This window comes from Pieris rapae, chromosome Z (genome assembly GCF_905147795.1).
Source record: "Pieris rapae chromosome Z, ilPieRapa1.1, whole genome shotgun sequence".
Classification (NCBI taxonomy): domain Eukaryota; kingdom Metazoa; phylum Arthropoda; class Insecta; order Lepidoptera; family Pieridae; genus Pieris; species Pieris rapae.
In genome coordinates, this window is record NC_059534.1 from 1,669,352 (window position 1) to 1,805,952 (window position 136,601).

At 35.7% G+C, this 136,601-nt stretch overlaps 8 protein-coding genes and 1 long non-coding RNA gene across 15 annotated transcripts; 4 read left to right on the plus strand and 5 right to left on the minus strand.

Annotated features, from left to right (window-relative positions):
• Nucleotides 1–2,964: 2,964 nt before the first annotated feature.
• Nucleotides 2,965–35,038, minus strand: LOC110992654 (PTB domain-containing adapter protein ced-6). Of its 3 annotated transcripts, none has more exons than XM_022258559.2 (13): nt 34,886–35,038; nt 26,610–26,766; nt 13,996–14,113; nt 9,373–9,537; nt 7,845–7,947; nt 7,320–7,452; nt 6,287–6,389; nt 5,717–5,879; nt 4,989–5,088; nt 4,656–4,744; nt 4,307–4,381; nt 3,537–3,838; nt 2,965–3,305 (listed from the first exon to the last, which is right to left on the minus strand). In XM_022258559.2, exons 2-13 carry the CDS (start codon nt 26,669–26,671, stop codon nt 3,228–3,230), a joined length of 1,491 nt encoding a protein of 496 aa, XP_022114251.2. In that variant the 5' UTR covers nt 26,672–26,766; nt 34,886–35,038; the 3' UTR covers nt 2,965–3,227. The 3 variants fall into 3 exon arrangements, with proteins under 3 accessions (XP_022114251.2, XP_022114250.2, XP_022114252.2); XM_022258558.2 differs by having other exon boundaries at nt 26,610–26,860; XM_022258560.2 differs by lacking the exon at nt 26,610–26,766.
• A 1,626-nt stretch (nt 35,039–36,664) lies between these two features.
• On the plus strand, nt 36,665–46,527 carry LOC110992653. Its single transcript, XM_022258557.2, has 8 exons — nt 36,665–36,703; nt 43,243–43,324; nt 43,427–43,505; nt 43,810–43,919; nt 44,326–44,429; nt 45,025–45,444; nt 46,075–46,149; nt 46,458–46,527. The coding sequence occupies exons 1-8, from the start codon at nt 36,693–36,695 to the stop codon at nt 46,498–46,500; spliced, it is 924 nt and encodes a 307-aa protein (XP_022114249.2). The 5' UTR covers nt 36,665–36,692; the 3' UTR covers nt 46,501–46,527.
• Nucleotides 39,205–42,773, plus strand: LOC123690574 (uncharacterized protein K02A2.6-like). Its single transcript, XM_045634205.1, has 2 exons — nt 39,205–39,251; nt 39,632–42,773. The coding sequence occupies exon 2, from the start codon at nt 39,780–39,782 to the stop codon at nt 42,486–42,488; it is 2,709 nt and encodes a 902-aa protein (XP_045490161.1). The 5' UTR covers nt 39,205–39,251; nt 39,632–39,779; the 3' UTR covers nt 42,489–42,773.
• Nucleotides 46,528–47,325: 798 nt separating the features above from the next.
• LOC110992665 lies at nt 47,326–47,953 on the minus strand. Its single transcript, XM_022258580.2, has one exon. It carries the CDS (start codon nt 47,887–47,889, stop codon nt 47,326–47,328), a length of 564 nt encoding a protein of 187 aa, XP_022114272.2. The 5' UTR covers nt 47,890–47,953.
• Nucleotides 47,954–49,913: 1,960 nt separating this feature from the next.
• LOC110992670 lies at nt 49,914–58,018 on the plus strand. The gene is made up of 4 exons (XM_022258584.2): nt 49,914–50,020; nt 50,977–51,175; nt 51,706–53,638; nt 54,301–58,018. The coding sequence occupies exons 1-4, from the start codon at nt 49,955–49,957 to the stop codon at nt 57,971–57,973; spliced, it is 5,871 nt and encodes a 1,956-aa protein (XP_022114276.2). The 5' UTR covers nt 49,914–49,954; the 3' UTR covers nt 57,974–58,018.
• A 1,400-nt stretch (nt 58,019–59,418) lies between these two features.
• Nucleotides 59,419–63,215, minus strand: LOC123690595. Its single transcript, XR_006751199.1, has 2 exons — nt 62,688–63,215; nt 59,419–61,933 (listed from the first exon to the last, which is right to left on the minus strand). It is a non-coding gene; the product is annotated as an uncharacterized LOC123690595 (long non-coding RNA).
• A 2,735-nt stretch (nt 63,216–65,950) lies between these two features.
• LOC123690568 lies at nt 65,951–68,614 on the minus strand. The gene has a single exon (XM_045634172.1). The coding sequence runs from the start codon at nt 68,612–68,614 to the stop codon at nt 67,466–67,468; it is 1,149 nt and encodes a 382-aa protein (XP_045490128.1). The 3' UTR covers nt 65,951–67,465.
• Nucleotides 68,615–69,235: 621 nt separating this feature from the next.
• On the minus strand, nt 69,236–102,085 carry LOC110992642 (phosphatidylinositol 4-phosphate 5-kinase type-1 gamma). Of its 5 annotated transcripts, XM_022258531.2 has the most exons (16): nt 101,799–102,085; nt 101,633–101,676; nt 91,897–92,035; nt 90,243–90,454; nt 89,476–89,640; nt 89,122–89,274; nt 88,567–88,719; nt 87,773–87,906; nt 87,508–87,555; nt 85,293–85,385; nt 83,987–84,119; nt 83,529–83,616; nt 82,595–82,657; nt 76,139–76,144; nt 75,234–75,308; nt 69,237–73,360 (listed from the first exon to the last, which is right to left on the minus strand). In XM_022258531.2, the coding sequence occupies exons 1-16, from the start codon at nt 101,893–101,895 to the stop codon at nt 72,321–72,323; spliced, it is 2,643 nt and encodes an 880-aa protein (XP_022114223.1). In that variant the 5' UTR covers nt 101,896–102,085; the 3' UTR covers nt 69,237–72,320. The 5 variants fall into 5 exon arrangements, with proteins under 5 accessions (XP_022114225.1, XP_022114226.1, XP_022114223.1 ...); XM_022258533.2 differs by lacking the exon at nt 87,508–87,555 and having other exon boundaries at nt 69,236–73,360; XM_022258532.2 differs by lacking the exon at nt 76,139–76,144.
• A 1,203-nt stretch (nt 102,086–103,288) lies between these two features.
• LOC110992651 (PC4 and SFRS1-interacting protein) lies at nt 103,289–117,147 on the plus strand. The gene is made up of 15 exons (XM_022258556.2): nt 103,289–103,598; nt 106,557–106,612; nt 107,453–107,612; nt 107,778–107,855; nt 108,545–108,616; nt 108,928–109,070; nt 110,367–110,499; nt 111,460–111,496; nt 113,744–113,908; nt 114,768–114,869; nt 114,941–115,075; nt 115,599–115,907; nt 116,037–116,129; nt 116,213–116,622; nt 116,698–117,147. Exons 1-15 carry the CDS (start codon nt 103,512–103,514, stop codon nt 116,755–116,757), a joined length of 2,040 nt encoding a protein of 679 aa, XP_022114248.2. The 5' UTR covers nt 103,289–103,511; the 3' UTR covers nt 116,758–117,147.
• Nucleotides 117,148–136,601: the final 19,454 nt, after the last annotated feature.

Here is a 136,601-nt window from a genome sequence, read left to right on the forward strand (position 1 = left end):
AAGTTATTATTATTTTAAAGAAAAATTCAATCATAAATTACCTGATAACCCCACAACAACGATTCCAGGAATGATAAAAACTGTATTGGAAAATGCATGTTCCAAGGGGCCGTCCTGCCCACCACTAAGGTCCACCATATTCGAATAATACTGCACAATTACACTAAATACTGCTTTGGTATAATCAAAATCACTAATTCAGATCATAATATGGAATGTTCGTTTCAAATTAAGTGTTTTCCTGAGAGAAAGTCGCTGAAAATCTGTTGCATATTTCGGAACTATGACGTTTACAAAAACAAACCGATTGACGATAGAAATTTTAACGTCATTTTTGTCTTTAATTAGTCGACGACGTCAAATAAGACTCTATTATTAGACAGACTTGCAAAATTCACAACACCAATAGAACCATTTTAATATTATTATTTCATTTGAGGAAACAATTAGGATTTTATAAATTCTTGATTGCTTTATTATAGAGACATCTATTAAGTTAGAGCCGAATTATTTGTGTAAGTGACATCTTGCTTTACTTTTACCATAACAGAGCTTAAGCCTAGTGCCATCTAAAATGAATACTAATAACTAATTTTTTTAGATGCTAATAGTTTAATGACAACTTGGAGTTACTTCTAAATTTATTATGAAAAAATTTGTCATGGTTTTACGACTACTTTTATTTCTTTATACACCCAGGATTTTATGTTAAGCTTAGAATCCCACTAACAAACTAAACCAAATATAACCACCGAGGATGTCTACAACTGAAATATCAAAATATAATACTCCAAAATAGAAGTTTTACGCCATTAATAACTACTTGAATGTACTTTGATGCATATTTGAAATTAACTTAAAACCCTCGATCATCAAAAATTATAGGGATATTTGAAATAGGTGGTAGGGGAAAGATTCTGTAGGAGCATTGTAGTTGTCATTCTATTGGCACATATCAGTGGCATAACTATTCACAAAACTAAGATAGGTTGCTTATAATAAACGCCCTAGACTTCCGTAATGATATAAGTGGTAATTAGCTGGATCTATAGGGATTTTTTAAAAATAAAACACCAAATACAAACATATGTTATAATATACAATGTATATTTTGTCATTACAAAAGTAATATATTTCACTAAAGCGTACAACAGTAGAAACTAATATACAAATAAATTAACACCACAACTCTTTGAGCAAGATATGGTGAAATATTTTATATGCCAAAATACCTTTTTTGATACTAAAATAGGATCACTTAAAAAATTTATATGAATAATAATTATTTATAATTTTACCTTACATACTTTAGTTATTTTTTAAATTAGTCCGAAGACATCATATCATATATTTACTAATTACACTCTAATACGTATTCAAATGCCGTTTCATGAAGTGAGCCTAATTATTTTACATAATAACATAAACTTATTTTTATTAAAATCTTAAAAAAATCAAGTTTCACTGGAAACGTAATCTTGCTCTTAGTCATGGTGTCGGGAATGACATAAATGATTTTATTAACATTTTAATAATTTGTAAAATCTTAATTTTTTTATTTTATTGTATTTCCCAGAATGTTAGGCTCATAACCGTTCAAACTTAACGTTGTGACACTTACGCTTTAAAAGAATTTCCAGTTCATTATAAATAAAGACATTAACCATTTTATTCAACAGTCAAAGTGACAATTGACAGTGCTTCATACGCTGCTAGTCTGTGGAGAAAGAGAACCGCTGCGCTTTCTCAAATATACTTGGAATTTCTTTCAATATAGTGTTGTTAACAAAAAGCAACTTAAATCCCACGGCTGTTCTCTTTCCGCATGTTCTAAAAGCTTACTTGAAAAGGTGGAATCTTGCATAGGTATTGATTTTAGGTGTAGTTTGTTTTTATGAAAAATGTTAATTTTACTCTCAGAGCGAATATATAATTGAATGGATTGACACATTGACGTTGACAGTTTTTGAAGTTTGATGTTACTATAGACTATATCTGCAAATACATAATCTGTAGAAAAATGTATAATGTAAGGAAATGTCTCTTATATTTCTATTTTAATTATACATAATATTTAAAAAAACATAGTTCATATATTTTCGAAAAAAATATAAGTCATCGCTTATATAAAATACACTTTATCTATGCATTGATAGAGAAAAGTGAGTCATTAAACATTCTGGAAACAAACAAAAATATAAAAACAAATTTTGACTTTAATTTGCGAAAGAATTATCACAGAATACGACGAACGTGAATTTATCTTTTAGGGTTGAGTGGAGTTTTTAATACCAAAGTTACAACATTTGTATAATATATTATAGACAAAATTATAGAAAATTCCATTATTAGTTAATTATTATTAAAAAGTCCACTCTGTACACCAGCTAATTCTCATAATTATTGCTTAATTTAAATAACCAAATTGTACAAGATGAAATAGCTTTTTGGACTACAATAATTATAAATTTTTATTTGTTACAATTGTCAATGACAGAAAACCACAAATACAAACATTTTTTGATTTTACTACAATTGATACAAAATTTAACAAAATTTGTAATTAAGCAAAAATTATGATTATAAGTGTACCACCGACGTCATAAACTCTTTTTGGTCCCTAAACATAATTAACCTATGAAAATACATGCTTAAAACTACAAGACCACAGCTCTACAGATAATACTTCATAAAATCGGATACATAAACTGTGGTCTCAGGCACTGAATAGTGCATAAATAAAGATCAAAGACAATTTAATCTATTATCACGGAGAATTTGTAACCAAACATGGCAACATTGTATTTTAATATGTCACTCGTAATTGTGTTCAGTATGAACCAAGACAAGATGGCGATGTGCTACAATTTTTTGAAAATATTTGTTATATTAATAATCTCTCTTAAAATTTTATGAAAAAATCGTGTTTTTTTTTTAATAACACGATATGATTTTATACGTAAATACCTTTTATAATCAAAAGTTAGCCTTGGGGCTTGTACCTATCTAGCCAAACGATGAACCAATTTGTATGGAGATGACATACACGATAAGGGTGTATAAGACCGCCTTTAAAAAAATATAGAATATATTGCTTTCGCAACTATTTTTTTTAAATTATCTGTGGATTACTATAATAGTATTAACCCCCGAGTAACATCTTATAATACATAGGCTTAGAAATATTTTATATTGCCTTAAATGTAACTAATTTGTCTCATTCGTAGTTAATTTTTCTTCAGAGGATCGAGGTTGTCTATTGAAAAATCGTCGTTTCCAAAGCTGATCCCTCTGCTGAAGCCGTCCTGTAATTGACAATTGACTTTAGACAATTGTCAACATTGAGAATGACAATAGCCTATTAACCATTTCATAATATTTCTTAGTGTTGAATTTAAATATAATAATATTCAAATTCAAATAGAATAAAAAACAACTCTCGTCAAGAATAAAGAACAAGTCTGTTTTATAACCATGACAAAAAAGAAGCCAGAGTTGACCCAATTCTCTTTTTTAAATTATTCCTTTATACATACCTTCATTTCCGTAATGGTCTTATCCAGAAACCCGTCAAATCCTCTATCCAACTCCCGCTTCTCGCTCAAATTGGTGAATCCATTAAAGTTGTTGCCATAACCGAATATGCCAGCCTTCTGCGTGTCAAACGGGTCATAGCCTGTCAGATTGGGCGACGTGAACACTGACGTTTGAAGGTTCAAGTCAATGTCATAATTCGGCTTGGGAGCGAACGACTGAGCCGGGACTGTGAACGGCGTCGAGCCGAACGGGTCATTCCCGTTTTGGTTTTGACGTTTCGGCGTTTTTGGCGGTGGAGCGACTGGAAAATTAATTAAATTCGTTAATTCACTTCAATGTTAATACAATTACAGTTTAGTTTGACAGTTTGACTTAAACTTAGTATTTAAGATGTAAGTTTTATGGAGTTTTGGAGTAAAACTCGGAAATAATAATTAATATATGGATTTTTCTCTACGTCGCGACCCTTTAACGTGATAGGAATGTGTCGTACTTTAACCGTGTCATATCATGACAAATGTTTTTAAGTGTAATCTGTGCATGGATGGTACGTTACAGTGCGACGCCATCTTACCATCGGCTTCTTAATTATGAATATTCAATTAGAATTTTTTGAGGCAATACGATTGAGTAATAAATAATTTTGTGAGACAGAAAGAGACAAAATGCCTGTTTATACTTGCTCTTCTTTGGGTGATCTAAGAGCCGTTAGTTCACAAAAAATTATAACCATGGTAACGTATTCTTATAGCAACACAGAAATACTTACGAATTGGCGTTGGACTCTCTATGGTAGAGTTGAATCGCGACACAGGCTCGGATTCGTAGGCACGGGGATCGAATTCTGTTAAAAATAGTAAAATGAATAAAAATTACATACCACTGAAACAACAAAAAGGAATGGACCTACTCGAAAGAGTTATAAGACGAGGAAAGAAGAGATGGACACATCATTATATAGAAGGAGATATATGAAGAATGCTAAAATATGGAGGTGGCTTAGATCCTAAAACGGGCCATACAAATTGAACACTAATAAAAGTAATATATATATAGTAAAAAAAGAAAAAGAGAAGATACACAATTATTGTATGGATTAATTAATAATAATAATATACCACTATCAGAGTCCGAGTTCATGAGGAGACCCTCCAGTTTGGTTCCTACCGATGGAGTCTTGCTTGGAGACAAGTCACCCAGGAGCATACTATGAAAATAAATTAGAAAAAAACAAAAAATATAAAAAAAAAATTAGACAAAAACCGAACTAAGTATTTGAAATGTAGAATAACATCGAAGATTTAGAAAATAACAAAAATTATAGAAATTAATAAAATATATATAAAATAAAAAAAATATAGAAAATAAAAAAAAAACAAGAAAAAAATATGGTTACATAAAAAAATCGGTACTACCATTAAACCCCTTTAAAAAGTCCGTCAAAAACTCACCCAGTCTTATTGTTGTGAACTGGTGGCGGAGTTGACAACAACAAATTATTGTCATTCGAATTGTTGGTGTCCGTCGAGTTGTTTGACATCGCATCTGCGCCTGGAATTTACACACATAAACGTTCAAACTCATTTATTCATACATGATACAGTGTACACTTATGAACGTCAAAAAAGAAATATATATAAATGGCTTCTAATTTTACATATTCAGTTCTAAAATCAAGGGCGTAGAACGGAAGAGAAGAATTGGCAATAAACCCTCCACCACTCTTTTTAACCGCCAAGTTTTTCTTTTAAACAACGTTTGTAAGCAGCTGCAACCATTACACGATGTTCAACATGACTGCATGCAACCACCTGGAACCTCTGATCCTACCAGAGCTTCATCTGTTTCCTTAGGTCTTTTGGTGGTTGAGTTGCCAGGTTCTTCCTTAAGGAAGTTTTTCCTTTATCTTCTTCGTTCTCACCCTCTTATATATTTAGTTATCTACTGCATCATGCTAATACAAATACTATACAGTTATCCTAACATTTATAACATACCAACCACTAATCGCTACTTTAAAAAGCTCACAAAAAAATTAGGTCCGGGCCTCAGATTTCTGTTTTAAATGCGCAATTAGAAAGTTGTTGCGGGATTCTATCGTATGAGAATGGGATAGGAATGAGAGTCGCACACTGGAACCAGGCCAACACTAGCCTTTTGCAAACAAAAAGAAACTCACCAAACTCAGTCACCTTCCCATTACACCCAAAACCATTTGCAATACTCAGAGACGAGATCTGCTTCTCCAACTCCGGTGGCGTTTTGAACTCCACTATGTCCGATATTTTGTTGCGACTGAGGTACGCGGACAAGTCGTCCTTGTATGTTATCCTTGACAGCTCCTGCAATCAATCAACAGCCTGTTTAAAGGACAAACAAAAGAAGACCGATAGAGTAGTACAAATAATATCTCTTCCTGCAGAGGAGTTCTTTAGCCAAAACGGAGTGTTAATTATTCTTATGCGGCAATCGGGCATAAGGCTCATCTGATCTCTTTTAATGACTGGTACACTCGTTGAAGGATCCAATAATGCCAATGGATGCGAGTCCGTTGCCGGCCTTTTAATAAATGGTACACTTGTTAAAGGAGCTTAAGTTTCCTCCTCCTAAGCCTGGTGATGCAAAAAGTTCCTCATAAAACGCTTGGTGAAACTTGGACGTGCGATGATGAAACTCAGGTGCAGGTATGCGGTAGAAGCTGCAGAGAGACCCCACATCTTCATACCAAGGAATTAGTTCAATATATTACCTGTAATCGGTTCTTATATGCTGTAATCTGCAATTCCAGCTTTTTGTTTTGGAGCGTCAACTTCTGCAACTCTATATACTTCCCGTTGTCATTCAAAAAGCGCCTGAAAATTATAAAGATTACAGCATGTGGAGGAAGAACAGGTTCCCCCAACCTAAGTATCGAACAGTCTGACCCAATGCTGCTAACACTAACAGAATATTCCTCCTAGGATCTTGGACCTCTTTTAAAAACCTCGAAAATTTTTTGTTCTACAGTCAGGTTTGAGAGGTAATTTCAAAATAAAAACATGACATCTTGATTCCTCCTGAATCTGGGAGGAAATCTTCCAAGTTGGCGTCACCGGTCTGACCACTGACTGGCTCCGATAGATATATGCCTAACACTTCGATATTTAAGGTGTGACGTCATCGAAAAGATTGTAGCTACATTTGGAGAAAGGTTTTTTTTAAAACAGGGGGCAAACGGTCAGAAGGCTCACCTGATGTTAAGTGATACCGCCGCCCATGGACACTCAATGCCAGAGGACACACGAGTGCGTTGCCGATCTTTTAAGAATTGGAACGCTCTTTTCTTAAGTCCCTAAGTCGAATTGGAAATACTTCAGGTTCTTTTAAAAGCTAGTCAGATCTCTGACCGCCTGGACGCCCTTAATGGTTATTTTTGACATCGAATCTCTGCTGGCCTGAATGGCCTTAACAGCTCAGGCTGTTTTAGCGATCGTAGACCTGGACTTTTACAAGTGTCCTGTGAGATTTGGGCCGTCGCGGGTGGTCAATAGTCTTAAGGGCAGGACAGAAACTGATTGGAGTGAGCGAAGTCTTTGGGTAGAATGCCTAGCGAACCCCGAGGGCCCATCTTAAGGGCGTGTGATGAGCTGAGGTGTTTCAGTGGGTAGGGTCTCGCTATCCCTCTGAATAGCAGAGGGTTTTGAGTGTAGATCCAGCCCCACAGTCCCCGCGTCAAGTTCGGAGTGAGCGAAGTATGGGACATGTCGTATTGTCTCTGGCGATGGGAACCATAAATAACTTACCTATATGCCAGATCAAACGCCTGTCCAATAGTCAAGGTGATTTCCGAAGCCAATTTCGTCGAAATAAACACAAAACATTCGTGTTTCTCCATATTTGTATCGTGTCCATTTACACCGTTGACTGTACTACCACCTGAAAAAAATAATACAGCGTTGGTAATAATAGAAAATTGGTAATGATACAGAATTGATAATAATACAGCGTTGCTAGTCATGGAACATGGTTAATAATTCAGTGACGGTAACCAGCAATTTAAGAAGAAAATTGAATTATAATATTTTTTTATGTAATTTATGTATATTAATAATTAGAATGTAAAAAAGATTTAAGAGAGTAACCGTATTTTTATGTCATCTAATACACTGTTTGTAATAACACACACAGTCACAGTCATATCGACATTAAGCCTATGGATAGAAGATGAAATGAAGGTCTGAAGAAGAGCAGCACCTTCCAGCTTCCATACTTAAGTAGGAGATTCAACTTAAATGACTTAAATTTGTCTAACATGCAAAATACCTTACCTTTAGCAATAAAAGAGAAATACTTCTTCGCCCCTTTATCATCAGCGCAGTAAGAGATCCTATGAAGTGGAAATTGATACATCACGTTGTTCGATCGTGGCTCCTAAAATGCGAATTTAGAGATTAAAGTCATGTTAGAACCAATCAGTCAATCAATATATTTACAACTTCAAAAATACTGAACGAATTTTGACACAGTTCACCCAAATAGATCGGTAAATAATTGTTTGAAAAAAAAAAAATTCTGTAAATTTACTGACTGCTGTTGAGGTCACAAAATAGGCAAGGTTAGAATCCAGATAATAATAATACAGTGGCGCCAACACCTTTTAAGTAGGTGATCAGCCTTTGCCTGATTTGGTCTGGGTTACGATGTTTCCGCTGCAGTCTTTAGGGGTCTAATTCCTATGTATCTGTTTCATAAGGCAAATATCTGATCAGCTGTGTTTGACAATTATTGGGTCTAAGGCTTAGAGCACAGTACTCACAGTCTCGATATTCAAGCCTACGTGTCATTAGAAACTTTAGAAACGAAATCGTAGTTGACATTTCAGTCACGTACGAGCCCAAAATGGAGGGACAGTTTCACTTTTCACTTTACTATTGTGTTCATTGTAGGATGTTATTCTTTCACGTTCATAGTGTTGTAATCGTTACTAATGAGGTAAAATTTGTCAGTTTGTAATTTACCAGCCACGTATGTAAGTCATGGGCTATATTTACCCGACTAAAGACTTTTGTCCGACTCTTTGTTACGCTGCGAATAGATATACGAGTTTTTGAGAAATGTAAAGCTTGATAATGCTTACAAGTTGGTGACATATGTCTAACTTTAAAAAATAAATCGTTTATCATGTCATCATAAACACTTAACTTAAATAAGTCTCACAACTTTAGGTCTAAAGACTGCCCCAAAAGAGATACCTTGCCTTTAAAATATCTAATCACCATCCCCTTAGCAGGAATTTACTTCGGGGATGATTGAATAGTAGACTGAATAGATTTGTAATACTTCGTGGTGCAAAATGCACCCACAGCCGTGTTGGCTATAAAAAAACAAGTCAAACTAAAAACTTCTGCACGCTTTACACACATATTTCGAAGGATTCATGAGGAAAGTTGACACTTTCCCTAAGGCATGATCCCTTGGCGTTCCGTAGAAATGTAGGGCCTCTCTGCATCTTCTACCATGGAAAGAGTTCAGAGTTGGTGGGATTTATACCTGCAGCTCAGTTTCATCATCGAATTTCATTTTTTTTTTTACGCCGGCTTATTCTCTCGGCCAACAACCTCTGCCTTCTTTGCCGATGAGTAGGGATGCCAACAGGCTCGAATTCTATGACGTAGAATAAGCGATACCATGATCTTATGTTCCAAAATAAACCTTTTTTTTTCAATGCAGAATATGAAATATGTACCCTTTAAGGCAGTTTCACCAGCATGTGAAACCAGCTGCCCAATGAAGTATTTAGGAAACAATTAGCCTGTTACGTAAGAAAAATAATATATGTAAATATCTAAAATATACCTGTATAGCCACTCCATCTACAGACACGGTGATCTCCACCTTTTTGCATTTGGCAGCATCTTTTGTCTCCGACTTCTTCAGTTGCTGCGTGAATTGCAACTTCTTGATGGCGTCCTTGACCACTTCAATCCCTTTCGGCTGATCCACATGTGTGCAGCCGAGGAACTGAAAGTTTTTGGAAAATTTTAAATTTCTCATCAAAACTGTTAAAAGCTCCTACGAAGCTTAGCTAAGGTGTTCCGGTCCAAGAACCAGAAAGCTGAATGAAACAAGAATGCCGTCTGAAGCCGACACCGGTAATGAAGCAGGACCGTGACATGCTATGAACGTGACAGAACAGTGCCGAGCATGGCGAATTGGAGAATGGGCTATTTCAGAGTATTTTCTGACGGAGCGAATAAAAAATATGGTTTTAAAAAGCGTTTTGGAGTAGAATTACTTAGAGTTAAACAAAACATATATTTAATCATATGTAAAACACTGATTTTTATTCATATGACACAAATCTGTCGCTACTGTTCAAATGTATGTGATGTTGTACCTTAGAAATCACAACCCATTTTTATCTTTGTTAATTCGTTTATTCCTCACAAACAACAGTAATTATTTTATATTCTTATAGAAAATGCTCAAGGGTAAAATACATGTTCACTCTTAAAAGCCTATTTTCTTCTTTTAGTATCATGTATTTATGTTGCCACATACATCAAAATCTTATAGAAAATACTACACAATATAATATGAACATTTTTGTAGCATATCGTAGATAGAATAGAAATAGAAATGCTTCAAGCGTTGTCTACAAATGTCTTTAGCTGTCAAATCCTAATACTGTCATGTCGTCGAAGGCTTGAACGAGATATAATCTGTCTACGGTTCCTGGGTCATTGGGGTGCTTTGAATAATACATGATTTTAGTTTTACTGTATACAAACCACTCGCGTACAACAATAGAATATGAGCGAAATAATGAGATGTTAATTTCTATGCAAGGAATGAATACAATATAACTGTCGAAGAGAGTGCCTCCGTCTGGGTATACTCTCCGTCTGGCAATACTCTCGGGGCGTAATTCCGACGATTCAGGAACGATTTCCTAAATCGTCGGAATACTACCCCCTCCCCCCCCCACGCCTATGAAAGCCTGACTAAGCAAAATATACAGCCTTGACTCGTAAAATCTGTGTAATTTACAAATGACAATCAAGTAACCAACAACGTTTGCCTGCAAGCATGATACGCAAAACATCTAGGAAATGATGTTAAATTAAAACCCATTAATTTGCATGAATTCCAGTCACTAATCTAACATATAAATAAATCACGATGTTCGTGACCTCAGCGTGTGTGTGTGTTAAGGAAGATCGTTGCACAAGCCACACTAAACAAAGTACACATGTCGCAGTAAAATGCTAACGTGATTGAATATCGAACTTTGATTAACTGTCTAGACATTAAATTTACTCTCTGATTTAGTTAAATTTTTACTGCGACACATATAGTCAAAATCTGTTATAACTACATCGAAGGGACTACTCATATTTGGTCGTAAAAACCGATAGTCGTAACAGCCGATGAACTTATTAGTAAAAACTCAATACAATAGAATTCAGCCGGGACCTTGATTTTGGTCAATATAACCTGTATGTTCTAAACGATGTCTATATATTTTACATAAAGTACATAATAATTACATATGTCACGGTCAATGGCTTTAAGTATCATGTCGCATGCAATGTTCATAGTTTAATTAATATAATAATACGGATCTTAATATTATTAGTGGGTTCGTTGCCGATTTTTGAGGGAGAGTTTTGATGGTTTAGAGAGCTTGTGTGGACAACTTTAGGCTTGTTTTCAGTGGTAACGTTAATTACTGGGGGAAGTCCAGGGGAAGATGGAAGGCACTAGACCGCGCGGCAGGTCATCTACACGTTGGACTGATCAGATTAAGTCCGCTGTAGGAGAATCACTGAATCAGTGCAGCAGGATGACCTCCAATAGGCAGCGGTGGCAGGGCGCCGTGAAGCGCATCACATCTGCGCCTTCTACCACATAGTGATCACGACCGCTCTGGCAACAGCGTACCGAATGAGAAGAAGTTAATTACTGGGGGGATCTCTTAATCTCTTTCGGGATCCTAGGCTTCTGTGCCTAAATGAGTCTAATGCCAGACCAGCTGACAAAGCTGTTTTGTTTAAATCATACAGACAGGCCGACAGAATACCGACAATTCTTATCATACAGTACAACTGTAATGAGTTCATGTGACGTACGCCCCCACTGATAAGAGGCAACACCCACAAACACGTGCCGGCTCAAATATCCTTTGTAATGCGGAATATAAACAATTTATAAATAAACCATTCTAGCACTTCCATTATTGCAACATTTTCCTCAACATATTGAAAGTGTGTGTGTCAGCTGGATAGTTAAAGCTTCTTATTAAAATCTTCCTGATGCAGCAAAAAGCCAGCAATTGGTGGGAGGCAGTACAGGATTTTCGCTGGAGGACAAGACACTTTTTGGGTAGTAGAGCCAGCGGAGTGTGAGTAAGAGAAGCACCGACGGACACAGACGGCTGATCATCTACCTGTGTAAATAACTATTACTATTATTGTACCTTGGGCACCCGTTTCGTACTTTACTTGTACGTTTCGTTAATTATATAATTACTGTTAAACAATACCCAATAGAAAATTATTTCTCTAAATAATAAATTAATCCCCGCGATAACGCGGTTCATGCAGACCGCTTTATAAGAAATAGGAGGAGGAGAAGTATTCCAGTAAAACCCAGATATAATAAAAATTTCAAAGCTAAAAACACGAATTTTATAGTTATTTGCGTTTAAATGTACATAACAATATAATAGAAACAGCACACAAAACTAATTGTGGATACTATAAAATTCACATTACAGAAATGTATGTAATGTATGTATGTAATATATTTATTCATAAAAAGTTACACTTTCAATTCAACCATACCCTGCAAAACTGCATACGCAGTTTGACTGTAAACGGCAGAAATCAGAATATCGGGAAACCTCCGCGTTATAGAGGATTACTGTAAATACTTTTATCGCGTATTCGCTTGTTTTTTCAACGAAAAGACCGTGCCAATAAGGGTCATCGCCAGAATCACTCATGCGCCGCTCATCTCAAATACGGCCTCGGGTTGAAGGTGACGATTTCTTTGTCATACGACCTTCAATTATATTTGTTCCTTTCATATTGTTCTCTTATTTATTTAATTTACACTTCGTATACATAAACACGTCACATACGTTATTAGGCAAGAGCCCTATTGCTTTTAATATTATTTTTTTTATCCCCAGTTTACCGATACAGTAAAATTATTCTCGTAATGCGTAAATTCCTGATAATCGTGTTAATAATCTATCGTTTTTTTGAGTTTCTCTTCAGATCAACCATACTAAGAAAGGCAAAGGAGTGACACCTGAGATGTGGAGCTGGAGACGAATGCTGACAATACAGTGGATATCTATCATCAGCCCTTTCTTTGTCTTTTTGGGGCAGTCCATTGGTTAGTTATTGACCATCTTCCATCTGTACAGCGCGCTACGTGTTGCCCATCTCCATTTGCGTTGTAGAGCATGATGAGCATCTATTATTTTTGGAAGTTTAATTACAATAGCATATCCTTCGCATGCTGGCATGACGGAACCATACTTAGCTTATGTACAAAGTGATTTATTATACAATTACTAGAAACCCTATTGCTCCTTCTTGCTCTTTACGAGCCAAGTGTACATTTTGCTGACTCGTGCTTTCTTTATCACCGTGGGCATTGGAGTAACGGCCCGAAGGTACATCCAAACAGAAACACTCTCTTCAATCGTTATGTACAATACAATTAATAATAATAATAAAGCCACTTAAATCCATTCAATTACTTTTCTTCAAGAAAAGAACGCACCATTTCTTAAAAGGCCGACAACACGCTTGCTAGTCTTCTGGCAAAGTGGGTGTTCATGGGCGGCGGTATCGCTTATCATTGATGAGCCTCGTAAAAGTAACTGATCATCATTAACGTACGTAATTGTAATTTACATTTTTGTTTCTGCATAAACCCCTTTTGGGTAAAGATCTCTTGAACTTTCCATTTGGAACTGTTTTAGCTTCCTCCATGACTTAACTTTTAATTAGTAATAATTTTTCGTAAGTAGTTATCATCATATCTATTATTCAGCATCCAGTTGACCCAGGAACGCTTTTATATCTCCTAAACCCTTCACGAATAGGTCGCACTCTGCCGAAGACAAAATTAAGCTGCGAGAGTAAGCAGGCAACGGTCGCTTCTCCACGCTAGACTTTACGAGTTGATTACAGCAAAAAATTGTATGACCTGAACATCCTATAATTAATTTGTTTTTATTAGACACGTACATAATAATTTATACCTCTACAAAAATCTCTTTCCACTTTAAAATATTAAAACCAGTGGCTCTAGAACCATTTCAGGTCTGAAGCTCAGATTTCAGCATCCTTATAGGCAAGCAGGTAATCTTCGATTGGATCTGATAACGCCATCTACACATCCTCGACTTACCGGTTGCAACTGCACCCAGCACAAAACAGGCTTAAAATTCGTAATTACCTTAACCAAATACGCCACATGCCCCTTCACCAACGCGTCTGGTGCGTGTATCCAGTTCCTGCCATTTGGGGTACCGTTCGCCTTGCCTTTGCCCTGCCAGAAGAGCAGGGTAGACATTCTGAAACAAATACACAAAATTGCTTGAAATTTTATAAAACACAAGGCATGGACGGCACCGACTGTACCCTCCGGTTTTGGACCTCTTAAAGGATGAGCTCTGGAATGCCATCACCGTCCTTGGACAAACTCGAGAGCTGGCGGAACTCTATTTCAGTATATTATAAATGATTATAGTACCGAGAATATATATATAAATCAGTAGCGCTACAACCTTTTAGGGCTGGACCTCAGACTTTACTATATCTGTTTCATGATCATTTGTCAATCTAATAGGTAAGTAGGTGATCAGCTTGTTCAGCCTGATCAGCCATCAGGTAAGCCGGTTTCCTCACGATGTTTTCCTTCACCTTTCGAGCGAATGTTAAATGCACACATAGAAAGTCCATTGGTGCACATCCGAACATCGAACCTACGAACTCAGACATGAGTAACTAACAGGCTGAAGCCAAGTCTAAAAATATTTAAACCGTTGTACTTTACATTCGCTTAGATAAATAATTTTCCGTTTAAATTACGCAGATAACAATTATAGCTACACGCGTTGCATTCATGTGTTTCTGTTCGTGTTAATGAATAAATTAATAAATTAATAATGTAATATATATTTGTTTGTAGCTTATCTCTTGATCTATTGAAGCTATTTTAAATTTACAAATAGAAAGCTTTATACTCGCTAGGCAGAACTAAGCTCGCCAAAACAACTAGAGCTGTAAACGCTCTAAAAGTCACCAGCGGGATTCCATTTTCAAAAAAAATCCTTCGTCCGATTTTTCGTTACTTATGAATGCTGCCAATATATAATATGATTTATTGAATTAAATATTGTTTAATATTTAATTATTAAAAAATATTATTAATAGGAGTCCCTTTAGGCAAGGTTCCGAAGATACTGGCAGCGTTCCCCCTTTGAATAGCTAGACTAATTTTTTGTGCGAGGTAGCTGCCAGCTCTTCATTCTACTGTGATGTCGACTAACCTTTTTGATAATTCCCTAAAAAGCCTTAACGCGCTAGGACCCCACGGACCAAGGGTATCTACACCGAATGGGACAAAATCATATTCAGAGCCTAGACCCCTGTATTTTCAGCCGCACCACAATATTTTTTTTAATAATTAAATTTTAAGGTTAGTTATTAGGTATATTTTTATGTATTCTAATATCATAACATCGGATTGTACATGTGTTAGAATGTTCTTCAAATATTGTTAGGACTCTACAACACCATGGAGTTTGATAGTTCGCGCTTAGGCTGACAAAAAAGAGTCACACATTTAAATCTCATGAAACTAGTCTAAAACAACTGCGCAAGTGTACAACAAAAAACTCGGCTTTGTATCGCGCTGCCCGGACATACAACGACCACTACCTTGACTTGTAAACTATTGCGGATTATGTTTAAAAGCATAACGTGACCAGACGTCCCGTTTTGAACTGTCCCTTTTCGCTATTAGTCCCGGTATCCCCGAAATGAACTGCGGGACGCAAAATTGTCCTATTTGAGAAAACGCGCGACAATTTGAGCAGCTAAATACAAAAAAAATCGTGCTAAGAGTTCCATTCATATTTGAAATCGTCATTGATATTTTTCTGCAGCATGGAACCCTTTTGGGTAAATATAATTTATTTAATAATTTCTACGCTACAATATAATTATGGTGGGAAAGATCGGACGGGTATTGGGGACTACGGAAGAGTTGCTGTATCCGGTACAGGACAAGAAGAGCCTTAAGAGACTGACGAACCTACTTTTATATTATGTAATATATCTTTGACTTTGACATCTTATATGTTAAGTATGTGTTTTAATTCGTTGTTAGCTTACAATATAAGCTAAATAAATAATACGCATCACGTTTGACAAACACAGTATTTTTTTAAAAATCGAACATTTTCAAAACGCACCTGCATAGAGCTAACATTCAAACATCGAACAATTTATCTTAAACCTATATCACCTAACACGCAATACGCTGCTTAATATCAACAGCCACACGTGCCAAATTCCAATACAAACACTTAAAACTTCCGTCGTTACATAATTTATTAGTAAAACACCTTAACTCAAAGCTATAAGGTTCATATTACCGAGTTCTCTTTCTTAGCTAACAACGCTCGCACTAAACGCGACCTTATTGGTTTGGCATAGGTTATATAATACCTTGTGTCGGTTACGACGTTTATCAATTAGGTGACACACAATTCCGTACTAAGCACGGCCTGGCACGGTCTGATGCAAGCTAGTTCATTCAACCACTTGTAGTGTTGTTAATATTTCGATATCGAGTATAAAACTATTATTTTCAATTAATAACTGCGATTTTACACAATTACATATATTTTTTGTTACACATGTACAATTTAATGTCTTCTATAAAACTGTAGTACACTGCTCTGTTGTCAATACCTTCCGCAGCATATAGGAATTTTTATTGGTGTCAAAACCATAACTATTTAAAAGCCTATTAAATCAAAACATTGTTGGAGTCTATTTAAATCAAATATTTCCTCTTTGCAACATAATTAAGTGTAGATGATAATAAAACGGTGAGGGAAACATATCGGTAGGATCCAACGGCGTGTGTCAGTCACAAAAGGCTGATTCTTGTTCATTAGATTTTAAAATGATCATGAAACAGATTCAGAAATCTGAGGCCCAGACCTAAGAAGGTTCTAGCGCCACTGATTTATTTAATAAATAAAACGTTCACTGTACATCTGAATATTATTTCCAAACTGTAGTTTTAAATTAATGACGTCATAGTTATGTTTTGTACATACATATGTGTTGCAGTAAAAGGTTTCTGCTCACAAACAACACAAAAACTAATATAATATATATTAATTTTGACCCTGAAAAACTATCAATTCGTAATATATCATTAACAAGCATGACATGAGTGAAATAATTTGTGTCTTAAAATACATATTTCAGCAATACATTTGATTTTCATCATACATATACGTCATATGATGAAATAAACTCAAATGTTTAATAATAATATGACAAGATCGACATATCATTGGTTACCTATCAATTTATATTCCAATTGGCCGTGAACTTCCTTCGATCCTTCAAAGAGCGAACCAATTCTTAAAAACGTTGCAAGCCTCGCGGCAGCGTGAGTGTTAATTGACGGTGGTATTACTAAAAACCAGATTAACCTGCTCCATTGTCACCCATTCTTAGTAAGTCTTCTGTGTCTACACTGATTCCAGTACATGTTTGACTTAAATTGGGGCACAGCCATGTTTCGTACGAAGGAATAGTAGAGAGCTTAACCCATAGACACCTTTATATTTGTCATTCCACGTTAACCCATTGACACGTTTCGTATATAGAAACCACATAACATTTATCGATAATGTATAGTACAACACTATGCACTTATTTCGTCATAGATCCAGGAAAACTGGAGATAAGCAGTTTAAAAATATCTTTGATTTCCTTTAACATCTGAACAAGGTCTTAAATGAATTCAAACTGGTGACAAGAAAATAGGCGGTAGAACAGGGGCGCAATGGAGTTATTAATTTATTTTATACATAGCATATAGCATGTGGAGTGTTCAGAAGACTTGTTCTGACTTCTGACTAATACCGTTCGGCGCCAAGGCAATACAAAATACCATCATCAATAGTATCAACTCAATGTTTATTTTTCTACAATTAAGAGTTTCGTAAGGCAATTTTTGCCGTGCACCACCACTATGTGGTACCAGCTGCACACTGAAGTATTTTCGAAACAATTCAATTTTGGGTCCCTCAAAGAGCGTACCAATTCTTAAAAGACTGACAATGCACTTGCGAGCCTTGTGCAATGTGAGTGTTTGTGGGCGTTATTACTTAACATCAGGTGAGCCTCCTGCCCGTTTGCCCATTGTCCGTGAATTTCAAATAATTCAGAGTCAACTTCAACTTAAACTTTTATTTACCCCATTCTCACCTCAGTCTTTCCAGACCTGTCACAAATATATCCAGTTCTGGTGCAGAAGGAGACCGTCACCAATTCAGCTCATGATCTGGTGACAGATTTACCTTCCGTCGTGTACTAAACGTGAACACCCTCCATGGTAAATGCGGTAGAAGATAAAGAGAACCCACATCTCTACCCAAAAAGAACAAGCCGCACCGAAAGTGGATACGGGAAGAAACTGGTACTGGGGAGTTCCCGCCCAACAAGACACTGCTAGCAGAGAACAGTTCGTGAGCTGTTGTTAAAACCCTCGAATATGTATTCGAAGTAGGACTTAAGCACGAAGACGCGGCCCCATAAGGGTCTGGTGACGATCCTTTTAAGGGATTTTAGATGATTTTATATTTAGAACACTGTCCTAAATAGATAACGACGACTCTCATGTGCGCTTCAAATAAACAGGATGTTCCAAAAGATAATTATGGCGCACACGCAATTCGAAAATGTTTAAAAACATGTTTTTGTTCTAATCACAACTCACGACGTATCAAAATAGTTTTATTTTGATTTATTCAAGCATTTATTCAAGTCGTAACAGATTCCTATAAAATAACACTTTCTTTTTCTCATCTCATATATTTAATAAAATACAGATATGGAGCCCCCATGCCCCATATTTTAAAACCGGAAATCTATTAATCTAAGTGGATAATATCAGACGTGAACTTTAACCATCTATTGGCCCAAATTGGCTCGAATTTGTATGATTCAAGGGCCTATTACGATACATATCCTTGGGACATGGGACGAAAATTTATTTTTAATCGTGTATTTATTTACTTGAACATTCGGATTGGCAAAGACATTTTATTCGTTCAAAAATAAATCAGTGGCGCTACAAGCTCTTTGGGTCTTGGCCTCAGATTTCTGAGTCTGTTTCATGATCATTTTCAAATTTAATAGGCAAGTAGGTGATCAGCCTCCAGTGCCTGACACACACTTAAGGTGTGACTTTTTGGGTCTAAGACATGTCTGGGCCTCGGGTTCCTGTATCCGTTACATTATTGTCAATAGGCAAGTCATCAACCTGTGTCTGACACACTCCGATTTCACATGGATCGAACCTACGAACTCTACGTGAGTCACACGAAGCAACTAGGCCAACACTGTTCTTGAAGAATCAAACAAATCACAAATACAGTAGAACCTTTGTGAGTCAAACTTACAAAACAAAAAGTGTTTTTTTCCCTTCAAACCCCAAAACCGTTCGTTGAAACCCCGATGTCTGTCCTTCTCTTCTTTTGATGCCTTTCTAATTCATCTTCTCTTTCGGTTCCAATTTATTCCTCAATTTTATATTCTTTCCTACTCTTAATCCACCATTAGATATTATATCAAGTTATGTATAGAGGAATTGTTTTGTCGCCTTGAGTCAAACTCCCACATAAACAATAGAATTCACATGCGTTTTTAACTGTGCATTATGATATTAATCTCAATTGTTCATAATTATTTTTTAATTATACATTCAAGTACTATGTTCGTCAGTATTTAATTTTACTTCAATCCTTATATTACAGTAGGCCACATGAGAGTCAAAAATAAAGGATTTAGAAAAATGCCTGCTATTTTGCACCAATATTTAAAAATTGTTCCGACATATCAAGCTATACTTCCCAGACGGATCATTGCTATGTATTATATTAGCTTTCAATGGGTATGCGATTCGATTTCTAAAGGCGCGGTGTCTTTATAGAGTATTTAGACCCAAACTTTTGACATTTATAAATAACTTTACTGTTTTTATTATTGAGACACTTGCATGCCTTCTTTATAAAGCTGATTGTGAAATTAATCAATCTCAATATTCCACAATCTTTGGAAATAGGCAATTAATTTTCTTAACATTAATATTACAGTCACGTGACACTAACCGTTTAATTCTTCCTGTAAATATTTTCGCTGAATATATAATATTACTTGGAGTATATACTATCTTGGAGTTTAATTTTGGATAATGTTTATGAACAGAATATAGTTTATTGGTTTATTTTTTAAAGAATAGTAGAAAACAGAAAGCCCATAAAGGGCAGACATCGCAGCCCATGGGTACCCCCATTTTGGTAAGTGCGTTCGGTTTGCTTTAAAGCAATTGGAGGTCGTATCTCCTATATCAGACCTACAAGAGTCAATTCTACCGAGCAAAAGAAAAAGTCAGAGAGCGGGCCGTGGAAACTTCCAGCCAACAACGTGGTGAGGATGAAATCTGGAGTCAAGGCGGCTCGGTGTTGAAAGAAGGCATGAGGGTTCAACCCAATCAATTCTTCAGAACACTCACCATAGTACCTACTATTTGTAGAGACTCTTGGGCCGTGAGGTTCATGTACAGAGCTGATTAAAGATTTAGGTTGGAGTGGGCGCCTCGAAAGTGACCTCAGCTGGTACATTCGCAATACAGCGAGAAAATGCCAGCAGGTTAGGTTAGGTTAGGTTAGCCAGCTAGACCTGGGACGACACTTTTTAAAAATATTTTATTCATCCACTTTAAATTATTACTATTACATAAACATAATCTTTTCTTAAAGCCTTATACCAACTTTCTAGCACGGATCAACGATTCAAAGAAAGCGATATAATATTACAGTAATTTTACAATTAAAAAACTTTCTCGACGTTTCTATATCTGAACAGTGGTAATTTTTACAGGGCGTTAATATCAATCAATCAACAACGATCTTTGATTGATACCTTATCTGGGCCTGTTTCATGATGCAAGTAGGTGGTCTGCCTTTGCCTGATTGGTTCTAATGTATCACGATGTTTTTGCCACAACCTTTCAGGTCTGTGCCCAATGTATCTGTTTCATGGGAGAAGTGATCAGTCTTTGCCTGATTGTTGTATGTACGATGTTTTTTTTAAGACGAGAAAATGAAGTCGAATTGGTTTGGAAAAAATTCAGTGGGCAGTTTCCTCATAGTGGTGAAGCCTAAAAAGCCTCAAAGGCCTTTATGGAACTTGATGTGTTTATAAAGAAATACAAATGGATTTTAATTTTAATACTGATTATTTATTTAAATTTCAATTCACCCAAGATTTAATGAATTATGAAAATATAATACTCGCCCCATACGTTCTTCAATCTTCTTTTGGAGTAAAAGGCTTCCAGAATCTCACTCAAAGTTTCATTCATTTGATATATTATAGACCAAATAGAACAATAAACAAGAACATGTTTTCCTCAACGGAAAATTTCGAGTTGGAAAAATACAAAATAAATACGTGACTGATTACATTAACCTGAAAGACGTTTTTTACTCTGCAAATTTTCAAACAATTCCTCTCATTAATTACTTAATCATCTAATATTCTGACGAGGAAATATATGCATCGAATATACTCCAAAACTGAAAATTTTAAAAATTCATCAATAACTAGAATAATGGCGAGCAAATTTGTCTTAAAAGGAATTTTACATAGAAGTTACATATATATATAGTTATATATATATGTAAGTTACATATATATATAGTTATATATATATGTAACTATATATATAATAATTAGTCTAGCTATTCAAAGGGGGAACGCTGCCAGTATCTTCGGAACCTTGCCTAAAGGGCCTTTTAATAATATTTTTTAATAATTAAACTTTAAGGTTAGTTATTAGATATATTTTTATGTATTATTTATTCTGAAAAAGGAACATATCATCACATATCGTCTTGTGTTTGATCATAAATGAAATATGTTATATATATTATATCACGAGTATGTTTGGGCGTGCTCGTATTTTACCATGCTTCCTGCTGATAGAGGACAAATCTTTGTCTTTAATTTATTTTATTATTATTTATTACTCAAGATGTCATATGGAACATGGTTGCAGCTCCTTACAAACGTTGTGTAAAAGAAAAAACTTGGCGATTAAAAAGAGTTGCGGCGGTTATTGCCAGTTCTTCACTTCCGTTATACACCCTTATTTGAAAACTGGCAGTAAATGCAAAATTAGAAGCATTTAATGTATATTTCTTCTTTGACGTCCATAAGTGTACATTATGTAACCTATATGAATAAATTATTTTTGATGTAATTGATATGTACATTATGAGTAATATTATTATAGTCAATTCTTATATTAATTTATAATTACATTATCATAATACATATATTAAGTATTACGTTATCAATAAATATAAGAGTCATCCCTCCAACTTCGATTTTGTTCCTTTTGAAGTAGACTTTTGGGCCGAGGGGTTCAAATAGTACCGGTGACCCCAGATCTGACACTCTCCTGGCTCGACGAATAGCATCGCAATACAGCGAGGAAATGCTGCCAGAGTTAAAGGTAACAACAGCCATATGGACCAAACTATTTAATTTTGTTTTGATTTTCTGTTTAAATTTTTTATTATTATTACTTTGTAAGTTAAGAAAATTGTTAATACAGTAATCTTCATTGTATAAATAAATTATTCTCCAGTAATTAAATAATTTTTCACAAAGGTAGTTTACTTTTTAAAACTAAAAAGGAGTTTCTTCCTGACAATTTTCTATTTATACAACAGCACATAAACCGTTTTGGAGACGCAAATTTAAATTTTGTAACTATAGGCTAATAATAATAAATATAAAATATATAGTCGGAAAGGTTCAGACTAAAGCATTCGACAACGTGAATGACAGCAAAGCAGAAATTTAAAACTTTCGAACGAAGCGTGACCGTTATTGAGGAGCGTAGAGATTTTTTATTGTTTTTTTTTATAGAACAGGGGGCAAACGGGCTCACCTGATGTTAAGTGATACCGCCGCCCATGGACACTCTCGATGCTAGAGGGCTAGTTGTTATTAGAGCCAAGAATGTCCGATACTTTTGCGGGGGGTGAGCGATCCAAGTCACCAAGAACTCGGTTTCTGGTCACTTGGTAACCGTATATGTGTGACGGCCAAGGCCAAGGTTGCTTGTAATATCTAGGTCCAGAACCAGTCTGCTGGAAAGATTCCCGTTAACAACTTTGCGCTTACTGAATGCTGTCTCCAAGACATCTATGTATGTTCATTGTTCACAGTTCACAGTAGGTAGCGACAAAGTGTATGTTATGAATGTATTTAGTAGTTAGTAAGAATAATACAAAGGCAAGACGGGTTAGCTAGACTGGTTAATAAACTTGCTTCTATTTAAAGGCTCACTTCTATATGTTTAACGTGATGTTGAGGCAAGTTGGTAGGGGGCTTTTCTAATTATTAAATTTAAACAATTTGTGTAGATTCTATAGAGGCTAAAAACCTTGGCGTTGTGAGGTCTCTGCACGTTCTACCTCATTTCCCATGGAGATTATTCAGAGGAGTTCTTCAGACTAATACTGCAGCTGAATTTCTATAACGGACGTCAAGGCAGAATACTACTTCTACCATCACCATTATGTGCTACACGCTGTAATATTTCCAAACCAATTTGACTTAAGGGCCTTCCAACAGCGTACCAATTTTTAAAAGGCCGTTAACGCACTCGCGAGCCTTCTGATGTTTAGATTGTACATGTTTCTTCAAAGAGCTTACGAGCCTTCTGGCAATGTGAGATGGGTAGTATAAATTAACATGAGAGCCGTTTGCCTCCTAATACATTAAAAAATCTTGTAAATGGTAAAAATTGTAAAATTTTTTTTGGTCAAAGTATTTTCGGGACGCCCATAAGGGGCAGTGTTCGTAGCCCAAGGACACCTATTTTAGTGGGTGCGTTGTCGGCCTTTGAGGGAGTCGACTAAATAAAAGAGTAATTCAAATATAGAAAGTGTTCGCGTGTATTGCGTAAAAATAACATTTTATATAATAACGATGTATGTTAAGGCGGTTTGGATAACCGTCTGTAATTGAAACGAGTGTTAGCCAGCGGGGACTAACGAGTGGCCTGTTCCTATTTGATTTTAGGGCTGGATATGACACGACTTAAGACTTAAACATCTGTGCTCTCATCTCATTAAATTAAAATAACAGAAAAATGTCGATTAAAATTAGTTGGAATTTCATTTTTCAATTTTACTTTCTAGTGATTTCTTCCTAAAACCTATCATTTAATTATTTTAATAAATTATTTTTTTAATATTAACAATTATGTATGATACTATTTTAGAGCATGGTTGGGAAACACTTGGGACTTCAGTATGCCACTCAGAGATGAGCTCGTGGGTTCAAATTCTGGCTTTGCACCAAAATCTCTTGTAACATTCAATGCAGGTGGCATAAGACCCAAACAGGCGGAGGCTAATCAGGTACTTTCCTTATAAAACCAATAAAGAGACCCAGGACTAAAACTTTTAAAATTAATAGGCAAGTAGGTAATCAGCCGCCAGTGCCTGACACATGTCGTCGACTTTATGGGTCTAAGACATGTCGGTTTCCTCACGATGTTTTCCTTTTCGAGCAAATGTTAAATGCGCACATAGAAAGAAAATCCATTGGTGCACAGCCGGGGATCGAACCTACGACCTCAGGTATGAGAATCGGCCGCTGAAGCCACTAGGCCCACACTGCTCTCGTCACACAATACAAGGTGTAAAGAAATATCTTTCCTTGCATGCGCTTCGAAAACTATGAATAATAGAAAAAAAATGTTCCACAATATTAAAGAACATTTGGCATCTACAAAAAATGATTAAATAAATGTCCACCCTTGCGAAGCCGAGACGGCCCGCTAGTATATTATATATTTGTAATATAAATACAAGTTTTAAATTTTGCATACGAAATTATCGCATTAAAGCCTCTCTTTGTTTTATTATATTTGGAAACATGTAATCTGTGTCAAGGTTGGAATTTTAAACCGACTTCAATATTTATTTAATAATACCAAGAAAAGTAAAACGATATTTTATCTAGGTTTTGGAAGGCGTGTCATGTATTTTTTCACAGACTCCGCCCCGGGATTTTTTACTTGTCTTAAAGCCCTATAAGTCTAGATAGAGCAGAGGGCGTCTACACTGTACGATGCCAGGTTTGCCTGGGACTGTATGGCATACCCATTTCCATTTGCGTCGCCAGATCTGCTTACTGATCTGGGTGACTAGTTAAAGGGATCGGTTCGTGAAGTCCAAAGGCCCCCTCAACTAAAACCTGATGAACTACGGCATTCCTAAATTGACCTTCAAATCCCATAAATAAATAACAGTTTCATTAAATTTGGGGGCGGTTTTTGTATGGATATGTTCACATGAAACACTGAGCTGGCAGGTTTGGTTGACTTTAATGGTTTAAAGTGCGAGTTTCTAACAAAGTAATACGTGGGGCTTCGATGCTAACAAAAAATTAACTTGGCTCATCTAAGGGTTGACAAATCTAAATGACAATTAATGTACCCTTGGTCCGTGCGGCCCTAGCACTATAAGGCTTTATAGGGAAATATCAAAATTAACGACATCAGAGGAGACAAGAGCTGGCAACTACCTCGGACAAAGAATTAGTCTAGCTTTTCAAAGGGGGAACGCTGCCAGTATCTTCGGAACCTAAAGGGACCCAATAATATAATTTAGTTACAACATTTTAAGGTTAGTCATAATACTAGAGTTACCTACAATTAAATTTTCTTATTGTAAATGTATAAAAAATAAAATAAATTAGTGGCGCTACAACCTCTTCAGGTCTTGGCCTCAGATTTCTGAATCTGTTTCATGATCATTTTTAAATCTAATAGGTAAGCAGGTGATCAGCCTTCAGTGCCTGACACACGTCATCGACTTTTTGAGTCTAAGACTCCTGGTTTCCTCACGTTGTTTTTCGTTCACCGTTCGAGCAATGTATGCGCACATAGAAAGAAAATCCATTAGTGCACAGCCGGGAATCGAACCTACGACCTCAGGTAAGAGAGTCGCACGCTAAAGCCACTAAGCCAACACTGCTCTATCTATTTTAATGTATACATATTTAATATATTAAATTCAATGACAATTATATTATTGGACATTATCGGAAACATAAATGCTAAAATAAAATTTATGAGTGTATTAAAAACTTAAAAGGCTCAATATAGGTTTCAACTGTGCGATGATTTATTTTTATTTGCCTTCTTTTTGCGCTTCTAATAATTAAAAAATCTTGATATATAACTTAACTAAAGTTACATTATTCTTGACAATAATTTTGTTGTTACGTCTAAATAGCATTTCTGAGATTCACGCGATCTTTATCACATTATGTTTAATCATAAGTTAAACACACTGACCTCGTTTCTATATAACCTTTCAATTAATTAGCGATGTTTAAATATCGTAATTCGAGATTTAATTAACCTACTTAGGAATTGGAAGATTATTTAAAATAAAATTTTCAGGCCTAGGCGTCATTTTAGTATCTAAAATGCTAGTATTAAATTGATAGAGGCGAATGCATTACGGTGTTCTCGCTACAACCTTTCAGTTTTGGATCTCTTATTTATCTGTTCCAGGGGGCAAGTGGGTGATCATTGCCTGATTGGGTGTATAACGATATTATCCTTCACCTTACGAGAGTTACAGGGTTCGAACTTGCGACCTCAAAACGCTTGCTCGCTGTAAACACGCTTTAATTAAATTTATTTCTCAAAAGGATTACCTTGAATTCTTCCCTTTACCACTAAAATCCTCGCTATAACTCGTCACTAAGGGCCCGTCCATTTTACAGAGCACTTCACTTCACTTTAAAAATTCACAAGACGTCCGCACGCAACGAATGCGAGGTCTGACTGAGCGATGCTCTGATGCAAATGAATCTGACCACAGATAGCATATGTTATTGATATTTGGACCGCTGTATGCAACAAGTCTTATTCAGTTTCTCTCCAAGGACATGAGTTCTAGCTCCGACTGTGCAACAATAGAAATATATTATTTTCAAGTTTAACGTATCTACTTATAGAAGTAAAAATAAAATTATCTATATCCTATAAACCTGTCTTGATCATTCGCATTACTTTTAATTTTTGTGTATCCTTTCTTTTGTATTGCATCGCCATTCAGTATGTCTTATTATTATTTTTTGTATTAAGTACTTTAGATTAAGGTTCTACATCCAATATATATTTTTTGAATATAACATTTGGTTATGCACTTCTTGCACTATACGCATCATATTTTTATAAGGTTTTCCCTTACTAGGGTTGCATGGAAAAGATCGCTTGTTAGCGATAAGGCAGCCCGTGGCATCCCTTGTAATTTTTAATTATTGTGTAAATTTGTTTTCTTGAATGCAACCAAGTGTGAATAAATAAATGTATATAAAAATAATTAAACGTCGAATATATAAGTCCAACTTAATTTTGCCCAAGTGGGCGCTGAGCAAGTGCTTTCTACACTAAATAAGTATCGTACAAGGAAATCCCAGCGTTAAGGGGGTCACAGGGACGTAATTATTTAATTTTTATTTAATTTTTTTTTCATTTTCTATTAATTAATTAATTTATACTCAGCATGTTAGGAATATTGTAAAAATTGTGAAAAAATCCATATCATTTCCTGAAATAAATAGGGAAATGATATTGATATGAATATTGAAGATTGTAGAAAAATTGATTGGGACTTATGGCACTTATAAAAAGGAAATCTAGGACTTATTTTATTTATATTATCATCCAGCTAAGAACTCTGAGATTAGACAGCTCGCTAGTTCACAAAAGGAAATGCTTGTTACGGATCAATGCCAAGGGTGGCGTTGCGTAGAGATGTGGGTCCTATCTGCATCTTACACATTTTTGATAGTACTCAGAGTTGTTCTCAGATTAATACCTGAGTTTCATCTTAGTCATGGCAGAATATATTCCAACCGTATCACCTCGACATCCGTTCACAACTGAACGTTTCTTTAGACAGCTTTGCCGCGCACCACTATGTGGAACCAGCTGCCCTCTGACGTATTTCCTAACCAATTCGTTCTAGTCACCTTCACAGAGCCTACCAATTCTTAAAAGGCACTTGCCAGTCTTCTGGCATTGCCTTATCATCAGCTGAGCTGCTGCCAGTTAGCCCCCTCTTTTATATCAGACAGAGCTGTCTGTCAAATAAATTTTGACACGCAGCACGCGATTAATTTAAAATCATAACCAGTTTACTCGCAAACAAATTCGTTACTAACACAAAACTATTACATAATAATCGTACAGCATTACGTACAACGCTTTCCCGTATTCATTTACGTAATTCCACACGCAAATTATAACTAGATATCTTCTGTACGTGTAATCAAACTCTTAAACGGCTGGGCCGATTTTGATTATGTGCGTTCAAGTGTTTTACTAATATTGGTCTATAAAAAACGAGAGTGATTTTTTATAGAAAAAGCAGAGTAGGAGGCTCGTCTGATTAGGTGAAAACGCCCACGGACAATGCCAGAAGACTCGCAATACATTTTAAAAATTGGTACGCTCATTGAAGAACTCTAAGTCGAATTAGTTCGGAAAATCCAACCGCCCATGGAATACTAAATGCCAGAGAGCGTGCAAGTGCATTGCTAGCCTTTTAAGAAATCATACGCTCTGTGAAGGACCCAAAGTCAAAGTGGTTCGGAAGTACATACCTACTCTAAGTTCCAAAAGCCCCATTTATTTAAGCTCTCTGCATAACACCATCCATTTAAACCAGCTGGGTAATACCCAGTTAGATTTCTTGATAATGCACAATACATATAATAATTATACATATTTTACAAAAGTATATACTTAATATAGAAAATAGAGCAGTGGTGTCCTAGTAGCTTCTCGACACACACTTGACTTTCTATGTGCGTATGATATCTACCCATATAAAAAAAAGGTACCCATATAAACATTCGCATGTTTTTTATGGGTCAGGAGGCAGACCGGAAATCAGCTTTGATTACTACTGGCAGGTTCCACAAATTCATATCAAAGGGCAGGCAGTATGGACGATACATGGACACCCATTTTTAGTGGGCGTTGCCGGCTCACTTTGGGGGAGGAGTTCACTCTAATTATGATTAGCTGGAGGTCTTATCTCTCAGGGAAAACCCCAAGGAGTCAATCACACAGTTCGCTAGTTCGCAAAAGGAAATGCCTTGTCAAACCGACTGTGGAAGACTTCCAGTCACTGTCACCGCCTTGATGACAATTCGGGAAAGTGAGGGATTGTCTTTAAGAATTTGGCACCAACTTTGAAAACCATGCCAACCATGGACACTCAAGTTGCCAGAAGGCTTTTACGATGTCGGTTAAGATTTGGTACGATCTTTGAAGGGCCCAAAGTCAAATTGGTTCGGAAATACTTTAGTTGGCAGCTGATTCCACATATGCGGTGGTCAAACGTGGTGGTGAGAAAAACTGTCTTAAGAAAAGCCGAACTGGCAGGTTATACGGATGGTATTTTGTATTCTGCCTTGACGTCCGATAATGAAACTCAGCTGCAGGTATCAGACTGAACTCCACCGAACAATCTCTATGGTAAATGCGGTAGAAGATGCAGAGAGAGCCCACAGCTCAACGCAACGCCAAGAGATCAAGGAGCATGGGGAGTGACTGGTAAATTTAGTATAGAAGTAGTCTGAGTGAATATTGCACCTACTTGTTTCTTATTAGAGACAGTCTAAGAGTGTAAAATAAATTTTATTATTTATCATTACTTTATAAAGAAAATTCTCTTAATAATATAAAGGTAAAAAAAGTTTTTGTTATACAGGAATTTATATATAAGATATGCCATTTTATAAATAAACACAGTAACTTAACAAAAAATATAACTCAGTCGCAATCCGCACAGCCTTGATGTACAACAACCAATATTTAAAACTTGACTTGTTTCAGCTATTGACATGCTTAAAATGAGTATTAAGAATATCCATAGCACTAAACCTACATCATGAGTACACTCCATGATAACACCATCGCACAGCACAGCTAAATTACGTATCAATTAGTTAAATGTACTGAAACATTTTTATTGTTTTATTTTCCTTTTGTAAATGTTTGAAACTTTTTGTAAATATTATTGGCTTTATTTTAAGTGTTAATTATTACATAACAATTTTGTGAGCTTGGATTACAAAATTAATATATAACAAAGTTCAAAACATTACAAACGGTTTTGATAATTATGGCTAGCAAGTCATAAATACAATACTAGTAAATACCTTAAAATTTATTTTCATTAACTTAGTGTTCGAAACTATTTGGGACAGAGTTACTGCAATTGCAATTATATTTACTTAATTATGTTTAGTTAATAATTCCAAGCTGTCTGTAGATAATAAGCTATTCATCTGAAATGCTCTTGAATCCAATTTGGTAATACGCGATTCAACTAAGGGGTTCGGCGTGTGAGACATAAGGTTCACACAGAGGGTTCAAAATTACATCCAACTGTCCGTGATTTATAAAAACATCGGAGATTCATAAGCACCCACAAAATCAGGACTGTCAAAGAGGAGATCAAGACCTGGAGTATGACATACAAAAAAAGGCTAGAAATACATCCTAATAAGCTTGCCACGCAATTAACTATAAGCCTTGATAGACAGGGTTGACAGAGGGGAGCAGTCTCGATGGAGATTTAGCTCTGAACGCCTCAACACATATGCTCATATAGACTGATTGCAAGATAAAGATATAAAAAAAAATATGTTTAGTTTCTCAATAGGTTACTCTAGACATCGTTCCTGTTGAAGCTAGATTGCCTCAGTCAAAACATTCACATTCAATTGTCTAAGTAATACAAGGCTAAGCAATAACAAAAAAATTGTATTTAAAATTTTTCATTGCATTTTGACGGTCATAATTAAAAATAACCTTATTCACTGCTTTTTTGTGTTAAACCTGAAACAATACCTATATAGTCAGCTTAAATGAGCAGGCAACATACCATACAAGAAGGTAAATAAATATTATAATTAATTTGATAACGTAATAATATATTTTAATATAACAATATATGAATATATACCTAATAACAAACCTTAAAATAAATTGCTTATTGTCCCAAAACATATAAATACAATACATATAGAGTATACATATATATTATGTGATGTTTAATAAATAAATGCAACTTAATTCAACTAAGTGTGAGAACATCTGCCGTCTCCAACACATTACCCCTTATAATTATATGTAAAAGTTTTATTTTACAATATCAATCGCCTTGGTTGTGAATTTAGATGCATTATGTCATATTTTATGTTCTACGAGTATATTTGTCTGCCATCAGTATTAAATGTAACAAACAGAAAACTGAATGTATCGACAGATAAACAAAAAGTGGAAAGAGTTTGAGGAGGTCTTCTTACGGACAGTGATTCTTTTTAAAGGAGGCAAACGGGCAGGCTGTAAGTTTAACTGCTACCGCCGCCCAGGACACTCAATACCAGAGGCCGGCTTTTTAAGAATTGATACGCTTCATTATTATATTTTTTTAAATATAATAATTATTATTTATTTAATGTTTCAAATTTATTAATCTACTATGAGATTGAATTCGTACCACAGGCTCGTTAGTTAACTTTTGGTTTTACGACGCGAAAGTGAAAGTTCAACTTTCTTATTCCTATTTATGTATATCACGTTCTGTGTTAGGTTTGTGACCAATATACAACTGTAGATAAAATTATTCATGTCCTCTTTATGTGCTGTTATTATCCCACATGACTGTTTGTATCCGCGAAACTCAATAGTTAGATAGTATAGGTTAATATTTAAACATTGCTTAAAAAGTTGAGATTTTAAGTAATTCCACTTATAAAAAAATGTGTATTTATACATATTTTTTATTTCAAAAGCGCGATATATCAACCCCCAACTGCGAAAAACGCTCAAGGTACCAAAAAAGCGCTAAATACGACCAATTCCACAAATATACTTTCAACTTACAGTGCTTTAAAATTAATCCTATATTAATAGTATTTCAGCGCAAAGTTCAAGATCCCACTAGATCCAGCGACGAAACTGGTAAATAACTAGACTAACGGTTGTGTGAGGGAGACAGATCGATAGGTGAGAAAGGGACAGGTATACGATGCATATTTCGACCTCATTCGCACGATTCCGCATTTGCAAATTACGTCACCTAATCACGGAGAACAAAATAATAAAAACCTATACACAAACTTAAATCTTGTCTCAAGTGCTGTCAAACTATTTGTTTTACTATACTATACTATTGTAACTTTCACTAGTTCTTTGTGTGTTATGCATTCGCATTTTATAACTTTTTACGAATTTTACATGCGCAAATAATAGATATCTTCTTTTTTTTTAGACAAGAGGCTCATCTGATGTTAAGTCCGTACCGTATAGAAAGTTAAGAAAAAACATGTTTTACTTTTTTCCATATCAAGAGTTCCTTTAAATAATTTGCCTACTCAAAAATACAACAATTTCATTGATTAATTGTCCAGAGATTTATTCGTTTTTTTAATCACCGATACGCGGACGCTAGAATCGGCCTACAAGGCCTTTTGTTTATGCTTTAATAATTTTCTTTGTTCTATCTCATAACAAATGCACCTGGCTTCCTTTGTTTCTGAGATTGCATTCAATAATGCATACCTTCGTTTGCTATTAACATTTTATTTTATCCGACTTCACATATTTTGTAGAGTTATTTTAAATGCGATATTAGTACAGCCGGGAAGCTGTATGGAGTATGAAGATTCAGGGTTATCTCAAATAGAATGAAGGTTTTTTACATACATTCCAAACTACTCTTTTCTTTATTAGGGGGCAGTTATCGCAGCCATTTTAGTGGGTGCGTTGCCGGCCTTTAAGAGTAGTTGGAAGTCGTATGTGGTGACACCAAGAGTCAATTCCACATTTCGTTAGTTCGCAAACTGAAGTAAACACGAATTTATTACATAACAAATAATAATAATTATATATGTTAGGAGTTTATTAGGTATGTATACGATTTCTTCTTCCTCATTGCTATCAGAACAATACCGGAATGACGCAGATAGTTTGTAAATTATTTAATAAAATTAACCATGGTAGATTCCGTTGTAGGCTGATACATCTGTGAGGTTTGTGGTTAAAGAGGCGTTTCTTTGAGGTCGTACGTTCACTACTTCCCGAGTGTTGAAATTGTCTTTTTTTGTGAGAAAAACCAAGTTAGCACTAAGTATCACTCTATTATGTAAATTCCAAGATTTTGTCATAAAATCACGGAATCGAAGAAGATGAAGATAAGCAATAAACAGGCATAAGCCTTCATAAGGCATAAGACTTAAAAATGAGACTAGGTCATATTCTTTGACGTACTTAGCGTAAAAAGCGCACGCGAATTTATATCCTTAGATTGGTACACACATTTTGATGGTCGCATGTTTTAACCATTGGACTAACAGCATTTACTCTGCTTAGCACAACTGAACTTTTAAAAATATTGTCTACTCAGCAATCGTCAATAGTAATTGTGAAATTTATTTTTGAGTTTAATATTTACAATTTCTTTCTCTAGCAATATGGGTTGGATTTAAAAACATGTCGTAGATGTCTCGGGGACCTTGATGGGAACCCCTCCAAGTAATTTTGACTGCCGGAGTTGCGTCTAAATAAAAAAAAATAGATATAATTTTGATGTATTATATTGAAATTCGTTACACGAAACGTATATTGTATACGTTCGTTAATTACTACGTCGTTAATTTTTATATTTCAAGCAGCGTGTATTTCTGAATATGTGAAACGAAAAACAAACCGCCATTTTGAATGTAGATTTTGACAGAAATGACACTGACAGATTCATTCCGTTACTTTCAACTTTACGTGAATGCGCTTCTGCGTTTGTTTTATTTGGATTTTTGGAAACCTGGCTATTTTTTTTGAACTTTGACTAAATTGCTTTTCTGTATGACCTTGGCATATATACTGGAAATCTCGCGATCACAAGCTGTGATGGCGTCTGGAAATAATGGTTGTAGACATGATCCAGTTCAGAGTTTTATGCTTGGTAGACGACCGACTTTAGTTGATGACGGTGGGCCCGTTGCCGATCGTTACCTCAGTACTGAAGGTCATGATGTGGAGTTTAGCAAAAATTATGGCATTCGCTGAATAAAATGGATTAGTGCATTCGCAAAGCAATGTAGAACACATCGCGTTCCCATGACAATTGCTAAATCGGCGAATAAATCATTCGGTTCATGCTGTTGAACGACAGGAAATTGCAAAGCAAAATCGAAAGTTCCCACAAAAGGACCCTTTTCAAAAATACATATTAAAATATATTTAGTACATGTGTTCTAATTTATTATGTATATTCGCAAAATTGGAGCTACAACACAGCTATTAATAAAGACCTATATAAAGAAAATAAACAATAATTCGTAAGCCGAGCCACCATAAATGATTTGTATAATTATCGCAGGGAAACTATGGTTATTTATCAAATGGCTAAAAATCAAGTAGTAGGAAAGATTGGTAAAATTTGGGAAACCAAAATACAATCGAGGTAATCGTTGTGATAACCCTACCAGGAGGTCCCCCCTCCCTCCACTCACAACCCCCAATAATAGTGACGTACGACTATAAAACAGTTATGTGTTATTAGAATTTAAACTTATTCAAACAAAGTCACGCTATTCAGAATTTTTGTAGATTTCTGGTACTTCTTTGAAATTAGTCCTACCAATTGTTCAATTGTTTTTGGAAGTTAATAAACTCCGTTATAAATGAATTATTATTACATATAAAATTGTTGGAAAGTTCTCACAAAGCGCCCTGACAGTTTTCAAGTAAGTTTAAAACAAGGGATGCATACCAAAACCGACGTATATAGATTCTATCACGTAAAACCTGCAGTTATTATACAGGTGTCCATCTTGTATTATTTGTTTAAACAATGTTTTTCATTGCTGCAACTGAGCGCAATAAAAACAAGAGAAAGTGAACGTACCTGATTAGGTCTTGTTTTTTCACTAAGTAACACAAAATAACGAAACACTTAACAAGAACGATTGCACAAAGACACTTTTTGCCTTTGTTTTTAATGGTTTAAAAATGAAAACGTATAAATGTTGCGTGCGTTCTAACCGGGCCCCCGCGCGGAACTGAATGCCACAGACTAGAATGAGTCAGTACAGATAAAAACAGGTTTCGACTTGCGAACGTGAAAGGTTATCATGTCTCTATTGTCTTTATTCTTAAAGGCAGTGCATAAAGTGCTTTAAGAAAAATATAAATATGTACTTATAAGTTTTATTGAGATATTATTAATAATAAATACATGATATATATTGCTCGAAAAAAACATCAATTAAGATACATTGTACTTCTCATTTAGTTCAGAAACAAAACGATTTTACGAATGTTTGAAAAGATTTATTAGATTATTATCTTTCCTTTTTCGTTGATTCGCAATTACATAAATAGTATATGAACGGATCCGTCATAATTTTCATTCGCATTTAGATAGAAAAAGTAAGAGCGAGGTGTTTAAAAACAATTTCACTCATTGTTTAATCTAACACTGCTAGTAAAGGAATTGTTCGGAATAAATTCCACTTCCTCCATTATGTAATTACTTTCTACATAGTATTGCATTATTCTTAGAGTATATAAAATAAATTTTGATTACAAATCTAGTTAGGTACAGTTAGGTTTACCAGAGGCTACTAAAGTATTTGTCTTTTATATACATTATTCAATAGAAAATACATTTTATGAGTAGTCATAATAATCAAATATACAGTATTTGCAATTTTCTTAAATTAAATACTAATACTATACTACTAATAAATACTATACATTTTTATATTTGCTATTTTGTAATTAAAAAATATCCATTTGCGGTCTAATAGAAGCGCACTGGAAAAAAATCGGGACTTCTTTACCGACGCCCATGCCATTTACTTTTCCAGAAGCGATGACAGTAGCCAAAACGTCATCTAAGCATCAGAATAAGAGTGTGATAGCAGATATAAGAAAGCTGAATCAGCTGTCTACTAACATTCAAGACAACAATTCCCACCTTCATAGCATTTGTGACGAACTTGAAAAACGTGCACAAGTCTAGACATCTTTGCCACAAAATTCGTTTTATTACTAAAACTCTATCTGCTAAAACCTGGGCTATCGAGAATGACATAGAATTCAAAAGGTAAATGTAAATGGAGCTTCATAGCCATCACGACCGCTCTGTCAAGAATAAACCGGATAAGAAGGATAAAAAAGTTAGTGCGCCTGACAGAAAACACGCGCAACTATGTAGTTAAGAAAATCCTTTTGAAAATAAAAAATCCTGTTAACAGTAGTTTCAGCTGTTCTAGTTACGTTTATTATTATATGTTTTAGTTAAGGCGTTGGCTTAAAATCTTTATTATAGATATATAATGAAAAAATAATCGCAAAGATTAGCAAAATTTAGAAGTTTACCCTAAAACGTGTTTTAGAGATAAATCAATGACACTTTTCACACTAAGTACTTAAACAATTTGTCGGCAATTTTTATCAGATCCGGATGATCAAATCACATCAGCATACCAGAAATAAACAATACATAACATTTATTATAATTTTAAGGTAAGTTATTAGGTTTATTACATACATAATTGTTTTATTTTAATATTATTTGTACGGTTGTTAATTCCCAATCTATTCGATACATAATCTATGACAGGCATTGTTTATAGACTGGTCTTACGTCACACTCACATGACAGCCATGAGTCAAATATTTTTGTCGTTAATTTACACAACTTAATCATGGATTATTGGTGAGTTCTATTTGTTACACTAGTAGTAGTAGTATTTAACTAAAGTAGAAAATCTAGTTCAAATTTATTAATTTTACTTGGCTATACGATAGAGAAATGTCGTGAGGGAATTAAAATAAAAAATCAACGTCGTTTTGTATTCAAATTATAAAGAAGTATAAGCTATATATATCCAACTTGGCGTAGCAGCGCCGTAGAGCCGAGCGCATTGTTAAGCTGTTCTTCCAACATAAAGACAGAACCCTGGAGTGGTTTTAGTCTATAAGATGAGTCTATGATCATTTATATTGGAACTGTATAAAGAGGAAATTCGACTCCACAAGGAGTATTCTCACCTCTGGGCGGGAGTTCCCCAGTACCAGCCTCTTCTGCTGGTTCAGCGAAGAGCGGTTTGAATCGTCGACGACCAATTAGTTACCGAGCCGCTTTATGCATGACGAGATGATGATGTAGAGACTCTTCATCTTCTACCGCAATTACCATGGATAGTGTTCAGAGAAGTAGTTTGGACTAATACCTGCAGCTGTTTTTCATGATCGGACGTCAAGACAGTATGCGAAATTCAACCTTGATGTCTGGCGACTAAGCACTATAATTTTTTTTTTTAATGGAATCTCGCTGTTGGCCTTAAGGGCCTTTACAGCTCAGCACGGGCTGTTTGGCGAGCTTAGCTGAGCCGGAAGGGGAGCACTATTATGACTCCTCTTTCTATTTTTATACCAGGGGCAAACAGGCAGGCGGCCCACCCGATGTCATTTAAGAATTGGTTTTTCCTTGAAGGACCCTAAGTCTAACTGGTTCGGAAATCCTTTAGTTAGCAGTTTTGGGATAATTGCGAGTCTCGAGAACGGCTGGGCCCTAATTCTGTAACTTCTAATAGTTTTTTTATATAGAACATGGGGCAAACGGGCAGGAGGGTCACCTGATGTTAAGTGATACCGCCGCCCATGGACACTCTCAATGCCAGAGGGCTCGCGAGTGCGTTGCCGGAAATTATATGTAACGTTTCTTATATCCTGCTTGATCTCAAGGTTGCGTTAACGGATGTTAAGCGTTGGCGTTGCGTTGAGACGTGGCATCTCTCTGCATCTTCTACCGCATTTACCATTAACAGTGTTCGTAGGAGTGGTTCGGATTAATGCAGCTGAGTTATTTAAGCTGTGTGGTGTCTATGTGGAACCAGCTGCCCACTTAAGTATTTCCGAACTAATTTGGCTTAGGATCCTGCAAAGTGCGTCACAATTCTTAATAAGCAATACACAAATTTTTTGGGTCACGCAAATCGTGAAGTGGTGATATTATGCCTTAGTTATGAGCGATAATTCGACCATGTTGAAAAAGTTCAATGACAAGTGTAGTGTATGAGTGAAGCGCGTGTGCGCGTGCGCGCGAATTGAGATACCTAAATGTATCATTGTAGTGTGCTGTGCGGCAGTCACCAATAAACCTTGATTCGTGTTACACGTCGTTTTCTTTATTATCTCAGTGGCGACGAGGATTGGTTTTCGTAAAAAGTTAATAGTTTCTAGACAAAATGCCGATCGGGAAATTGACGGAATTTAATGTAAGGACTGGAAATTGGACTTTGTATATCGAAAGAGCGGAGATGTTCTTCAAAGTGAATGAGGTGAAAAAAGATTTGTGGCTACCGACTTTAATCGCGGCTATGGGAGATGAGTCTTATGAATTATTAAGTAATTTGACTAGTCCAGATTTACCAAGCTCAAAAACCTACACAGAAGTCGTAAGCGTGATTAAAAACCATTTACAACCGAAACCATCATTTATATCGCAAAGGTATCATTTTCGACAGAGGCGACAAAATGCGGGTGAGTCGATATCGCAATATCTCTCGGAGTTGAAGAAAATGGCCAAATATTGTGAATTTAAAACTGCTTTAGAAGATAACCTAAGAGATCAGCTGATTTGTGGGTTGCGGAGTGAATTAATCAGACAAAGGTTATTCGCGGAAGAGAATCTGGTGTATGGAAAAGCAGTAACCATAGCCTGTGCAATGGAAGCGGCAGAAAAAGATGCAGCGGCGGTGGAACAAAAGACGACGGGTGGCGTGACCGACCCGGGTGGCGGCAGCGAGACCGGCAGCGCGGCTAGTGCGCTGAACGCCGTGAACGCGCACTCCGCGCGGCGGAGCGGACCGGGCCATCGGGGGGGAGGGGGCGCACGCGCACCGGCAGCGTCGTCGGGGCCGGATCGGAAAGGACAGGGTGACTCAAGATACAATTGTTATGCGTGCGGAGCCGCGGGACACGGCAGCGATGAGTGTCGCTACCGACGCTTTATCTGCGGGAGATGTAAGCAGCGCGGGCATTTACGTCGTGTGTGCCCATTGAATAATGGGGGGCCACGGGGATTGCGAGGAGGAATACACAGCAACATGGTAGCCCATGTACGAACCAGTAACGAAGCATCGTCGGAGAGGATGGATTTTCCTGAGTGGTCGGGAGATGATGAACCTCCATCAACCTGGGACGAGGAGGACGGGCGAGTGGAGGACCTACATCAACTAAGTTTAAGTAGTTATAAGCCGGTAAGTGTGGTAGTGATAATTGATAATAAGTCGTTATCAATGGAAATTGATACAGGGTCCTTGGTGTCTTGTATAAGTAAGGAGAAATATGACAAATACTTTTGGAACAGACCTATAGAAAAAACTAATTTTGTTTTTAAATTTATTGATGGTTCTTTAATTAAACCGTTAGGTGTAATAAAACCATTAGTTAGTGTGGGGGACAAAAGTAAAAATATGGAGCTGTTTATAATCAATGGCGGTACAACTTCGATTTTGGGCCGTCAATGGTTATCAGAATTGGCAATTAAAGTACCTATGTATAAACAAAATATTATAACAGCCGGTTTAGAGCAGAAAATTTCAAGTAATGGGAATAACTTGTCACAATTACTTTCCAGGCATAGCGAGTTGTTTTCGGAGGGATTGGGCCGGTTCACGGGAGGGGTAGCCAGGCTGCGGGTGCGCGAGGGGGCGGTGCCGGTGTTCTGCCGCGCGCGGCCGGTGCCCTACGCGCTGCGCGAGCGGCTCGACGACGAGCTAGAGGGCATGCTGCGCGCCGGCGTCATCGAGCCGGTGGAGAGCGCGGACTGGGCGACTCCCCTCGTTCTTGTGCGTAAGGCTGACAATGGACTCCGTATCTGTGCCGATTATAAAGTAACACTAAATCCGGTTCTGGTAGTTGATAGGTTTCCGTTGCCGCGCATCGATGATCTATTGGTGAGATTAAACGGTGCTAGAATTTTCTCAAAAATCGATTTATCGCAGGCCTACAACCAGATTGAACTCAACGACCCTGATAACTTAACAGTCATCAACACACACAAGGGTTTATATAAGTACAAAAGATTAGTATACGGGTTATCCTCCAGCCCCGGTATTTTTCAACGGATTATGACAAATCTTTTTAACGATATTCCCAACACAGGGGTATTTTTAGATGATGTAATCATCGGAACGTCTAATATACAAGAACATTTAGCAATTCTAGAAAGAGTGTTACAACGCTTATTAAATAATGGAATGAGGCTTAAGAAAAGTAAATGTTCATTTATGATGAGTGAGGTAAAATATTTAGGATACTTAATATCGGCAGATGGAATAAGAGTCGATCCCGAGAAAATTACGGGAATAATAAATATTCCCCGTCCCAATAACGTAACGGATCTGAGGGCATTCTTAGGTACAATTAATTTTTATGCCAAGTTCATTAATAATTTGAGCGCTACACTCGCCCCACTGTACAACCTGTTAAAAACAGGCGCGGAGTGGCACTGGGATAGAGAGTGCGAAAAAGCGTTCAAAAACATTAAGAATATTTTAATTAGCGCAGACGTACTGGCCCACTATGATCCGAATAAACCATTGTTCTTAACTTGTGACGCAAGCGCTCGTGGTATAGGCGGCGTGCTCACGCAGTGGGGTGAGGGGGATAGCAGTAGTGGCGACTCAGGTAGGCGGGAACGGCCCGTAGTGTATGTATCCCGCGCACTCACCGCGGCGGAAAAACATTACTCACAAATAGAGCGAGAAGCTTTAGCTATTGTTTACTGTTTCGAAAAATTGCACCAGTATCTGTATGGGAGGTCCTTTACGCTACGCACCGACCATAAGCCTTTAGTGACAATTTTCGGTCCCAAACAAGGTATTCCATCGATGACCGCTAGCCGGTTGCAGCGGTGGGCGATTAAGCTGTCCGCATATACCTACACGATAGAATTCATCCCATCAAAACAGAATGGAGCGGACGGGTTGTCACGTTGGCCCGCGGCGAGCGCAGTAGACAAACAAACAAGGCAGGTACCGGAGCAAACTTTTTTGCATTTCGCACAAAACGCTGTTTTATTAGATTATAATGAAATTAAAAAACAAACGGGTCGGGACCACTTGTTAGGCAGAATAATAAGGTATATACGTACGGAGTGGCCAACTGATTGTGAAATCAAGACATTACAACCTTATTATAATCGTAGGCAGGAATTATATGAGGAACTGGGGTGCATCTTATGGGGATATAGGGTGGTTATCCCGGAGTCTTGTAGGGAAAAGGTACTTACAGTGTTACATGAGGCTCATATGGGGATCGTAAAAACCAAAGCTTTTGCGAGAAGCTATGTGTGGTGGCCAGGGATGGACGAGGCCATAGAAGCTATGTGCCGGGGGTGCGGGGTATGCGCAGCGGAGGCGGATATGCCACCGCGACATGCGCCGTGTCCTTGGCCATGGCCGGATAAGCCTTGGTCACGTATACACATGGACTTTTTAGGACCGATAGCAGGGAAACTTTTCCTCGTCATAGTAGATGCCAGAAGTAAGTGGATTGAGGTTAGCCAAGTGCCAAGTACTGCAGCGGGTTATACGGTTAAAGTACTTAGTGACGTTTTCGCAAGATACGGTTTGCCTAAACAAATCGTCTCTGACAATGGGCCACCATATACGAGTCAGGAATTTGCACAATTTTTAAATAGTAACGGTATCGAGCACATTTTTTCAGCGCCATACCACCCGGCATCGAATGGGGCGGCAGAGAATGCAGTTCGTACTGTTAAAAGGGTAATTAAAAAAGCCATAAGAGAGAACAAAGACGTAACATTATCGTTAAATAGTTATTTACTATATTATAGGAACACGGAACATTGCACGACGGGCGAAACGCCAGCAGTGTTGATGGTAGGTCGTAGGCTGCGTACCAAGCTCGATGCACTCACACCGAGCCGGGAGGACGCGGTTAAAAAGGCACAAAGTCGCCAAAGGGACCAGGGGCCGAAGGGGACACGTCAGCTAGGCAAAGGGGAAGAGGTTTGGTTACGTCAAGGCGGGGGAAGAGAAAGATGGGTGCCGGGAACAGTAGAGGAAAGGATAGGTATTACGGATTATAGGATAGTAGATGCTTTAGGCAGGGTAACACATAAACACATCGATCAACTAAAGAGACGGATACGGAGTTCATTGATCGGCCCTTCTATTCCGACACAGCCGAGTGGGCACGATGAAGCGCCAACCGCGGAGCCTGGAGAACCCAGTCCAAGCAATAGGTCAAGGGGCGATTCACCGAGAACCCCTGAGACGCCAGTGACGCCGATGACGCCCGCGACAGTTTCCGTTTCTCCTAACAGCGGTGGGCAGGTTGAATTCTTTGAGAGTAGGGAGCACCAGAGCCCGGGTACCTTTCAGGCTTCAACACCTACCCCTGAACCGGTTCAATCTCGTTGTTTTCGACAATGTCGATTAAACAATCCACCTAATTATAAGTTTTGATTTACTAGTAGTCATTTATAATTTACCTAAGTTTTAGTAATAAGGATGGTGTTGGTTTATATAATGGTTAGACAATAATGATAATAATCTAATATCCTGTAATAGATCTAAGTAAGTAATAAGTTAATGTAAGTTTATTTTTTTAGTAACAGTTGTGTCAAATAAGGGTGGAGATTATGTAGTGTATGAGTGAAGCGCGTGTGCGCGTGCGCGCGAATTGAGATACCTAAATGTATCATTGTAGTGTGCTGTGCGGCAGTCACCAATAAACCTTGATTCGTGTTACACGTCGTTTTCTTTATTATCTCAACAAGTGACATATACATTAAAATTTAGGGGAATCAAGATGTCCTAGGGGTGTTTTTAAGGGGTACTTAATACGAGAACAGTGTTGGCCTCAGCGTGTGACTCCCATCCGTCGTAGAATCCAACGAAGAACACGTACGAAGGAAACATCGTGAGGAAACCGACTTGCCTTAGATTTATTTTATTTTTATTTATTCATTTTATTCTTTATTTATTTAAATGCTTTATAGAGACTTAATTGTATTAAAAAAACACGTACAAACACACACAAACTAAATCATTTACTAGTAATATAATAATATAACTTGAATGTATTTTTAATACATATTTTAAATTACCTCTTAAACCGAGTCTTCAGAGTACAAAAAAAACCTTTAGGGATTTTTTATATATTTAGGGTTGTTTGAAATAGGAGTTGGAATCACTGAGCAAATGTCCCCATTTTCAGCTGTTCCCAATGCTCCTTCTCATCACAGTTTCAGAGCGCACTTCTCATGCATAAACAATTACATCACGGTACTGTTAATCCTGTAAGTTTTATTCTTGGAATTCCATTTGAATTAGTTAGTATCTTTAAATGTGTAAAAGCTATGTTAATAAAAGACTATGGTTTAACAATTCTTTGATTTCAGATTAAATCAATGCCAGGAGGGATTGGGAGGGAGGGATTGGGAATTGAAAAATCGTTTACAGATATTAAGGGTATTAAATGTAAGTTAATAATTTAACATTATTTACGACCGACGTAGTGTAGGCCTCCTCCTAATTCATTGAATTTAAAAAGAATGGGCGATTAATGTGTTAAAGAATATACATATCAAGGAAAACATCGTGACATTAGAACCAATCAGGCAAAGGGTGATCACCTATTTGTCTCATGAAACATATGTAGGACCCAGACAGAAAAGGTTGTAGTAATAATAACGTTTTGTAGAAAATATACTAATACAAATAGCGAGACTGAATAATTCTATTCTATCTCCTGGAGTGCTAGCTAGCTAGAGTGTATTTTCAGTGCCCAGTAGAACGATGTCAGCTGCAAAGTTGTTCGAGAAGTTGCGGACGCGATTGTGTCGAAGCAAACCTTTGTTTTCGCATCCCGAAGAGAATGTGTTGGGCGATTTCGTATGTACTGAAATATGTTTCATATTAACAATTAAAAAGAGTACCGAGAGTTTTTTACGCCGGCCTTTTCTTTCGGCCAACACGCTCTGTCTTCTTTGCCGATGAGTAGGGATGCCAACAGGTTCGAATTTAATGGCGTGGAATAAGTGATACCATGTTGATCTTATGTTCCAAAACAAGCTTATCAAGCATCATCCTATGACCATCATAGGACAATGCCATGAATGTGATTGGACATATTTATGACCGATTGTTTGCTTTTAAGTAGACGGTTTTTAGATTCACTCAATGGAGGCTTACAAAGGCTTCATTATCTGGTATAGGTCTCCTTCACTTTCCACCAATGGTATTATGGATAATGTCTACTGAATAATTTTCCAATGAATTAACAAAAAAATATTTTCAGGATTTCACTCAAAGTGAATGTACTTCGAAAGCTTTAAAGGAGAGCTTTTGCAATGAAACCAAAGATGTGTTTTCGTGTCACTTGTGTTCGTTTAACGCGGATAGGTTAGTTTCGCTTTAGAATAAATTAAACTATAGGCTCCTGAAAAATGTCCCTACTGTCTTGTTCTGACTCCTATGTATCTCTTCCATGAGGCAAGAAGGTGATCAGTCTTTACCTGATTGGGTCTGATGTCGGTATTACGATGTTCTCGCTGCAACCTTTTAGGTGTGGGTCTTTTTTTTTATATAGAACAGGGGGCAAACAGGCAGGAGGCTCACCTGATGTTAAGTGATACCGCCGTCCATGGACACTCAATGCCAGTGGGCTCGCGAGTGCATTGCCGGCCTTTTAAGAATTGGTACGCTCTTTTCTTGAAGGACGCTAAGTCGAAATGGTTGAACGGAACGGCGGACGTCGAGGTGATACGGCTGGAATATCGTATTCTGCCTCGACGTCCGATGATAAAACTCAGCTGCAGGTATTAATCCGAACAACTCCTCTGAACACTCTCCATGCTAAATGCGGTAGAAGATGCAGAGTAACCCCACATCTCAAAGTCTCTTAATTGTTTCATGAGATAGGAGATTCTTCTATCTCTTTGTGAAAGTATTTTTATAGGTAGAAGAATGCATTAAAAAAGCAAATTTAATATTTCAGAATAACAGTACTCGACCGCCACCTTTTGAACGATCATAAAATAAGTTTGGACAATCTTCTGAAACTGGTCATGGCTAAAACTAAAAATGGTTTAGAAGGCGACAATCAATTAGAAAACGGGACGCGTCAGCCATATTATCAATTGACAGAAAACGAGTATGTAATCGAAACTGTCACGCCGAAAATTAAAATACTGAAGCACGTAGCTGTCAACACAGACTTGACGTTGATAGATGTCGAGATGACGGTCGACAAAATGGACCCGGTGTGCGAGAAGGATGTGTTTTCGAAAATGAAGAGTCTTAATGAATATATGTGCAAGTTTGTTGATTCGTCCAACACGTTGAAGAGGGTTTTAAACAAGGAGATGGATCAGAAAAGATTGAATCGCTCCACTGTTGATCCACTGGAGTTGGGGGAGTAAGTTTATAATTTAGCTTAAATCAAGGGAGAGATTGAGATTCAGGAGCGAGATTTAACAGCTATGACTACGTCAGCAAAATAAGTCCTGACTTCGTCACGTCTTCTCTATGCTATCATTACTTAAAGTACATTCTCGAAGTGTCACATGGGAAAAACCATTTTAGGCCGGCCAAAAGAGAAAAGTCTGTTTTAAAGGGGAGGTCTTTTAGATACTTCGTTCAGTCCAGTGAGCTTCCGTCATGCCCTTTGCGTTGTTTACAACGGATCAATCCGAGGTCCGAGTCTCGCAGGTAACGCCCTTGCGTTGGTCATGATTACTAGGCTGAGCTGGCCAAAACAGCCTGAGCCGACCTGAGGCTGTTCAGGCTAACATGGAGAGTCAATTAAAACAATCTCCCGTACATAAAAAAGCGAATTGACTTTGATACGGACTCGGAGCTCATGGGTTAATCATCTGAAGGGCAGGAGGAAGCTCACAGGAGTGGGCGCAGTCCGAAGTAATGGTCAACGCCTTTCACGATCAAAGCTAGTTTAACGTCCTTAGCTAACGTGATCATCCGGATTCGTCAAGACTTACGGCCTACTGGTCTTTTTATCGGGAATTTATCCAAATATAAATAATTTCAGTCGAGATTCACCTCACGGTTGGGAAAAGGCTTGCAGCGAAACTCTTGGAAGGAATAGGAGAAATCGTGGTTCAAGGTAACATTTGTGACTTTCATTTTTGTTTTTATTATTTATTAATTGTATTTTGTTTTTTTTTTGTGTGTGTTTCATTAGTTAAAAATCTTATGTCTAAGCAAATTGCAATTCCAAGGAATAAATAAAGATTTTAATTGGTAGACTTCAATATCTTTGGATTTTTGCAATTACTATACTGAGCATAGATAGCGCTATTTACAAAGAAAAATATAATTATAATTTTGTAATAATGGATACGGCATCGTGTGGTTATATTGTATTTTTGGTGTTGTGTTTATTGATACATAAAAGGGACGTTTTTTTTTCAGAAGCGACAAATTGAAACTCTCTTCAGACAGTTTTTATTTTTAATTTGTTTTTATTAAATATTTCGATCTATTTGGTTTTTTATTGCAAACATTACTCAACCCACCAGTTAATAAACTCGACATCAATATCAAACATATCATGAGAAGACTTCAGTATCGCGTTTAGCGTCAGTATGCACAACGCCATATTTTTATTTTTATAGAACAGGGGGCAAATATGTTGAAACTCCCTAAAATACAGAAAGTTCACAATTCATAGGTCATTTGTTGCTGCAAAACTATACTATACACGGCTTATTAGTTAGCATTAGTCATCGTAGTCAGTAAATAAATAGGTTTCTGGCAGTGCGAGTGTCCCTGGGCGGTATCACTTAACATCGGATGGGCCTCCTACCCATCTGCCTTCTGTAACATAGAATATAAAAAATTCGTTCAATTTTTGTCGTTTACTTTTAGCGTCATTATGCATTTCGCTATTAGTTGATAAAAACGACATCTAGACTTTTCTCAAATCACTAAAATCCATAGATTTTGTTGTTTTACTATGTTTTTAGTTAGTTTCGCTCTTTACGACTTGTATGTACCCCAAGTAATGTAAAGGAAGCGCATGGCTTTGGACACATTAAAAAAAATTCATGCACGATAAAAATGATAGTTTCCGAAAAAAAAAATGGTGCTTTTTTTGAGGAGGAACCATGATTCGACAAATTTCCCCAATTTTCTTACGCCCACTTTTATTTACAAATAAGTTTATTATTTTTATTAACATTTATTTAAACCTTACACATCAAGTACCAAGTCCAAATACGCCAGGCACGTCCCAAGTGTTTCAAGTATACACAAAACAAGTCAATAAATACTTTATTATCTAAAAATAATTCTCGCATTGATAATGGCAACACACAAATACACTTGCCTTGTCGGATCTGTCAGTTTTGACAACTGGCAATATCCGCGGGCCATTTCTTACCGTCGGTCGATTTAGATTAACATTTGCAAACATTCTATTTACCTCAGCGATTGGGTCTCTGTGTTTTACGTGTCTCTGCTTCAATTCGGTTTTCATCTGTGGTATTGACGAAGATTTGATCGTCTGTGGAACGTCTAAATCGGAGTTTATGGATAGATTAAACGTTTTGCTGATGACCAGATTTTTATGTGTGTTTGTGGTGGCGTCTTTTTTAAATTTCTTGCTTTTAAATACATTTAGAACTTCACTTATTATTTCATTTATATCTTCTGTTTGGACATATTTCGACACTTTACGACTTTGTGCATGGCAAACATTTTGAATATATTTTATATTGCGCTCGTTATGTTTTCTATTCTCCTTTTTTGGATAAATTTCTGTTACTTCATCAATACGTGGACACTTGTCAAGATGTCTATGTTGTAAACATATGGAGCAGATCAACCATTTTTGATTCGACATTTCTTAGTAACGTCTTCATAAATACATCTAAAAATAAAACTGTTTTGTATAAGAGTGTACATAGTCTGAAAATCTTGAGATTCGTTGATGACCTAGTCTTATAACCCTGATGTGGCTACCATGATCAGGAATCCGAAGAAACTAGACAATTATTGGCCTATTGGTCTTCTCCCACATATTAACAAGCTCTTTAGTAGAACTCCAGTCAACAGTAAACTAGATGCGTATTACAATTATCGTAGGATGTCAGAAATTATGGATTTTAAAAGCAAGAGGAATCCCCCAAAAAATGTAAAAAAGAAGATATAGAACCGATAGCAGGAAGCGTATGAAGAAAGAAATCCACGAATCGAGATATTTAGAAAAGGCTAGAGGAGGCCTTTACCAGTGAAGGAATTACCATCAATGGTACTGAAGAAAGTTGGGAAAACAAAAAAAATTAAATCTAAGCTACCTATTCTATTTATATTCTATTTTTATTATGCTTTGAAATGGAGTGGGTTATTATTGTTTCAGTTTAATAGCAGTGTTGGCCTAGTTGTGCAGCGTACGACTCTCATCTCTGAGTTCAATCCCCAGCTGTGCAAATTGTGTAAATTAAAGAAAGAGCAGGTGTACACGGCGGCGAAAGAATGGCGAGATTTGGAGGAGGCGTTTGCCAAAGACAAGACAGATACCTAAAAAAAGATTAAAATAAACACGTGTTTAACTGTAAGAGTATCTGAAATAAAAGGCTTTTATGATGTATCTGTTTTGTAAGCTCAGCATAGATTTAGGAACACAGTATTTTGTAGAAATTTGAGAGTTATTCTTTTGGTATGGTATTTGAGATATTGTTGATGTTGTTTGGATTAATACCAGCAAACTCAGTTTCATCTCGCCTTCAATTCTGCCTAGACGAAGCAAAATACGACATTCCATCACCTCGACCTTAGTCGTCCCACAACGAAGTCAATTCAAAATCATTTATTGGTGTAGGTAACAAATGTACACTTATGAACGCCAAAAAAAGAAATTAAATGTATTTAAATGCTTCTAGTTTTACATTTACTGCCAGTTCTCAAATCAAGGGTGTAGAACGGAAAAGAAGAACTGGCAATAAACTCTCCGCCACTCTTTGTGTTTCTTAGGGTAGATTTTGCACCACCACTTTGTGGAACCAGCTGCCCATTGAAGTATTTCCGAACCAATACGACTTAGGGACCTCAAAAATGCGTACCAATTCTTATAAGACCCACAACTCAAGAATATAAATTTAAATTTACCAATCGATTAAGAAACTTACCAATAAAAAATAAAAAATGTAGAAAAATATATATCATTTAAAAGACAGCTAAGGTTGTGTCAAAATCTCGAAATATGATATCCGGCGAATGTTTTGACAGATTAATACAGAACTAGACAACAGAGGCGCTACAGCCGTTAAGTTTGGGTCCTATGTATCTGCTTCATGTGGCAAGTAGGTGATCAGCCTCCTATGTCACTGACCGTCAACTTGGGTGTAAAGCAAGCTGGTTTCCTAACGATGTTTTCCTTTTTAAGCGAGCATTAAAAGTCCATTGGTGCACAGCTGGTGTTTGAACCTTAACTCGTTTGTCAATATTTAATTGTTCCCTTATTTTTTTGTATTGCGGCAGTGTGGTCTGTGCTGGCTTGTCGTCATTGGCTCTAAGAATATCACATTATAACAGACCGTCCAAGATGGTAATATTCATTTGCAAAACACTGGTTTACCTTTGGACACTGAATCAATTGGAATTGCCATCAGCCTCCGCTCAAGAGTTCGCTTTAGAAAAAGCTTGATTAATTTACTTTTAACTAATTTTTTCTTCGCTTTGAAATTATTTAGTGATAATTCTCTAATTACGCTTGGGAGTTGGCTGTAAAAACGAATACATTATTACTAGGTTAAGAAATGTCGTTTATTTGTGTGTTGGTACAACCGTTTTTTGATGTTGGTTAGAACACACGAACTGCTTTTGCAATGTCACGATAAAAAAGTATAACTGTCATATAAAATAAAATTTTTGTAAAAATGTAATAAAACTATGATCAACAAAAAGAAATGAAGAGGAATGTGAAGAAAGATACCAAATTAATCGAATTGGATACATTTGCGAATGATCTTAAGGTAAAGTATTAGAGCGCCCAATAACTCATACATATATAAAAAATAAAGCAGTGCCGCTAAAACGCTTTTGGTCATGTTCGTACCTGTTTCATCTTCATCACTATATTCTATATATATTCTATATTGTTAGTTATGGATAGATAGATTTAGGAATATAAGTTTAATTTTTTAATGTTTTTATCTAGAATAGTTGGTGTGGGAGTCATTTTGGAATTCTATCGTATTAGTAGTTAGTGGTAAGATAGAAAAATGTATTGAAAATAAATAAATCATGTGTCAAACTTGGTTCTAAGGCAAGGGGATCGTTCAAGGATTAAGTAAGCCCAATACTATTAGGGGTTTTAAATTATATTACTTGGTGATTACGTCACCAGTATTGATTTAGTTTTTTGCACATATTATCCACACATTGTCTATGCTTGAAAACATTTTCGAAGATTCCTACAAAAAATTTATATGTTTATGTAGTATAATTTTTGAGAGCTTTGCTTTTTTTTGCTGAGAAGAGGAAGGGTGGGGGGAAGAGGGCATATAATGCAGTAAATCTGCTGACAACAAATACACACAAAATACCACTTAGGGTCCCTCAGAGAGCGTACCAATTCATAAAAGGCTGACATCGCACTCGCGACTCGCGCACCCCACTGGCATTTAGTGTCAATAGGCAGTAGCTACTTCCTAATACAGATTTCTTTCATACTCAAACTCAAAATAACTTTATTCATATAGGTAACTAAGTAAAGAAAAAAACTCTCCGCCACTCTTATTAATCGCCAACTTTTGAGTCATAGAAATCTTTGAAAGTGGAGAAAATCAATCCCAAGGATTAGGATCATTTAATAATCGTCAAATTCATTGTAAAACGTGTTGTGGTTTATCTTCTGGGGCCTTTCAAAGTGTTAATAAACATATTCTTGTAATTTTTTGCGAGTCTCTTTATATTAGATATTTTTCAGGATTTCAGTAACCAATTCGATACCAAAACAGATGTATGCACTTGTAAGAGAACAAGAAAGATTCACGAAATTTCTGAGAATTTGAGTCGTACGGAGATTGGTGTTAGTAGTGTTAAAACACTACCAAAACGTCGAACTAGAAGAATATACGCGCGTGATACTAAAGATACTGGGGTGGGTAGTAACGCTGTTTTACAAAGTAAGTATTATCTTTATAATAATATATATTTTATTTAAAAATCACACAGGATTATCACTTATGAAATTTGTTAGAAAAATATTATACTGTGAAAATGATTCGAGTACTTTGGCGCCAGACCAAATATATACAACTTCCTAGCAGTAGCTCGCAATATTGCATAAATATATATATATTATAAATATAATATTTCCGGAGTAGTTATCTCCCGGGCCCGTAGGGAGACGCCTAAAAGACCTCAGTTTAAGCCAAGTCCGTTTTTAGAAAAGAGGAGATTTGACACTCCCCTGCTGCAAAGGTTTCTGTGCTACAGATCTGACTGATAGTCTACTATGTGGACTCCTGTGTAGTAAAGAAACACAATATTCTTAAAATTATATTTCTCTTAACGGTAAAATGAAATAGATTCATAGAGGTAATGATTTACAAGAAATACATAGGAATAAAATCTTGACTATTTATTATTTGCCATTCCCAAACGAAGTGCGATTATTGATTAATTGATGGTTTACATAAATTTGTTGTTACAGGAAAAGAATACAGCTATTATGAACACAAGAAGACATCATCTAAATGCGTAGGTGTTTGGGAATCTAAAATTGTGCAAGTATTAAGTAAAAAATTATCACCGATAGTTCAAACTGAATCGCACACAACAAGCCCACTTGACATATCAAGCAAAAATAAAAACAATTCCACTCAAACAGATGTAAAAGAAACCAAACCAAAATTCGATAAACTACCAGAAGTAGCTAAAGTTAAAGTTGATAAGGAATCATCTGATTCGCTGGTTCAACATATACATAATCTTGAGAATCCTAACTTTGACAAAACATCTGTAGATCTAATTGAAAATAAACTAGAAAGAGAATATAGAAAAATGTTTGTAACAGACGTAGGGTCTGATTTAAAACGCGCTTCAGTGAGAAAGCGTTTCGAAAGTTTGCGAAAAGGAATGTCTAGAAACGACTCTTTGAAGAGCGTAAGCCGCAAGGATGTCTCCATAGCATCCGACCCACCGTCGTTGGAAGCAAAATCGTATTCAAATACCAAAGTATACAGTCCATACACCTCATACACACAAGTTAAAGGCACTAAACAACCAGAAAAATTGAATTCATCCACTCATATTATAGAGAGTCAAAGTGTAAGAGGTATGTTTAAGTTGTGGGGAAAGAAATTCAATCTCGAAGAAGGAAAGGAAAAGATACCGGAAAATGTTGTGCAGGTAGTTGTCCCTGGTAAAAGTGGGAAGAAAAGCAAATTTTTCTGCTTCAATAAGCGCAGTAAACGTGATAAAAAAAGTGTCACAGCTAACAGATGCGAAGTTGGATTGAAAGTAAAAATGAATTCGAAACACGAAAATCAAGATAAATGCCAAAACAATGCAAAGGGATATTTTAATAGTACGAAGGAGTTGGTAGTGGAACTCGAATCGGAAAGATATTCAAATGTAATGCAAAAATCGTGGCTGAAAAAGTTTCTAACCAACAAAGTCGATTCGAGACAAAGCGTTAAACTTAGATGGAACAATAAAATGTACTCTACAAGTAGCAGCACAGTGTTTGAATTACTCGACTGCGTTTACAAAAACGCAGTCATCCAATCGAAAAGTGAAATTTCGTGTTCCCAAAACAAATTCATGCCGAGAACTATAGAAGCCTGGATGATACCACAGATAATTACACAAATGGATACCCAGTTGATGGATGCGCAGATAGGAAATCCCCAGGTTACAACTGTAGATGTGATACAAAAACCGTTTAAGAAGAACATCAAAGTGACATATTTAGATCGGAAATGGTATATAGACAAGTCGCATAGGGGCAATAAAATTGAATTAGTACTACATTCAAAGAATTTAATAGAGTCAAAAAGCTCTGATTATATTCTGATAGACATACCGAAGGGTTATTTCACAGATTCAATGGAGTCAAGTCAAAGTGAAGAAGTTTTTAAAATAACTGATTATGAATCTCCAAATTCTAAACTATCTATTTTAAAGCGTAATTTAGATACGGGTGACCATGCTCCAATAGAAAATGATGATAAAAGTATATTAATAACTTCTAATGATGTGTCCGTGCCGATTAGTGATAAACAGAGTGTTCAAGAATTACCAAGAGGTGAGATCAAAGATAAAAAAGTGGCAAGTACAGATGAAGAAGCTGAATATAGTGACTTTAATTACAATGAAAGTGATCGTGCTGTAAAAGAAAGAGGTGATACACAAAATCAAGAAAGTGCTTTAAAGGAAGATGGCAAGAAAGCGAATGACAGTGACAATTTAATGGAAAACAAAGAAAGACAAACGGAACTAAGTGAACTAAATTTAGAGCAAATTGGGGACACTATACTAGAAAAAAGCGATGGGGCCATTCAAGAAAATGAGCACATACATTGTGATGTAATCGGTGTTGGTATTATTACGCAGAGAGATATAAGAGATATAACGAAACCAATGTGAGTGCGTTTCAATAGTGTTATATAATCCGACTAAAATAACGCTACTTTTTTTATACCAATAGTTTTGACTTTATGCTAGTTTAAAGTAAAAGGTAGGAAAACCACACGCTAGAAAAAAAATAGTACTAATCAAATAAAACATCGTTGTGCGTAGCCGCTACCAAGAACTTTTCAATTCAAGCCCAATTAAGTGATATAGCCCCCCATATATCACTTAAATTTGCTAGAGGGTTCGCAAGTGCACTGCCGGGAAAGAGCGCAGAGTTTCCCACTTAATACTTTTCTTATTGAATAAAGGTAAAAATATAGAAGTGTCTGGCAATAAGGATTTCTTTACCTTTTTAAATTAAATAAAGTTACAAACGTAAACCCAAAAAACGAGTTTCCGATGAACGTTTTGAGGAATACGTTCCCAGACTCTTGTCACTGAGCAGAATTCCCAGGAGTAGAGGTCTTGCTTGGAAATGTGAACCCTCCGAAGTATATGGCCCAACAACTTCCACTTTCGGCATTTTATAGCCAAATGGCACCATAGCTCTCATAGCTGATGATTAGAGGTTCTCCCGCGTTAGAATACTAATTCATCTAATCATAACATGTTACCATTATATTGTTCCAGACAATACTGTAAAATAATTTAACTTTTCAATTTATTTCAGATTGAAAATTCAAGATACCGATTCTGACTCAGCTCATAATTTACCTCCACCGAAAAAGTGTGAATTTGCCGAGAGTTACCTGCAAGAATACTGCCGAAACTGGATTCCTTTGGGCATAGATTTCTTCTCCTGGTGCGTGAGTGATACCCAGATAAAGTCAGACTCCCACACCAGTCTTAACAATCAAGGTGACGGCTCCAAATCCTGCCCGAATATGTATGAAGAACCCTCAACTGTGGTATCATCGTACAATTCGTCTTGTAGCCACTGCCTCGCGTTGGAAGAGGAGCCGAAGAGGCAGAATTTCCTAAGTAAATTTTTCGGAAAATCCGATATTGCCAGCACAGAAGCTCAGTCTATTTCGGAGCTCAAGAGATTTCAGCCAAAAGATTCCATTGAAGTTTTCAAACGTCGAAAGCTATATTCTGAAGGATATAACGCTAAGTGGAATAAACTGTGCCCCAAACCGTGTATAACCCCAGCTCCAGATTCGAAGCCGAAGAAACATGTCTCGATACCCGAATGCCAGCCATATGAGGTAGTGGAGCAGCCATGCAAGAAGTGCTTTCCAGGGATTCTCAATCTTTCTGGTTCCAAATCTTGTAAGAAAAAGCAAAAACACACTTATGTTGTACCTGACCCTGTTTGTGCCATACCACCAAAGCCTGTATGTTCCAATATATGTTCAAAGGAGTGCTGTCCACCTTGTGCTAAGGACAAAGGAAAAAAAAATAGGCCGTGTGCTGGAAAATCTCCTCCCATTTGCGGAAAATGTCCACCCTTAACACCATCTGAAATTATCAATTTAATGAAAAAATTCCCCGACTGCCCATCGTTACCTCAAAGATGTCCCCTATGTACTACAGCGATCATGCCCCAAAAGTGTTTAAAGTGCTGCACATTAATATTACCCAAAAAATGTCCAAAGTGTGCTGCACCAGTGTCACCACTGAAATGCGCAAAATGTGCCAAACCTATTATGCAGCAAACATGTCCAAATTGTCCGCCCATTACGGTTCCTATTAAATGCCCCAGGTGTACCATGGATTTGATGCCCCAGAAATGTCCACAGTGCTGTTCAATTCTCGTTCCACAAAACTGTCCGAGATGCAATACACAGATAATTCCATCTAAATGTCCCATGTGCTCAACGATTGTTCAGCCTCCAACCTGTCCCAAATGCTGTGTTCCTTTACCCCAGAAGTGCCCCAAATGTTCTGCAACGCAAAAATGTCCAAATTGTTCTTCGCAAATACCACCTTCAAGATGTAGAGAGTGTCGTCAGGAGATATTACCAAAAAAGTGTTCGCAGTGTTCGTCACCGGTCCTACCACCAACTTGTCCAAAATGTCGTTCTCAAACAACCCCACAAATATGCCCCAAGTGTTCCACAAAAGTCATTTCTCAAAAATGTCCCAGATGTTGCCCTGCATCTCAAAAATGTCCTCAATGCTCTATACAATTGCCACCTCCAAAATGTCAGGAATGTCGACAAGAAATATTACCAAAGAAGTGTTCCCAGTGTTCATCACCGGTCCTTCCGTTTGTTTGTCCTAAATGCCGTACCCAAACCTGCCCACAAATATGCCCCAAGTGCTCCATAGAGGTCCTACCCAAGAAATGCCCTAAGTGCTCACCTTCATCTCCTATGGAGAAGATCTTATCAGCAATTTTCCCCCCTAAATGTCCTATATGTTCTTCTCCACTTAAGCCCCAAAATTGTCCAAAATGTTGTACTCCTGTTCCCCCAAAATGTTGTCCCAAATGCTCTATACCTATAGCGTCACCAAAATGCCCTAATTGTAATTCTTCAGTATCATCAAGATGTCCCAAATGCTCATCACAATTGCCACAATCATGTCCAAATTGCCCAGCCCAGTGCCCTAAAAGCTGCTCACCGATACGTGTCCAGAAATGCCCGAAGTGTTTCGTGCCTATATTAACCCAAAAATGTCCAAATTGTTGTTCTTTATTATGTCCTACTAGTCCCTCACAAACTTCATTACGAAGTTCTCGAAAATCACCAAGTATTTCACAAAAGCCCTCAACTCAAAGTATACCTGACTTCTGTAATCCGTCTCGAGCGGATCAACCAAGACTTAATCCAATGTCTGGTATAAAACTTGCAAAGCCCAGATCTTGCCCGCCTTGTCCACAGTCAACCCTTAACTTACCAACACAAACTTCATCAAAGAAATCTTTAAATGATTGTTCCAATTGCCAAAATCAACGTCAAGACTTCAATTTGAAGGAAACACCCAGCTCACAAGAGATAAGAGAAGGATATAACATTAAAGTGCAAGATGAAGATGGTCAAACGTTGTACGAAAGGATTGATTACAGATCTAATAAACCACAACAGTATCATAACAAAATATGTGGAGATTCTTATATTCATAGAGTGTCAACTCCATCTGTTGTTCTCAACAAAGTAGCGTTAAACGAAAATGATTCCCAAAAGAATAGTCACGAAAATTTATTAGAAATTAATCTAACACTTAAGTTTAAGCAGGGCGATAAAACTGAAATCAATGTTTGTAATCCAGATACACAAAAGGAAGAAAAGCAAGAAGCTATTAAAGCAAAAGAAATCTTTCATATGCAAGATGCCAAAGAGTCTATTGATACGGACAAAAATGATGTGAATATTAAAATTTTAATTAAAAACTTCACAGGAAATGAAGAATTCAAAACTAAGCAGATTGATAAATCTAATGAACAGACCGAATTCAGTAAAAACATAACAAATAAGTTTCAAACTGTTTCCACAGGTTATAGTGAATTTCTTTTAGATCAAACTATGGACGAAGGAATCTGCACAGATTATATAAACACAGAAAAGTCATGTGTAAACATAAAAAACGAACAAGTTTTAACTGTATCATCTATTAGTTTTACAGAGCACACGGCTACAGATGTAAGTTCTATTAAGAACGATGTAGATTTCGATTTTAAAACAGATATAAGCGAAAGAGACGCTGCAGAGAAATCAGAGAGTGTATTTACAGATGAAGAAAAACACGAAAACTATTTCAGCGAAACTATAAAGAAACTGCGCAGTAAGCGAGAAAAGAAGGAAATGTTAAAAAAACTATTTGAACAGTCAGATGTAATTGATAAAGAAAAAGTTAAAAGCGTTCGACAAACATTGCAGGCAATACTAACAGATAGCGATGATTCAACTGACCAAAGAGGTCTTATATTAATAAAACCTTATTTCAGAAATGACAGCATGACAAACCTCTATGACTTTGACAGCACGATAATAGAAGAGAAGAAATCAGACATTCTGTATCCGACTAAAGAAAACAGCACTGACAGTGAAACACCAAAACGATGCATGTGTAAAACGCTGGCAGCTAAACTCAATATGGATTATCCGATCAATCCATGCTGCTGCCGTGGATGTGACAAACAAGATCAGGAAGTCAGCTGTAACCTAAAACTTGTTGACGTACAGACACAAGATTCACGGAGAAGAACATACATAACTAACGTGTCAATGGTCAAAAAGTCATTTGAAGTTTTTAATACAGAGACTGACTTTGTTGATATCCTGCAATCGGAAGAGTTAAAGAAAGCTGTACTGGAGATATATGCAGAGAAGACAGCGACAGAAGAGGGTACACGATACATAGCTCGGCTGCCTAAATTTATTTACGGCAATGATTGAAAGTCTGTCAAGTGTCCTGACGTCATAAAATTTGGCGCCATTAATACTGCCATTTGTTTTTTTCAGTTTCTATATTGCTTTTGTGTTTCTATATATTGTATTTATATTTTTAATATATTTTTGATTATCTGGTTCATTTTTTAATGTTTTGTATTGCATAGAATCTACGGGACACCCAAAAAGCCGCCAACACCGCCCATGGACACCGATTTTAGTAGGTTTAGCGTTGTCGGCCTCTTTAATTAAACAATTGAAGGTCGAATCTACCAAGAAAGACACCTACCGGAAGTCGATTCCACAGTTTGCTGAGGAAAATGTCCGTGAGCGCACCGTAGAATACTTCCAGCCGTCAAGGTGATGCGGATACGAATCTGGAAATAATACAGCTCGTACGGTAATAATACGAGACAGGAGGAATTAACTCAGATCCACTCTTCAGAACACTGCGGAATACGGATGGAGATGCAACGTGTCTTTAGAGACAGAGAAAGAAGCTGATCAGTACATTGGAGGTTGACAAGTCTTAGCAAGGTTTTTATAGTATTGCTGAAAGCAAACGGGCAGGAGGCTGAAGGACTTAAGTCGAATTGGTTAGAATATACTTCAGTGGGCAGCTGGTTCCACATTCTTCCACATTCTCTATGTGGGCAATCTCTTGCGCGGCAAGAACTGCCCTAAGAAACGCTCAACGGATATTACCTCGGCATACATTTATTAAAAAAAAAAAAACCCTTAAGTCTGGCTTTCCTTGCATTGCAATACTCACTCATTGAGGAAAGCAGCGCCTACCGGTGAGCGCCTTAAATCTTTAATTAACTGTGCACTGCTGTACTGTGCTGGCTTGAACCCCACGGCTCAAGAGTTTTGTATTCGCCAAAGGGAACTAATTCAAAGTTGAAGGAGACTCGTATATTTTCCGGCTGCTAAGCGGCCGCGCCAGCTTATAAACTATATTTTATCAGAGATAACAAATACTCCATTCCAACTCTGATTACATCCGACTTTTCAACCTTAATGCTGAATTGTCATTTTGAATCTGTATTTTGGGTGTTCGTTGTTGATTACATATTCGAAAAGTGTATGCTTATGATATAAGTTTAAATGCGGTTAAAAATAATGATGCCAATTGCGACTCTCATCCCAGAGGTCGTAGAACCCCGGCTGACCGATGATGCACCGCATTTAACACGCTTTTGTACGAAGGAAAACATCGTGAGGCTCCCGTGTCAGGCACAGGAAGCTGATCATCTACTTGCCTATTAGCTGTATAATCATGAAACAGATATGTGAGGCCCAGGCCTAAAAAGGTATCGCCACTGATTTATTTATATTATACACGACCTCCGGAATTCTTCCATTAGTCTCCCATCTTCGCTACTATTTTCCTATCTTTACCTGCTACATCTTAAGTTGTATTTAGCTGTATAAACACAAATAAAACTCAATTTCCAATACACATTTAATCTCTCAAGATATACACAGATAAGTACGAATTCTTACATGACACTAGCAAACAACGAGAATACAAAAATTTGTACATTATTCAATAAATAACAACAATTTGTTAACACACGCTTCGGATTTATACTGTGTTCACTGAAGGTTTAATTATATAATAAAATATATATCGCTTGCCCCGGGGAAACAGTAAAAGTTAAATATATTTTACAGGAAAATAAAAAGTGTTATTTTAGGATACTAAGTACATTACATATACAAATATGTATATCATTTGAAAGCTATTTCCCATTCGACAATTTAAACATTTTATGTATTTAGTGTAAATAGAACTAAATGTACACTTCAGTAATTTATTACGATTGTTTCAACCGCACATTACGACGGTAATTTTGACAATGTCAGGAACGTAATAATGTATTACCACTCTTTGTTTTAAAAAGTGTCGCATTCACTTTCTTAAGCGCGACACAATTCACTTTCAAACAATTATAAAACATTAGAACGGGCGTACTAGTGCTTAACGATTTTGTTCTCCGGGGCAAGCGATGTCTGTGCGGATAGAACTTAGCATTTTGCCTTGTAACGTCAATGTCAGAGATTTTTTCTTAAATAATAGGACCACAATTTTATGTAAATATTACTGTCTCAAAGCACATGCCTTTCCAATATGGATAAAGTAATATCATCATCATCATCATCAAAGCACGAATTTTAATATATTTGTTAAAGGATACCAACAACCACCGCAAAAATTCATTTCTAAATTAATTCGGAAAATATTTTTTAAAATTAAATACGTCTAAAAACACAAAATTGTGTATAAAATTAGAACTCCCTTTCCATTACAAGACTTTTAATCTAATTTTAGTCACATAGCAGACGATATTATATGTATTAGTACCGCCGCTAGATGGCGTCATTACAAATTATTGTAAAACACAGTATAAATCTCATAAAAGAACACATCTAGCTATTATTAACCATGATTATATTATCTATAAGAAATAGTCTGTGATATTCAACAACATTTCCTAACTGTCAGTTTGAATTGGCGGAAAAATTAATTTGACATGTCAAAATCTCCATAGATCTGTTTTGTTAAAATTAAGCTAGTTGAGAGGCGGGAATGATGTTTTATCGGCAGTATTAACACTTGATTTGACGTTCTAATTTAAAACTGCCACAAGCAAGCAAGTTCGACATTTCACACAAATTTTTATATAATTATTTTAAACGATATAGATACAGTGAAAATGGGGCATTTATCGTCTTTATCGTCTGAGGCAAAACGGAAAGAGACATCAATATAACAGTTCATAGATCCTCCTCATTCCTACGATATTAGTTAGAAAAACACATTTTTTTTCAAATAATGTATAAAAAAATTCATATTCCTGAAACACATATCGCTATATATGTTCGCTATATAAGTCGCTTCTTATATAATAAACTATACACTTAAATGATTAAAAAAAGTTATAGTACTTTCAAAAACTTTGAACTTCGCGAATAAAAACCATTTTAATAATTTAAATAAATTTGGCGTCGTATATTTCAAAATAAAAATAAATATACAACTAGTGTACATTGGCAATGATTACATGAGTAAATCTAGCACTTGACACCTCTGCGCACTCACTATATCTATGCGTAGCTGCTCTACTGAAAACCAGGTGAAAATGCCATATTTGGCATTTAAATCGTGACATAAGACTACAATGACGTTTAACATGTGTCAAAATTAAAAATGCGCGGTAAATACATGAATTACGCTTAAAATTATTTGTACAAATTAATCTTAATATAAATCAATAAGGAAGCCTAAGTACGAAGCTAAATTAAAAATAAGAAAATCAGATCGAAAATTCCAATATAAAGAGAAATAATTAAAAAAATCACAGATTAAAAGAGAAACATCGTAAATGAGATTCCAATATACAATAAAGTTGCAGTACACCGATGTTTGAGCATCAAACTTAAATAGAATATAAAACTACAAGAGCACAGAATACAAGCACGAGTGACAACTCAAAATCGGCGGGAAAAGTTGAGTCAAAGATTATAGTGTACAATTTAAATTAAGAATTCATTTTCCCGATAAAACATGTTATAATAATAATTCATTTCCCCGACAAGGCATTTTTAAATAAGAATTTATTTCCCGTGCCATTTTTATACATAATGTTTGTAAAATTAACATCTTATTTCCACATGACATTCGCACACATTTTAAATTATAAAATTATTTCCCTACGACAATTTAAATTAAGAATATCTTTTTAATTATAAGATACATAATATATTGTTCATTGTTATATTTGAACGTTTCATATCTGCATATTCTATACTTGTATATATAATACTTGGCGAAACATACTGGTGTTTTCTAACCTTCTATCAATTAAGTAAGCATAAAAATTAACTTTTCTCCTCCACTTGGTGCACTTCATAGCTGGAGATTTTTATCGACGTTTCGGAAGTCAAACGCGTTATTTCGACCTGAAATACAAATTGGACCTTAACCTCAATCATCAATAACAACTGTGGACTGTAGATGACCTATGTGTATGTGACATGTCAAGAAAACGGCGAGTAGATTATTACTGCGAGTCTTGTCGTAGGTTCGAATCCCAGCTGTGGACTTTTCTATTTAACGGTGAAAGGAAAAGATCCAAACATAAAATTTTAAATAAATATTAAGATTACATTAACAGTTGACATCGAATGTGACAGCTGACAAAAGATGACATCTGACATTTTAATATGACAGTTCATAATAGTCCCAATCATTTTGTTTTTTTTTGTTGACAATCCCGAAAAAGCAGTTATGATACAGCAAAACAAGAGCAAATTTCTACAAGATCCATAAAACTGTCTACACAGTTACTACACATTTACTACAGTACTACGAGTTACACATAATAAATAAACACAAGCTTTTAAGTCCGGGTGCCGTCTGTTTCATGAGGCAACGAGGTGATCAGCCTTTGCCTGATTGGGACAAGTCAATTGTGTGTTAAGATGTTCTCGCTACAACTTTTAATGCCCCAGCCACAGACTCTACAGCTACATGCTAAACTGATACATAACCCCGGACCTAAAGGGTTATAGCGCCGCTGGTCAAGGCCCTCGCCCGCCGGTGGTCATGGAGGATGACGGCATTAAAGACTGATCACCTAAATGCCTCATGAAACAGATAAAAGCCCAGATCTAAAAGATTTTGGTAGAACATCCTTTATACACTTCATATTACCTTTTCCCATCCACAGATGCGTAAACAGTAAGTATATTTATTAATATCATGCAATTATCAAGCAATACTAAAGAAAGAAGAGAAGCAATTCGTCTTTTACTTGACTCTATTGACCCTATCTCTTTTATGAGTCACTATAAAACCCATGAATGATGAATTGGTGAGGCAGAGAAATAACGTTCAAGTCAAAGTTCCTATAAGAATCATAGATGTCATGAAAGTCGATAAAGCGAGGAAGCGAGGGGGGGGCAAGTGGAGGTCTATGGTCTCAGCCTGTCTTTGAGAAAGAGACGTGAAGATATTAATAATATTTTGATTGTGAAGTCAGGTTGACCAAATCCAGGAGATACTAGAGATGTGATAGGTGAAATGAACTCAAGTATGGTGGATTTCATAAGGATGAGAGTAGGTATGTCAGATCTGTAGCTGGAGATCCGTGGACTCTGCCTACCCCTTCGAGAAAAGGCGTGCTGGTAACAAAAAATAAAACTTTTTCATTATAAAACTGCTAGTTATTTAAAGCAAAATTTTAAGTTTCTCTCTAGCGTTAGTTTTGATAAAAAACTTCTATGACTCCTCCTTTACTGTGCTTTGGAACTCCTTACCTCTTGATATCAGACGAGCTCAGTCTTTAAATTTATTTAAAAATCTTCTGTTTGATTATTTATCTTCTGTAATTTAGCCACTTATATACCTAGTCCAGCCATAAGTTCTGTTAATGAGAATACATTTCATCAGTCGTTATTAAAACTTATACCTACATATTCATTAGTGTCAGAAAGAAAAATCTATTCGAAAAGGCCACCTTTGGCTTTTACGAGCCTTTAATCTGTAGATTCGTGGCCGAATCTATGGATTTGCAAAATAATTAAAAAGTTGAAAAAAAAAGTTTTTATGTAACAGTATTTATGGCCAGGCTAGTTATATTAACTATGACCTATTTACCATTGGATTAGCGTTTACATTTTTCTTTATATATACATTTTCATATTTTTTTAGGTATGATCCAAGTTATTTTGTATTGTTTTAGTAATTTTTTATGTTCTTTCCCTCTGTAGGTGTCTGTTTTTTATCGCTCCATGCTAAGGTTGCCTGGAAGCAATCGTTGTTAGAGATAAGGCCGCCCGTTGCCTATACTTATGTGACCTGCTTCGTTATATGTATTGGTTGTATAAGGTACCGAAGTGAAAAAAAAAAACTTCTAAAATTTATTTGAAGCACCCCTATAAAAAAACTTGTCAACTGTAAACCGTCTGTCAAACTGTCACGTCTATAGTCTCGTTAAATGGAATGCAAATTTGTGAAAACATGTTTCGTGTTAAATACTTTGGGTCATCTTGAATTTTATGTGCCAATCTTAAAGTAATCTATAAATGTCGATCTTACGCTTACCCGGATAACCGTTTCTATAAGTTGGGGATTTCCCTTTAATATATATTAGATTTTGACATGCGGGAGTATGGTTCACACTGAGTTTCGTTCATTTATAACCCTAACATGGATTAAAAGCATTTCCTTTTTTAATGGAATCTCGCTGTTGGCCTTAAGGGCCTTTACAGCTCAGCTAAGGCTGTTTTGGCCTGAAAGATATTCTCATGACTAGCGCGAGGTCTTCTGTGAGACTCGAAAACTGCAAGCAAAACAACGTTTCCAAAGTTTTGCATTCAAACGATACCGGGTTTCATATAACGCCATCTATGATTCTATAATAACATTATTTATAAGCAGTTTATATACTATAAAAAAAATCATTTATAATCGAAATCAACTCTATGTTTTAGTTGCATCTTAACCCACCACACAGCAGCGTCCAAAAGAAAAAAAATGCGTTAGTGATAAAAAGCTGGCGTATTGAGGCCTACAACGAATAATCAATATAAATAGCTGTCGTAATAGAAAAGTAATGGCGTAGTATCGAATATACGCCTCTCTCCTATAACTGTTCTCTAAACTGTCATCCAAAACTACCACCTTGGACTTAAGTTTTAGAAAGATTATGGTTACCGTATCTACTAACATTATAAGCCATTTTTACTAATCTATTACGGCAACTATGCGATATTAGTAATTTCACTCACGACTTCCGTAGTGAGACAGTTGATGGGTGTGGCTCGCGGTGGCGGGGCTGGGCGTGGCGACCTTCGACCTTCGTTGGGAGTGCCGCCACGGCCTGGTGTCATTGGGTAGCCTGAAATACAATGGAGTTCTCATAATTTAAAAGATGGATAGTGTTCGGGTTTCACTTGAACATTGACCTTGATGACACGGCTCATGTGTCGTTTCAATCAAGTTACGTCACGCGACAAAAAAGGAGCCATGCTTGTCGCGTCACAAGTTCTTCGCAACACTTACTTTCGAGGTTTAAGATGTACCATTATTTGAATTTAAAGCCCAATAACTTGAAAAAACATTGCCTCAAATTATATATCTATTATAGGTATCTGTTTCATAGGTCATCAGCCTATGCCTGACGCACGCAGTCGTGTTGCATCTAAGGAAAGTCGAAATCCTCACGATGTTTTCCTTCGAACAAGCGAGTGTTAAATGGCTAGGCCAACACTGATTTTTGTATTTCATTCTTAGGGTGAGATTAAGAAACATTGCAAACTGTCAAATGTCAAAATTTACGTAAGTCAGACTTGACAGCTGACGTTTGTAAATTTAACCCTTAATTTTTACATTTTCACTTGGCATATTAAATATTAGCCTTGCTTGGATATCATAAATTCTGCAAAATAAATTTCTCAAAGCCTCAAACACAGTTAACCAAATAATACCTTGTTCACTGCTACTAGATTCTGTAAAACTCGGAGTACCCTCTGTCCATGTTGGAGTCGATCCCTCAACAGATGCCGGAGGAGTCCAGCAGACACTGAAACGTGATAATCGTATCAATATCCCTTCAAACTTGTCTGGTATCTGTTTTATGTGGCAAGTAGGTGATCAGCTTTTGCCTGATTGGAAGCTGTCGGTATAACGATGTTACGTCTTCATACGAGTGATAAAAGAATAGAAAATCTCCTTTAATCTCAAAAATAAAACTAACCTTGCTTCATTGCTCCTGGCGCTGCTCAATGCAGCTGGAGTGAGTGCCAAAGACGAAGCCGACGACGTTGTCATGACACTCGCACTGGAAGCCCCACGGCGTCGTGAGGCACTGGACGAGGTTGTTGACGAGGAATTGGTTCTACTGGTCCTCGGTGGTGCCTCTTCGAACGGTGGTGGTGGGGTCGAACAGCACGGTGCGGCTAAAGTTATACTAGCTACTGAGAATCTAGCGTAGGTTGGGGGAATTCCACTTAACCTGGTTAAGGGGTTTTGGGTGCAGGGGCTGTATAGTTGCCAACAGTTACTCAAGATTTTAATGCTGGATGGCTGGTTCTACAAGCGTCTTAATATGGCAATTTTTAACTTAGAAAATCATTTAAAATACTGGAAGGGGGGATGGAGGTATTTTACGACTTCCATAAAATCTGAATTTAATTAAGATATCTAATTCTCTTAACAAATTGATATGAATATTTATATCGGGTCTGTAATTTATGTACATAAAATGACGCCAATGATTATGGATTTAGGCAGCCATTTTCAATTATGAAAATGGCCATGATTCTGTGAAGAGTATTTCGTTTTAAATGAAGCACGACACCGGATAGCGTATTATTTATTAAGACGGTAATGGCTGGCATTAAAATAAAGCAGCGAATGGGGAAACGCCGCCATTTTGACGTTATTTCTGTAAGATTAGCAATTATAACTTTTGTCAGTTTAAGTATTAATCGACTATAATATTACATTTAAAACTTAAGGAAGAAGACAGTAAAGAAATAAGAAAGAAAACAATAAGGACACAAAGACAGGTCCCCTTTTACGGTGGACTTACGAGCTTAAAGTTGGTGGGGAAGATAGGGAGAATACTCAAAATAAAGATGGTGCCAGTTGGAAAAGGCCTATTGTAGTTATTGAAAAAAAGAAAGGGTGTGTTTCAGTAAGATGGATGTTTTAAGGATTCTTGAACTTCCACTCCGATTTCTGTATCTCTTTTATGATTTGTAGGGTTATTGTTGTTAGACAAGTTGAGGATCTGCCTCCTGTGCCCGACACATGCCGTCGTGTTGAGTTGAAGCCAAGCCGGTTTCCTCACGAAGTTTTCCTTCGTCAGAGTGTGTTTTCATTGATGCACCGCTAAAGCCACGAGGCCAACAATGCTCTCACCCGACAAACAGCACGCAGTCTTTTAAAGCTCAAAGGTCACAGTGAAATATTGTGCAATGTGTATGAGAAAACTTCAATTAAAGACGTTGGATATTCATTTTCGGGCATGAAGTAAAAATCTAGGAAAGTCTTTGGTCTTTGAGACAACGTAAAGAGACCTATCATGTCCGAGACGAACACAAGATAAACAGCATGCAGTGTTTTAAAGCTCCTTGTGCATTGCATATGAAAAAAGTCTATTAAAGATATTGGATATTCATTTTTGGTCACGAAGTAAAAATCTAGGAAAGTCTTTGACCTAAGAGACAACGTAGTGTCCTATCATTTCTGAGACAGACACAAGACAAACAACATGCAGTGTTTTAAAGCTCGTTGTGCTTTGCCTATGAGGAAAGTTTTGTCAATGTTGGATAAAAACAAAAAAACTAGGAGTAAATTTACAGCCCACTCTCAGAGGTGCTTTGAATGGCGTTTGGCTAGTTTAATATAAAAAATCTAAACAATAACCAAGGGACATGCTTAGTAATAAAATAAAAACAGACAAAAAAGATTTATTAGGCCAATTACAAAGCTATCTCAAACTCTTTCCTCATACGAAGTATTCTTCGGTTAGATCTTCTCAAACTGGTCTTTTTGATTTCGCCAAAATGTCTGGGACGGCTTTCCGGGACCACTGTGACGGAAAACTTTCGGATTTTATCTGTAACATTCGGTACTTGGAGCTGGATTGGCGGCTTGGGTGCTGGTCGTTTTTTTGGTTTCTCCACCCTTGAAGCTATTGAACTGGTTTCAGACTTTAAAATGTTCTGAAACATATCAATTTGGGTCTTGGCTTTCTCGTGGCATATCGTTTCTTCATGTGACCTCTGTCCGTGTTCTTCTGTGTAGGTCTTTATTTCAATTTTTGGTTTAATCTTCCTTTCTTTCTTGGACTGCGTGAATGTGAATTTCTTTGATATCCCCGAAATTATTTTTTTTGTTATTTCGGGTTTTTCATCATTCAACTGGTTTTTTTCTACCTTAACTCCCTCTCTTTCTTGTGGCGGATCAATAACATCAACATCGGACATACTCTGCATTATTCTAGGCTGTTCTATTTCTTTATCTTTTCTAACTTCTCTCTTTTTAATTATATCAACTGGCTCGTGTACTTCTCTCTCGTACACCTTTTCAGGCGTCTCTGGCTTATTGGTGGGTATTTCTGGTTGTTTTACTGTCCTTTCGTCTTCAGATTCAGACATATACTCTTCAACTTGGACAATTTTAACTGGAGTCGGCGTCTTCTTTCCGAATTTCATAAGAAACGGATAACGGCTTTTCTTTGCCGTTGTATCTTTTACTGTCTTGTATTTAATATCTTTGATTTCCTCTATAATAATCTCGTCTTCACTCGAATCGGTAAAGGATTTGTCATCAAATTCACCATCCAAGTTTTCCATAGCGTCTTTCATGTCGAATTTAGCCATCATATTCGATTGGGCAAACAAATTTGGAGGCTTTACAGCCTTTAAATCTAATTTAAGGTCTAAAGCGTGGCATGCAATATCATTAAAATCATGCCTATAAAGATCGTCGTCAAAAAAGTCACCTTTGGCATCAAACGTCGGCTGATGACCGCCACGTTTCCCTTTAGGAGAACCCCTAGGAGGGACAGGAGGCGGTACTCTCTGTTTGGAACCTTTGAGTACCGCGGGGAAGGCGTCCGGCTCCATTTTGGCCGGTTTGACAGTTGACACAACGGGCGACGTGACCGACGTCGGTGTTATTTGCGCTGTGACATCTGTCAGTGACACTTTTGAAATGAAACGCGGGCACAGATAAAAGCGTATATTTGGCAGATTAGAAATCCAAAATGGCGTGTTTGTATTTGTGTTTTTTAAGTTGGGCTTGACCGTCGTTTTTGTTATTGGTGCGAGAAAGATAGATAATAAAAATAAATTTTACCAATAAGATCCGAAAGTCGAAGCATGGAACAAAGATAGACGAACATAAGTTTATATTACTGAAAGCGGTTCTAATCCTATCCTAACTCCTAAAAAAATATCTGTAAGAATGTAGAACGAAACGATAGATTATGTTAACAACGAATTCACACGTCAAGCTCGAATCAAAGCTCATAACAAGTCCATCGACGCGATAGTTAGTTCTACATTCTCGGACCTTTTTTAATAAAATATAACCACATGTATTGATATTTATCTATATAACACACTTAATATAAAAAATGTATCATTCGTCATCATTTATATCATCATTATTATTTGCTTTATTGTTCTCACCTGTTTTGTTAAATCCACTGGAACTAGCTGCTCCTATCCGAGGCAAGCATGAAATTTGTATGTAGATATTATAGTAAATTATTTTGAATTTCATACTTAAGTAACTACAGAGCAGGTCAACGACCCGAGTACGAGTCATTGCCTGCCATTCAATTCCGTTTTTTATGTACAGTTGGCGATTATTGTCAATATTTTAATCACAGTAACTTTTCAGCCCTTATTTTACTGTATGGCAAGCTGTAAATTAATATACCATAAACTAAGAATTCACCCAAGATCAATTTTAATTAATTTATTATATATTATTAGGGCATTTGGAAAAATAACACTGGCGATGTCACAAATAATATTAATTTGCGATGCCAACCTTTTTATGAATTGGTACGATTTTTGACTCTAAGTCGAATTGGTTCGGACAAGTTTTGAGTTTTTCAGCGCAATTGTATCCCCCCCAGAATACGAAAGGAAGCCTGTGTGTCCATCACCTAAAGCTGGATGTTCCGATAGTCGATGCCCAGAGCTTCTCCACAGCGGAAACGTGTGGTACCGCCCTGGCCCTCATGGCAGATGTACTGATGTCAAAATAGATCTACATACCCCACTTAGAAAGCTCCTAGTGTTGCGGGTAACATTACATTATTGTACCACGTAAAAGTCGTGCAACTATGCGTGAATAAGTATATATAAGGCTCATCTGATGATAAGTGATACTGCCGCTGAACGGTCCCAAGTCGAATTTGCTCGCAATTACTGCAGTGGGCAGCTGGTTTCAGATAGTGGTGGTGCCCACTAAACGCTCACTTGTAGATAAAGGATACAAGAAACTAAGCGGCAGGTATTAATCAAAACACTTACAAACACTGTGGTAAATGAAGATGCACAACTCTACAAGGCCAAGGGATCAAGCCGCTAGGAAAGTGACTGGTCGTCGACGATTCCAACTGCTATATGTTCACAATTTTATTGAATAGCGATGGTCCCAATAAAGATTATTTTCGAGCGTATTCCTCTATTATCTTTTAGATGACTTCTAACTTTATTAGGCCTACACTACACCGTACACGTATTGACGAGGTTTAAAAAAAAAAAAATTCAATTAAAATCTCATTTAATAACATTTACACTTTACATCATATAATATCAATAACATCTGACATCTCAGATTATACAATGCTGTCTTTTTGGTATACTTATGTAACTGTCTGAAAATGGCCACAAAAATGTTTTTATACCAAGTGGAAGTTGGAACATGATATTGAGAGCAAGGAAAAATATTTTTATATAACAGGGGGCAAACGAGAGTGATTTGCCGATGTTAAGTGACCACCCACGGACTGTGTGAGAATAAAAATTATTTTTAAGAATCGGTAAGCTCTTTGATATCCCCTTGATCCCCCAGATATTGGGGTCCCGCAAGTCGAATTGATACGGATATCTATATACCTATATACCTCTCGGCCATCGACTACGGTTGGATCAACTTTTGCCGGATTTGGCCGAATGTTTGTTTTCCCTCCGTAGGAGAGAGATAAAAATAGCAGAATAATTGTATATAAATGAACTCGTAAGTAATTTAAGCCGGTAATTGGCGGAGTTATCACAAGACAGTAAATGTATAGTCAGGAGTTAACACAAGAAATTCCAGATGTTTCTCGTTTCGAACAAGACACTCGAGTCGCAGAGCCAACGGATTAATAGTAACTGTAGATTTTATGATATTTTTGATTTTTAGTAACTGAGGAACCAGCTGCCCACTGAAGTATTTCCAAATCAATTCGACTTAGGGTCTTTCAAGAAAAGAGCGTACAACTTCTTAAAATGCCGGCAACGCACTCGCGAGCCCTCTAGCATCGAGTGTCCATGGGCGGCGGTATCACTTAACATCAGGTGAGCCTCCTGCCCGATTGGGCCCTGTTCTATAAAAAAAATATATTTCATTGGATCAACTTTGGATCTCTTATTCAAGATTTTCGGGGCCATTAACATATTTTAAGATAAATAAATTCAACTAAAATCAGCTATGTACTAAAATTGTATATAAATTGCTTTTACGAACCTAATCTATAATCTAATAAAATAAATAAATTTATAGTAAATTCTTTGTGATCAAGGTAACAGAAATAAATCTCATTCGATACAGCCATTTCGACACTGACAAAGGCTAAGTGGCAGGTCGAAGGAGACCTGGCCGCAGACGCACGTCTTGGATGAAAAACCTTACACAGTGGTTTGGTCAAAACACTATGATGATAGCCAACATCGAAAGGGGATAGAATTATAAACAGCATAGGGGAAATGAATAATCTTGCACATGCCGATACTCTCTCATCATCATGAGGTTTAAAGGGACTTAGGGCCAATGGTTATACAAACCACAAACTCGCTTTAAGCGCTGCTATGCCAATCGAATGGTTTAGAATATTATGGTCTTCAAGAAATAGCTTTTTGGACAATGAGTTTTTTTAGCCAAGGTAGCGTCTGTAGATTTATCATCACTTAGGGTCTTTTAACAGCGTAAATGATCAGACATTAGTCTGATGAACCTAAAGGTTTTGTAAAATACAACAGCAAGAGATGTCAGGAAATCTGTATTTCTTTAACAGGAAGTGTTTTCAGCATGATTTATTAATTTCAGAAAGTAGAACACATGTGCCGAAATTCATTGTCGAAAAATGTGTAAAAATAAATACTTAAGTTAAAAGCATATATGTAGAAATATAACTGCAGACATTTGTGTCGAAACGGGTCCTGCCCCATCGCTTATATATACATGTAAATAAAAATATAAATTAAATTCAGAATAATTTTGACAATACAAGTAACTACTCAAAATATCGAATACACAATTTTCTATAATACCTAAAAGCTAGTCTTGAATGCCTACCTATAAAGATGGTGAGGCATTCGAGCCCATAACTCTAATAGCCACAACATTTTTGTAGCAGAAAAATATATAGAGGTTTGATTAAGTATATAAACGCAAAAGCGGTTAGGAGTACAAATCCTCATGTACAATAAATAGTATTGATATAAGTTTAACTTGTCACTGGCTTTGTAATTTTCTTCTCTAACGTGACAATAGAAGGGGTCAGGCGCGGATGTCCCCTCTAGTGATTAAGCGATCATGTCCTTTAATCTATCAGTCCGCTGGCGGAACAAAGATAATAGTACTCCCACTATCTTTGCCGGAATAAATTGCGGATTTATCCAAGCTTTTTACATAGACGACTTCCTTAATAACTCGCTCAGATTCGGAATCTTTTATATATTCATCGCCATTTAACTTAACCACAGACACGTGTTCTGGTTTAGGTGGTTCCGTTTCCTTAGGTATTTCCGGTAATGGAGATTCTGGTTTAATATAGACAGTTTGTGTTGATCTTACTTTACGAAACCTCATATCTTTCGGTAAAGTCGAGGATTCTCTTGGTTCAAAAGTATTTGGTGAAACACTTCTTGCATGTCCACTTGACATGCGCAATGTATTTGCTTGAACATCTGTATTGGGCGTGCTTTCCGCTTTCACCAGTCCTATATCCATGAAAAACTTTTTAAATTTCTCGACAAACGTCGGAGATTTCGCCCTATTGAGACTCATAGACAGCCTCTCATTCTTGGTTTCTATTATCTCTGGTATATTCGACGTACTTTTATGTTTCTCTAAGACATTACGTTTCTTCTCAAATTCCTCTTCATCTATAAATGGTATATCTTGGAGATTATCATCATTTCTCGTATCCACCGCCGCATCTTTAACTGTTTTCACTGACTGTGATTCATTAAATATCTGTGGTACGCTTGTACTAGTGTTATCTGTTTGAATACCACTATCAGCCAGACTACCGTTTATATGAGAACTACCCGCTCCGGTACTTAATACTTTAGTCAGCTGATCAGATAATGTATCCATTTCTCTGATCCTATACATATTTTCATCATACGAAGTCCCAGGTTCACGAATTTGTAAATTTGGATCGAAATCAATTCTTCTGAACGGCCTATCAATTTTCAATCTATCGGATAAAACTGATGGATATTCAGTTGTGATTTGTTGTCTCTGATATGTTGATATAGTCGTATCTGTAAAATCGCTCAAACTAGATCTCACTGAAGACCTAGGCGATCTGATTCTCATAAAATCCGGATTATAATCCTTGATCGGTCGTACGTACAATCGTCCTGCGTAAGAAAGTTAAGATGTATTCTAGGTTCCTTATTTGGCCTCATACATTTCAGTTTATTAAACACCAGTCCACAAACACTTCACAACACTTAACGCGTCAAAAACGGATAATTCAAAAACATATACAAATATGCGATTCAAATAGGATCAAATTCACAGATAAACAAACAAACAAACATGGCGGCAATTCTTTTCTAAGTCGTAATAAAGGATTGGGGTCGGGATTAAACTGAAATGTATAAGTAGGGAAGACATTTAAACTACATAAAGTGTATTTTTATCACTTGTCATGCTAACATGCAATAACTAAAGGATAATTACCTTTTAGCTGGATTGGTCCAAATAGGGTAGTTTTTAATACTACGCTACTATAGGCACAATTCGCTACTAAAGACTTACTAGAAACTCTTTTACAAAACCTCTAGCGCATCTAACGAACTCTTAACCAAATAGAAGCTTATGCTACCCAGACACGTTTTTTCCTAATAAAAACTACAATTATACCAATATTTTTCTTCATTAAGCCTTCCTCAGAGTTCAAACCCCCGCGAACTTCGATTCGCCTTAATATGATTTTACTCGACCTACCTTTTTAGTAACAAAAGGAACACTTTCCTGTGCTACCCCAGACATGTTATTTCCTAATATAACCGGCAATTACGCCAATATTTCTCTCCGTAAACCTTCCTCAGAGTATAAGAATTAAAATTACTCTAATTAGTCCAAAATTTATATATTGTCTCCTACTACTACTAGTTGCTTGGCTTATGGCACCAAAAGCTTAAACCAAATCTAGTAGCGAATTGAGTTTAATTACGTAATAAAAATACACTTTAGATTTAAAATAATTCAAGTCTTAAGCGAGGTATGAACGAATTGATGAAAATATTGTCGTCTCATTCACACTTTATGTTAACGATTTTTTCGGAAGATAGGTTAATACCTATATCGTTTTTTGAACTTAAAAAGGCATGTTCTTGCACAAGGTTGACACTTGAATAGTAAAGGAAACAGAGGATTTACCTCAAATAATTACGTTATATTAAATACTAATATAGCTGTCTCTCTCAAATTCGGACAGATCTAGCGAGTCATGAATGATTCAATTTACGACAGGTTATGTCTTGTAAATACAGCTATCTCCCTCACATTCGTATAGATTCAGCGAGACACGTACATCAATTTAAGACGGATTGATAGGATTCAATTCAAAAGGATTGTTATCCCACACTTTAACACAAAGAGGAAAAGAGATGCATTGCCCCCAAATTCGATAGAGCGAGTTGTTCAATAATGTAAAAAATAAATGAAGTTTCAATGTCTAACGCTATTACGTTAGGAGGGTGAAACGTATACGAGTAAGTTTTAGCTTTTCTACACATTTAAAAAACAGAAATAATAATTGTTTAACCACATTAATTTTAAGAGTTTTTCTTCATTTATAATGTTAAAAATGATGACCAAGCGTATACTCACTCATATTCGTAGAAGCGAGACAATCAATTCCAGAATAAATATTGTTGTCCCATTCACATTCATAATCAACGAGGGAGACAATTGCCACAAATCACACAATTTTAAAACAATGTAATGAATGCAATATTCTAACCGATATATCGAAATTATGATTCGTTTTTGATACCTACAAGCTTACCTCTTTCGGTGATAGTATTTTTTTTTTAAATTTTCTATTACTTTTTGACAGTTTTACATTCAACTCTTAACATGCTCGTGGTCATGTTTATTCATTGCGTCCAAAACATGTTAAGAAAAGAAGTGTTTTTTAATCAAATTAATTCACTGTTGAGGTAAACTTGCAGGTACCGTCATTTTGTTTCCTGTACCCCGCATTTTCAATCCTGTACTAACCTGGGGTGTCGACTTCCTCGATAGCTCTGGCTGGCCTCGCGATGCTTTTCCTCTTCGACGGCGAGTGTTTCAGTGCTGAAAAACATTTAGAAGTACTTCAATAAAAAGCCTCTGTAGCCATGACAACGGTCTCAAACCAATTCGTTACATTCCCAAGTAATTAAGACATAATAGAACTAAAAACAACGATTTTAACCATACATACATAGGCCGCAAACGATCTACCGGATGCGTTACCAGCCTTTTAGGCTGTATTTAGTAAGGTTTACATTTCCGTGTGGGTTAAATGCTAAAATAATATCGATAATGAATGATCTATAAGATCGCTTTGCAACTCAAAAGGCGGTGATGAATTGTTGGAATCACTTCTAATAGCGATTCCAATGTCGACCTGAATCGAGTACGCTGGTATCGCTATTGGAAGCTACAAATCATTCAAGTCGCTAATAAAATACAAAATTCCAACTAAAATATGACACACCAAAAATATGCTATATGACTCCCAAAAAACGGTAAATTATTATAAAAAAGGACATATATAAAAAAGTAGGGAAAAAAAAAGAAAAATAATATTGTAGGAAAATAACATATTTTTACAAAAAAAATACCACAGTCATGCTTCAAAGCTGAAAGAATAGAAAATCTAGCGCGCAGGTTGCTATCTAGGCTATCAAAATTTCATTTAAAAAAACACAATTTTAAACTTGTAGTCGGCTTTTCTAAATTGTTATAATGATATCTAAACTAATTATACACTGTCCATTCATTCAATGAGCGTTTCACATTTAAGTGTCTAAATTTCTTATAAAAAAAAACACCAACATATTTGCTATAAAAACATTTCTTTTATCAACATTATAACAATTCTGACAGACACCATGCCAAAATACACAACCCCGACTTACTTAGACCTCCAATGACAGCGCCAATCCATTTACGGACAGTTGAATAGGAAAAGAAAACCATTATTTTTACATAGCAACACATAATATCTTAATTAAAAATGATCAATAAGCATTGTAATGATCTAAAAAAAACATGTTTTCTGACATTGGTAATGATAAACATGATTTTCGAACAAAAATAGATGTACGTCAATAAAAAATTGTCGAATCTTAAGGTGCGTAAGAAAAAACAATGTAAAAAATATTTTCTAAAAAAAGACCTATTTAGAAAATTTGCGGGCAAGGAAACATATTTCTGAATTGAAAATTGTCGTAAATTTTGTCAGAAATATTATTTTCTAAATAAAAATTATATTTTAAGAAAATATTTACCTTACAATAAAAAAAACTTAGAAAATATTATCTACGTTAAACAATAAAAATCATGCGAGAAAAAAAATTGCAAAACAAAATCAGAAAGTCGTGTATTGGTGCATAACTAAAAATGTTTTTTTTTTTGTATTTTTGCTTATTATCTTTTCGTTTCGTTGAACCTAGATAATCTATTCTATTAAAAAGAATATATTATAACTTTATAAAATGATAACTGATACCATAAACATCGTTAAAATGCTTGGCAAGTGCGTTGCCGGTATGCTACGCTCTTGTTGAAGTATCCAAGTTATTTTGATTTTAATCATTTAATTTGCGGAGGTATAGAAACATTTCGTATCAAATACGATCAGTATTTTGAAAAGTCTCCTTTTTCAGATAATGTCTTTAACACCAACACTCAACTAGAATCACCATAGAATTTTGTTGAAATTTCATTCATGGAAACTAAGTCTCGATTTAATAGGCTATTTGATATGAAAAGTGTAGGTACAATGATTCATGGCCGTAATAGGACCGTGTCATAATATGACCGTGATAGGACAAGTGCCGTGCGCGGACAGTGAGTAATCTGTATAAAACATGGCGATACGGAGTAAATATTCATTCATTTACATAAAACTTTTTTACGTCAGTCACGTGACACGGAACGGTCACATTACGGCGACGATGACGTAACATGCTTGTAGATATTCCACTTATCTGTCAAATCCAAATATGTCAAAAAAATATAATTTACGAATGACAATCCACGAAAACAGTTTGTTTACAAGCAAGTTACGTTGTACTCGTGCGACATAACTTGCTAGTTGTGGCAGATTCATGAAATTATTAATAAGCCAATTCCTATACCATATTTATACCGGTAAATTTAGACATAAAAATAGTGGTCAAATAACAAAAAATCCCGGAAAGCCAAAAATTGGTAAAGAGCTGGGGTTTACCATAACAAATTAGGTTATAAAAATCGCCATCGCTGCCATGTGTTCTACAAAAGTTATTCGAGGTCAAAGGTCAATTTTGAGGTTTTCAAACTCGACAATTGTAAGTTTTATCAAAAAACGTTTCAAGCCAAAAATATAGATCTTAAAATTTTCTAAAAAATGGTATTTACAATTTTTCTCCTAACAGTTACCATTTCTGAGTTATCGGGATGCTAAAAGTCACATTAAACATGATATGCACACATCTACACACCACCTGAGGTAGTGTACTCGGTGCGTTTTTTTTACCGTGGTTTCCCCTGTAGGCCTATTCCACTAACGGTAATGAAAATTTTTGGATAATTTAAGGAAAAAATACCCGTGGAGTTCTAGATGTAACCTTATTGTTGCGTCATCACATGGCCAGGATAAAATCAAACGAGTAATTACATGATCGTTATTTATTGACAAACCGCCCGTCTAAATCGCAACGGGGCCGACAACAGTTGTCCCCACAACATCTCCCTTCTTTAAAATAAACTTTTACATTATATTGTTTTGTTTACCCATTACAGATTTTACATAATAAACATTTTTTTTTAATCCGTTTACGCTACACATAAAAAATACAATTACACTAATTATAGAGGGTTGTTTGTTGTCTGACAAGTAGTACCGTGATAACTATTAATACAATTCCTAATGTTTTCAGTTTGCTTTCTACCATCTCTTGCAACGTAGGTCCCTGGGCCTAAGCTAAAGCCACATTATTGTTAGCTTCTTTAGATTTATAATTGACCATTTACTAAGGTAATGTTAATTAATAATGCAAAACCAAAAACTAAAAACTTGCTAACCTAATGGTCCATAAACATTTGATAAGTTTGTTAACTCATCATTGGAAATTCTAAAAGTCCGAATGGTGTCATGATCGCGGTCTTTTCAATGTCATCCGGAAAAAATAGGTATGCAATGGTAAACTCTAATAACGTCGAGTAAAATAGTCTTACAATCCAACAAATAAGCAAAATCGTGTACGGGCACGGGATAAAATCCGGCTTCGTTATTGCGTTTAATCGCCTAGTCTCCGCATGGCCCAATCTCGCCGTTTTTCTTAGGAACTATGTGCAGCGGATTAGACCATGGGGTTTTTGATGAGCGACATATACCGATCTCCTGCAGTACTTTGAATTCCTCCCTTACACATTTGTACTTATGTGGCGGAAGTTATCGAGCACGAGCGTGAACTGGAGAACCTGTAGTAGTGATACACATTATGCTTAGGATTATTCTTATAATTAACAGGTTTAGTAATCTGGATATTTACAAATTACGTCCAAGTATGGATGACTTATGTCAAAAGTGGTCACAGAAGCTACGTTACAGTTCAAAAAAATTGTAACCACTGTTGTAGTCCATAACACGTAGGCGATGCGTCGGGGAAACTGCAGAGATATCAGTCTCATGTACCTGCGCACATTCTAGTTTCCCATCTTCCAGGAACAGGGCTGCACACACTCCTTAAATCGGAAGTGGTAGAAACAGAGCTAATCCTAGCTCTGAGGGCTGCGATGGGTCTGGCTGTGATTGTGAGACTGGGAACGTTGACGGCGACGACTAGAGTCTATCCTCCTCGAAGTGCTGCGAGATCTCTTTAAATTGACTAACCTAAGGCCCAGTTTAGCAATTTCAGCCACAGTCTTATCGTCCCGTCTAATAGGTTGAGGCGAGGATAACTCAGAAATCTGTGGCTGCTGCGAAATCGTCATGGTTTTGTCGGCCAGTGGCCAAATTATCCATATCCTTAGTTTCTATTACGGCTAGCACGGCACGCACGGTAGTGAGAAGATGGGTCCGCCATAGTATCCTTAACGTATCGTCAGGTATTTTCTCCCGTCCTAGATCGCGCATACGACGAAGAAGTTGCGACTGGTTTGGGTCGCCTAGCTCCATTTCTCCAATCAGTTTTGGTATCTGGCGATTCTACGATTCCTCATAAATAGTCAGCAACATACTCTTAAGAGATTCATATTTTTTACTGTCAGGGGTCTTGATCAGTTACCTGCTGTATAGCCTATTTACTCAGTTTTGACACAACAATCTGGAACTGAGTTTCATCAGCAAAGACAGAAATTGCCGACACATCTCTAAGCTCCGGCTTGATTTGCAGTGCTGGGCGTCAGTCTGAGATGATTGTCCTGGTACCGGATTCATCATGAAAATTGGATCTAAATTTGTCCACTGTAACTTGCACCACCAAAATGAGTTGGAGGGGTCGGGATTCATCAGGGTCACCAATGTTGGGTCATCTCATGGGCCAGGATTAAATCAAACGAGTCATTGCATGACCGTTATTTATTGAAAAACACCCGTCTAAAACGCAACGGGGCCGAGAGACAACTGCCGCGCGACTCATCATTTGCACAGGTCGAAAGCTGTCCCCACGTTATTAATATTGATTAACTATTTTTAACGTTTTACCCCTTCTTTACATTGCTGACGAAGTGTCGAATCCGTTTATCGCATCTAAAAATAAAATATAGTTTTGGCATTTGGGATATGCGGATACACTTTATATAATTTATGTACGCTGTTGAGCCCGTCTAGGTTTCAGATGATAATTGTATCCATTGCAGTCCTTCCAGTTACATCTTCACTAACTACAATTGCTGTGTTTGTTATTAAATGTTCGATTTCTGTTGGAATTATGGGGACATCTGCATCAGTTTGCTTGTTTTACTGCAATATTCGCAGCTGTCAATTTGCCACTAAACATGGAAATGAAACGAGATTTATGATTAATGTTGGCGAAAAGTTTTATTTTGTTTAATTTTATAATTAATGTTAGTTGTTGATTGGCTGGAACTATCATAAATTCATCAAAGATAATCTCGGCACCCGATGATGTTTTTGAAGTTCGACGACGTTGTTCTGAAGGTTAGATTAGCCGTTAAATACAACCATCACCGTAAGCCCATAATATATTTATCAAAAATAACGCTATAGTTTCTTCTCGATCCCACACAACGCGATGTAGTATCCTCCAGCAATAACGTAAGTAGCATTTGTACGATCAACCTCAGTATTGAGTGATTAAAAGCAATCGTAAATTGCTGACTTTGTTGTTTTACGAATTTCAGCTGAATAAGGGGTAAGGGGCTAATTCATACCCAAAAAAATTTTGTAATAAGTACGTATATTCCCTTGAACTGAACTTTTAGCATAGAATAGCCAGATTATTTCCCAGGCCACGTGGGTAAGAAAAGATTCAGTTAGAAACTGACTATATTTTGAATAAATGCTATCCAAATAGTAAAATTTCTATGAAAGAGACACAAATTGGTATTTATACTTGCCTGATTGTATATACACGTGGTTTATATGTGCATATCATGTATAATGTGACTCTTAGCATCGCCATATCCCAGAAATGATAACTCTCAGGAGAAAAATTGTGGATATTTTTTAGTAAATTTTAAGATCTAAACTTTGGCTTGAAACGTTTTTTGATAAAACTTACCATTTTGGAGAAAAATTAGAAAAACCTGAAAATTGACCTTTGACCTCGAATAACTTTTGTAGCACACCTGGTATCGATGGAGATTTTTATAACCTAATTAGTTATGGTAAACCCCAGCTCTCCACCAAAATTCAGCTTTCCGGGAATTCTCGTGATTTCAAATGTCTATATTGACCTGACTAATAGATTTTAGTAATAAATCTGGAAATGGTTTTTAAAATCCTATCAAATAGCCAAAAATTTAAACAGAAGCTCAAATATAGACTTCACTTAAGAAGATCTATATTTTTTTCATACATTTTTATGTAACTTTTGTAATATGAAAAAATACATTACACAAATATACAATTAGAAGTTTTTTTTTCAAACATTTTTTTTACTTTTGTTATAGAAAAAAGAACATTTTTTTACAAATTCTGTATTTTTTCATACATTCTTTTGTTACGTTTTTACTTTATAATAATATTTTTATTTTTTAAAAAACAAAAAAATACCAGCAAGGTTACTACGTCAATCTCGTGCACTAACTTTACTATTTGACAGCAATCGAAACCAGAAAACTATATTCACTATAGGTCTGGAATTTGCGTTTCCTAAACAATCGTGAAGGTTACAAAGTTCACCCTGCTGGCTCTATTTAGCAAGATTTACAAATTTCACTCAAATCACTTCTTAACTGACTTAAAAAAGGAGGTTGTTATGCATTTTCAACACAGTCACAACAACCTCCTTCAGTATTTGTAAGTCAAGTGAGATGCGGCCTAGTAAAGAAAATTTAAAATCTCTGCTAATAATTTAGTCTATCATTAAGGATATAGAATGGACCGATTCTATTTGACATTTTATAACATTTCTTCTAATAAAAAATCTGTTCACCAAAACGAAGACATTTTTCTGTTTTAGTTCAAGTTATGGTGTTTGACTAGCATCATTTCATTCGTGCATTACACTGCACACTTTACATTAAGCTGTACACTTGCGTTATGCTGTACACTTGCGTTATGCTGTACACTTGCGTTATGCTGTACACTTGCGTTATGCTGTACACTTGCGTTATGCTGTACACTTGCGTTACGCTGTACACTTGCGTTACGCTGTACACTTGCGTTATGCTGTACACTTGCGTTATGCTGTACACTTGCGTTACGCTGTACACTCAAGTTACACTGTACTGTATCTTTAAATCTTTTAACAGTTAAAATTGATGAAATTCGGTCCATTCTATATAATAGGTGCAGAGACCGCTCCCGAAAATTGCCATCAAACAAATCTTAATCTGAACCGAAACCGGAACTCATAGAAAAAATTAGTTCAAGATTATTTTGCGAAATATGGGAACTAGCATCCCACTGCTGATCCAGTCTTTTCATTATATTCTTATAAGTTCGGCTAGACAAAAAGAAACTCCTTTGAACTCATCGAATGATTATTTTGTAATTTTTTTTTACGACCATAATGCAAGCCTTGATAAATGATGGACCAACAAAGCCTGCAAGAGACCATACGCCAAACGCAATGTCCTGACAACATAGCTTTCTGAAATGGATGCAAGGATCAGATCCAAATGGAATGTTCAAGGGGGTTCGTAATTAATGTGGCTTTTCGGAAGCAATCTCTGAAATAAATCACACCCCACAGTACCTATATAACTGGTGACGAGCGTTCTGAACTTGCGATGATTTCCCTTGATTTCCGGAAGGTCCACTGAACATCATACATATTATTAGATATATGGTACCATTTTCTGTTTCATTGATAAGTAAATAAAAATCGGCATTAAAAGTTGTCTGTTATACGCCAAGAGATGGCGGTACCAGTTCAATCACGCGTATCAAAACGACTTGATTGTAAATTAATTATTTCTCACTATCTACTTTAAAAGTGATAGACGCTGCCAATGGACACCTGCAGAGTACGGGGCTAAAAGTTGTGTTGCCGACCTATGCGATTTCTTGAAGAACTTGAAAAATTACTAACCTACCCACAGTGAGTAGATAATTGTAGTATTTCAATGGTAGATGGCGCTTATTATAATAAAAACGCGATACTACTTTTGATTAGTTATTTTATATAAGCCGCCATCCCTGGACACCTACAACGCCGAAACCTAGGTGTGATGCCGACCTTTAAGGGAAATCACTCTTGTCTAGAGTTAGTTGTATCGATTCTCAAGTAATACATCCGACAAAACAGTAATTAATAAACGTAGTTAAAACCGACCATTAGATGGCGCTTGATTGATTATAAAGGCACTTTTGCTTTTTGTTTAGTAATATCATTTAGGTATCGCGTTCCTCGACTAATTTTGTCACGAGTATAGTGAAACAATAGTCTATAATTTATTTTAAAATTAATTTTAACAGGAAAATGGTACCATATCACTTAAAATTAACATTTAACACAATTATTTATTGCGATGACAGCAAAACTACATGACAAAAATGAAATTTCTCTATCTTAATATTTTTTCCCAAAATTTCATTTTCACGAGCTTACATCTACAAGAGTAAAGAATTTGGAAAAAAATAGAGAAAGCTTACACGCCATTTTTTTTTTAATTTCCAAAAATACTTACACGAAGGTATCTTCTTGAAGACAGTCTTCGCCATGAAATCTAGAAATCGCTGCGCGTAGAAGCTGGGTCTATGCACTGAGACAGTGTCCTGGAATCATTTTTTCGTTAAGGGAAATGATAATGGAGGTTAAGAGAGATTGTGCGTTCAAAAACGCTTTTAAATCCGCATTTAAAACTCCTCGAACACAATCAGGCATAGGCTGATCACATTAAGAAAAAAATATCATGAATAGATAGTGAATTATCTCTATAATTAATTATGATTAATAACATAATGAATTAACAGCAAATGACAGTTAGTCACAATTAATAATGATAATCAAGAGTTAATGCTTATTATGTTAATAAAAAAAACGACAACTAGACATTAATATTAATAAATGGGTAAGTAATGATTGTAAATGACAGTTAATGATAATTAATACGGATAAATGATCAAACAACAAAAATCGACGAACCCCATCATGTATCATGCTCTTCCACGTGTGCTCAAGTTTCTTCCTGAGTCGGTAAGACTGGAGTATGTCAATGATACCAATAAACAGTAGAAGACGTTCCCCACGCGCGTTTCTTGCCGGAATCCCACCAGGACTGAAAAAATAATTATTAGTACCACGAAATAGTCCAACTTGGTTGTTCTTCAGCAGCTGAAGTGTGATTCATGACCTTTACGAGAGACTATTGTTTTCAGAAAATTTATCCGTCTTTCCAGGCAGTTTTGCGACCGGCTCTACCCCTTTGATGAATATACTGGAGTGTCAAGGATAGGCAAGAAAGAGATCAAACTTTCTATACCAGAATTTAGAACGCTGTTGAAACACGGTATGACATCCAAGGTAGAAAGAACGTTCTGATTGTAATGAACTACTAGGATATCTCATATTCCTCAACATTTCCACTCTTCATGATTGCTTCCAGGAATATGAGCTCATCCCTGTGCGAATGACAATGAACAGGAAACCATCGTTATACCAGCATTAAACCTAATCAGGCCAAAGCCCAGAGGCCCAGACCAGGTTGTAGTGCCATTGGTCAAGGCTCTCGCCAGCCGGTTGTGCCTTGAACCGAAATGGGTCATAAAAGTCTGATCACCTACTTGCCTATTACACTCTGATTTTTTATTCCGTAGAGTGCGGGCATTTCATAAGTGTTGCTAGTAAAAAAGTTATCCACCGAAAAAGACTTGACCCATTTGAGGGTAATAAAAAATGAAATGCTATGTATTTTCGTTTTACCTACAAAAAGGTAAACTAAATACTTTTACTTACTCAAGTGACTTAATACAAAAATAACAAGTATTTCAATATCACGAATAAGTATTACGATATATCGTATCGAACAAATTTTAATTACTTTATTTTATTCCTTAGCTGGCATTACTGCCTATTATTTATAGTAAACCTTTAAAAAAAAGGTAATCTTTACATGTGAGTTTTACTGTTTGTGATGAAAAGGGACGTAATTATACGCACGTAACGCACTCGCACGTAATTTTAATGTCGAGCACCGCACTTATAAAATATATAAAAAGGTTTGTTATCTCTGACATGTCAAAAAATGTTAGCTGTCAGAATTCTACGGAAATAAAAATCACAGTATGTGTAAGAGATTCGTTTCAGCCTGTCGACGTCCTCTGCTGGATATTGTCCTCTCCCCGTTAGAATACTAGAGACTGATCTATTAGTGAAACGGAGAAGATAGACTTTCTGGGAAGTCCTGGGAAAAGGTTCTCTTACAAATTAATATTGGATAAAAATATCTTACGGCACATCCTCTTCTTCATCAATTGGCTCGCTCTCCGCCTGAATGCTCTCCATGGCCGTGGAGTGTGCGACGAGCCTTTGACGATTTATAGACCTGAAGGTTTGAAGAGACCTCGATATCAGACTTTAATTCCACTTGGGAGTCTCCAAGACAAATGAATATTAGTACATACTAATATTTTTGACATCTATCCCGTGTATACGTCACAATTGAATTTGACAAGACAGAAAACACTTTTTCAACGGATAGAAACTATGTATTATTTATTATAAATTAAATTTACATAATTTAAAAATTTTCCGACGTTTCGCATACTTTATAGCGTGCGTGGTCACGGTGAGTGAAGACAAAAGGTGTTGAATGTCGAAAAGTGTCACAGCTGTAGAAAGAGTTTTCTACAGCTGTGACACTCTTTGACATTATATAATCTGTATTTATTAGAGTTGATATCGACTAAAAGATGAACTGTTTTTGCAGATCAGACTCACATACTCTATTCAATCCGTTAAATAAGTGTTTTCTTTAAACGATTAATGACAAGACTGCTCAAAGTTGAGATTCCACAGAGGCTAACTTCCAAAACTCAAAAAATATTTTTGAACACAAAAAGAAAGAAGAAAGCGCTAAGTAAGGCTTGTATCCGTCAGATTTTGAATTTTGTCAGATATGAATAACACTAAGTCTAATACGACTGACACGTCCATATTCTAATTCGTGCCTCAAGTCAATCTCATCTTTGACAGCTCTTGAAACTAGACTTAAGTTTAGTTGGCGTTTAAGAGTACGGGCCTTCGGAATAGCGATGTTAGTTTAGTACCATGCTGGAGTTGTTAAATGGGACCATTGCCCCAAATTTGAATGGTATGGGACCTCACTAGGGTTACGAAAAATTTAAATATCAAACGGATCTAGTATTAATAATAAAATTTGATATAGAGATTTTCTATATATATAGATATGTCCGATGGCCCATCACGGACTAAAGGACAACGTTCATGCTGTTTAAGAAAATTTCCTACTCCTAGAAGCTCAGTTGAACTATTTGACATATTTCGTCCCATGCCCCATCTTTCAAAATGGGACTTTCTCTACTTTCTCCTAAAAAAGACAATGCAAACAGTCACATGTGGTTTACATGAATTAACACATTAATACAGTGTTCATTTAAGTAAAAAAAAATAATTGTGTCCCATACCCCACACTGGAACATGGGGCCATTACTAGTCCTAGTTTTAGTAGAGACAGTAAAAACGAGAAAAACTTTTGTATAGACATTCAAACATACGAAAAAAGCTGAACTTAATTCCAAGGAATTAAACAAATACATAAAAACATATATGTTAATGTAAAAAACATTTCACTCATATGTCTCTCTCCAACAAAGCGTAAACGCAATATCAAAGAAAGAGACAGACTTCAAGTATTCAATCTCAACCAATAACGATTAGTTACAGAAACAAATATTTATAGGAACCCGGTTATTAACATGCCTCAAATTCCATGCACCGACATTAACGGGTTAATACGTTTATATCAACGAACAAATGAGCGTGACAAACAACCATCCTTATAAAAACCGTAACAGAGAGGGGTCGCTAATGCGTTGTCGGCCTATTAAGTGACACGCTCTTTGAAGGACAGTAAGTCCAATTAGTTCGGAAATATCTACCACCCAAGGTCACATATGCCAAAGGAGTGCGACTTTTTTTTAAAGAATTGGTACTCTCCATGAACCCATATTAAACATTGTCAAATAGAAAACTTTGATACTCTTGACACTTGGGTTTCTAAAATATTTCCTCTTATTAATGGGTAACGTACGTATATATACGGTGATGTCAAAATGTACGTCAAAATTTTACGTACAGAGGTTTTTAAAGAATAACATATAAAATGCTTTCTATGTATAAAACATAATTAAAAACCAATTAATGTTTGTCCTGCTACACGAAAAGCAAAGAACATATTTTACGTGTAGCATGATATGTCTGTCACGATCAATGTCCGTTAACATAAACGAAGATTAACGAGCATAAAATTATTAATGTTTATCGATATTTATATAAAGTAGCTTAACTAATAATTTTTAAAAAGAGTACTTTAAAATATCAATATCATTAATAATTATAAGCCAAGTAACAAGACGTCTTCAAACGCCTCGTCACCATATAGAAACCCAGGTTAGACGTCACAAGCAAACAAACAAAATTCGTACTGTGTCCTTTTCACTTGCGCCTTGAACTCGTCCTGACTTTGTTCAGATCTGAAATTTTTATTTTTTTATTTACACTTTTTGCACAAAAATTAAATATATAAACAAAAATATTTTATTATATCTATATCCGCTCTTGAAGGTACCACTTAGTCGACACTTAAGTATGCCTTCCATACGCCAAAAACTGATCAAATTTTCATCAATCAGACAATTAAGCCTACACAGGTGACTAAAAATCACCTCTCACACTGAATCTCCTACTTACCGAGTCCTATTTAGCCCCTTCCTGTCTCCATCCTCGTCATCGCTATGCGAGTCATTTCTCTTTCTCGCTTCGGTCTTCTCCCTTTGGGCCTCGTCCAAGTTGTGTATTCCCACGAGAAGAGAGTAATCCATGATCTACAATTCATCAAACTCAAATCAAATTTTTACAAAATCACTTTTCGATGGAAGTGCAAGCTTCAAGCAACAAGATGGCGTCGCACAAGTATGTGACGTAACGTTGGCCTTTTTTTTGGGTTGGGTTGGTTGATTTCAAAAACAGTCTCTGACGAAATTAAACTTCAAGACAATATTGGGATTAGACGGATATTATTTACCAGCATTTACATCAATGTCATCAACATTTCGACTATCCTGTGACTGTCTTACATATAATCTTTTTAATTATGAGATTTCTTTTTTTATTTTATATTATATATACACTATAACGCTTATAAAAGCCATATTTTATAAAGATTGCTATCAACAACAAAACACTCTTATAGCCTATCCTCCGACTGGCCGTGCACGGAACAGTCCTATCACGGTCACGGGCATGGATGGCACTGTCTCATTACAGTCAAGTTACAATACGATCATGACACGGCATGGTCACAATACGATCACGGTCACGGTACTGTCCTATTACGTTCACGGTCATGGTACTGTCCTATTACGATCACGGTCATGGTACTGTCCTATTACGTTCACGGTCATAGCACGGCACAGCCCTATCACGGTCACAGTACGGACCCAGCGCTGTAATAACACGACACGGTTGTAATATAAAAATTATACCTTAAAACTCTCCAACACCCGACAATCCCGTTGCATGGTCTTAATAAGTGCCGTGTACGTATCCGCCTCGAGGAAGATTCCCTCGGTGTGATGCTCCATGAAATCCAGGTCTTTGTAAGTCGGTGAGTTCTTCACGCGCTCGGATTTGCTCGCCTGGAATTGATAGCCTTATTTAGTAACAATTTCCTAAAACACACGTCATCGTAGGAGAAAGTGCTGCATAGACAGAGAAGTCTCAAAAATCTGATCTAAAATTTTAATCCAACGACAAAATCGGTTTTAGCATATTTCGATACATACACTGAGGACGCAATAATAGATATACACGCTTACTTTTTTCAAGGACTAGAGTATAGTCCTCCTCCAACTGGCTCCATCACTCTTACCTTGAGCATTGTCCCAATCTTCCCTACCGACTCTAAGCTCATCATCCCACCATGCAAGACTGTGACCCCTCTTTCCCCTAGTGATTTAAACCCTGATTCCGTTCTATAATATGCCATTGTTTATGCGAGAGGAGACTGGTGAATTATGTTGACATGATAAAAAACTCACCTTTCTCTTATAAGTGGATCCTTTCAAGTCATATTTCTGATGCAATTTAACAGCTGAAGGCAGAATGTTATTCATCGCCACCAATCTGACATTCTTACTATTACATTGGTAACAGTAGAGACCGAAGAACTTCGGCAGGAGAGTACGCGGATTCTGAAATATTACGATAATATTATTAAATTGCATTGGCATTAACAGCTGCACATGAGGCCTGGACATCCAAAAGACTTTGAGCGTAATGGAGAATCACTGTGAACGCCCTCTGCCTAATGGATTGGATTTAGATTCGATTAGATTAGGACAATATTTTTATAGAGTCCTGATATTAATATAAATTTACACATTTAGACTCACCTGATCCAAATTCAAATAATAACCCGGAAGTAGCTTCTGCAAGAACTCGCCCTCCTTATGCTGAACAGTTTTGATGATGAACTCGTCGTCGTTGGTGAGGTAGAAGATGCTTCCGGATGCACCTGGATTGCTCAGTTCACGGAGAGGTGCACTGCACATGGACATCTGCAATTGAATTATATAATTTTAGAGAATGATGGAATGCTTTTTCTTAACTAGCAGTCTTTAGGCATCATTTATAGCCTATGTTACACAGAAATAATGTGACGATCAAATGAAGCAGTAAAATCTATCAGTTTGAAGATCAAAACTGAAAAATGGTTCCTGAACCAGGGCTTTTTAATAAAAACTTTATCATTCAGCTGCCAATTCACATCTGTGAAGCATGAAGAAGCTGGCTCAGCTGTTTGCAGGCAGCAAACTTAGTTTTTCCTTTCTGGTTTTTTCAGTTTTGGTTCAATCTCTACCACCTTGTACTATCTTAAAGTAAACCACTACAGAAACTGTATAACTTTATTTCATATATTGGAAAGTTCAGGAGTAGGCCTTAAACCAAAGGGGGGATTAATAACTAACGTAGAATAAGACTAAGACCTATGACCTACGCCTAACATTTGATATGTTACTTTTTAAGGAATTAAAGTGGCCTTAATATTATTATTATTACTAGAATCCCTCTAATTTAGGTGACTTCCAGGAGTCTATCACAAATATTAGGGAATCCGATGTCATACACCGCTTTCAAGGTCACGCTCCAAGAAACTCACCAAAAAATCATCCGGTTGGATCCCGAAGAGATCACGAAAGTACCTAAACGCGATAGGGGCGTATGTCTTGAACTTAAACTCCGAGTAATGGTGAGCCGGCGTGTGGTTAGACCCTTCACTTGGAAAGTTCGTTGTCTCCACCGTCATGAAGTCTTGCATCAGGAGATCACGTTCCGGCTTCGACGCTAAACCTCCGATGGCGTGTTGGATTCCTGTTAAAAAATATTTTATATTTATAATCTTCTTAGAACTTCAGTAGAGTTTTTTATAGAACAGGGGGAAAAGGGCAGGAGGCTGATCTGATGTTAAGTGATACCGCCGCCCATGGACACTTTCAATGCTAGAGGGCTCGCGAGTGTGTTGCCGGCCTTTTAAGAATTGGTACGATCTTTTCTTGAAGGAACCTAAGTCGAATTGGCTCGGAAATACTTCAGTGGGCAGCTGGTTCCACAAAGTGGTAGTGCGCGGGAAAACTGCCTTGAAAATCGCACAGTTGTGGAACGGCGGACGTCGAGGTTGGTGGCCTTCCACACACTCTTGAGACATATGCTATATAATTTAATAAAACTTTCTCGTGATAGTCTGTTTACGCAGCCTCAACGAGAGATATGAGTTCTAGGGTAAGATACAGCTTAATAATGCCAACAATTCAGCAACATATCTCAGAACTAGATCAAACGTGGAAATTACCACGCGGAACTTCACCAATATCTTCAGTTTCGGTATATAATAATATAATGGTCATGATTGCCCGTGTGAAGCCTGGTAGGATCGCTAGTGTTCTATAAAAGTTTTAAAAGAGGTACAACTCGGCCGTTATGTCAACATGCTATTTATTTTCGTTGGAAGGTCGATTTGGAAATCAGTTGGAAACAAATGTTAATTCAGAGTCGGAACTTTGACAAAATGTATATTGTTTGTCAGAAAACGTATAAAATATTTTCATATAATAGAGAGCAAACGTGCACAAGAGTAACGTGATACCGCCTATGGACAATGTCAGAAGGCAAGGTCGATTAAGAATTAGTATGCTGGTTGAGGAACCATAAGTCGAATTGGTTTGGACAACTTGGGCTCCTTCAAAGGGAGTACTAATTTAAAAAAAGACAGGTAACCCTCTGACGTTATTAGTGTCCATCTATTACTAAATACCAGATGTGAGTTCTGAACCAGCTGCCCACTGTTGGGTTTCTGACCTAATTACCTAGAACCTTCAAAAAAGTGGAGAGTACCAATTCTTCACACCGGCAACGCACTCGCGAGTCTTCCGACATTCCCCATGAGCCATATCACTTAACATCAGATTCTCCTGTCCTTTGTTTTATAATCGGGACTATGCTTCATCAAAACCCGTACAGATAGACCCATTTCTTGTTGATATTAATATGGAGCTAATAAAATTTGGAGCTTTAAGAATGACTATTTCCAGAGTATTTCCTAAATTATATTAAGATTTTTGGTTAATACACGATATCTATGTACCCCTAGTAACGTCTTCCGAGAGATACGACGTCTAGTTGTTTAAAAAATGAGCATACTTCTACCTCAAAGGCCGGCAAACGCGCCCACTAAAATATGTGTCCATGAGCTTTTCTACTCTTTTTGGGCGTCCCGTAGGCCCCATCTCCCTATCCTATAATAGAACATTGCTTACCCAATTGTATGGATCCCATGATCTGCGAAGACTGAATCTTCTTATAGGTAATCTCGCCTCCTTCACCCACACGACGATGCCCAATCTTTCGGTCCGACTTGTGCACTTTGCCGATAGCCCCCGAAGGTCCCACCGCTGGCTGTAAATTCAAGAAACTATTAAAATCCAAGAATGCTAAAAGTATATAAGGGCAAGGGTATAATGGACTAAAAAGTTGACAGAGAGGAATGGAAAGAGAAACACGAAGACAGGGTATTTGCATAATGATATACTGATAGCCTGGTAGAATACTGACCAAAATGGCGACATTTGTAGAAAGAAGAAGAAGACGTGTTACACAAAACAAATCAAAATAATATTTCGCCTTAATATGAAGTTTCTAGTCATATTAAATTGATAAACGTACGTCATAAACGTATAAATATATGGAAATCATACCTGTTTACACCTGGTTACAAAAAGGTGCGGCCAGGTGCGCAATGGAAACCGTGATTTTTAAAATCTTTATGTAAATTGCCGTGATGCAGCCGGGATTTTATTTGAAAAACAAGTAATCGAATTTTTCCACAAAAGTAAAGGAAAAACACTCGCGGCCAAATTTTGATAGGCAACTTGGTACATATATATTCTCCTAATTATAAATATATATAAAAATTAATCCTGCAGCCGGATAAGTACCGAATAAAACTATGTGTTTTTCCTATTTTTCTTTCCATAAAAATGAATATAGAGAGATTATATGAGAATAAAAAATTTCTCAGTGTTAAAGGAATAAACGCCATAAAAACATACATTATAAACAGAACATACAACGCAGTTCTTCTACCATAAAAAGTGGTGAGACTCATCCAAGTTGTTGAATAATTTGTCCCTAAAGTACCTTTTTTATAGAACACGGGGCAAACGGGCACGAGGCTCACCTGATGTTAAGTACCTTCTGTCTAACATATTACGTAATTACAAATCATTTGTTTTAATACATTCATTTGGCCTTTCGAGCCTTTTGTCGATAACGGCCTGACCTGCCCCGAGTAAAGGATGGTCCCTTGCTGCTTACTTGCTCGACTTAATATACGAGTGTTTCGATATATAGCTAAGCGATGGATGCTTTGAGATGAGAGCAAGATTCGGTAGAATCGAATTTGTACATTTACAAATCACATTTCTTTGTATACCTATTATGTGTCCGAATAAGATTGGTAGTGTTTTTTTTGGTCCTGGCTTTAGAACTCATACGTCGAGGTACCACTGTACATACATTAACTTTTGTATTTGTAATCTTTTAAGTAACAGTGAAAGCCAGTAAATTTTTGCAAATTAATTCACTAATTCTATCTTATATATTCTCTGCCATGGTCCACCTTAGTCTTTTTAAATTTATGCGCGCTATAATATACAATTTAATTATAAAAAAACGAAATATTAAAAAAAATGTCAATCATGGCTCCACCTTAAAAACGCTCCAAATGTTTGTTGTTATTCACAACTTGTATGGAGTATCCAAAGTAATAATAAAAATGCGCTTTGGATTTGTCCCCTTAAATAACGAACAATATTACATTCATGATGTAAATGAGATTGTCTCAGATCCCAGTGGGTTCTAGTGAATTACATTACCTTAGGTCAGGTTTATTTTGAATTCGAAGAGGCGTTTGCCATCAGGTAAGGTTAGGTGAAAGTCAAAACATTTGTACCTTCATTCATTTGACAAATAATGTTATAATAAATGTCTATGAGGTTAAAGAGCATGAGCCACCACACCTATGTATGGTTCACCATTGCCGGGTGATGCAAATATGTTAGAAAAAAAATGAAACTGTTTTAAGGACAAGGATTCGACAAATTTCCCACATTTAATCGGTCACTTAACAAACTTAAATTAAAGGTTCGAAACGAAATCACAAGGAAATTTTTATTGAAACAAAGTATGAAATTTTTAAAAAAATCAAATTTAAATAAACATTTTTCTATATTTATTTTAATTAATCCTTGCTGCACAGAGGATTTTAAATCAGGTTCTAATTTAGTTAGCTTGAGTCTAAAGTCTCGATGTGCTATATCCAGCCCTTCGAATCGGCCTTTGGGGCGTGGGCCACGCGTTGAGAAATACTGTCTTAGACAAATTAAATAAGAAAAATTGTAAATACTTTTGAGCCCATTTTATCTGTCTCTTTAATGGGCATCATGTCTGAGCGTCTTGATGAGCAACGTTGCATCTAGAGCGAGTCCAAGTTCTCGTCGCCTCTGCCCATTGTATGGCCGAAATAACTAAATCGCTGTAGGCATATGGTAGATAGGCGAGTAGAGTATTGGTGCGCCCATTTTAGAAGTCCAGGTTTCAGCAGCCCGGGTATCGGACTCTACATCTCTCTCTCTTTCTATCTCTAACAAACAGGAAACTCTGTATTTCCCTGAGTATTTTACACATAGATCACGGCTGTTCCAATCCTACTTCAAGAGTGGCCACAAGGTCCGAGTCAAGAGTGATTAGAGATGGGTATTAAAAGAGAAAAAAATATGCACATATAACGAAGAGATATCTCAAGGGGGGAAGGGGATCAAGATCATATCATTAAGTCTAGACGCAAAGTCTAGACTCAACTTGGCAGGCAATCATATTCTTTGAGCTTAGGCCGGTACTAGTACTGAATTTTATTGAACATTTAATAATTAGATATAAAATCGCGGTCTTTGTAGATATATTTGCTTTATATAAAACTGTAGCACATTGAGAGCTTCCGCAGATAAAGTTATTATTGGTAGGTATTCTAGATTGATCGTTTTATTTTTAATTATTCATCAACAGATGACACATACAAAATATGTGTAAAACGCAATAGCAACACAATGCTACAGAAATATAAAAGTAGATTTAAGGTTACCTGCAAGCTCCAACAATCGGTTGCGCGCAGCAAGTAGAGACCACGTCTTCCGACAAGCTTCAGCCCACATACCACCCGTATTAACAGGCCGCGAACAAATACACCACCCGAAGGGGGCATATGCCCGAACGGGCCTAAACACCACCCTCGCTCCCTCGCGAGGGTTAAATTAGAAGCTACCTTACCTATAGGCTCCAAACTCTACCGGACGACTGACCTAATCAAGGCAGAGCCGACCAAACACCATGGTTGACCTGGGTGGGGATCCTCGGGAATGCCACCCTGGAGCAGTAGCAACTCTACGCCTCCTACGCGACCACGGCTTTGTCTAGTGTCAACATCCGGCAAGCCGAATTCCTAGCAGCCCACCTCGAGGAGCAGTTCTCAATATTTTTCTGGCCCACACAGGTACGGAGAGTGATCACCTGGAACCGATGAAATCACCCACCGAGCACTCCGCCACCTACCCGCCGACGACTACGCACCGTGCAGAATACACCACATCGGCGCGCAGTAAACGCGCTGCGCTACGTGAGAAACGCCACTATAGCATGACCTACGCCTGGAGAGCATCGACGACATCGTAGCACGGTCAGCCAGGAGCATGTTCGAGCAGGCGGACGCATCCCGCTTCCTGCACCTGCTTTCCGCACCGTGGCACTCCAGGCCTCCCGACACGCGACTTCCGTACCCGCGTGAACTGCTACGCGCGGGTTCAACCACCACCGGACAAGACATCGGGGTAAGGACAGACTAACGCAGCTTTATCCGCAGGTACTGCGAGCCGCGAATCTGCCTGAGGGCCCTCACGACGGATGAACTTAACAGACGCTTCTAGTTTCCACCACACCAAGAGCTATATGCCAGCCCTAGTGCAGTCCTTGATTAGCCACCACACTACCAGCTGAGTCTTTGCCCGAACAAACCAATGTCTGCCCACTAGAAGAGCGGGTAAACACGAGTATGAATAGCTAGAGTCCGAGAGACACTGGCCATATCAGTCCGAGCCGGGCTGTCAAAAGTCAAATCTCAAGGTCCTTCAGGATAATATTTAATATGAGTGCATCTGAGTCACCAAACTTTAGAAATTATGGAATACAGCTACCGGATACACTGAATAAGATTGAAATTCATTTAGCACTTTCAAGGGTTTCACTCACACATGTGAAAAAGAACGCGTCTCTGTGTGAGTATAACGTGTTGTGGATATGTGTGTGAAATAGCTGCCGTAAGTTGTGTTATATAAGGTTGCAATTCATTTAGCACTTGCAAGGGTTGCATGATGGACTTAATATTTACATATCTCAAACGAAACGCATATACGCCTGACTTCTATCTCATACATAACCTTACTTTCTTGAATTTTATAGCCACATATATATGTTTATTGGGGATAAGATTACCAGGGATTGACCAGGGATTCTATGAAATTATTTAATCTGTCCAGTTTTGGAAGGTGTCAATGCAACAAATCTTATAATATAAATAAAATTATTGCCACTTTATACTATTATCATTTCTTACTAGTGAAGCTTGCGGTCTGGACTATTTATTCAGTGGTCTTTTTCAATTAATGATCTAGCATCAAATTCCAAGACTGCTGTTGAGAACCATCACGATATTCTGAGGTTATCTCTCAAAAGGAAGTAATTCCCAATTTTATAACATTTCCTCACTCATATTGCATACATATTGTATATACATTTTACCTGATAATGTCAGTTTATATTAGAGAATGCATTTTTAATATTAATTCACCCAGCGTAAAAATCTTTCCTCTAGGACTCAAATTCCCTTATAAAAATTGACAGGAATCAAATATATATAACGCACACTCACTAAGACACAGCTGTAAACAGGATATACGATAATACAAAAAAAACACGACAAAAAATACAGTAATGTTCAATATACAATTCTAAGTAAAAAATATACAAAAAGATTTAAAATTTATGTTAAGTAACTTTAGTAGTGTTAGTTAACTTTTTTTTCTTTATTTTTTTTTAATGTAGTCAAATTAATGTAGTCAAAATAGAAAATTATGTTTAGCATACACAAAATTATAATATGACACTGAACAAATCTGATTTTTTTTATTTTCTTTTCTTTTTTAACTGACTTATAAGGAAATTCTCAACTGTAGGATGTTATTAATACTTCAATGATGTAAAGCTTTAGGGCTAGGATTTCTGTATCATTTTTGTCATTAATTGACTAGATCTCATATAGGCGAGTAGGTCTATCAGCCTTGATTCAGAAGCTTATGAGATATGAATATCGACACATTTGTAAAAGAGACATTCAATATTCAATCATTTTAGAATAATAAAGGTTAATAATAGAGTTTGAATCATGTGGCAAATAGACCAGAAATAATAATTATATTAATTTTCATACACAAAGTTTCTATTTCTGCATACTCTACAATAAAAAAGTAATTATAAAAATCAACCCCTAAAAGGGTAGCTTATTCTTACTAAACATATGGATCTCTAAGAACAAAAACCTTGATATCTATTTAGGATTAAGTATTGCATACAGATGCTAAGAGCTGATTGAGGTTAGACAGTCAAGGGCAGTTTGGTAATGTATGGGAAAATTACATTTCTATGCGAGTTAAAAGATGTATAGTTTGTATCTATATCTACTTCTTTTATGTATATACAAACTAGAGCCGTCACTGAGAGTTATCTACAGAACAGCTCTCTTAACTTTATATTTATTTATTAAACATTTGTTGCAACTATAGAGAAATACAGTACAATTAAAATAAATAAAATGGAGGGCAACTGGAGGACTTTTTGATTTCAAGTGGTCTCTCCTTTTTTTTCTTATTCTTAGCAACCAATGTGAGAAAAAAATTAAACATTACATAAGCCAAATAGTTTGTTCCAGAAAAATAATGGAACAAAGCAATCAAAAACATTTTTTTGTTTACATGGAAAAAATAAAGTGCACAATCATCACAATAATTATAGATCAGCTAATATGAAAATTAGGTATTCAATTTGGATAGGATAGAAATTCAAATAAAATTAGAGAAGTTACTTATTTAACTATACTTTATATATACCATTGGTGCTACACGGGTTTTAGATGTGGGCCTCAGATTTCTGTATTTGTACGGTGATCATTTCTAGTAGGCAAGCAGGTAATCAACCTGCTGTTCATAGAATAAAGAATATATCACACACCATTACTTTTTTGGTCTAAAACATGTTGGTTTCTTCATTATGTTTTCCTTCATTAGCAGTATTAAATGTGTATATAGGCAATAATCCAAACCAGTGACCAAACCTACAACCCAGGTACTCACATTTAATCCATTAGGGCAACACCATTTTTAACTATACTTTTTTTAGGAAATTATCTCTTCCTGAGAAAACATGTTTAAATCATGAAAAGAGCTATACTGAATATTACTATATAAGCAAACAGAATGTATGTCTTTGCAACTTTGCAATTCTGATTTCTGTTTAATGTACTAGAAAAGTAAAAACAATTGTTAAATAATTGCTTTGTATTGCAACTTTTTGCGAAACCTGAAACTGAAACTATTCTTTTCTTTACAATTATTTAATTTAAAATATTATTTTACCTTTTTTTACAAAGCCACGTTTCAAATGGTTTGCTTTGCATTTATCACATTCAGTTTAATTTGATAGTATTATTACTATCAATTAACTAATAATAAATCAAATAAAAAAAATTATATTATTAATTTAGTAGTGTTGGCCTAGTGGCTTCAGCGTGCGACTCTCATACCTGAGGTCGTAGGATCGATCCCGGGCTGTGCACCAATGGACTTCCTTTCAATGTGCGCATTTAACATTTGCTTGAACGGTGAAGGAAAACATCGTGAGGAAACCGATGTCCTAGATCCAAAAAGTCGACGACGTGTGTCAGGCACTGGAGGCTGATCACCTACTTGCCTATTAGATTTAAAAATGATCATGAAACAGATTCAGAAATCTGAGGCCAGGACCTAAAGAGGTTGTAGCGCCACTGACTTTTTTTTTACTAATTAATTTAGACTTATTTTGAGTACAAATAATTTAAAGTTTAATAACATTATTTCTTGGTTAAGTAAGTAGTGACCAATAAGTTGGAATTTATTTTTAAAAATCTAAATTATTTCAAATTTTAATAAGAATAAATGGGGTAACTCCACGGCGGGGACCGCCCCGCGCCCACCATGGCCGGTCCCCGCGGGAGAGCAAGACCATCACCTGCACGTACAATGAATGATCACTTCTTTCAAATGAGAGACTTAATGAATTTCAAGAAGCTATATAAAAAATAAAGCATGATATCATCGGGCTCTCTGAGATTCGAAGAATAGGATACAATACATATATGTAAAGATCAAGAACACATTTTTTCTCACTAAAGTTTTTCATAAGATTTTCTTCGGTTTTCTGATAAGAAAAAAAACCTAGCCTTTCAGAGCGAGACTTTCTAAAATATATGAATATGGCTTTCCCCCAAAAAGGCTAAGACCCAGATAGACTACATACAGTCAAATAGAAAACATAAACTTACTAATAGAAGCACTTTTAACATTGGAAAAAATAAAATTGCATAGTGCTGAATATAGTGCAAATAAAACTTTTGTATCCAGAACAAGTCATGAAAAGCTATTTCTCAAAACATTAAATTCTAATTTACAATATATTTACAATTACATTGGAAAATCAATTACTTAATAAAGGTACTTAGCATTAAGAAAAGCCTTTAGGTACTGAATACTCTTACAAACTGGCTATCAAGCCTGAAAGGAAACGAAAATGACAAAAAAGAGTTTTCTAGAAACAAGATTGCTACAAAGTTACCAAGGAACAAAATACATGAGGACATTATGCAAATTTTTTCAGTTTTCTAACTTCACCAGAAATAGTTAAAAAATTAGATAAATAAAGAAAAGACTTGTGGATGGAATATCCCAATGAAGCCATAATCCAAGGTAAATTGTTATTAACACCATTTAAATAACAACACTCTTTAATAAAATACCTGAGGCAAAAGCTATACAAAATGCATTGGGAAAGTCAGATATAATCCTTTTATATAAAAACTGTGATCCTACAGACATTGGTAACTCTATAGTTAGTTATAGAGATTTGGTTGGTTGGAAATTATTTGCTTCCCACGCATATAGAATATTTTCAACAATTGATCAGATATATGTTGTGGATTGAATATCGAATATCTGTCATTTATAGATTATGTAAAAACTTTCAATTCCATCTCACACAGCAGTTTGTGGAATAACCTCCAGGAATGTAAGCTTGCATTGTGGTTGATTGAACTAGTTCCAGATATATACTCACAAAGTTTGAGCTGAATCAAACTAGAAAAAAGCGGACCCAAAATAGCCATTAAAACAGGGCTTCGACAAGGTGACCTACTTTCTCTTGCCATATTTATAACAGTATTTCAAAGCATAATGGAAAAGCTTAATTGGACACATAAAAGTATAATTTTTGACTGTAATTACTTAAACAACTTTAGATTTGCTGATTTATTCTCAGAAGCAGCATTACAAATAAAGGAAATGGTAAACAAATTCTGTTCTGTTAGCCAAGCAATAAGATTGTAATTAAACAAAAATAATGACAAATCACTTACAATATCCTGTCCAAATAAATATGTGCAACAATACTTGGCTCATATCTTTTAAAAATTCATGGCATCATGGCAAAGTTGATAGGAGAACTAGGATGTCATGGAACAAATTCTGGGTACACAAAGAAGTACTATAGGTAGAGATACCAATATACTTAAAAAAGTCTGAGACACGTTTATATTGCCATATCTTACTTACCAATTAGCCAATTATGGATATATTACTCAAACACAAATAGAAAAATAAGAACTTGTCAACAAGGAATGGAATGCAGTATATTCATTTTAAACTGAAGGTCATCATCAGAAGTACACAAATACAAAAAAAAGCAAAGGTTATAAATGCACTATACCATTGCTATAAACTTAAGTGGAAATGGGCGGGCCCTACTGTTTGAATCTTTTATATGTGTGTATATTTCGTAATTTTTTCAAGAATGCTTAGTAAGGAGCTTAAGGCTTAGTTATTATTATGAAATGGAGTACAAATTCAAAGAAAATTTAACGTTAAGTTGGTTGTCAGTTTGCTATAACTGTTTTATCTCACAAGTTAGACATAAATCATTTTTAGTTATAAGTGTTGTGTATTATATTCAAGTAAGGATATATTCATACAATATGTCAATAAGGAATGGAATGCAGTGTATTCAATTTTAAACTGAAGGACATGATCAGAAGTACACAAATACAAAAAGCAAAGGTTATAGATGCACTATCCCATTGCTATCAACTTAAGTGGAAATGGGCGGGCCCTACTGCTTGAATCTTTTATATGTGTGCGTATATTTCGTAAATTTTTCAAGAATGGTTAGTAAGGAGCTTAAGGCTTAGTTATTATTATTAAATGGGGTACAAATTCAAAGAAAATTTAAGGTTAAGTTGGTTATCAGTTTGCTATAAATGTTTTATCCCACAAGGTAGACATAAATCATTTTTAAAGTGTTGTGTATTATATTCAAGTAATTATAGGATATATTCATACTATATGTTGATAACAGTGAGTTCTCAGTTGAATCCGCCCTAATTGCCTCATTTTCAATACATGTTGATAAGCAAGTTGTCATGTATTATCTTGCTACTCATTTAGTCATGAGCATGAAACAAAACAAACAATGTATCATCATAGAGCATCGTAAATGATATGTTCACTTGCATACTAATTATCATGAACAACTTTCACCATAATGTATGAATGAATGAAAAGAAACTGATGAAAATAAACTACTTACATCGTACGGAACATTCTTTTCAGCGATCGAGAGTCTATCGCGATCTGAAATTAAAGAAATAAAGGCTTTTTAAACTGAATATGTTATTATAATTATACTAACGTTGTATTATAGGGAAAATAGTGTGGTTTTAACAAGGGAAAATGCAAGTCGGTGATATACCTACCATCATCCTCGGAACCAGAAGGGCCTGATGCCATATCCGCCTTTTTCGTCACTGATAGTTCCATCACTTCTATATGATCACAATCTCCCGAAGCCATTTTTGTTTTCTGTTACACCCCCTATTTTGAAGTCACTACAATTAATGTTGGCACAATTATAATTAACATGGCTCACATCACAATTGCATAGATGTCACAATGATTCACTTTAATTTAATTAGATAAAATCAATTAGTTTACGCAAAATATACTATACGCCCAAAGCAACCGACTGACACGACCGTTCATTTTTTACTGGGTTGCCATTTAAACCACAGAGTTCATTTAAGGATATAAATTATTTATTAACTGCAGTTTTAACATTTTATAGCCACAATTTACGAAAATATTTATTCAATAGCCAATTAATATAGTAAGTTAACACCTTACAAAGTGTTTACTTTATTTCCTAAATTTTATATTCAAAAAGTACACAAATCCGAATCAGAGCTCCCCACTATCTACGTGATCTTGTCTGCCCTACCCCTAGAGTGTAATATGTATTTAAAAATTCGAAGGGGCTGAGAAAGAGCAGCTCCCACCCGCTGTAACAAAACACAGGCATTATGCGAGCAGTAGCTGTTTTTTCGTGAATATACGATATTTTATTTGCCTCTTTAAAACTTGGTCGTTCCGACGACCGACTTAGGTGGATGACTTCGACGACGATGGGCCCGGTTAATGTTAGATAATCTGTTTTGTTTTTTTTTTAATATTTCTGCATCTTGAAAACTAGAGTAATATTATATAAATGACGATTTTCTAATATGTGATGGACTCTCTCCTGAAACGATCATAACACAGCACACATACCAATAAAACGTGTATCTAATTGAGATATAACTGTGTATAGAACATTATTGAAAATCTCATTTTTAAATATTTTTTTGGTTTGGAAATCGGTGATCAGCAGATAATTCATCAAAATGTTTTTTAACTTTTCGTAGCCTTTTTTCTTGAAAATGGGTATCAATGCCATATTTTCTTGCAATTTCACTAGCTTTGCACTTAAATAATTCGAAATCATTTCTATAAATTTGCAACTTTGCTTTGGTCTCTGCCAAAACTTTAGTCGCCTCACCTAAATTGATGTCGCATTTTTGTAATGTTTTGGATGCATAATTGATGTCGTTCAATACACTGTACATAAATTCGCAAAGTAACACAAACTCGAAATTTAGCATTTTTATATATATTTATATCATCGTTAGTGTTACCACATTTAACCATGAACGGTCCTGCCGGACCTGAATTAATGTACCCACTGCAGGTGACTTGGTGTACCTATATGGGTGCCTAGATAAAACTGGCCGTAAATAAGGGTTGCCTGCTGTTAAAGATGATAATATATATATAAGTTAGAGTGAAAGAGAGCTAACGCATAACATCATTTGTCAGACGAGGATCTCGTACTAGATGGCGGATGGTCACATTGAACGTTGACGCCGTCGCCATGTTTATCATTTTGCATTTCTTTCCGTCACTTTGTTACCGCGGTAGGAATTGTAGGTTATTTTCATATATGTAGCGTCTATTGAATTTTCGAATTCATTTAATGTCTCCTAAGCTTGTTCTTCAATATTTATTAAATGACTTTGAATTGAATTGAATTAAATTGAAAAGTGAAACATTGTGGCTGTTTAATATTTGTGAATACATATCAATTTTGATTAGCAATGAAGATGGGAAAAAAAGTTAGGGAATATAAAGCAGGAGACTTTATATTCGCTAAAGTGAAAGGATATCCAGCGTGGCCTGCAAGAGTAAGTACCTTTTATACATTTTAAGCTCTTCCTATACTCAAAATAGCCGTAAATTTTGTAAAATACTAATTTCGGCGGGAAGTTGACGCTTGCCAAGCCTTATAATTGATAGTACTCGCATGATGGCTATGGCGTGTTTTTACCTTTGTCTTGCTACGTAGCTAGTTATTTCATGTCTTGCTACGTAGCTAGTTATTGCACACACTAATCGTTTAAATATATATTGAAACATATGGATTGTTTTCGTGCCTATTCAAATAAGTTTTTCTCGCTTTTTTCTTGTATTATGTAAGAAGTTACTTATTTTTTAATAAAACCTTTAGCATTATACGAGCCCCGATGCAAATAGTTCGTTTACCATGAAATTTTCCTTAAGATTTTTATATATCTATATAAAATATTAAGCTGGTGTACTATCACGCGTCGCGTTACTTATGCCATCTATTAATGATGACCCAATAAATTATGTTAGCTTTTTAAATTTATATGTTTCCTGGGTTAAAGTTGAAGAATTTATAAGCAAAATAGTTGAACTAATTGTTAATCGATGCAAAAGCGTTTGTCTTTCAGTGAGTTAAATAAAATTCTTCCTTCATTGTATGATTATATTGCATAATTTAAATTTTTTAAAGTAATTCTGTATCATTTGTCAAGTGAGACATAATAAATTCTGAAAATATCAGTTTTTTTCATTAGTTTTCTAATAACATGGGTCGTGGCAAACCTGTGTGTGAAAAGCTTTGAAAGTGAATACTTTCCAGGTCTACAGTTCAAACTATCATTCATCACTATAAAAAGAATAGAATTACTTTTTGTTTGAAGAAAACTGGTTGACCATGCATCACAAATGCAGTAGAAAATAGAATCCTGTCATGAGAGTTATGGTGCATTGGAAGGTCATGCAGCGTTGGTTGCAACCATGCTTCTTACCATTAAAGCTGTCATTGTTAACTATTTTGTATCAGTGACAAGGGTAGACAAATAGTTTTGTGTTGTTTTTAATTTTTTTATGTTATGTAGGTCATGAAAAAATTTCAGTTATGTTAAAATATACTTTAAAACAATGTTCCTCAAATTGTGGTTAACTTTTAATTAAACATTCCTTATTATTTTACCAATATTTACTTTCTATAACTTTACACGCTTTGCACTACTTTTCATACTCGACAAACTATTTTCTATTAGGGCTTGTAGTGTATATTTTAGTATATTAAACATATGTTTCGAAATCGTGAATTCAATTACCAATATTTTGAACTAATTGATTTGTTTTTACTATAAAAATGTAATCTGTAGAATACCATTATAGGATTGGTTTTACAAGAATCATCATCATATTTAACTAAGGGAGAGTGGATTTGGGATTGACAAGTGCTGAATATAGAATCACTTACCATATTTAGGTACAGATAACACTTACCTTCATTCTCTCTCTATATATATCAAAGTATGCAACAAGATTGTTTCTTGTGTTGAGACTAGACCTCATAATTATTGGTTCATTTAAATATGGCTGCCAGCCCATATTTACATTTTATACAACAATACTAACTTGTTAAAATGAATACTTCCTTAAAATTTACTATATTTGCCTTTGTTTGTAAATCTCTTAAATAAAAGTGTAAACAAATTAAGCATTAGTGACAAAAACAGCTTAACCATGTTATTAGTAGCATAGCAAATACATCAAATAAAGACATGAAAAATAAAAGATAGCTTTGTGATATAGAAAACATGAGTTTCTATTATAGATAATATATGTTTGATTGTATGTTTCTTATGTATAACAAACACTAAAGTGATATAAACAGGTTAGTTAAGAGTTAAGAAAACTGTACAATGTTTTGATGTTAGAAATTTTGTGAGTATATTGGTGGTGGAAAAAAAATTATTGTACTTTACCTTATTTATGTATTTTCCTTACTAAGGGTGCCTGGATTACTTGTTAGTAATCGTGATTGAGTGTGATACATAATATTTATGTCAGCTCTGAAGAACTCACTACAGATTTAACCTTTGATGTAGTTGCTTCTTATTCTCCACTGTAATGTACCAGGTTATGTGAAAATACACATTTGTGGGGTAGTGGACAGATCAATATAATACAAATTCCTTAAGAACTTTTTCCCATTACAAGTAATGGCTGACTAGAATAGTGTTTTGGAAAGTGTAACTTAAACTCCTTTAAAATCGGGTTGGTTAATGTTTCTAAATCCATGAATACTCTTGCTTCTTGCTTGCATCTTATAAGTGTGTTTCTATTCTATTATCTACATAATAAAAATAACAATTGAAACAATAGGCCATGGGATTCTATTAAATTATGGAGGTTAATCTGTAAAAAGTGCTACCCGTAACATTGATCACACTCCATTCTATATTCAGCACTTGTCAATCCCAATGTCCCTTAGTTAAATATGATGATGATTCTTGTAAAACCATTCCTGTAATGGTATTCTACAGAATACATTTTTATATATATAGATATACAAAAATCTCAGAGAAAATTTCACACTAGACGAACTATTTGCATCGGGGCTCTATAATGCTAAAGGTTTTATATATCAACTTGATGTGGTCTACTGGTGAACTCCATCCTGAGGCGAAGATCCCTGACTAGTGTAACCAACTGTCAACGGCACCAGTATCCGTGCTTATAAATGGAGTCTTGCTGGTGGTCTGAACGGCCTTGATAGATTGAGCTGTTTGGCGAGTATATTCCTTCGGGAATCTGAGCAGGCCTTAGGCCGTCTCGAGTTTGTATTGACGAATGATATATGTAGTATATTACTCCTGGAGGCCAGGACAGAAGCGGAGTAAGGAACCTCGCCTTTCCCGGTGAAGGAGGATTTATTCGGTCGGAAATACTTAGATGCCGTGTCTCAGGGTGTGACGTCACCTGTTTATTGTAGATGTCGCTACAAAAAATCCTAATACATATAATATAATAACTTTCAGGTGCAACGACCAAATGGAAAGAAATACTTTGTGTATTTTTATGGGACGGCTGAAACGTAAGTGTTAAAGTTTTATAAGTTTCAAAGGCCGACAACGGACTGGCGAGTCGTCTAGCCTTGTCCATGGGCGGCGGTGTCACTTACGAACTGGTTCCTGCCCGTTGGTTCCCTGTTGTATAGATAATAATTAAATATACAATATATGCTAAGCTCAATACTCGAAGACAGCTGGACCAATTCGAGTATTTATTTAGTCCTTGAACTTTGAGGAAGGGTTTTACGGGAAAAAAAACTATGGGGTAGCAAAGCAAAATGTTCCATTAGTTGGTATGAACTAACAAGGTAGGCTCAGTAAATCATATTATAGCGAAACGAAGTTCGCGTCTAGTAAAAATATATTAGTTACATAGGATAGAGCTGTGTTGGCCTAGTGGCTGCAGTGACAGTCTCATCTGTGAGGTCATAGAACCTGGTGGCTGTGCACCAACGGAATCTAATGAATTTAACACTCGTATGAAGAAACACTGGAGAAACCGGCTTGCCTTAGACCTACCACGCCGGCGTCTGACACAGATGAAGGTTCTGGCTGACAATCTTGACAATCGTGAAACAGATCCAGAAATTTATCCGTATACCTAGGTTAGAGGCGGGGGTTTAATTTAAATTATTAACATTATGTCTTCCCAAAATCTTTTATTGAATCAAAACATTTATAACCGTTTGTGGAAGTTTTAAAAACTCAATGGGTGAAAGATTTTCTCTACATGTAGACTACTACTTTGTCACACCTAATTTGTCGGGCACAACCCTAGCAGCACGAAACAGAAATCAGTGTAAATTACTTTTAAGTTTAAGTTTTCTACTGTACAAAAAAAATATAATGATTGTTAATTGCAGAGCGAATTTGCCACCAAATATGATTTTCGATTACGCCGAGAATAAAGATAAATTTTTAACTAAAACAGTTAAACGGCGAGATTTTAATGATGGCGTTAAACAGATCGAATATGACTTCGCCAATAATGTTCCGCTGGAGCAAGTTGTTGGTTCGTCTGCGGTGAGTATTTTGTTATTATTATAATTCAAAAAAAAGTAACCTTAAAACATCTAAAGTAATGAATACCAGAGTTCTCTTCAATTTAGTCTTTATCTGAATCTTTCTTCGTAACACCTTTTACAAAAACTCTTCTATGTCTGATGTATAATTCTTTTCGCTTTATAGACTGATCCATCGAACAATGAAACGCATGAAGATGACTCCGCTCTTGACACTACAGCTGATGACACGATGGCAGATGAGGTAAGAAAAAGCTCATTAAAGTTATAAAAAAATTCGCTCACTCCAGTAGGCTTCCGTCCTTCAGGCGATCAACTACCCCAAGCCGAGGTCTGGCATGAGATAGAGCTTTGTTCACCAACAAAGCCCGAGCTTTCAAGGCCCTTCAGGCCAACAGCGAGAATCCATTTAAAAAAAAATCGAATGTAGACACGGATCTTCAAGTCATATGGCTAAATAAATAAATGAAAAAAAAACATTGTATAACATTTATTAGCTTTTACAAACGTTGTGTAAAAGAAAATACTTGGCGATTTAAAAGAGTGGCGGAGAGTTTATTGCCAGTTCTTCTCTTCCGTTCCTTGAATTGAGAACTGGCAGTAAATGTAAAATTGGAAGCATTTATTGTATATTTCTTTTTTTTTGACGTTGATAAATGTACATTGTTACCTACATGAATAAATGAATTTGAATATCCACATGAATGTAAAATTAGATGTATATTTCTTTTCATAAGTGTACCTACATGAATAAATGATTTTTCATTTGAATAGGTCTGGGTCCTATGTGTCTGTTTCATGAGGCAAGTAGGTGATCAGCATTTGCCTGATTGGGTCTTATTACGATTTCCTTCGTACGTTAGACGTAGAAGTCTATTAGCCAGAGTACCAACACAGTAGAACAACACTGCTATATCCTTCTCTTCTTTTCAGTCTTCGCTTAATATTACCCATGACACTTCAATTGACGAATCGGACGTTGGATTAGTCATTGACGAAGTTAAGGTAATTATATAAATTTTATAGTTTATTATATACTTATACCTTCACGAATCCTTCTAGATATTGGTGAGATTCGAGTTTGCTTGTGTTTATAGCCAAACAAGTCTAATACAATATAGTATAAGAGTAAGAGACACATTTGTATAATTTCTAGCAGTTTCAGAATTATACAATGTAATATAAAGAGTCCCTCTTTTGGCTAATAATGTTTTTTTATACACGGAACTAGACAGTCTTTTGGCTAATACCCCACTTGTGGTTAAGTAATAATGGCCCTATAAAATTAATGGTAATGTTATTTTAATCAATACTAGCCTAAAGGCAAGAAGTCGATAAAAACAGCAAAGGAAACACCGAAGAAGGAAGTAAAAACACCGAAAGCTAAGAAGAACGAGGAAGAAGAGAAGAAGGAAGAGGAACTTGTTAGTAGAAGCGGAAGGAAGATCAGACCGAAGAGGTAATTTTTTGTATCTGTAAGTTAGCTGTAAACTTAATTCAGGCTAGACATTTTTACAGCGTATCAATTCTTTAAATGTCGGCAACGCACTCGTGAGCCCTTTAGTATATAGTGTCGTTGGGTAGTAGGTATTTCCGAAGCAATTTGACTTAAGGTATATCAAAAAGCGTATAAATTTTTAAAATGCCGGTAACGCACTCGCGAGCCCTCTGGCGTTTAAAGTGTCGATGGGCGGTAGGTATTTCCGAATCTATACGACATCCAGTTCTTCCGAGAGTACTAATTCAGAACGACATGAGCGAGCCTTGTGGCATTGTCCATGGGTAATCTTAACATCAGATGAGCCAACGCCCTATATAAAACAAAATTTAATAAATCTGGGTATTTATGTTAAAATAAATATGTCACAATTCTCTAACCATAAATATTTTTATATGAAACTAGAAGATATTTATAAATGTTATATTATATATATGTGTATTGGTTTTCTGTATGTGTCCATCAAATTTTTGTGTGTGATTTAGATTGGATTTTTCGGAAGGCATTAATCATGTTACTGCTGAAGACGAATCCATACATTAAATGTCGCTGCCGAAATGCGATTTTGAAGTTTTGAATCGCATTTGCGATTGGGACATACAAATTCAATATATCTAGTTTTTCTAATCACACATCGTTGCAATAAAATAATCATATTTATTTATTAAGGAAAATGGGCCTTCTGCCCGTTTGCCCCCCGTTCTATATAAAAAAGGTCGTCGAACCACGTGGGCAATGTACTTTACTCGCTCGTACTTTAAACATCGTGGTCTTCTTCTTCAACAGACCCGTATGTTGAAGAAGAAGAAGACCACGATGTCTCCTCCACCAACTTGCCATTTGATTGATAATAATCTTATATATATATATATTTTTCTCTCTCTTTATGGTATATCACAAAATGTTACATTAGAAAACCTCTGTGGTTTGTATTAATGTAACCATTGCAGTCTTGTTTAGGAGCGCGACAAATGCATGTTAAAGTAGTTTTTTTAATTTAGAATTTATGTTGGTTAGTGTTAGGCTATCTGTTATGTGATTGGGTAGACTATTTATTAGCCCCGGTAGCAAATACCGCAACGTTCTCTAGCCATATACGTTGTATGCTCTCGATGTACAGAGATAGATACGACGTGTTTGAGGATTCGCATTTGGAGTTTTTATTACATAAATAGGTTACCTAAAAAAGTTGTAGCGCCACTGATTTTTGTTTCCAGAATTTTCCATCTTTTTAACACAAGAATGATATTCTTTTAGATACATTGACGAACATACAGAGGAGAACACGGCGTTGCAATCCCCAGCTGTGAAGAAGAAACGCGCGATTTCACCAGTCCTGGAAAAGGAGGACAAGAACGAAGAGTTATTACACTATAATGTTATTTCACAGGTATGTATATTTTTTTAATATTACTGTAAAGCACAAGAGGTGGGCCTGGTTTGATTTGGCGATAAATATCATGATATTTTCGGAGTAGAGATAGAGGCGGCAGACGCCAAACCCACCAGATCTAACCAAATGAAGTGATTTCCCCAAAATAGGCGAGATTAGCCACTCCCTTGTTGTTCAGTTTCTTTCGTATCTGCCTATGCGCCATGTATTAAGATGGACCAACTTAATTTAGAAGATTACCATATCATACTATATCTACGGTATATGTTACAAGCTATTTAGCACTCTGTCAGCGCCTAGTCCGACTAGGCTGGCTTAGGGAAAATCCGGGTACCCCATATCTCTAACACTACTGAAGCGAAATGCGGCGTCGTGTTGTTTTTAAGACGAGCCGGTTACCCCACCCCATCTTTTCCTTTGTACGAGTGAATGTTAAATGAGTTCGAAAGTCCAATGACCCACGGGGTTTTACGACCTGAGATGAGAGTGATGAGACATGCGAACAGAGTCTACACTGCTCACCTCAAAAAACCAGCTTCATCTCTCCCGGGCTGATTATTTCACATTGTTCCAGTGAACAATACTTGAGCAAGATAATAACTTTTTTTTTCTTTTTGTTCTATAGAATAGTCTGAGAAAAAGGTGGAAAAATGTTTTGTTTTGTTGGAATATATAATGTTAGAAAAATGTTACAAAATAGTTTGTTGGATATATCCAACACTCGAAGGAATACATAAATAGAATCCCGCAAAATTTAAAAAAGTGCAGGTAGCCTAGAAATATGTATGTTCTCATGTAAGTGACTAATGTCTTTTATGAGAATAAATAAGACCCCGATCTAAAAGGCTTTTTAATAGCTAGATACTTTTGTTTTATCTCCTAACACAGAAGAGACGTGTTATATGCTGGTATAATTCATTTTTGCAGCAAGTATAGAAATTTATTTTCACTTTTCAGTCAGAACTTGAAGAGCTTAAACAACCCTTCAATGCTGGTAAGCTTTTTTACATTATATATATATTTTATTTTATTTTATACAGTAAGAATATATGGATTGCATCTTGCAAATGATAATACTATTTATTGTTGTATGTGTATCTTTAAAATTAGAACGTCCAAACATTATGGGCAAAATACCAAAGCCGGGCCCGAGGCGAAAATGACTATGGTAGAATATTGACAAATGACAATCGAATTTTGAAGTTTTCTCCGCACGGCGCGAAATCGAATATTTTTTTCAGTGAAACCGCCCTTTAATGAAATATAAGATTTTTCGTTAATTAAATTGTATTAGTGGAAATTTAATAATTATTTTGCCACAAAAAGGATAATATTAGCTTGGAATTATTTGAAAATTTTTAAATTGATTCAAATATAATATTTGATGGAGGTAATTTTTCTTATGTTGTTTTTTTTAATTAGATACATCAATAAGATAATAAAACCTTTTGTTTCGTATACAAAATATAATTTAATAATTTTCTTTTACATTCAATTAATATAATGCTTAAAATAAATGCACGCACAACGGACCAAATAAGAGTATAATTGCGGAAAAGGAGTCCCCCACATACATAATATAATGCTTGTGAAACAGTTATAACTTAGGTTCCTAAAAAAATATCTTTCACTTATATTATTTCGTAGATTTTTAAAAAATATTTTAGTTTCCTTTCTATTTAAAGAAAAAGGTATTTGAAAATAAATATTTAACAATTACAGCTTCAAATATATCTAAGTCAAACTAATCAAAGTAATTTGACAATTTCAAACATATCGAAAGAGGTAACAAAAATTACTCAAAGCAAAGAAAAGAAAGGAAAAGGCAAGAAATTTGTGCCTCCAGTTAAAACAGCCCCATATAATACTGTTAAAATATCTAAAGTTGATAACAGTGTATTGAATGATATTAATACGGAATATAATGATTTTAATATTCCCTCCGAGAATTTTAACGGAAGTAATAATAACTTTACATTTGATGGTATTATATTGAATACATTAAATATCCTCAATGGTGAGGACGTCCAGCTGTCAAGTGCTGCAGTTGCCGCGTCGCAAACGTCATTTGACATTTCGCTAAAGACGCTTAGAGACGTCAGTGACAGTGTTTCGACGCATAATGACAAATTGTCGCAAACGTCAGTGGCGTCCGTCACTTCTCTCAAAACGTATAAAGATATGGACGTGAAGAGTTTCGAGTATTTGAACATGGAACGCCACGTTTACCGCCCATTTGATGTGACACTATTCGACAGTGACAGCGTTTTGTCGCGTAATGACGATTTGCAATTAGACAATGACAATTCGCAATTTGTACCCATGTCTATAAAAGAAGGTGATATAGATTACGAGAGATACTTCTCTGACCACATCGCAGACAATGTTTCTGATGATACAGAGAACGTTGAGAAAATATAAGAATTGTATCCGGATAAGAATACATTGTTTATATTTAATATGAATGAAATAGGAGCTCAATTGACTAAAATATATTATTTATAATAAAAATTTCAGATTTATTACCGACTACAATTTTTTTAAATTCAGTTAAGAATTCTCTAGACAAGATGGCGCATTACGTCCCTGTGACGTATCGTGACTGTAAACATGTAAACAACCGTAAAACTTTTAAATAAATAAGTTATCGTCGTGATAGTCTGTATAAAAATTAGTATTATTCGATAATTCAATCGTTATTGTTTTATGTAAAAAAAACCTTTTGTAACACAACGCCTGACCAAATGAATTATGTGATACATTTTAATACATTGTCTATGTAACTCTATAAAGTTATTCTTGTCTATTGCGTTGAGAATGGAACTGTCAACTTTGTCTTCTGTTCTTTATGTTTTTGTTTACATATAACCTTAAAAACAGTGCTCCCGTTCTCTAGTCAGAGAACGAGACACGAACGAGAAAGGTTTCGAAAAGGAATACTTAGGTAGGTTACGTGTAGATGTATGAAGGCAAGCGAGTGGTATAATTGAGGAAAGATAAATAATAAAATAATAATAATAAATTCTCAAAAGACCGGCAACGCACTCGCGAGCCCTCAGGCATTGAGAGTGTCCATGGGCGGCGGTATCACATAACATCAGGTGAGCCTCCTGCCCGTTTGCCCCCTGTTCTATAAAAAAAGCACGATTCTCACCTTTGGGCGAAAGCTCCCCGCTAAATGCTACTAGCTCCTTCCACTTGACCGTACTCAACGGAGAGCAATTTTGATGTTTAATTTCAGTGGAGCCAGACAGGGAGAACATATTGATTGCATATCTACCTACGGGACAGTATATTGGCATCAAGCTGTTCCAATCAAGGCCAACCAACTTCAAGAATGAGGGTGGTAGGCTGAAATGGGACAAGCAGCAGGCGGCGAATGCTATCGCGTTGAAACAACAGTTAGGTATGATGGAGCCCAACAGGCTTACAGATTAGGTTTGGCTTTGTTTACCACTTGTTTGATGAAGGAAAACTATACAAAGGTAATAATATGAAATATAAATTTCCTTCGTATCGTTTTTCTATCGTATCATATATAGATATATCATATAAACAAGATTTTTGGATCAATAAGATAGATATTTGTTTCTTGATATTGTTACGAGATAGGGGATCGGATAGAAAATGCCGTAGTACAGTCAAGGATTTATTTCTTGAAAAATCAATGCGGAATTTATATATACACAAAGTAATCGCAAAAATGCACTAATTACACACACACAATACAGTCATTAATCACTTTAATAACGCACACTTCACACATTACTTTTTCACTTGTGTTCACTTTATTCGCATTTTATCTCTTCGGTGTTTATCTCTTGATTTGGCATTCGAAACTGAATTAATCAGTCGCGTTTCGGCTCGCTTATATATCATTGGGAGTAATCTGGAGCGGTGTTCGAGAACTCTCTAGACAGAATTGCTACTGAGTAGCGATTGCACAATTCTAGAACGACGTACTATCTATATCTATCTCTTTCTCGCACATTGCTCTGTCCTTGTCGTACGGCGTTCTAGTGTCTCTGGCTTCGAGAAGCTTCCGATCTTTCCTGTCTCTCGCGTATGATTCCGTCATTGTACCAGGCCTAGGAAACTCGGTCTAGATTATTCCTTCATCAAAGTGGTATTCAGGCCTGAAAACGCCTGAAAAATGTAGAAACATTGCAGTCGACCCTTCTCCGTAACAATATTTAAGAATGTTTAAGTTTTTTCTGAAAGATTCATATTTGTTTATAGAATTTTTTTTAATAAATAAATTTTAGAGCAAGGCCAGATAAATGCTGAATCTGTGGTTGGACAACTTCTTATGGATTTACATTTGAGCGATGAAGAGAAGGAGCTCTTGGACAAGGAAAGGGACCTTGGTAAGTATAAAAAAGAAGAGCCAGTAATATTCAATTTGAATCTCTAATTTTTTTTCAAAAACTTATTACAGATGAAAAGAAATCCCGACTCCAATTCCTGAAGACGGAAGTGAAAATGATGGAATTGGACGCGAAAATTAAAACTTGTCTTTGTCTAGAGAAGGCGGACACAAAAATGTGTCTCAAGCTGTTGGACGAGTTGTCGGGTGAGTCAGGATTGGTTTAGAACACAAATATACAGTGTTTTTTAATATTCTTACCCTACATAGTAATCATAATAAATAGAAGATACAAAAAAATTTAAAAATTTTGGTTCCTGTGGCATTTCCTTGTTGTATTGGTCACCAGATAAATCTTTAGTAAGAAATATAATTTATGAGAAAAAAAAACTTATTTATTATATATAATAAAAAATAATTGTAAGAAACATGTATAATATAATTGAATGTTCTTTTCAAGTCTATTTACAAAAACAAGAAGACATTATAACCCGTTAGAAATATATTCAAAAAAAGTTATTGTATTTTTTTTTAAAGTACTATTACTTACTTATTACAGTTACATCCTTATTACAGACAAAAAGTCTCCAAAAATTTAACTTTTAAAAATAAATAAGAAACATATCTGACGCTACCTTTTCAGGCCACTTAGGTTTACTGGGCCATAGGGTTCTTAAGTAAAACTTGTTACAAGGCTCTTCAACCCTCATGAATTCCTCCTGATTTCTAGAACTGGACACCAAGCCCCTCATGCTGCTCAAGCACCCGGCGTGCTTGGAGACCGTGAAACGCATGCGCGCGTACGTGGGCAACACGGCCTCGTGGGACCTCACTGAGGCGGAGGTTGTCCTCTTCAGCAAACACGCGCATCGAATACGGAAGCAGGCGGACGTCATCTACAACAGCATGAAGAAACTCTTCCCTACCCCCGAAGGTCTATCATTCTTCGAGTACTTCACCGAAAGAGTGGCGCTCTTCAAACAGATCACCAGCAAAATGTCCCAAGAGGAGGCTATGGAAATGGTTCACGAACCCATAGGTACGTATTCCGTGGGATCAAAATATCTATTACTCATAAAACTTTTTTGTTGAATATGATTGAAATTCTTTATGTAGAACGTGTTCTGGCAGGTTTTAAATAAAATTTAATTTAATTCAAATATTTCAGAAATGTCACAGCCGACATCTCACACGATGATCTCTGCCGTTCAATCGGCGAATGAGATCACCGACTTAGTAGACCGTCAGGCGAAGCAGATTGGTGAGGAAATTTTTTATTACCAAAAATCAAACTCAAGACAAAAGTGGACATTTATTTATTTATTATAAATCATATTTTTTTAGGTAAAGCTAAGAAAATAGCGAATACACCGACAAAGACCCCGGTGAAGAAGAATGCGAAGAAGCAAGAACAGAAGCCACAAGAGAAGAAAGCAGAGGAGGATGAAAATGAAGCTGAGATAGAAGATGAGAGCGAGAAGGAAGAGATGAAAGCGGAGGAAGAAAATGCAAAAGACGAGAAAGATGAGAACAACGATGAAGAAAGCATGGAGAAAGTAGATTCGAATACAGACACATCAAATGACACAAAAATGGAGACAAATGATCAAATCATAGACTTAGATAAGGAGATGGAGGAAGACACGGAAGAAAAGGAAAAGGAAGAGAAAGCGGTGCAGAGAAAATTGAGCACAGAATCAAAATCGAGTTTTGAAGAGAAGGAAGAGGAATCCAAAGCTAAGAGAACGAGAGAGGTGGTTTTTTTTTTTATTTATGTAATATACTTCGTAATATTAAAAATACATTCTTTAATGTTAAATTTTTTTCAGAGCAAGAAGACTGACCAACCACCTCCGAAATCTCCTGCGAAAAGAAAATCAAAAGCATGAATAATTAATATCAATGTCAGTATCAGAGTCGATCATATTAACAATTATTTTTACAGTTTATATTTAAATCGAGCATATAAACGATTTTGACTCTAATTAAACTACATAGTAGCGATAATATAGTATTGTAAAATAATGAAGCGTTCTATTTACGTATCGTGATTGTAATGGATGATTGATTTTTAATAATTTGACATATTCCAATGTTAAACCAATATGATTCATCTAATAATTTTTATTGAGAAGTTTTAAATTGATTAAAATTATTATTAAAGTTTAAAACTTGACGTTAAAATTACTTACAAAAATTACTTTTGTTTAATAATTCACATTTAAGTGACATTGAATTTTAAATTAGGACATTAAGCACCGTGGTACATAAATCATGTAATTGGTGAAATTATATAATAAAAAAAATATTTTAAAATTGTGTTTTTTATTCACTAAGTATGAATTTGACCTGTTACAATAAAATACCAATTTAGAAAGGTATTTTCCTTAATAAATATAAAGAAATAATATAACGATATTTTCTTCTATCATTGCAAGGGAAATTAGAAACACATCAATAATTATTAAGATTTATTCAAATAAATTAAAATTTTATCGTTTTCGGACACTTCATATTTTCTTGAGGGTATAAATTAATTATTTTCTTGTAACTCTCAGCTGCTTCCTCCCTTACTGAAAAAATTGTTTATTAAATTGAATTTGAATGAATTTTTGACAGTTATGAAACTTTTTTGTCTATTTGAAGGTTGGGTTCGAAGTCACCTAAGATACTGTAGCTGTAGTTCATTAAAAACTTTTATACAATCTTTCACGGAGATTTCTTTCCTCTCTATCAAATTATGTTGCTATGAAAGGAGATTAATAGATGCCATTATAATGTTAGATTATGCGCTAATAATATATATATATTGTTTGTTTTAAGATAAGTTTTCCATATGAAAAAAATCGATATATCTGACATCGTATACATAGAAAAAGCAACGACATTTTGGGTTCTCAACCATAGATAAATGTTATCTGTGGTGTCTTAAGAAGTATGTATTATATTAATAAACCATTTATTATTTTAAGAGTTTCACACAAAATCTTTCATAAATGTATAAATTTGACTCACTTTCAAGAGGAACGTCATTAATTGACTCTGACATATAGTAAATGGATCCGATACCATATCGACCAAATCGCACCCTAGGCCGAGTGGAGTTATTCGTGTCCATTAAAAATGATGGCTGATGTTTGAATAATTCCAAAAAATCATTGCCAGTTGGAATTTTGTGTTTTTTAATTTTTTTCGGGGGAGGAACATATTCTTCCTTAATGGTTATTGGATCTAAAATTTATAGATTTTTTATATAACATTATATTATATTATAACATGTCTGGCATATGTCTCGACCAGTGATGCCAACTCCTACAGAATGATCTAAACCACTTCAAACAATCCTAAATAATGGTTAAAAACCCCTAAATTAACGAGGTACGTCTAAAAACCCCCTGGACGTCTTGATTCGTTGGAAAACACCCGAGGCATCACTGTCGGAATCAGACCCTAACGTCCATATTTAATGTATCAAACGTGAAGAATCAAGTGTCGACACTAGTGAACTTGGGAGTTTTCCCACCCAATTTAGATGTGAGGATTACAGTGATTTTTTGATATACATATTGTATTTTTAATAAATTAAATTAATGTTAATACTTAGTAAAAAATAATTATATTTACCATTTAAATAATACAATCCCTTCATTTTAGCTTCTTCTTCGGTGATAAACTCAAAATTAAAACCTTCCACAGAACAAGTTTCCCCATTTCTTATAATGGCCGACAATTCACTCAACGGCACGTCGTCAAGAGATGTTTCAAAATTATCTAATTCCCGTTTTCTTGTTTCTTTTAAGGTACACTCAATTTCTGTATTTAAACTTTGACTTTTAGATAAATTTAATTCAGTATTCTTATCTGCTTCAATTATATTATTAACAATTTCGTGAGTTTCTGAATCGTTCATCTTACATTCATTCATAATTAAAATATCAGGGTTCTTCGGGATGTTATTAAGAAATTTACGATATTCTATTAATAAATGAATTATTACTTAATCCGGCCAATAATCTCCATATCTGTAATTATTTTCGTTTAATTGCACCAATTTTAAAACTCCGGCAACGCCTCCGGCATTGAGTGTAGGTAGAAAATGTCATAAGTTTTCCCGATTTTAGACCCCCCCCCCCCCCCCGCTATAATCATCCTATCGTCATTTCTTACTGACCCCCCCCCCCCCTTCTCCCAAAATTGACGTCATTTAACCAGTTTGACAAAATAAAACATTGCAGATTAGAGAAAAATAGTTTTTGTAAGTCAACAAGCATCGCGGATCAATTAAAGTAATAAATAGCAGTGAAAATAGTTTTCTGATTTTGTTATTTAACGAATTTGCGTTAAACGCGTGATGGAAAAATCTGCGCGGATGAACGTGTTGCATCGTTCACGTTCGTACTCAGATTGAAGCGAGCGCAAGCCGCAGGACCGCAGCGGTGGTGGCGCGCGGACCGCGGTAAAGACAAAGGAACCGACTTTGTTTAAACAGCGCCGATTTCTTTTATTATGAATTAATTTAGTTAGAAATAATCTTTTTGTACGTGAAAAATAAACTTTAAGTAAATAAATAAGAATGACGTCAATTTCGAAACACCCCCCCCCCCCCCAATCATTTTACCGTCATCCGCAGACCAAACCCCCCCCCCCATTATTTAGAATGACGTAATATATGTACGGCCCCATAGTACGTGCGCTACGTCTCTTTAGAATTTTGCTGTAAAGGCCTGTTTCACAATGTATGGATAAAGTACCAAATAGCTATGCAACACATAAATTATTCGAAAGATAAAAGTTCAAAATTAGATACTTCGCGTTTCATGACGAATCTGACAGTCGTGAAACGACAAATACTATTATTACTACTAATAAGTAATGAATAGCTTATTTGGAACTTATCCGGACATTGTGAAACAGGCCCTATATCTCCAAATATTTTGCATTTTCATAAGCTATTAATATATCATTAATGATATAACGTTATTAAATAATTATAGAATTAATAGTAGTTTTACGAGAATCCTGGTATTAAATAATTGGTTTTCACGATATTAAACATAAGACAATTAGAAATTAAATTTTGGGCGCTATAAAAAAGTATCACCTTGAGTCATAAATATGCGTCAATATCCTTTTTCTGTAATTCACAACTATTCTAATAAACTTTATAAGATGTTTTTGAATCAAGCTAAATGTTAAATGCTCTTTACTGTTCATTCACAATATAATTTTGCAGGCGGGAAAGGTATTTTTTATAAAGGCGGGATGGTGGAGAAGGAAAGGCTTTTCGCCCATATATTATCACAGCTTATTTTACAAATACGACAATTAAAGCACAGATTTATTAATAAGCATCATTAATACTTATGAGAAATTGTTATTGATCAAAAATATCATTCATTTGAATTAAATTATATTGATAATTTTTTTTATATCAATATTCTTTTAGAAATAAAAACATTTTCTCGTCTACTAATACTACAGTTTTGCCATCAAGATGTATGAAAACTTAATTAAAGATAATATTAAAGGTTTGCAATTAAAAGAATGTTAGGTTCACACGACTATGTACAAAAATATTATTTCAAGATGTTATTTGGTACAGTCTTGACAGAGCGGTCGTGATCACTATGTGGTAATAGAAGGGGCAGATTTCAAGATAGTAAAGTAATAATACATGAATATATCAATTTCGATTACTATTTAGTAACCACACTTTTCTTGAGTATATTATTTATAAATACTAAAATAAAAGGCAAATATTTTTCAACAATGTATTTTCTGGCAATTAAATGCATGGTAGCGAAATAACACATAAGCCTTATGGCAGTGTATTGGTCTCATAATATCGTAGTTACAAGAAATGATTGGCAATAATGTTGAGTTTATGTTTAACATTTTAGTACCACAGAGTAAAGAAACTTAAATTAATATTTATTAACTGATAATTGAAGATTCGTCACTTTTTACCAGATTTCTTTATGCCCCCTTGAGTTAAAGGTCCTTTTTGTGTTGCTTTCGCTTTTGCATCCTGAAACATATTAAAGAAACATACAACATACAGTACCTATGCACTTGTTTTGTGTTTTGACTATTGACATTATATATTGTAAAATAAAATATACAGCTACTCATGAAACCTACATTTACACTTTAATTTATAAATGTAGCCACAAAACCAGGTAGACTATTGTCAAACTCTATCATGTCAAGGTGTTCAATCTCTTTTAATGAATTTTCAAATATCAGTAGTTAAAAGCAGTTACAATTTATTTCGTTACAGAATAAATAATTTATGTTGCTATTATGCAAGTATTAAACATTAACTTAATACTAGGTCACCAATCATTTTTTTTACTCTTCTATAAGCAAGTAGTTGATCTAGCCTATCATAGATCAGTGTCTAAAATTAACATATAGATAAATACAAACAACATACATAATTAGATTTATATGAAATGTACTATACAAATTATAAAACTAATTTATAATATAAAAATGAATATACTAATATTAATATACAGTGATACCTCGACATAGGAGTTTAGTATAAGGTTGTGAATAAAGCCTTTCGCATTATAGATTAATATATGAACTTGAATAAATCTCTTAGGCTTAAGAAACTTAATGATCCATGTACACATCTATGATTGTTTATTACAACATAGTGAAACCGAACCATTTTTGAGGAGGCTGATAAGTGATGATTAAAAGTGGATCACAACAACGAAAAGGTAGTGTTCACAGGCCAGTCAAACTTCACAGACTGTGCCAAAACCCAGGTTGGTTCTCAACGAGGTGATGCTGTGTGTGTGTGGTGGAATTGGAAGGGCATTATAGAAGGCGTGTGGTTTTTCATCTTGATAACACTAGACCTTACACATCTTTAGTCACTCAGCAAAAATTAAAAAGAGCTTGGCTGGGAGGTGTTAATGCATCCGCCTTAGTCCTGACCTTGCACATTCATATATCTGAAATGCGAATAAAACTTTTTCCCCAACCGATTAATTTCCATAACCTTGCTTGTATATCAAATTGGATGTATCTCCATAGGAATAATATGATAGTATTTTGTAAATGTAAAAAAAGCGAAAACAAAAAATACATAGAAAAAGAGTTAGTGTACTGTGCTTGTTTAGCCGATTCTATCTTAAACCACTTGTATATTAAGGCACTCATATATCCAGGTATAACTGTAGATGTATGAAATGAGGATAATATTTTCAAAGATAAATTCTTTAAAAGAAGCATAATTGTATTTGATTATTAACAGAATATTATGAAGTTTTATTCAGCATTAGAGTATCTTGCAATTATAATATAATTTTATATATAGATAGAATCTATATAATAGGATCAATTATTTACCTGTAAAGCTTTTTGTTGCTCCTTAAGTTTTTGTTTTAGAGCTACATCATCATCATCTAACTCCTTTGAAGTTTTTTTTGGGGCCTTCAGGGGCTTCTTCTTACCACCTTCTCGGCCAGACATCTGAAAGATATTTAAATTGAATTTTGTTTCAATAAAAATATATGACATGTCAATACCATCTGTAGTTCTACAATTGGTTCACAAATAAATAAATTTTTAGAAAAAAGAAAGTACAAATTTAAGAAGGTTGATGTGAATTAGTGATTTTAAGTATAGACACTACATCAAAATTAACACAAGTTTGTCTATGATGTAGCAGTTACTGCAGTACAAGACCACTACACAAGTTAAGTGCCGAGTTGTTCATGACCATACATTTTTCACAACATTCTATTACAGTCTAAACTATGCTGTACTTTACAAATAATGAAAAATCATATCTTATGTCAAATAATGAGTACCTAGTCAATGAAAAAAGACATTACCCAGACACTTTTTTAAAGTTCTTTATTTAGAAAAAGTTAGTTGACTTAAAAGTTACGAATCACAAAATAAAGGCACCCAAAATGTTTAGTTATATTTATCAGTAAACAAAAATTGTTTTAATATAGTTGGCGATGATTTCAATTAAGAATGAAACTCTAGGCACGTTTTTTTATACTGTACTGCTCAAATAATGGTGGTGTCTGAAAACGTGACAATTTTGCGTACCACAGTTCATTTCGGGAACATTAGGTCTTACAATTGGTAAAAAGGGACAGTCCCGTTCAAAACGGCACGTCTGGTCACGTAACTCATACCTCATGTTCCAGGATAGCCTCACTAAATATTTTATGGATTTGTTTATGTAATATTTTGCAGAAATGTGAACTCTATTCTACAGAAATCTTGTAATTAATAACCGCAATAGTAATCCTTTTAATTACTTATATTAGACTAAATGTAAGAAGTTAAGGTGAGGTAAAGGACGAATTGTGTGATTTATGTTTAAGCTTTTTGTCTTTAAATAGCTCTAAATAAAGATTTCATCACTATTTGCTATTGCATTTCGCTTTAAACGACGTATTATACTTAAAATACGCCGGTCTGAATAAATGCGTGGTTTTTTATTAGTTGTATAAACAGTTATTATTATATAGGTTATGAGTAATAAATTTTCAAAAAGCTTAGTATTATACAAACAAAAATGAGTACATATTAATAATAACGTACTTACTTTGATAATAAACTTTAGTAAACTAGTAAAAACTTAATAAAATTTTATTAACAATTAAAGACCACGAAGAAGAAAACTTACATTAAACTTTTTAACAACTGACAAAGGTAACTGACAGCGAGACGTAACCCGCGTCCCGCAATGACGTTTGACTGTGATAATACAATATACATACTCTGTACATATAATTCAAAACAAATAACATAATACAGAAAAATATATCTAATAACTAACCTTAAAATTTAATTATTAAAAAATATTATTAAAAGGAGTCCCTTTAGGCAAGTTTCCGAAGATACTGGCAGCGTTCCCCCTTTGAATAGCTAGACTAATTCTTTGTGCGAGGTAGCTGCCAGCTCTTCGTTCTCCAGTGATGTCAACTAACCTTTTTGATAATTCCCTAAAAACCTTAACGCGCTAGGACCCCACGGACCAAGGGTCTCGACACTGAATGGGACAAAACCATATTCAGAGCCTAGACCCCTGTATTTGCAGACTTTAGCTTTTTCAGCCGCATCACAAGCCGCACCAGCTCTGTAGTTGGTTCCATGAAGATTGGAAGGGGCCAGTGTGTCTGAACAGGTGGCATCCCATACCACAACCCGACCCATCTTCCATGGAATCAAACTCATACCGCCCGGTCTCTTGCCATACTCTCTCTTATACTCTGTTAATGTTAATGCCGCATTTACATTCAGCCGTAGTGAACAGGGAAGTGGGAAGGAGTCAGGACTAGTGTGTAAACACGATTCTTACGACGAAGTATATGGCATCTTGACTAAGCTCTCTGCTGTTTTCAGTAAACCATTATTTTATTTATATTTTTATTATTGTGTGGATTAGCCAGATAAGATCTCAGGGCAATTGCAGCGAACAAAATATTTCCCCTGGGACCAACGTCAAATATCCCTAAATAACGACAAACAAAAACTCCCATTTTTCTAATGTACTAGGTTCAATGGTTTGATAGGTAATTTCAATTATGAATTAAAAATACAATGTCTAAGAACTAGTGTCTAAGTCCTTTGCCTATCCCAATAGGGATAAATTAATAAAATGATTATTAAAAATACAATCAAGCCATCTAAAATAAACGTTTTAGTTATACCGGTGCATATAACACATTTACATAATATATTAATTAATGACCTACCAATATGCATGAATGATTCTATTAATTTTCTTTATTTAAATTAAGTTCGTAAATTTTTTTAATTATACTTTTGTAACCATTGAGCTATTAATTCGATCTTAGGGTATTAGATATGCATGCCTATAGTTGGTTAAATTCGGTTTAGTGTGAAGGCTGGGTTGGAGGGATTATATAAGTTGTATAGAAATGTGTGTTTAAAAGAAAGGTCTTGAAAAATATACCCTAAAAATTCGCGCTAAAGAAATACACTTCCTAAAACCTACTGAACTTTTTTATTCCCCATAAATTCGAGGGAAACTACCAAGTTGGCATCACTACTCGACACGTCATCTACGCAATTAAATTTCTTACCAATGTGAATTGTACCAGTAACTCAAGTATTTACTTAGAAAACAGCGTAAAGGTACATGTAAATTAAATACCTAGATATTTTATTGAATTCTCCATACTTTTTAATTTAGACTTAAGTATAATAAATGACAAACTAATATTTCCACTATCATCAACTTCTCAATTGAATTGAGTTCAAAGAATCATACGTTAAATATTTTTTAATAATCTATTTTTAATTATTCTTAATTAATCTCACCGAACGCATACAACAAATGTTTCAGACTATATCTGCTCACTCCTACACCTGCTTTAAGCGAGAGCTAATTATAAAGTTTTAGGATTATTAATTTTAATATAGCCTAAGGCTTAGAATGCCTGAATTAAATAAAATTAAAATACAGTAATACATTAAATAAAGCTACAAAACGGCATTTTTGAGTCTTGACAGTACCTACGTAAGTCTTTAAACCGAAATAATAAAAATATAATTCATTCTGTTTGGACTGCTAGAACTAGCAATATGGGTCTCTGAACTATGAAGTGATTGGTGCGCTCCAACGCATTTGTATTATAAAGGTTCTAGGTCTTCTTTGATTTACCCCTAACATAGTTTTAGGGCTGGCATAGATAATGCGCAAAATATAATTAAAAACTTTAATGAAAAAAATTTAAATGACGTTTACGAACCGTCAAAATATAGATTAAACAAAAATCTTTTACATAGTATATAATTAAGATAGATATTTATATTTAAACTCCTAGCTTTAAAAATTGAGACATTGCGCGTTAGGTACGTGAAAAAAAAATCAAATAGAAATTAATTTATAAATATAGAAAATTTTGTACACTTACGAATATCAAAGGTGCAATATTTTTAATTTTAACACGGTTTTAACACTTCTTTGAAGAGCTACAGCCCGGCAATTTTAACAATATTTTATTATTCTCAATGTATATTATGTATAATGTAATTGCACAGATTAGTAAAATGCAATATTTTATTGTCATTGACAAATATATAAATAAAAACTTTGAATGAAGTTTTATCATTTTAAAGAACAATACTACAACTTTTCTATTTAAACTCGTTTATATTATATAGTATTACAATATGTAGAGAAAGAATTTATTAACCATTTTATCGGTGACATTGCGAACTATGACTGTCATATACAATCCAATACATTCTAGACGTACAAAAGTTACTGAATCTTACAACAATTGCAGGAACAATACAAAGTTCATGTAAAGAAGAAGTATAGCTATTTTATATAAAATACCTGTAAAAATATCGTATACAACCTTTTGGAATGACATTTGTGTTTTTTAATAAATAACATATTTAATTGTCAGTGAATATAGAAGTGTGACAACAAACTATTGAATCACGGTCGAATTCCAGTTAATTTTGAACTATACGTAGAAATCGATATGAATTCGTGCTAACCCTAATGCTAGACTAGGGTACTTTAACAATAGAACCATGGGGTAGTAATTAAAAAAAACACGATAGGTAGGGCGTGAATTTTCACGCGTTTCCACTTATTACTTGACATTTAAGTATTTTATATATGGCGCGGTTAATTTATTCTATTAATTTCTAAAAAAAATTAACTAAATTTTTTTTCTGTGGAATCAAGTTTACACTGTGGTGACAAGAGATAGAGTACTTCCGTCAAAACGGTGCCGGTACGGTTCAGGTAAAAAAGCACCATTTGATAAAATTTTCAGGAGGAAAAAAGTATTTCAGATTTATATGCGACTTTATTTATTTTTAATACTGTTAATTGATTTTAAAATTCAAAACATTTATTATTTCAGGAACCCGCCAAAACACTCTAAACAAGATGGCGTTGCATCAAATACACGTAGAAATGACATATTTTATGTCAAGTTTCAGCACGTAAGTTCATATTTGTCGCCTTGATACTTTTTACATTTCTTCTCGTTGACACTTCCTTGTGCTTCTGTTTCAACGTAGTGGAATAAGTCACCCACGTAGTCGAGATCACTCTGTGAAGCCTGCAAAGTGCCCAGGATACTTGAGCTTCTGGAAGGAGCTAGACTGGATAATTAAGCCAGGATTTTACGAACAACGTCCAAATTAGGTGTCTAACCGCGAGTGACCGAGTCACTATTCTCAAGGGTCTCCCCATATCGGCTGCGCTAATGGAAGCTCAGACCGAACAAATGGTAGCGATATCAGTAGCAGGCACCTTACAGTGGACTTTCAGCAATGAAGGATACAACTGAGAAGATAATTCTAATAGTGAAATTGTTTTTAAGCGGTTCAGACTCACATGTGTCACCAGCCTATGACATTATAACATATGAGTACGTGCGTCATTAAATGGGGAAGTATTTTGATTGATTGTTTGGTAAATAAAAAAAATTGTCTTATAAAGCTTCATATAAGTGTTTTATATTTGAAGTGATAGAATAAAAATTTATAGGTAATTTACTACCAACTTAAAAGATTATTAAAATCTTATACTTAAATGCTCGAAGTATTGTAGGACATGGAAAGTAAAAATGTTAAAATGTTAAAATTTTGACATTTTTACTTTCCTTTTTAACATTTTAGTCTATAAACCATTAACGATCGAAATATCTTATGGAATCAATATAAATCCGGAACCAAGAAATATAGAAATAAAGTCTCAAGGCGCAGAAATATTTAATAAAATGCAGTAATTTAAAAAAAGAGTATGTGTACTTATGTGCACGCATTAGAAGTTATACTTCTTTGGTGTACCTACCTATGAAAAAAAAAACTAAAATGCAGTAGTGATTAACGATAAATATTAAAATTATGTATTCATTAATCATATATTGCGTGTTGTAACATCGATGCGACCTACCTGCACTTTTGTAAAACATATCGTACATATTCTTAGCAACTAATATTTTTATTTTGTATAAGTTATTTTTAAAACGACATTTCTTACCTCTAAAATTTCTCATTTAGTGAATGTAATTCTTTGTGAGATAAAGTATCTTTGAATCGAAGTGAAATTTCTTTAGGGTAAACTTTTACGGATACGTCACGAAGATGTGCAGCGTTTTTGTCGAAGAAAAGGGAAAGGGCGATTGAGAAAGAGTGAGAAAGGGAGATGGATAAAAAATACACGTTTTTGGTATTGTGTATTCTTGTTCATTGTTATTTTTATAGAACAGGGGGTTCATCTGATGTTAAGTGATTCCGCCCATGGACAATGTAAGGTTAGCAAGTGCCTTTTAAGAATTTGTACGCTCATGGACATTAAATGGGCTTGCGTGTGCGTCACTGGCCTTTTATCAATGGGTACGCTCTTTTAAGAACCATCAGTGAAATTGGAACGGAAATACCTACCGCCCATAGACATTCAATGCCAGAGGGCTCAATAGTGCGTTGCCGGCCTTTTAGCAATGGTTACGATCTTTGAAGGACCATAAGTCGAAGTGTTTCGGAAATAGATATCTCCTCATGGACACTCCGGCTTGCGTCTGCGTTGCCGGCCCTTTTCATTGATAATGAGGATAATATTTATCCATTGGGGTACGCTCTTTGAAGGGCCCTTAGAAGCATTGAGTTGAAAATACTTTCACTTGGGTTCCACATAGTGGTGACTACCTTAAATAATGCTTAGTTGTGGGAAGGACGGTGGATCTATGATGAAACTCAGCTGCAAGTATTAGTCTGAGTTACTTAGAATAGACTACCTATATTTGTGCTATAATTTACCATTTGCAAAAGTTTTAATAAAAATATGAAACTAGGAACATTTCCATTAATACCACTTCAAATCTAAAACTAACATTGCGTTTTCACGCGGCAAATTCCATCTGAGTGATCATACACTGCGCGATGGTTTCGCGACTTTTGTGTCTCAGTTTTATAGATTATGTTGGGGTCACCAGTCTTATTTAAAATTAAGTAGGGTCATATATGTGGCCACTCGATATATTCATAAGTCATAGTGAACAAAAATTTACTTATCATTGTCTGATCTATGACCACAGATATTACTAACTGTGCTCTACGGTTCCACGCGCATAATTTCGGTAAAGCACAATGCCTAAAGCTTGTGGTAAATATACTTTTAAATGAAGAAATATTTTTGATGTTGATGTCTTCTATAAAACTGTAGATTGTCAATAGTTTCCGCAGCATATTGTTCAGACCTAGGGTTTCATACAAATTTCATACACTGTTTTGAAAATTTCATAGCCTATGCTCACACGAGTGACTTGTATCCCTGAGTAGTCGTAGGTTCGATCCGGCTGTGCACCAATGGACTTTCTGTCTATGGTTGTGTAATTATCGGGAGAAAACCAGCAGTAGACACACAATGATGACATGGAGTGTCAGATACAGAAGTGTCTATTAAGAAAAGATATACAAAAATGTGAGGCCCAGGCCTAAACGGTTGTAGCGCCACTCGTATTTTTCCGATTAATAAGAAATGTAGATATCTCAAAGAAGATAGTGATATAATATAAATTACCAATATAGTTTTAAAATATCGTCCCTCAGATTCATATTTTTATCCACAACAATTAATGGACAGAAGGCTTATCTGATCTTAAGATTACTTAAGATCAGATGAGCCTTCTGTCCATTCGAATTTAGAGACAGTATGTGTTTAATACTACTTATTCGAATGGATTAGATATTCGATAGATTCGAGAAGGCTTGCAAGGGCCTTTTAAGAATTGGTACCGTACTTGAAGAACTCTAAGTCGTATTGATTTGGAAACACCAACCGCTCATGGACACTCTCAATGCCAGAGGGCTCGTGAATACATTGCTAGCCTATTAAGAATTGGTACCTATCATCTATCTTTTTTTGCTTACAAACTTTACAAAAACATATATTTCCTCATTGAAAATAAGGAAATAAGAAGGCACCCTAGTAAGTTTTTAAAGTTGTTTAGCTGTTTCGGAGTAGGTAATATTATCGCAATTATATTGCGAGGTGTATAAACAGCCTAAACGAAGACCCGGTTGTTACTGAACCTATTTCCCGGTACATAAGGAAAATGCGTACATGTCGTCAAGTGTGCGTGCTGCGTTTCGTCATGAATGAGCTCCTGGTTCCATTGTACGAGTTATATTGAAAAGCCTTTACTTTCTTAATAAAATAAACAATAATGATTAACTCTTTAAATAAAAACATTTGAGACGTTACCCCATTGTTACTGTCAACCATCTGAATCAACCATGTTGTGATGGACTCCGATATATTACGGACGGTAATGTATGGGAGCAATAGCGTTGCTGTCAGCTGTCATTATGTCACAGAGCTAAATAAGAACGTCAAAGTCCGCTCAATTTAACACTGTTGATGCTAAAAGCGATTTGGCTTGCGAGCCTGGCAGTGCGAGTGTCCATGGACGGGGGTTCACTCCTATATACTTCTCTCCTTTCTACTATTACTAAATTAATATATAATATGATTTTTATTTCCTCCAAGTTTGATTTGTTTCCCTTTGGAGTATCTTCTTGGGCCGTGTAAGTGATCCTAAAACTGATGCTTTCCTTAACAAATAATCGATCAACTGTCTTATTGACGTCGTATTTTTTATTTGTTTAACTATAATGTGTTTTGAATTTTTTGTGTGAAAGTAAAAACATGTTGAACATCTAGACGACTCTACTTTTCTGTACTGTAAGCATTTCATGGTGACTTGCCCCAATCCCTTTCGTCATCTGTAAACACGCCCTTTTGTCATTAACTAAGAGATAAATATATTCAATTCAAAATTTCGCGGTATTTTTACAAATGAATGAATTTAAATATTTTTCTATGTGTAATGGAAACATACAAACTACTTCAAAAGTGCGTAACACACGCTCTCAGTGTGTGTAATACACACATATAAGCAGATTAAAAAGTGCGCATAATTACGAGTGTTGCCAGGACATAAATGCAATTTGCTTTAATAGGATACAGATTATGTATATCGATAATCAGTGATTCTATCTCGCTCCAACGCAGTGTTAATACGGTTTTATAGAAAGAGACGCGTCGATAGATTGCAGGAATATTAGACGTAATAAATTCCTTTAGAAAAGTAATTAAAAAAAGGGAACTAACTGTTCACCAAACCTTTGTGATTTTTTTAACCAAATGAAAGTTTTGTTGATTAATTACTTTCCCTGTTAAGAAAATATTTGGAATGGAATCTCGCTGATAGCCTGAAGGCGGAATAGCTTAGGTTGGAAATGGGCATATCCTGCAACAAACACAAGATCCTGTGTGTGTCCTGGGAGAGTGGACCTCACCTTGGGCCGTGGTGCATCGCCTGAAAGGCAGTATGGAAACTCATTAGAGTGAGTCAAGTAGGAAAAACTAGGGAGTTTTCTTTAAAAGAAGTGGTCAGCCACACACCCTCTAAAATGGTGATCATGGGCTGCCAAAACCTGTCGGTTTATCCCATTTTATGTTATGTCCCGTAGGCGCGTTTGCCCCCCCCCTATATAAAAAAATACACATACAGCATACGTATACCTCATACGAGGCTCATCTGATGTTAAGTGTTGCCATCGCTTATAGACACATAGGTAGAGGGCTCGAAAGTGCGTTGCTGGCCTATTAAGAATTGGCGCGCTCTATTGACCCTAAGTCGAATATGTTCGAAAATACTTCAGTGGGCAGCTGGTTCCACGTCTGCCTTAAAAAAAACGATCAGTTGTGAAACGACGGATGTCTAGGTGATACGGGTGGAATTTCGTATTCTGCTTCGACGTCTGATGAGCCACAGCTGTAGAACTATAAATGTACTTATAAAAGTACTCAAAACAAGTCAACCGTTCAACTTGAGTGAGTGTTCCCGTCCACCACGATCCACAATTAAAGATTTTACTTAAAATATCGTTATTTCTAACTCTCAGCTACACCCTCAACTACATTCGCATACACACCCATTTCACACACTCACTTGTTCACCCATTCTTAATTTTTAACACTTTTTTTTAATTTTTAACTTATAAATTATTATATTTATTTTACTTTTTTAAACATGTACCATGTACCACGGAACAATTGTCCTTTAGTTACCCACAACACAGGGCTTAATATAAATTTTGTCACAACCCTTAAATCATAAATAAAGTTTTTATTTATTTAATTTATAATTCTATAGGTCACGCAAAACCCTTCTGGAATATCCATCGGTGTGAGACTACTGTTATTCTTTAGGCATGAAATGCAACCACTGATGCCCGCCCATCTGCCTGAAGCCATGGGCATGTTGTTCTTGTATTAGCGAATGCAAAATATTGTCAAAGCGGAGTGAAGATGTGCATAATATAGTACAAATTTTTCCATGACACATAGTTGATGCCTACTATTACACCGTTTTGTATTACATTTTATTTCCAAGACACAAATTTTATACTTACAATATTCTTAATCATAGTCATACTTAAAAGTTGATAAATAGAAAATTAGTTGTTTTTTTTATTTGTTCCATGTGGCAGCAAATATGTTAATCTATTAGCGAGGAAAGTACCACCTCTGGAGTCTCCTACCAGGCGTCTTTAAACTTTAATTAACTGTGCACTTGAACCAACCCCCAAGAGTCTCTAGTCCAAATGGGGCAAAATCAAATATGGAAGAAAGATGTTTATCCGTTAATATATTTAATGCTATGTTTTAATAATATACATATTATATATATGTCATCACTTGTAAGAAAATCAAGACTCGCAACTCAATTCTTCTACCGTAACAAGTGAGACGCATATAATGTATTACCAAGTCGATTAATTCAGACCCTACTTAAGATACCATTAGGCATTAAGTTTACGTAAATACACTTCTGACATCATCTATCACATCTATATTAAATAATTTTTTATAGGATTTTTGAAGATTTTGTGTATGCTAAAAAAAAATTAAGAAATATCATCAGTGGAATGCTGCAATATTATGTTGTTTATATAAAGTACTCAAAATATGTTATTGATTTTTTTTTATTGTTCTAATTATATTAATATACAATTACAAACTAAAAATATATCTAATAACTAACCTTAAAATTTAATTATAAAAAAACACGTATCTACTAATTTATTTTATTCGTTCGATTTAGTTTAGTGTACCTAAGCATCCAATAATTAGACCCAAGCCATTGTCTCTGATAATCATCATAGTTAATTTATCCCATCAGGAATTCAAAACTTGATTTTAACGTCACCAGGTGTCAAAGGAGCTGGAGACACCAGATGTTAAGTGACAACTACTTATGGATAATCCAGAAGGCTCACAAGCGCCTTTTGAGGATTGGTACGCTCTTTGAAGGAACCTAAGATGAATTGAAAACACTCTTTCAGAAAACTTTCTTTCTTTGCCCGGGTTCGCGAGTGCGTATCTATCTCATATGTATCGGTTTCATGAGGAACATAGGTGATCTTCATTTTCGTGATTGGGTATGATGTTTTCCTTGTAACCTACGATACGCCACCACTGCTCTTGTGAACTAAGACATGAACAAATCAAGCGTCGGTGTAACATGGACCACGACTAAGTGCATCTAGGAGGCGAAGCTTCAAACGCAATTTGCGGAGTCTCCCTTTTATTTCGACCCCGTTTCGTGTGAATTTACCTTAAAACGTCTCTGTATAAAGAATATTTAAATAACAGAGATATTATTAACAGTTGAAATTTGTTCTAAAACACCCAAACTCAAACTATCTTTATTCATATAGGTAAACATGTACACTTACGAACTTCACTCGAACACACTCGAATTTGAGTTTAAAATATAAACAAATCAGTGGCACTACAACCTTATTAGGTCTAGGCCTCAAATTTCAGTATAATATGTTAGATCATTTGACAATCTAATAGGTAAGTGGCCTGTTTCCTCACGTTTTTCACCACCGTTGGAGGATTTTCCGAAAGCGAATGCTAAATGCGCACATAGAAAGTCCATTGGTGCACAGCCGGAGATCGTACCAACGACTTCAGGGATGGAGTCGCAGTCTTTCAGAGTAAAAGATATTTTTGATATATTAATTAAAACATCCACTGAAATTATAATGTTTGGTGTATCATGTAATAAATGTACAATTTAGGCAAGGTTCCGAAGATACTGGCAGCGTTACCCCTTTGAATAGCTAGACTAATTCTTTGTCCGAGGTAGCTGCCAGCTCTTCGTTCTCCTGTGATGTCGACTAACATTTTGATAATTCCCTAAAAAGCCTTAACGCGCTAGGACCCCACGGACCAAGGGTCTTGACACCGAATGAGACAAAATCATATTCAAAACCTAGACCCCTGTATTTGCAGGCTTTAGCTTTTTCAGCCGCATCACAAGTCTAAAATATGAAAAAAATGTAATAAATTCATATGTTAAAATATAAAGTTCTATTGTTATAACTTCACATTGATTCACATATTGAAAAACTGCTTACTTTCTTTACTTTAGTCTATCCATGTTCCTATTATCCGAGTTGTCTTCCTTTATATCGTCTGCTGTAGGTACTAGTAGTAATTACTCCAATTTTCTGTTCCTCTTGCCATGCCAGGCTAACAGTTGTGAATAATTTTATGCAAATGATTTTTTTATATAATTCAGAATCCAACGGTGAATTACTTTCATTGTGAAATGTCCCTTTGTTTTAAGGTATTAGATTTTAATAGTAAAACAAAATGGCGTCGTCTAGGGGAGCGGTCGACGACCCAGGTGTTGGAAAGGGTGTGAAATAGACTTTTAGAATGCCTAGGAATGGATTTGCTTGGCTTGACAATTCAGTATTGAGTTATAATTAAACTATAATATAAATACTTTAACGAGATTTCGACTTAACAATAACAGATTTACAGATTTACCTGCTGAAATTTCGACTTCCAGAAACTTTTGTATATTTTTGGATGCATATCCAAGGTAGCCTAGGTTATTTGCGATGCAAGGCAAGGCAAGAACCAGTCTGTTGCACAGATCCCCGTTATCCAGGAGGTTGGGCCTACTGAATGCTGTCTCCGACACTATCGACATATTTGTATGTTCGCAGAGTGAATTCACAGTCGCGATATTGTGTATATTACGTGTCTAATTTTTATGTACATTATTATATATATATTTAATTAAACGTGTTCTCCACATTGTATTGGCATAGGCTGTAAAGATAATGTGTGTATTTCTGTAATAAATAAATAATAAATAAATCGGTGAATCGGTGTAAATAGTAATTGAGATATTGTTTTATAACAATATATCAGATTTCATTGTTCCGTCTTATTAATTTCTCGCTGAGTACAGCTAATTAATCATATACTGCACAGATATAGACAGACATATAATTTTAATTAAACAGTTCACTAGTTGGCATGTTGTACAACATCTAATAACATTGTAGTTTTTTTATTTCAGCTTTAAAATTCAAATTAAACATTCATAATTTCAAGAACGCGCCTAAACGCTTCTCTAGACAAGATGGCGTCGCTAGTACCATGTATATGTAAACCAGTGTCATCATTTTTACGTTTTAATTGTTATTAAATTACACAAATACTTTTTAATGCAATGACAGCGTAAGACGGTCTCGTGACAATTCACTTTTTTTTATTATGTATCTCCGAGGTCGTAGAATCGGCTGTGAAATGGAGTTTTTAACGCATTGCTCGTACGGAGGAAAACATCGTGAGGAAACCGCCTATTAATTGCCTTAGACCCAACACGTTGGCGTGTCACACTGTAGGCTGATCACCTACTTGCCTTGCCGTTTAAATGGACAATCATGAAACAGATACAGAAATCTGAGTCCTTAAAAAGGCTTTACGATACGATATTTTTTAAGTATCCAATGTCAATATTTTTTTTTTAATTCTTGAATCTGAAAACTATTTTAAACAGTTCCGTTACTGTTTTGTATTTACGAAATCGCTGTAGAGTGATACCTTTGCCCCCGTTTTTATTTGTCCTGTTTTGGACGAAGACGCGTGCATGACTAGTGTCTGGATAAAACCTTTGATGTGTACCAGGCTGTATGTAGGGCACACGCATTATGCGACTCTAAACACCTATTACTACGCATTCACTCGGTAGGGCGTAGACCTCGTGCAGATATAAGCACGAATTAGACATGATTGTGTCAAAAAAAAATTTATGTTACAGAAGGCAGACGGGCAGGAGGCTCATCTGATGTAAAGCGATACCGCATGGAGGACACTTGCACACTCGGCTTGAAAGCGCGCTGCCGACCTTTTAAGGATAAGTATGCTCTTTTCTTGAAGGCCCATAAGTCGAATTGGTTCGGAAATTCTGGGGCAGCTGGTTCCACATGGTGGTGGTGCACGGCACAAATTGCCTCAAGAAAATCTCAGTTCTGGAACGACAAACGTCAAGGTGATATGGATGTTATTTTTTTGACTTCACGTCCGATAATGATAAAACGCAGAAACATAAAAAAAATTTTTACAGATGAATATTAAAACGAATTTAAAAAGTTTAGTTTGGACTGAAAGAATTGAAGACAGATGTAATCAAATTTGTTACCTATTTAAGGTTAGTTAGTAATTATAATAATTGTTTGACATATATCCTTTGAACCAGAAAATAAACTTCTTCTATTACAAAGAGAATTAGATATCTGAAACGATAATTTTACGCTATTTTTAAAAAATTGTCAAGCTTTCAACCAGTTCGTGAGGCGGTGCTGTCAACAAAGAGCC

Bases quoted from the DNA above. Each gene is read 5' to 3' on its own strand.
- LOC123690574 (XM_045634205.1), top strand. From the start codon at position 39,780: ATGCTGCGCGCCGGCGTCATCGAGCCGGTGGAGAGCGCGGACTGGGCG.
- LOC123690568 (XM_045634172.1), bottom strand. From the start codon at position 68,614: ATGGAGCCGGACGCCTTCCCCGCGGTACTCAAAGGTTCCAAACAGAGA.
- LOC110992654 (XM_022258559.2), bottom strand. From the start codon at position 26,671: ATGGACGGGCCCTTAGTGACGAGTTATAGCGAGGATTTTAGTGGTAAA. The intron at 9,538-13,995 runs GTAATTACGAAT...AAAAACTTTCAG, and splicing joins ATGTGGCGTATTTGGTTAAG to TTCCTCGGCTGCACACATGT. The intron at 3,839-4,306 runs GTAAGTATTTCT...TTAATTTTCCAG, and splicing joins AGAGAGTCCAACGCCAATTC to TCGCTCCACCGCCAAAAACG.
- LOC110992670 (XM_022258584.2), top strand. From the start codon at position 49,955: ATGAAGAGGAATGTGAAGAAAGATACCAAATTAATCGAATTGGATACA. The intron at 50,021-50,976 runs GTAAAGTATTAG...GATATTTTTCAG, and splicing joins CATTTGCGAATGATCTTAAG to GATTTCAGTAACCAATTCGA. The intron at 53,639-54,300 runs GTGAGTGCGTTT...AATTTATTTCAG, and splicing joins AGAGATATAACGAAACCAAT to ATTGAAAATTCAAGATACCG.
- LOC110992665 (XM_022258580.2), bottom strand. From the start codon at position 47,889: ATGTCGAATCAAAAATGGTTGATCTGCTCCATATGTTTACAACATAGA.
- LOC110992642 (XM_022258531.2), bottom strand. From the start codon at position 101,895: ATGGCTTCGGGAGATTGTGATCATATAGAAGTGATGGAACTATCAGTG. The intron at 89,641-90,242 runs GTGAGTTTCTTG...ATTCAATTGCAG, and splicing joins TCCAACCGGATGATTTTTTG to ATGTCCATGTGCAGTGCACC. The intron at 89,275-89,475 runs GTGAGTCTAAAT...GTAATATTTCAG, and splicing joins ATTATTTGAATTTGGATCAG to AATCCGCGTACTCTCCTGCC.
- LOC110992653 (XM_022258557.2), top strand. The intron at 43,325-43,426 runs GTAAGTTTTATT...CTTTGATTTCAG, and splicing joins ATCACGGTACTGTTAATCCT to ATTAAATCAATGCCAGGAGG. The intron at 45,445-46,074 runs GTAAGTTTATAA...AAATAATTTCAG, and splicing joins GATCCACTGGAGTTGGGGGA to TCGAGATTCACCTCACGGTT.
- LOC110992651 (XM_022258556.2), top strand. From the start codon at position 103,512: ATGAAGATGGGAAAAAAAGTTAGGGAATATAAAGCAGGAGACTTTATA. The intron at 107,613-107,777 runs GTGAGTATTTTG...TTCGCTTTATAG, and splicing joins AAGTTGTTGGTTCGTCTGCG to ACTGATCCATCGAACAATGA. The intron at 115,076-115,598 runs GTGAGTCAGGAT...CCTGATTTCTAG, and splicing joins GCTGTTGGACGAGTTGTCGG to AACTGGACACCAAGCCCCTC.